At 41.3% G+C, this 144,179-nt stretch overlaps 4 protein-coding genes across 8 annotated transcripts; 2 read left to right on the top strand and 2 right to left on the bottom strand.

Annotated features, from left to right (window-relative positions):
• The first annotated feature begins 55,493 nt into the window (after positions 1 to 55,493).
• On the top strand, positions 55,494 to 59,357 carry LOC139466884 (DC-STAMP domain-containing protein 2-like). The gene is made up of 2 exons (XM_071248613.1): positions 55,494 to 56,734; positions 58,010 to 59,357. The coding sequence occupies exons 1-2, from the start codon at positions 55,494 to 55,496 to the stop codon at positions 59,355 to 59,357; spliced, it is 2,589 nt and encodes an 862-aa protein (XP_071104714.1).
• Positions 59,358 to 73,033: 13,676 nt separating this feature from the next.
• Positions 73,034 to 75,679, bottom strand: LOC139456569 (paternally-expressed gene 3 protein-like). Its single transcript, XM_071238360.1, has 3 exons — positions 74,619 to 75,679; positions 73,662 to 74,557; positions 73,034 to 73,317 (listed from the first exon to the last, which is right to left on the bottom strand). The coding sequence occupies exons 1-3, from the start codon at positions 75,677 to 75,679 to the stop codon at positions 73,034 to 73,036; spliced, it is 2,241 nt and encodes a 746-aa protein (XP_071094461.1).
• Positions 75,680 to 92,278: 16,599 nt separating this feature from the next.
• On the top strand, positions 92,279 to 139,426 carry LOC139480133 (endothelin receptor type B-like). Of its 5 annotated transcripts, none has more exons than XM_071263514.1 (2): positions 92,279 to 92,364; positions 136,690 to 139,426. In XM_071263514.1, exon 2 carries the CDS (start codon positions 136,770 to 136,772, stop codon positions 137,793 to 137,795), a length of 1,026 nt encoding a protein of 341 aa, XP_071119615.1. In that variant the 5' UTR covers positions 92,279 to 92,364; positions 136,690 to 136,769; the 3' UTR covers positions 137,796 to 139,426. The 5 variants fall into 5 exon arrangements, with proteins under 5 accessions (XP_071119615.1, XP_071079885.1, XP_071080595.1 ...); XM_071223784.1 differs by lacking the exon at positions 92,279 to 92,364 and adding an exon at positions 97,514 to 97,593; XM_071224494.1 differs by lacking the exon at positions 92,279 to 92,364 and adding an exon at positions 101,057 to 101,143.
• On the bottom strand, positions 122,839 to 123,762 carry LOC139456560 (serine-rich adhesin for platelets-like). Its single transcript, XM_071238347.1, has one exon. It carries the CDS (start codon positions 123,760 to 123,762, stop codon positions 122,839 to 122,841), a length of 924 nt encoding a protein of 307 aa, XP_071094448.1.
• Positions 139,427 to 144,179: the final 4,753 nt, after the last annotated feature.

Genomic DNA, 144,179 nt, shown 5'->3' with positions numbered 1-144,179 from the left:
AACGATTACAAAAGCAAAATACACAAAATAACAAAAAACAGTTATATCAGTACCAAGAGTGGTTTGTTTTATCCTTGTAAGAATACCAGGTAACCGAATTACCAACACACGTGTTAAAAACAATACAATCTGTGATATGTTTCAACCTACAGCTATGATACATCAAAGGGGACAACATATTTAACGTATATGTGTACAGGTACATGTTAGGCTTGTGTGTTGTTTACAGCAATATTCAAGCTACATTTGTATATGACAACGGTCTGTAAATAATCGCGCCAGCACAAGTTCCTTGATGGGCGCTGTCGCTCACCTGTTCTTACTTGTGAATGGACTCGGCCTTTAGTAGAATTGTCTTATGATTATGGAAATGTCTTTTGTTGTTTTTCATTGTGATTGTAACTCTGTTTTGAAGGGTTATAGTTCAACCAAGCTATGAAAATAAGAGAGAGAAAATACATCTTGATTCAAGTTTTTATAAACATATATTATCTTATTTGAAAGAGTAACACTTAACAAATATTTGTGAGTACATTCCCAAGTTGACCGAAAGCGAAAACAAAATCCGTTTAAGAAAGATCGATATCAACTTTGTGTGATTAGATTTCACCATTATCAATAAAAGGGCATGGAATGTTCATAGTAGGGGATATGATGTTTTGATCTAAATTTATTGGCATCTTGGGAAAACTTATCAGTTGTGATATAAGACAATGTCTAGACGACAGAAAAGTTTTTCTTTTATCTGGGCGCTGTGTAAACCCTAATATCTAATGAGACGGTAAAGCAAATTGTGTGATGACAAAAATACAGATGAAATCGCTGCAGATGTCCCAAGCGATTTTAGTAAAAAATAACAATTTAGGAGCTTTCAGTTTGTTCATTAAGTGACGCTGATGCCCACATTCGATGGTAAGACAGTGTAAAAGTCTCAATCTCGAAAAGACACATTCTAAAAAGTGTTTTAATTATATCTTTCGATAAGATGATCTGACGTAGCCTTGTTTGACCCTATCAATGAAGGCGTGTTTGGTCGTGGCTAAATGTCATTCTACACAACTGAGGCTTTCTCTTTTCTCAGACTTTTATTAAGAATGATTTACGTGAAATGCTAGGTATCACGAAGACACACAAGTGGTTAAGGTTTTCTTTCAGACTTTTCCTGTCCAATGATGATGACCTTTTAACAATTACAAATACGTACACGTGTGAGCGTTTAGGTCACTTCTGATACCACATATTCTGAATAAACAAGGATTACTATTTTTTAAATACGTTATAAAACATAATTAATCAACGACTGAAGTCATGTATATTATAACCAGGCCAAGAATCACTTACAACCAAAGCTCTGACTCAGGTACTTTCGCAACGAGATAAACTATGTGTAAGTTTAAAAGACATAAAATATTTATCGAGTTATGTCATGTGTGTACATATCCAGGCGCCACGCACATTTGCAAGATTCCTGATGCGGCATTAAGCAATAATCACTCACTCGAGTGTAAGCGTTTTAAACCGTTCCCCAAGCAGACATTTTTTTTATATTTCAAAAGGTTTAAACTCACGTCGAATTTGTACATACAATTAAGAGCTATTTATGGTTACGAATGCGAAATTCGAGTATCAGCGTCAAGCTAATTGATCTTTCATCAAAAGCAAATGCCCGGTCTAAACATCATACATGTACGTATTTCAGGGTATGTACTTTACCTCATGCACATTTATATATATTTCAAATTATTTAGAAATCCCGTCGCACATAAACTGAAAATGAATTGTTATTTATGGCACTTCTATAAATTCTGACTTAAATGTCATTATCAAACGTCTATCACTGGTACTTGTAACTGCCAAGTGAAAAATGGACGTGACAAAGACTATCAGTAACAGTTTATTATAATGGCAATGACGACAACAGATGTCCAGGAAATCGTTAGACATTTCCTGCCGGACCGGTGGCATCCATTCTACGCGAAGGTTAAAGTCTTTTATTTGGTCGTTTCAAGTCAATGTTTCTCTTTCCAGTAATGAATCACTGACGACATTTTCGAAACCTGAAAAGTTTCAAACTTTTATCATATTTGCAGTCACACCGTGGTATCCTAACACCATTTGAATATCATTATGTTGTTTGAAGCAGGTGGAAGATCTATCAAGTAAGAATCAAACGCCTCTTAATGACACGCTCCCAGCACCCAGCTGAGTCGAATACTGCGGATGTTCATAAAGGAGTAGGCATTACAGATCCAGCTGCGTTGAAAGGAAATACTTAATAAAGATGAAGGATGGTTTGTCAGAGTGGGTACATAAAGCTAACATTGATGTGATGTGACAGAGATATACTGGAAAAGTTTGCCGTGAACTCGTGATTTCTGCCAATCCATTATTAATGATATCATGCCTAATACTTTCTATACTCATGCTCCTGTTTTTAGACGCCAGTATTTCAAGTCGCCTTCTGTCACCCAAAGTCAATTTCTTTGGCTTACATATACCTGTTCAATTTTCGTGCTCAGTTCCATCTCCACATGTTTCAAAACACGATACACAGTTGATAGTGGAATGTCTATTCTCTCGGTAATGAACTGTGGTAATATGATTGCTGTATTCCTGGCAACAAACCCGGGTACTCTCCCAATGTCAGTCAATAGATGTTGAGGTACCAAACAAAAGGCACCGAGAAAGCGAGGTCCGCATATTTGCCATTTTTTTTCCGAATCTCGTCAATCACTTTATAAAAAAGAAGAAGATCAGGTTTGTTGGCCTGGATAGGTCTGGGGCTGTATTCGGGCCTATTTCAAAGCATTTTGTATTTATTTTGTATTCCATATTTATCATTGTCCATGGCGCCCTCTACATATTATGGGTCCTGTCATGGATGGGCCTCTTAGTCAAAACCACAAGCATGGCGAAGACGGTAATAAAAGGATCGAGCCACTCAATCATGCTGCTTAAGATACTGCGTTTGCGCCAAAGCTGAGCATCCACTGACAATGGGTTGGACAGCCTCATTAAATTCATTGCATAATCTACATTTCTTTTTTACATTTTGATGCAAAAGCACACATTGACGGTCGCGCGTGGGAAGTGACTGACCCTGAGCACCAAACATTAAGCCTTCTGTTTCACACTTTGGGCCACCCGACTTCTCGACCTTCTCAGCACACTGCCCATAACCTCGATACAGTGCTCGTTCAGAAAGCCTCCTCTTGGGCCGATTTGATATGGTACTTCACTTGGTTGACACTTCTATCTCCACCGTCCAGCAGTACAACACCATGAAAACAAAATCAACATTGACTTTGAGATTATGTCCCACATCCTTGGCTCGTTTCAGAAAACTGTGGAATGCCCTGTGTTTATCATGCGTCTTGACATGCTTCACAAGAGGATCATCAGACAAATAAATGTGTGCAAAAGAGCCTCCACGTTAATACCTGCTAAATACAAATGATTGAGGGAAGAGCGAGAGTGGTCGGATTTATTGTCTGACATGTTTCTTCGTGGGAGTTGTCATTACCCTGATTTTCTTGTTTCATCCAATCAACAACACCAAAAGAATATGAAAGGAAGGGTTCAGCATAAGTATTTGTGGCTTTAACTTTATTCCGAGGGTTCAGCACTGAACTCCAGATTTTCCCAAATCTACATTTGTGCAGATTCCACAGAGTCAACTGTATAAATTAAATCACATTATTTCAATCACTCGGACTGTTCTTTCCATGACATTAACAGCTGCGTGTATGTTGCTGCGCGAACGCTGGGGTAACTCTATGCAGTTTCCAAAGACAATGAACGAAAGAGGGGGAATACACAAAATAATCAAAAGAACAAGGCGGTTACATGTCAAACTTACTGAAACAAGGAAAGATATATCTTGGATATAACTTAGATATAAGACAACAAAAAAAGAAAATTCTCTATTCTCTGAAGGCAAAGTTAAAGGTTTGATGAGAAAGGAAAAGAAAGTGGAACAAGGAAGATAATTTCATGAAACAAAATAAGTTGTTCAATCTCACGATAAACAGTTTTATAGGCAAATAAATGCAACCAATGGCAACGATGAGTATTATTTTATAATATAACATAGTTATAAAGCCACGTGATATCGTACATGTTTCTTTGTACAGTTTGAGATGTTTGAGGTATAGTTTCTTAATGTGGTTTGACGGATACATTCCTCGAACAAGGTAACTGCTTTATAGTATACATACAAACAACGTTGTGTCGCATTTACTGTTGTCTCGAAACAAAAGCTTGATCCCTGCGTATTCCTTCTTTATCCACCATTTTTCGGTTGTGTCAAACCTCGGATAAGTATTTACGAAGGGCCCATCCCCTTCGACAAAACGGTGCTTCACTGTAAAACTTTTGACGGTTTTAATTACGATATTTGCTTTTTGTTTTTATTCATTTGCTGTAGCAAGAACGCGAGAGGACTCAGAGGGGACTGTTCGAATTGTCCCATACGTAAAACATATCCAGCAATAGCAATCAGCTGTTTAAAAGTGCTGCACCTATGGTTATTATTATGGTTATAATAAATACATTCTTAAAATACGCATGTGAGAAGATGAGACTGAGGATTTTGTTGATTCATGAAACATTCAAACACAAACGCAATATTTTGATTGAACTATCTTAGTCACATGTTCCATGACTGGTGTAGTGCACAAACGCAACTGTTTTGTAGCTTTATACAGCATTGTTTGAAAGAATGTCATGGAAAGAAAATATAAGCAGAATGCACGTGCAGGCTGTGACTATCATGTGCAGTGTCAATGGCTATAAACGTTCAAAAGTCAGTCAACATTTTGTCATACGTTTGTCGACTCTTGAAGTGGGAAAATGCCATGGCTGAATGCCGCCAATCGCCTTGGGGCGTCTAGATGCACCATTTCAACGTACACCAGAACGCCATATCCCGTTTATGGGGTCGGTATACCCGCCTCAATTCAACCCAAGGTCGTCCGAGAAGTGGTAAACCAAAAATCACCACCCCTTTACAAGATCCGGGTCTTTCACCTACGTCATCGACATAGTAGTGCCACCGAGACTGCAGGACATGTGCCTGGTTTGAGGAAGGTGTCGGACCAAACAATCAGGAATCGTCTTCGAAAGATGGGAATTATACCCGGAAGACCGGTATTGTTCATCGTGATGAGACGTTTGCATCGACGACAACGTATGCGATGAAGCGACATCGGACAGGCATGGATCAGACTCTGAGAAACTGGCAGTGAGTCTGGTTCAGTAATGATGCAGTCTTTACATTTCTTGTAACCTACGTTCATGCTTCAATGGCTATATGTTAACGTAAACCAGGTTCTGACATCACACGCTACTTACTGATAAATCTATTCGGATACATCGGTACCTGCCTTACCTCAGAGTCTCACCTGTGCTTACTGTTGAGCTTCAGTAACTTTAAAATGAAGAAGCATCAGCAACTCTGCAACCTTGACGCCGACCACGTTTATTTATTACTTATTGCTGTTTCCAATTTGATATCAAGAAAATGACAAGAGACAGTTAATACCAACACATGTAAAGACAGTAGTGTTTTTTCATAAAAATGTGATGTCATTTTATCAATACACAATATGATTTGCCATTTTCACACGTACAAGTAAATCTAAATCTAAATAGCACTGAAACTGAAATAGTCAATGTTTATATCATTGAAGACAAGAGGTAGAATTAATCAGGACATTTAAAATGGGTTAATCCATGAACAACAGTATCTTTCGTCCTATTTCTACACTCGATCACATTATTGTGGAAGAAGTCCTATGCCACAAGCCAGCGAAAAATTACGCTTTTCTTATCCTACGAGCGAATTAAGGGAGCAGTTCAACGTTCGATGTCGGATAGAAATGTTAATTCCTTAAGTTTAGGGGTAGGAGGTTTAATGATCATGCACGTTTTCCATCCGACAAAATCAACGTACTCATTTCTCAATGTTATATATTTTAACTGAACTAAACCGATCCTCTTTACATTCATGTATTGTCATTAAATACACCCACACTATCCACGATAATGGTCCATGTAGTGCAATGCGTCATATATGTTACCAGATATGATCTATAAAAACCTACAATTGATTGTCAAAACCCCCGAGATATACTTCATTCGATATAAGACAGCAAAATACGAGAATGCGTGAAAAATAATGAGGAAATTCAACATGTTCAGCATTATGTATTTCGTAGTGGGCGGGGGTATGACGTTATATCTTGTAGCTGCTAATTGTGTTGCATTACAAGCCCCTGTGGACAAAACAAAACATTAGCGGTTATAATAAAAAAAATAGCTATCCAGCAATTCATCAAGTCGTCACCGAGGAAACGGAAACATTAGTCTCTATTTCAGCCTGTGCAAGTCTTGCGAAGGGATGGGACGTCTGTCGTGGCCGGTGTGATTCACGTACCTTTTAAAGTGTGAATTAATGAGAAAATTGTCTTGTGAGACAGGGAATCAATTACACTGGAAAGAAGCAGGCAGACACGGCGACGACTGAATGCATTTGGCCTAGCTGATGATGACATGTTTTTCCCAGCTCTATCACTCGCAACGAATATCTGCAAAATTGTTCATGTGGAGTAAAGTCACTAATGGTCACACTTACTGAGTAATTGTGACCATTAGTTGCTTTACTCAACATTAACAAGTTTACTGAGTAATTCGACTATGCATGTCATCGTATCCCAATTGCGTGGATCGATACTCATGATGTCAATTACTGGGTTGTCTGGTCCAGACTCGATTATTTACAGACCGTCGTCATATAGCTGGAATATTGCTGAGTGCGGCGTTGAACCAAAAAAACAAACAATACTGAGTAATTGGATTGCATTCTGGACAATTGAATGAGAACCAAGATACGAGATATTCTCAAAACATATGGAATATGTATACATGCGTTTTCATCGTCGTAGTTCGTGATCACACTGTATACAAGGTATGCAGAAAGTAATTAAAACAAACTGAAACGACATCGCCCCCTCCCCCCCCCCAAAAAAAAAAAAATATATATATATATATATATATAAAAACACAACGCTTAATATGCGGTTGTAGTGAATAAATAATCTAAAAACAAAATGATTAACTAGGCATTTATCATGTAATGTTCCCACCTTTTCACCTTTCTTGGGACAGATAATTTATAAACAAAATGATTAACTAGGCTTTTATCATGTAAATGTTCCCACCTTTTCACCTTTCTGGGAACATAATCAGGCTCGGCTCTTGATTGAAAGCACACATTCTTCCAAACAGTAGTACATATTGGCATATTTTGTACAAAAAGCAGTATCTGTGTTTTCCTTGACATCAAAAGCTCACTGAAAATAAGATGATCAGTGTCATTTTTACGATTAGTGTCTCTCCAGACTTAAGTTTAAGTCAAATACAAACGTCAATTCCTCACGGGTAATCGTTCTTTAAATCTATTTCAAAAGAAAATTTCAACTCACGAAGTGGGAGAGTAGGTAGAAACAAACACACTACATTTAAAGGTCACACTGCCTGGAATGAAAAGGTCTGACAAAACGGAATGCAGTGGTTGTATCGATAAACTGTTGGTGAAGACACGTAAAGATTTTGGGTAGAATAGGTCTTCAGCAACCTATGCCTGTAATAAGAGGCGACTAACGGGATCGGGTGGTCAGGCTCGCTGACTTGGTGGATTCACGTCATCGATCCCAAATGCGTGGATCGATGATCATGATGTCAATCATTGGATTGTCTGGTCCAGACTCGATTATTTACACACCGCCGTCATATAAAGCTGGAGTACTGCTGCGTGCGGCGTTAAACAACATATAAACTGGGGGTAAACTAAATGTCAATCTGTAGTGGGATCGTTACATGACCGCTCAATTACGACCACAATGTGTGAAATTGTCAACTTATCAAATATCTTGAGTTCAGTTCTTAACTATGTTCAAATTACGCGGAGAACAATAAAAAAAATAAAAGTATATTGGAAATGAAAACAATTAATTACGTTTAGGTTTTATCAATGTCTGGAAAACTGTCAATCTGTTGGGGTTTTTCAAATTATTTCTGAAATTTGTGGTAACTTCAGAAAAACTCGACTTCTAAATACAATGTGTCCTCGTAGTTTGTAGGAGATAACAAATATGGGAATCACAAAGAACGGTTGTTTCGCATTACTGACTGACTCTTAATATCGGCAGGACTAAAATAATTCTGATTGCAAAATGCAGTGCAGACTCCACAATTTCGAACTATTTTCCATTCCAAAACTGCACCTTTTCAGGCAACCAGTTCCGACGATTTTGCATATCAGAACCTCCTATACATCATTGTTTTCATTCAACGCAATTGTCAGTTGAGGCTGGAGTAGGTGGGCAGTCGAAATAAAATATGCCTTACCAGTTATTGTTTTCCCAGAGGCTGTCATAGTAATTAGTGGCCAGGGCGGATTCTGCGTAGGCGATGAACTCTTGAAAAGGACCCTGCTGGTTGTGTGTCCTCGCACACAGAGAGTTTGGATGCTCACGCTATCAAATACAGTGCTGGGAAAACAAAGTATACACTCGACAATTCACGCTTCACTCCGCTCATTACTGTGTTCTGTGAAATTACGACAGCCATGTTTCTTGAGACGTCACCTCTTGTCAGATACTCATTGATATGATGCATGTAATATCGCCTGTGATACCTATGTTAAGGACATCTCCAACGATTAACACTTTCATGTGTGTTTTATTCTTAGTAACCATCAAACACCTTCTTTTGCCCGGCTGTTAAGTTTGATTGTATCGGGCTCATTGAGGCGAACAAGAAATTGAAAGTCAAACAAGAAACCAGCGTCATCCCTGTCCCCAGCCATAGGGCACATTAGATTTGTGTCTGTTCATATGGTAGTAAATATTAACTAGAAAAAAGAGTACTATAAAGCCTTAAGAAGAGAAAGGCACTTGGGCCGCTTTTTGTCCCCAGCAAAAATGATTAAATGTGAAACTGATACAGTCTTAATAAGTCAGAGTTGAAATAACTGATGGGACTCTGTCTTGACAAGTGTTTCTCAGAAAAGCAAGAAAACTTGCATACAAGTAACTTATGTAGTTTCTGAAAACACATGTCCGCATTTCACACAGTATGGACTTAGTTGAAAAGCACGGAGCAAGGGCCGTAACTCTGCAAAAAATGAATTTACGACACCAATTTTCGAACTCATGTGAGATCATGACCAGTGTGTATGATCAGTGTGTAAAATTGCATTTCTCGACTTCAATAGTTTTTGAGAAAATGTGTCCTCTTTGAGAAGCGGACGGACGGACAGACGGACAAACTCCACTTCGTGGTCGGGATATCTAGCTTTAAAAGTTGGATTTGCTCATGTAATACATACAGCAACATGTCGCGGTGATCATGGGACGCGTGCAGTTTTACCCTTACTGCAAGTTGCGTGGGTGGCCCAGTCGCTATTCGAATTGCATTGCTCCTCTTAGCCAATGATGACTGGTATTATTGTATGCGTTTACTACCTACCTACCTACCTACCTACCTACCTACCTACTCTGTGAACATATGGGGTAGAATAGGTCTTCAGCAGCCCATTCTTTCCGCAAAGGGCTACTATGCTTGTCGCAAGAGGCGACAAACGGGATCGGGTGGTTATTGGTTGATCCATGTCATCGATCCCAGTTGCATGGATCGATGCTCATGATGTTAGTCAATGGATTGTTTGGTCCAGACTCGATTATTTACAGACATATAGCTGGAGTATTGCTGAATGTGGCGTTAAACAACAAACATACTACCTACGTACCTACCTACCTGCCTGCCTGCCTGCCTGCCTGCCTGCCTACCTACCTACCTACCTACCTACCTACATACGCACGCACGAACACACGCACGCACGCACGCATACATACATACATACATACATACATACATACATACATACATACATACATACACTATTCGCAAACACCTGGTGTCATCACTGACTTTCAGTGATCCATTCATATAACTTTTGTCACTTACACGCGGTGATATATTCCAGGTATGTCACAGCGGCCAGTAAATAATCAAGGCTGAACCCAACATACCAATAACTGATTAAATGGGCAACGGTCCACGCTGTTTGGGTACGATGATACGTAATATACCAAGTCACAGAGTCCGACCGCCCGATCCATCTAGGTCGCCTCTTAGGGTAAGCACAGACAAAAAAGGGACAACATCTTCCTTGAAAATTCTCCAAGGGATGCATGGTGATACTATGTATGGGGGTAATTTTAGTCCCATGCTTTCGAAATCCATCCATAATATTGACTAAAGATATTTTATGACTAAACATTTTGCGGAAACTTCGATCCGACATGTCAACATGCCAACCTTTCGTGACCAACTCGTGTTATTCCGGGACAAGCCAAATAGCGACTCGTGCCCCTCTCATGGCCATTTTTGCGACCGGGTTCCGTCTTAGCGCAAACGGGCATACCTAAAACAATTGTCAACTCGTTGCGTAATAGTTCACATACATTTCCCCATATATTATGCATATTTCAGATGTAATTTAAAGCACATCGGGACGTGCGGAATTATACAGTATGTTTGAACACATTTAACTGTGTCTTGGATATATTTGTAGACGCAAGACATATGTAAGATAAAAAAAATATTTCTGAGGGATTCTTTAACTAAGAACTTGAAATTATACGCGCATTCTCATTGGTTTGTCGTATTTTCGCACATAACATTCGTCGATAGAGGAATCGAGTCTTCTTGCAGGTTACGGAAAGGGGCGAGTGGTGACGAATGGCTGCCAACAGCAATACCGACAGGCATGCCCAAAACTCGTTTTACATCGGTTACTTCGTCTGGAGACTCATACGTCTGCCGCTCAAGCTTCTCAACGACGTGTTGCACATCAATTACCTCAATCGTAACTGAAACTTATATGAATCATGGATCACTAAAACTCAGTGATTTAACCAGGTGTTCGCGATAAGGGTCAGCATTCACCTGCTCTACCAGTAACACCAGCCTCTCACATAATTTTCATTCAAAATGTAAGTGCCAGTGAGTCTCTGGATCGTGGGAAAGACCATCATTAACATGTCACGATGTATACCTGGTGGTCTGGTTCCAATACATTCAACATGTGTTTGTCAAACGGTGGACATTTGTTTGGGTATGTTATGATGGGGGTATTTCTAATAGTCCATTTTTATTGCACATTACTCGAAGCACCGGATACAAAATAGGCATTCTTGGACAGATGCGTTGTCATCAGGTGAGTGGTGTGGTGCGGAGTTCAAGACGAAACTCTTCCATTCAGATGCTGCAGCAAAGACAAAAGTTAGATGATAATAGCTTTGAGTCTTTGAGTTTTGGCTTCGTGCAAATGTATCACATCTTTCTTTGTGACATAGATCTAATATGACTGCCTTGAAACATTGAAGTGCTATATTTATTTTAATCAAAATCACAGCTTACAGAAAAATAGTAACTCAAGTATCTGAGATTAACTGCACGGATCTTATTCAGAGATATATGAGACATTCTTTATAGAGACAAATAACTCATCGTCTATTGTTTACAACATGAAAAGTTGAATCAATGTTTAGAGAAATATTATGTGTATTTTATTCAAAAGAAGAAAAAACCAATTACGTTTAATATTCACTTTTGATCAAAATCAACAGTATGTATGTTATATCACAAGCCGCTGATGCTTTGATATCTGAAAGCTTGATATACGCCCGGTGGAGTCCATTTTTGCAGAAAATCGAGACGTGTATAATTTCCTTCAAGTCGATGTTCATCTGAACATCAAGGTATCGGATTTTGTACTTATATAAATTGCATTTGCTGATATATGATATTCAAGCCATGGCCATAAACGTAACATCAACTGTAACCATGATTCCGTGTTTTAGGGTCTGATGATATATGTAGCATGGTTAGTCGTCTTTTGCTGAGGAAACTAAACACTGTTTAAGCTGTACCAGACATTATGAGAGTCAGTGCATTCCCTTTTCCCGTAAATGATTATAACCTTTCAGCAATTTCAAAGTCTTAGAGTTTTCTAGTCGTCTAAGGGCTACCGATTTCTGTCGGTGCCCGTGGGAAATATGGCTTAGAATTGGTCCAACCAAACCTATGATTGACATATGAGACGACTTAAGGTGTCCGCTATTGTCCTATACTGGGTGGTCAGGTTCGATGGCCTTGTTAATTGCATGCATGTCTTTTTACTCCGACGGATTGGATTGTTAATCATTATGTCATTGGTTTCCATTGTCTGGTACAATTGCCTGACTTCATAATATACAATCATTGGGCTGTTTTGTCTCCAAAGGGAAGGACCATGCCTTTTATCAGCAGAGAGAACGACGTTCATGACGACAGCCATATCGAGGTATTGAGTTGGCGTTAACGCCGCTGTTAACTATATTTCAGTTATATCAGTGATTATTGTGTGTGAGGGCTGATGCGGTAGTCTAATGGTTAAAGCTCTTGACGCCATAGACCCGGTTCCATTCCCTGCATGGGTACAATGTATGAAGATAATTTCGTGGAGATCGTTTCTGTAAAATCCTGCTGATTTGTTGCTGTAATATTGTTAAAACAATACTCAGTCATTCACAAGTGTGGGAGAAGGCAGAAGTGACGCACCGTGTCGACATGTACCTAGCTGGTAAACCAATTGGACATATTCTGATCGACTCCCAGGAAGATGTGGGATGTCAGCCCTGAACCAACGGACACTCCCGTGTACAGCACGGTTCCTCTGCCAATGTAGCCAGTTCGCTACAGGTTCTATACCGTTACTGAAACTTTCATTTTACTTCAATACTAAATTAACATACAAAAGCCTATCCGAACCTAATAGGCAAGATAAATACACAGAGATTGATTTTATATGTCCTTTTGTCGTCGTTGACGTTCCTGGAAGGGAACAATAGCAAATTCGTGGGATTTCCGCCTTAATTGTGTTTTCAGATATGATAAATATCAAAGCCGACTCGATTAACTATACTTATTATATTTTGTTCATCAGCACCTGACTCGAGGGGAATATCACCTTGCGGTTAAAAATAGAGACGATGCCTCCCGTCATATTTTACTGTCCATTTGGGTCAACAATGTATGCCTTCTCCTAGGGGACCCTTATCTTGAAAGAATACTTTGAATTTATAAAGTAGGTTACCTCCCCTGACGCATGATGGTACGATCAAAAGGAGCATTTGGCAAATGTATTGCTGGTGCAATTGCGTGTCTTTTGTGATTGTTCGTATTTGATATTGATATCTATCTATGTTCGGCAACTGACCAATGATTATAATTAAAACCAAACATGTTTTGGTAAATTAACAATATGGGAATTCTGCAGTGAGGAAAATATTTTTAAGTAGGTTACCTCCCCTGATGCGTGATGACATGATCTATATGAACATTTGGCAAGAAAGAAGTTTATTTATTTTCAACCGAATGGTGCGGTATTGCTTGTGAAGGTAATACTTATAATTATATTTATTTGACAAATAACATCAAACTGAAGAAGTTCGTGTCTTTTGTTGTATTTCTTAGTAGATATTGGTTTCTATCTTTTTGTTCGACAACTGACCAAACATTGTAATAGCAACCAACCAATGCTCTTAAATTAACTATATATTAATTCTGTCGGTGGGGGGTTCGGGGATGGGGGAGTACTTTTTTAATTGAACTTATTTGATATTGAAGTTATAATCAATTATTCACAACATACATCCAAAGTCAAGTTTTTCTCTGATCGAGGTGGTCGGGTAGCCTAACAAAGATCTGAGGACATTTCATTATGGGTCACGTGAGAACGACCTTTTATCTAACCAATCACAGTGTCGCGAAAGGCGAGCGGAAGTAGAATTCTGTCGCGAGCAGAATCGAACTGTCAACCGATTGGCTGAAAAAATGCAGGGCTCTAATTAAACATTTTTATCGCGACAAAAATCAGATTAAGTATTACCGATATTTCATATGGCCTGTAAACAATAATATGTGTCATATTTAAATCTGACATATCGCCCGCGAAACATCGGTCGCACTGACCATACATTAACCATGACATATATTTAAAGCAGGTGGATTGTTGTTGTTTTTAATTTTGTGTATCAAATATCTTTTCTTCTTTGATAGGCATTTAGAAGTTGGAGTACTAAGTAAGGATAAGAAATTTATGGATGAACAACTTCTTTATTACAATTAAGAGCGACGTGTACTGCGAATTCCAGTGTTGCCCGGAATAGATTTTCCTGATTAAATTCTGATTCTGAGGTGAAACGGGATTTAACGTCGCGTTGTATTATCATAGTCTTGCGGAGAGTTGCTGTGAAAGTGGACAGTAAATTCAACTGCATAAATAAGTGCATGGACTTTATCAAAAAGGATAAGATCTCAAATTCTTCCAAAGTTGTACATGGGCCTATTCCACAATATTTGAAGAACATCGTTTTCTATAATTTCCCGGACATGCTTGGATCATGAGTCTTGACATGGTTTACAAGAGGATCACCTGTTGTTGTCATTTTTTACAGATTATATTTTTTTTAAAATGCCGCAAAAAGGGTTTGAGTGACCCTTGTACAGTCAGGCTGGTTAGGCTCATCATCAGTTAAGGGTCCTTGCCCCCTCTACACGCAGCTGAGACAGGAAGCGCGGCCTAGTCAAACCCATCCAACTTTTTCAGAGAATGTGAAGACTCCCCAACACTGCATCCTTCTGCATTACACAGATTTTCAGAAGGGCTGCATTCCTGTAAGCAAACCCGGGTACTCTTCCAATGTCAGTCAACAGATTAGGAGGTACCAAACCTTAGGCACCGAGAACTATGGGGAGTCGGACAACTTGGTACTTGGGATGCAAGCGTGACATTTCGAAAGCGAGGTCTGCATATTTGCCATGTTTTTCCTGAATCTTGTCAATCACTTTAGTGTCAAAAGGGACAGGAAATTCCTTCATATTATTGAGTTCATTGGATTTATCCAAAAGGACAAGATCAGGGTTTTTGGCCACGCCTACTCCAAAGAATTATATTTTTATCATTTTACATAACTCCCTTTACATATTATGGGTCCTACCATGGATGGGCCTCTGTGTCAAAACCAGAACCATCAACAAAATTTACATTGGCATTGAGACCCTGGCCTTCATCAGTAGCATCAGCATCAGCATTAGTAGTAGTAGTAGTAGTAGTAGTAGTAGTAGTAGTAGTAGTCCCTTCCCTATATATACACGCACAAAAGTTAAGCGCCACCATATTCTCTTGATTTCACGTGTGGGAATCAGAAATAAGAAATGTGATAATGTATGACTGAATTAGGCTTCCATAGTTTCATGAACCCAAATTTGTCCAGATACCACAAGGAAAGCGTGCTTTACGTGTTGCTGCAGTTCCCCTAGCCTATAAATAGGGAAATCAAGTTTCAGACACGTGGTTGCATTTTGCTCCTGTGTGAGATTCCCCTTCCAATAGAGGTTGAAAATCAGCCATGGTGAGAAGAAAGTTAACGAACGCTAAGAGATGGCAAGTGATAGGCATGAAAAATGCTGGCATGTCATGCAGGTCCATTACAAGACAAAAGGGTCGTCCTCACAGTGTTATCACTCGTTTGATTGTCAAACATGGTCAAACCAATGATGTCAATGACAGGCATAGGCCTGGTAGGCCAAGAAAGACCTTTAACAGAGAGGATAGACGTCTTTTCAGGATAGTCAGACGAAATCCATTTGCCATTTGATTTAAGACTGCAGTGGATTACCCATCAGAGACTCTCGACAATGACCGTAAGGCGTCGCCTCAGAGCGGCTGGTTATAACGCTGGAAGACCAGTAAAACGTCCTCAACTGACTGAGAGGCACATGCGGAATCGTCTGATATGGTGTCGTGCCCGTAGTCGATGGAACTTAGCCAACTGGAGAAGGATCCATTGGTCTGACGAGTGTCAAATGCTGCTTCGAACTGTTGATGGTCGAATACGTGTTTGGGAGCAACGTAACACTCGTTTTTTCACCAAGGAACATCCAGAAGACCTTAGCATGTGGCGGTGGGGGGGGGGGGGGTCTGTCATGATATGGGGGGTTGTGTTTCCTTCGGCTTCAAACTTAGGCTGGTGACAATTCGTGGAAACCTGAATGGCCAACAATACCAAGATGCTGTTCTTCCTCCAGTGGTAGTCTCTCACTTTGACAACCATCCTCTTCAGACAAGCCCTGTTCACATGGACGACAATGCTAGACCACAGTTTTGGCTTATTTGCGTCAAGAAGCTATTGCTACTCTTCCTTGGCCGGCCTGTAGTCCGGATCTTAATCCGATTGAGCATCTCTTGGACATTCTTGGCCGGAACATCAGACATCGTGATCCCCCAGTTCTCGCTGGACTTGAAGCCGCACTTCATGAAGAATGGATCCGTTTGCCTCAGAGAAGCATTAAAGGACTTGTAATGAGTATGAGGCGTAGGGTTGAAGCTGTGGTCAATGTTCGTGGATCATACACATGTTATAATAGACGTTGCACTCCCTAGTGTGACACCTGATATGGTCTGCTGATATCATGACAGTTACATGACAAAAAATGTTTTTCAATGTTTTCTAATCCTTCAATTTCTGGTCTTCGGTAAAACTCTGCTCATATTCTTTTGGAACACAAGGTAAACTTGCTTTGGGACAACTTTTGTGAAGACTTTGGGGATATGAGGCATTGCGTCACAGAGAAACAATGTATGTGATCGTTGGGCTCATTGAAGTTTAAATTGTAAATGTTTCATACATAAACTGATAATTGTGTCACTTCAAAACACCAGACCTTTAGTATTATATTCGTCTCAGTGAAGAGATCATAGACCAAACGAATTGGAAATGATAACGTGAACAATTTGAGCACACACGGATGAATGCTTTGCTGTGTCTGACATCATACTTGTTTATGACATGTTACATTGATGCAATGTCGAATGTACAAGATTTTCATTTGTTTACTGAAACAAAACCACATTCTCCATTACCGGCAGGTGCTTGTGGGTTTTATCAACGTCAGTGATCCTATCCACACGTGGCTATCCCATTGTGAAGTTTTCATGGATGTATCATTTAAGGTCACTGAGTTACCTTCAGAATACCCATGTGGGTTTAAGAGTTATAATCGTGCCCAATTTCATTAAAATCAGGTCTTAATTCTAGCTATCGCTAAGCAAAGATCTGAGGACATCCCATTACGGATCACGTCAGAACGACCTTTCATCCGACCAATCAAAGCCTCGTTTACAAGATCATGAAAGTGACAGTCAGAATGTGTTTCTAATCATGCAACCTCGACAACGTTAACACGGTGTATTCCGAACGACAGTAACGGCCCGTCAAAATTATTGTCTATCTCTCGCTTCCGTGGGATATACATTTGAACGGAGGAGGCGTTGCACAGTACGTGGAAAGCACTTCCATATAATCGCAACCATATATTAGACATTCACGGAATGTTCGTGTATTCAGTTTTACAAAATTTTAGTCGAGAACTGTGTCAACATATTTTTCAAGCGTAGTCTGAAATGGAAGTTGCCAGGTTGACACGAGTGCCGTAAAGCTCGTGAAAGCTGCTTTCAAATTGGTTGATGTCGACTTCTTGTCAGTTGTTTCAGTGGTCGGTCAAAGTTCGCAAAAGGTCGTTCTGACGTGACCCGTAATGGGATGTCCTCAGATCTTTGTTTAGCGGCAGTGAGAACTTAGATCTGATTTTAATGAGATCGAATTGTTCCCAGCAACATCTGATGGCCGTAATAGGCGTGCTTGTCGTGGTTCCCCAAACGTGTGGATATCATTTTTTTTTTAAATATCAATTATTGTATTGTATGTTAAAGAAGTATATTATTTATTTGGTGGATTATTGCAGCATTTAACAACAAACAAACAAACAAAAGATGATGGAAGACGTCCCAATCCCGGTTGTCTCTTTGAATCAATCGTTGAGGATAAGTTAAGGGTATCTTGTCATCTGTATCATAAATATTGGGGAATTTGAAGGTTGTTGTACTATTTAAGCGTCGAGCTTCAGATAGGAAACACAGCTTCTTGATATCATCAGGGGTCATCAGGAGTGAATGAGTGAGTTAAAATGTTACATCGCATTGGCAAAATTGCAGCCGTAATGCGACGTTAAGCAAGTTAATTATTATTAAATACCTGTCGACAAAGGACAGTGCGTCATCATGAAAATATTTTACTTTTGTACTCATTTTGAAAGTGGACAAGGCGCCCATTTTCACTAATAGAATTCTAAAGATGAACATAGGGCCGCGTTTCACAAAGCGACCTTAGCGTTAAGTTAGTGTTAACGAATGGGAATGACGATCGTCTTAAAGCTTAGAAAGCTTTGTGAAGACAGCTTACAGGTCGTTCATATTCAAAATGTTATTAAGGCTACTACTTGCCATTTGTGAACGTTTGGGTATTTTATTTAAAATGCAATGACTCCTTTATGAACGTTGTCATCACGAAACATTTCAGTCAACTGTTTGTTTTCCATTTTTAATTTGATATATTGTTCATGATACGAAAATAATCGCGTGAGCATTGTATCAAAGGATCACTGAATTACATTGTCGTTAAGCATTACCACGGCGCAACCTTATGACTTAACTAAGATTAGTTAACGTAGATAAATCAAACTTAACTTGAATACAAATTTCTTTTTCACTGTACATCAGTACATATACCAGCTTTTGCATATAGATGATAGACTTTGAATATAATAACATATTGAGAGAATAAACTGGCTATACTTTTTTAAAACCTATCCCATTTCAAATGGTGTAATTACTACATATCATTGGTTGTTTCTTCGTATTAATATTTGAAATATACACTAATAAATGTCAACGGATGATTGAAAAGAGTGCTCCTCGTTTAGTCCGTGGTTGTTTTTTTGTTTACTTAAATTAAAAGAAATGCCACTCTGAGATGTTCGTCAGAGAAAATACCAAAGGTAACGTATTCATCCCCGACACCACACAGTCACTGAAGACTGTAGCTCACGTGGTTTTTTGCTTCTGCTTCGTTACATGTAATAAATTGAGATATGCTTGGATACTCAATAGACCTACATGTACTTGCATAAGCGTGTATTGACTTGTGGGTTTTCTGGTACATATTGGTCCACACAAGCTATGTGCTTCAACGGCTATATGATCAAGTTATATGATAATTTAGGATCTGACAGCTAACATTATACGCTAATGTCCAAAAAAATCGAAATGTAATGGAAGAAAAGCGAAACTATATAGAAAATTCATATTGGTATATTTCATTAGAGCTATCTTTTAACATCATGTGTACAGACATTCATTACAATCAAACTTTAACATGCAGACGGAAAGACCCATAAAGACGCGTGGGGTCAACAATGAAAGTCACACTCATAACACATGACGAGGCAAGTTTCGGAGGTAAATTGTCCGGATGTAGCGGTCTTGAATGGGCGTGGTCACCCGTGATCGTCCGCTTCTCCGCCTGTCTGACGTAACCGTTGCATTAACCTGTTAACGGTTACACGGGCGCCTCCAAACGTTCTGGCAATGACGGCGTGCGGCGCTCACTGTTGGGCCATTCCAACGGCTCTCTCCCTCTCTATCGCAGTTATACGTGTAATTTCTTTGGTGTGCTTTTTGGTGATGTGTTCATTACATGTCGGGTCAGCAGTTTTATACTGTAAATATGCACGTACATTTCGTGCTACGGCATATGACATCGTTTTCGCAAAGTGCACTTCTTTTTTGTACAAATTGTCAAATTTTCACGCCTTTTCCCACCGATTATATTTTGTTTGGTAAGTGGGATATGTTTAAGTATGTTGTCATATACAATAAATCACTGATATATTTTTTTTTTAAATTGTTGATTTCATGTGTTAACATGTAGATTTATCCATATGCATCCACATCCGGTAGCTCCACAGCCTGGAGCTGTGCAATGAAGAAGAAAAAGGATGAAACTATCCATACGGGCAGCAATTCATCAAGTGTTGCACTGGGGAAACGTTTCGTTCAGTCTGTGCAGGTCTTGCCAGAGATGGGGTGGGTGTCGTTGCCGACGTGATTCACGTACCTTTGAAAGTGGGAAATAATTATACAATCGAGGGAAAATCGTCTGGTGAGACAGGAAAATCAATCAAATTGGAATGCAGCAGTCAGACTGGGCGACCAGTAAAAACAAATTGGCCTATACAATGTACAACTCAGATTGTGATTTAATGCCCTCCCCATCTCTAACACTCGCAACGAATATCTGCCAAATTGTTGATGTGGCGAAAACTAAAGGGCACGTAGTTGTTGACTAACTGGAGTGCATTCGTTTTGGTTGTTCTGACAGAACCCGGAAGAATGTGGGTCAATGTACGAGGCATTCTCCAACATCTTACTTTCATGATTTATCTATACATGCGCTTTACTCGTCACAGTTTGTGATCAGTCCGATTACAAGAAATTGAATAAAGGAAACGGCCACGACTCCAAAGAATGCAGATCTTAATAGCGCAGTTATAATATATACAAAGCAAACTGATTAGCTAGACAGTCATTATACAACGTTCTAACCATTTCACCTTTCCAGGAAAAGTATCTGGCTCAGCTAAAAGTGGAAACGTAATGTAGCTCTCAAGGTAAAAACAATCACATCAGAAGCACATATTTGGTCTCCTCTTGATTAAAACGCACGCATAAAAATTTAATAATAAAACTATTGCCTTAAAATATTGTAGTATTTTTGGAAAAGGCAATATTTGTGTTATCTTTCACATTGATTCCTCACTGAAAATAAAATGATCCGTGTCATTTTCCCGATATGTGACCCTCAAGACGTTATGTAAAATTAATGTTTTTGTGAAATACAAAATTCAGTGCCTCACGGGTAATCATTTTGATATCTATGCCAAAAGAAAAGAAATCATTCCTCGGGCAATATACCATGGAAAGAAGAGGAAGATTTCAAAGAGTAATAGAAGTTGTGAAAGTGAGTTTCTCTTTGAGTCTGATATAGACTACATATTGTGAAATGTAGCAAGGATCGGCGATCCTCTTGGTCTGTAAATAAAGGTTGAGGCATCACCTTACGGTTTCCTCCCATATTAAGCTGAAACGTCGTGATTTAATTGACATACCGAGTGCTCAAAGCGGGGTTAATTTCAACTCACTCACAAAGTGAGAGTGGGTAGAAACAAACACACAACAAACTTAAAAGTGACGACTCTGTTCCATTTCCAGTTCACACTGCTTGTAAGGAATCGGCCTGACAAAACTAAATGCAGTGGCTGGATCGATCAACTGTGGATGAACTAAATGTCAGCCTGTGGGATCGTTACATGACTCCTCTATTGTGACCACAGTGTGTGAAATGTCAGGCCAACATGCGTTCTCACGTCTACATATGGATAGATTAGCCAAAGAGAATAAATATAATGTACATGGTAGCAACCAATGATGAATGGGACGAAGTAGATTGGATCTTACTGATTGACTGTTTGGTGAGTCCAAATGACGTTCAGGATTATTGTACTTATACAGCGAGATGCATGCACGTAGATGTGTGTTATAAATAAATATTCATCCGCCCCCAGCATGTTCGATGTTGACGAGTCCCTCGTCATTATCGTCCTGCTGCACGGAATATGTTGATTAATTGTTCTTCAGCACTTTCATAGCTTCAGGAGGGTGCATTCAGACACAGTATGGTTACTCCGAGCTGACCGGTCTTTTTTTCGCCCCCTTAACGACGAGCGCGAAGCAGGGTGAAAACGAGCACCATCCCTTTCCGTTTTGTGGCATGACCCGACCAGGGAATCGAACCACCGAACTTCCGATCTCCCGGCAGACGTTCTATCCACAGGACCACAAAGGCGGTCTGACTAATAGGAAAAAGGCTACAACTGTACATGTTTGAGTTGATGAACAAATGATTTTGTAACTGGATGATTTTATAACATTTGATAAAGTTAGACAGAACGAATAACATTAAAAAAGTCAGAGGTCATATGGCGTTCTAAAACATGTTACATTGGTTCCCTGATATAAACTTTGAACTAATATGCATTATTATTTCATAATGAAAACACAGGTCGAGGTTATAAGACAAGAGTCAATGTGAAGGCTTCAACCACTGTAGACTCAAGATAATATACTAATTAGTATTAAAGAATTTACCAAATCACCTTTATGTATTATCATATTACTTAATTCATGATTACAGCATTCGTATCGGCATCGTCCACCCACCATTCCTTGTTCACCACGATTACAGCCTATGTAAGAGGTGCGATCTGCCACCATTCGTTGTTCACCACGATTACAGCCTATGTAGGGATGCGATCTGCCACCATTCACTGTTCACCACGATTACAGCCTATGTAGGAGGTGCGATCTGCCACCATTCGTTGTTCACCACGATTACAGCCTATGTAGGGATGCGATCTGCCACCATTCACTGTTCACCACGATTACAGCCTATGTAGGAGATACGATCTGCCACCATTCGTTGTTCACCACGATTACAGCCTATGTAGGAGTTACGATCTGCCACCATTCGTTGTTCATCACGATTACAGCCTATGTAGGAGGTACGATCTGCCACCATTCCTTGTTCATCACGATTACAGCCTATGTAGGAGGTACGATCTGCCACCATTCGTTGTTCATCACGATTACAGCCTATGTAGGAGGTACGATCTGCCACCATTCGATGTTCACCATGATTACAGCCTATGTAGGAGTTACGATCTGCCACCATTCCTTGTTCACCACGATTACAGCCTATGTAGGAGGTACGATCTGCCACCATTCGTTGTTCATCACGATTACAGCCTATGTAGGAGGTACGATCTGCCACCATTCGTTGTTCATCACGATTACAGCCTATGTAGGAGGTACGATCTGCCACCATTCGTTGTTCACTACGATTACAGCCTATGTAGGAGGTGCGATCTGCCACCATTCGATGTTCACCAAGATTACAGTATTTGGTTTTCCACCACCCTGGTAATGGGTATTAGAAAAATGTCAAATGTCTACGACCTACGACCTACGACTTACGACCTTCGACCTCCGACCTACCACCTCGCATCGGTTAACGAAATAGTATTTGATGAAATACCCTATATGAACTTCTACCATAATCATGTTCCCATGTTTGTTCGGTGGAACATTTGACTTGCCCTAAAATGTGTTTGTGTTAACAATTGAAAAAATACACGCACTTTCCGCGAACACCTGGCATCATCATTAATTAACACTGATTCATGGACACATGACTATGATATTGTCGGAATCGTACAACGGATTTTTAGGATTACAAAAATACATGTGGTCCTATTACCTGACTACAATAGGCTTCTCGAGTTTATGAGAGTGATATTATATCACAATCAGGTGTCGCTCGTTAGATTTGTCGCGTGGAATTTTTAGACCCATTATAATCTTTCACAGTGTACGTTACAATCGTTAGCATAAAAAAGGTAGTTAGTTATGTTTGAACAGCAAGATACCTTCAGACGATTTTAAATCTCTGCCCAAATTCGATATATTGGTCCTTAGAACATTGTGTTTTCTTCGTTTTTTCTTCCTTTCTGGAACAATCTAATTTCATACCACCATCATTAGTACCAAATATCTTGAGTTCAGTTCGTAACTGGGTTCATATTACGTGATGAACAATAAAATATAACCTGTTAACGGTTCATGCAAGAGGGGGGCGGTCGGGTAGCCTAGTGGTTAAAGCGTTCGCTCGTCACGCCAAAGATCCGGGTTCGAATCCCGACATGGGTACAATGTGGTGAGCCAATTTCTGGTGTCCCCCGCCGGGATATTGCGGGAATATTGCTAAAAGTGGCGTAAAACCAAACTCACTCACTGCAGGAGGGGAATAACCCCTGAAGGCTATAATAGTTACTTGGAAATGAAAACAATAAAATTACGTTTAATTTGCATGCTTATCTAAGAGATACTTGTCAAGACTGAGTTTGAAAATTGGTCCCGTCAATTATTGTTTTACAGAGTTATGTGCCCTTGCTCCGTGCTTTTCAACATAGTGCAGTGTCTGCAGTGGGGACAGGTTGTCTCAGAAACTACTGAAGTCAGCTTATCTAAGACATACTTATGAAGACTGAGTTATTTTTCCCTAAGAAGGTACATTTTGTGTGTGATAATTTCACATTGAATCATTTTTTTCGGATGACCTAAAGCGGCCCAAGATCCTATCTCTTCCTAAGGCTTTATAGGACTCATTTTTATATTTGATATTCACTACTACATGAACAAGCAAACTTCTGATGTGCCCCATGGCGGGGAATAGTGATAACGTTGTTTTCTTGTTATCAAAGTCTTTAAAACTGTCACACAGTTGGGGTATTAAAAATATTTCTGACATTTGCTGGAAATTGAATCTGGAATTCGCAGTTCTTAAAACTGGCATTTAAGATACAAACAATAATAGTGACGAGGGAATCCTCGTTGACCACGACGTCAACATGTTCGCATCTTGGAATGTTTGGTGTTTAACGCCGCACTCAGGTACATTCCGGCTATATGACGGCGGTCTGTAAATAATCGAGTCTGGAGCAGAAAACCCAGTGATTGGCATCATGGGCATCGATCCACGCATTTGGGATACGATGACATGCACCAACCAAGTCAGCGAGACTGACCACCCGATTCCGTTAGCCGCCTCTTACGACAAGCAATGTCGCCTTTTACGGCAAGCATGGGTTGCTGAAGATCAATTCTACCCCGGAATCTTCACGGGCCTGATGTGGCCGAGGTATTGCCGCAGCGACGTTACATTTTAACACACAAAATATAACTCATTTCCCTGGTGTCAGAGATACAAAGGTGAATATGCCAAAGGCACTGATATTTTAAAAGTGACTCTTTCTTCTCATTTGCTATGTCAAGATCCAGAGGAACTGTTCCATCATTAATGCCCCGCGTGGGTTCATTTTAGTATGCATGTCGCTAGAAAAGGAATTATTACTTGAAACGTACACTAATAGAACTGTCACAGAAGTCTGTAGCCTAGGGTGCCCCATCATGTATTTCATATCCCATAACAACAGGCATTATCCTGACACTGTGTGTAATTACACCTGGAGTCATATAGTGCGAAATCCATATCCAACACATGTTGTAACAGTTATCCTTTCTTACAAAGCCTTATAGAATTATGTTTGTTTGTTTGCTTGTTGTTTAACACCGCACTCAGCAATACTCCAGCTAAATGACAGCGGTTCGTAAAAATTTGAGTCTGGACCAGACAACCCAGTGATTGACATCATGAGCATCGATCCAAGGCAATTGAGATACGATGACATGTATCAACCAAGTCAGCGAGCCTGTCCACCCGACCCCGTTAGCCGCTTCATACGACAAGCATTACCGCCTTTTACGGTAAGCTTCAGATTTATGTATACTCACTGTTGTTTCGTCTTTCAACTTTAATAGGATAGGTGCAACGCAGAAGATGTATCCATTATCTAAGAAAATACCATACTCCTGAAAGAATTAGCCGCCAGACCAATGAGAGTGATATACATATTGTAATTATGAAGTGCAGTTATTTTGGGGCTTGACGCACACGGCAGAGGTTCATGAGGTTAATGCCGCCTTCGTGGTCTTTGGGTAGAGCGTCCGCCCGGAGAGCGAAAGGTCCGGGGTTCGATCCCCGCCCACGTCATACCAAAAGACGTTAAAAGATGGTACTTGTTGTTACCCTGTCTGGCGCTCGGCATTAAGGGGCTAAAACAAGGACTGGTCGGCTCGGAGTCAGTATACTGTGTCTGAGTGGGGTATTCATGTTAAACTGCGGCATGGTATCTCAGTGAACTAGCACTATAAATCGGCATCAGCCCGGACTAGTACAAGCAGCCACACACACACACACGTGCATGCACGTCGCTAAATAAGTGCAATAATCTTGGACGCGACGTTAAACCCAATTTCACCTCACCTCACCTCATCTCACCTCACATGAGGTTAATAACACTACCTATTACATCACACTACCTATTACATTGCCCACGATGAATTTCTCCATATTTAAGAACATTACAATATCGGGTCAAAACTAATATTGGAGATAAATGAATACCCGGTTTCCAATGAGATTTGAATTCATAATTATTCAACAACAGACAATGAAGTTGTTTTCAAATGAAGCAAAACGGGCATTTTTGTGGTGGGAGGAAACATTGACGCACAAAACTGCGATTAGTCTTTATGTCATCTTTCACAGTCCGCAGTTTACCATGATTCAATGGCGAAGAGGAAGTAAATTATGATATGTGAGCGTCATGACATCTTTATGTATGAGGTACCAAGATGTGAATTACAAGACCCATACTTATTTACCTGCTTTGATCAATTTGAGCGTTTTCTCTACCTTAAACATCGTAGCGAATTTGTGTAGTTTGAGAACAGACACTATCTATCGCCTCTAGAGCAGACGCCTTGCCTTCTTTCGAATTCATTCCAAGATGCGATCATTGAACCCGTCCGAACCCCCAATTAATCTAACAGCCTCATGAAACGAATGCATTCTGACGGTTAAATACATTGTAACGCAAAGCACAGGGGCCTTTGGTTTCCATTTTCGCAGATTTCGGCCATATTTATGCACACGGTCATTTTTTGGTACCCTCAAAACAATCTGTTTCTGTCTTGAGCACCTCTCGAAGGCAGCATATTACATCAGTCCATATACTATATACGTTACTGATTAAGCAAACACGAGGAAACATTATATTACTATAGATTAAGCATAAAACGTTCCTTTTCTTGATTTTCAAATTAGTAAACAGTGAGCTGTTGCGAATGTTCTGTGAGTCACAGTTTTGACCGTCTGCAGCTTTTCCCATGTCAGACATTGAGCGACCTGTCACAGCGATCATGGGACCGCATGAACTTACATAATTTATGCAAGTGGGACGAGTGGCCCAGTCTCTCTTCGAGTTGCGTCTCTTAGCCAATGATTGATGGTTTGTTTGTTTGTTTAACGCCGCACTCAGCAATATTCCCGCTATATGACGGCGGTCTGTAAATAATCGAGTCTGGACCAGACAATCCAGTGATTAATATCATGAGCATCGATCCACGATCACTGGTTGTTTCTAAAACGTCAGTATAAAGAATAATAATAACTCGACAAAACCCTTTCCATATCCAATAGTACGATTCCGTGTGTTTATGAATCACTATCAAATAGTAATGATATAAGGTGTTCGCGAAAAGGTGAGCTTATCCTGGCCACCGACGGCACCCGTCACAAACAAAAGCAAAGGCAAGTCAATTGTTCACCTGAAAAAGCACGGGAACATATGGAACATATGGAACATATGCAACACGGCACTTTCATTGTTCCGGTAGTTAGCTCGCAGACACACACTCTCAGACTCCGAGTCGGCCAGTCCTTGTTTCATCTCCTTAGTGCCGAACGGTAGGCATGGCAACAAGAATTACCTCTCCGGGCACTTGACCACAGGGGCAGTCTGGCCAGGACTTAGGATTCTGAAAGCTTGTTTGTTTGTTTGTTTGTTTGTTTGTTTAACGCCGCACTCGGTAATTCCAGCTATCGTCTCAGACAGGTACCATAAATAGGGTTGGGTTAGTTAAGTGACGCCGCTTTGATTAACAATATAACCTTATTGTAATGTCCTGGGGACCATATTCTAACATGGAATCCCGACCAGGTCTAATATAGAAGCGAATCCTCGATCCTTATAAACCACAGACTAAAATACACCCACGCACGCATGCACGCACACACATACATCGACAGCGAACAGCTTGAATACAATACGACTTATCAATACGATGATTTTTGCAAAAGCATAATCTCTTTTACGACCTGTGGAATCTATTTCGGCCACATAATCGAGACTGGTTATCATCTGGCGTTGACGTTTTGAATCTACATGTAGGTGACCTCATAATAAACGGATCTTGACATTTATCTAAACAACAACGTATCGGATTTTGGACTTATATAAATTGCGTATGCTGACATATGATATTCAAGCCATGGCCATAAAATTAACATTAACTTTAACCAGTTACAGATATCTGTATCATGGTCAGTCTTCTTTTACCGAGGAAACTAAACACTGTTTACGCTGTTCCAGACATGACATAATGAGAGCCACATCATGCTGATGAAAACGCATTAACAATTTCAAAGTTTGTTGTCATATTAGGGCCACAGTTTACAATTGGTCCGAAGAAACCTATGCTTGTCGCGCAATGGGTCGGGTGGTCAGGTTCGGTGGCCTTGTTAAGTGCATGTATATCATTTTACCCCGACGAATTCGATCGTTATATATAATCATTATGTCATTGGTTTCAATGGTCTTGTAAAGACTCCATTATATACTGTACTTGGGCGTTTTGTCTGCAGAGGGAAACACCATGCCTTTTATAAGCAGAGTGAAATACGAGCATGACGGCAAAGTGACATGTATATCATGTATAACGCCACTTTAAAAGATATTTCAGTTATATCATGGATTAGTATGTGTGTGAGGTCCTTATGGTTAAAATCATTGGCTTTATAAGCCGGGGTTCGATTCCCTACATGGGTACAATGTTTGAAGACCATTTCTGTTAACCCCTGGTGTGATATTGCTGTAATATTGCTAAATATTAACGGTGTAAAAAGAATACTCAGTCATTCACAAGTGTCGGAGAAGGAAGAAGTGACCCACGTCGTCGACATTTACCTCTTGGTAGATAAATCCAAATGGACATATTTTGATCGACTCCCCGGGAGGAACATGTGGGGTGTGACCCCGGAACCAACGGACACTCCCGTGCATAGCACGGTTATCTGCCAACATAACCAGTTCGCTGCGGGTTCTATACCGTTACTGAAACTTTCATTTTACTTCAATACTTTATTAACATTGATATACAAGCCTTTTCGGTGCTAAAAGTCCATACACAGAGATTGCATAAATGCAGTAAACTACGGTTACAACAAACTCAACGGGACCACTCATTGTAATTCGTTATAAACGTAGTTCGTTATAAGCATATGTACAACGTATATACACGGGACCAATACAGTACGTTATATCCGTCAGTTCGTTATAAGCGTGATCGTTATAAACATAGTTTACTGTATTTATTTTGTATGTCCATTTGTGCCCATTGATGTCCTTGAAAAGGAGCAGAACCTAAATACGTTGGTTTGTTAAGTTTGTTTTCAGATATTATATAAAATAACATCAAAGCAGATACGATTAAGTATCCCAATCAAATTCTACTCGTCAGCACAGCACCTGTGACATAGGGCTGAGGGAAATATCACCTTGCGGCAAATAATAGAGCCAATGCCTCCCATTTTATAGTACTGTCCTTTGGAGTTTGCAATGTATGCCTTCTCCTTGGGGACATTTATCTTGAAAGAATGCTTGGCAGTAAACTGTCTGTGCAAAGCTTTCAGTCTTGTCTGATGATGAGTTGACCATTGATTGGAGTGTCTCTAATTCATCATCGTGGTTGACCGCCTATAGCCATGTTCAACGGCGGGTGATTATTCCCAATTGAAACACCTGTCCTCAAGGTTATTCCTGGACATGAGCATTAGCATTAATCTTTCCCGACCAAACAGATTCTTTCGACGAAATTAATACGGGACTGTGATCACTACGAGAAATGGGCTGCGGAAACATCGATGTGTTCAGGCTAAGTGTATTGGGACAATATATTCTGGTCTTGATACCGCGGATGGCACTGTATACATACAAGTGACGTCAAACCACCAACGTTGTAGTAAAGTAGATTACCTCCCCTGATGCATGATAGTAAGATCAAAAGGAGCATTTGGCAAGAAAGAAATAATTATAATGTATTGCTGGTTAAGGCAATACTCATTTGACCAGTAACATCAAACTGAAGACGTGCGTGTCTTTTGTGGCATTTCTTGTTTGATATTGATATCTACGTATGTTCCACAACTGACCAAAGATTGATATTAAAACCAAACATTTTTGGTAAATGAACAATGTTGGTATTTTGCAGTGAGGAAAATATTTTTTTGGAAATGAACTTATTTTATGGCATTTTTTATTTGATCTTATTTGATCATGATATTGATATCTACCTTTTATGTTCGACAACTGACCAAAGTTTGTAATTAAAACCAACCAGTTTTTGTTAATGAACAATATCGAAATTCTGCCGTTGGTAAAATATTTTTGGGAAATGAACTTATTTGATATTAAAATTGCAGTTAATGATTCACAACATCCGAGTCAAGTTTCTCTCTGATCACATATACAAACTTTAACTTCCTAATCTTGGATGGGGTGGTGGGTGCACGGGTGGCCCATTCGGCTGAGTGGCGATTTGCTGTGAAGAGTTGCGTCCCTTGAGCAAGCCAGAAAGCTATGATTGTCGGTTCGAATCCCGATTCACCCCGATTATGTTTCTAGGTTTGTCAGCACCATACCCGTGCTCGCGGAATTCACCAAAGTGGTAAACGTCTGAGACATACATTAATTTCGGACTTTCCTCCCACATTAAGCTGCAACGCCGTGATATGACTGGAATGCTGTTACAAATGGCGTTAAACCAAACTCACTCACTCACTTATCTTGGATGTAGCTGACTACGGCAACGTGACTCCAGGTCGACATCGCAATTTGCAAAACGGAAACGTAGATGAAATTCTTATAATGCTTGTGAGATGAAAGCTCGTACTCACCCTGATTATGATCCTTGATCTAAGGACTTAATGTACAAAGGAACCTTAGTTGGTAATAACTAAGTCCTTAGCATGTGTCATTGATTAAATGATATGAGACAAGATTGAAAATGTACATATTACCAATATTGGTTTATCAACTTCGCAGAAACTGGATGCGTCGCTTGGCCACGATACAGCAAATATATGCATAAGTAACACGCAGCTGGCAATTCAGACGCTGGGCCAACATCCTGTACCGTTCGTGAGTGAGGGAATATGGTTTTACACCGAATTTAGCAATATTACAGCAATATAACGCCGGGGACATCAGCAATGGGCTTCACACATTGTACCTATATGGGGAAACCTATATTAATTGCTTTTAAAAACAATGTTGTGCAAACTATGTTTCCTTCAGCAACCTACGCTTTCTGTAAAAGACGACTCTGCTTGTCGTATCAAACAAACAAAACATATGTTTCAGTTCAGTTCAGTTGGTTTGTTGTTTAACGCCGCACTCAGTAATATTCCAGCTATATGACGGCGGTCTGTAAATAATCGAGTCTGGACCAGACAATCTAGTGATTAATATCATGAGCATCAATCTACGCAGTTGGGATCGATGACATGCATCAACCAAGTCAGCGAGTCTGACCACCCGCTCCCGTTTGTCGCCTCTTACGACAAGCATAGTCGCCTTTTACGGCAAGTATTGGTTGCTGAAGACCTATTCCACACCCGATCAAGTACAATTTAGAGATATTGGATTTCCAGTACAATTTAGAGATATTGAATTTCCCCAAGAATTTATGAATTAAACTCCATCAGACAATAGGCCCTGCACAGAGCCCGACATAATGTTGTGAAACATTTGAATCTTTCTTAGCCTTATCCCATACATTCAGCAATGAGGGTAATAATGACCCTAGCAAAATGGTCCATGCATCTGGTGGCCCATTATCTATTTAAATATATTGAAGGTGAATGTCACAGCAACATGACAACATATCATTCTGGTTGAAGTGACCTTTGTTTAATTATATAATGACCAGTCAGAACATATTGATCTTGGGATGAGTGGCTAAGAAGCCAGACTTTTCAGTCCTCAAATGAAGAGTCTCATGAATCAGTCATGGGCTGGTCTGCAACTGTAACCATGGTCTCTCCTCTGCCTTGCCCACAGAATAAAACAAACCGCAAAAGTCATCCCAAGCAAAATTGCATGAAGTTGTCATTTAAATATCTGGGTAATTCTTGTCAGAGTTTCTAAAATTTAACATTACCTTGTCCAGAAAAATGAAATTTGAGGATAAAAAAACAAAGCAGATGACAATAAAACCGATCGCCCAAACGCATCATGGCAACGGCCATGGTAACCCGATGCACGTGAGTTCCGTGCAAATTGAAATGCACATGTATTGCCCCATTTCTTGCACTAAAAAATCTACCAAGATTGGATAACATTCATTCCTTATTGAATTGCTACCACATGCCAAGATTGACAAGAAATCAGCGACACAAAGCCCTTGGACGATTGCAAGCTGGACAAACCGCCCGGCAAGTAGCCAATGCATTTCAAGTCCACGTAAGGACCATATACAGGCTCCAGCAACGGTAAAAGACCACCAACATTACAGATGACCAACCATGCAGTGGAAGACCGAGGGTCACCGCCCGACGTCAGGATCGTCAGATTTTGCGACAGCATCTTCAAGAGACCATGGAGACACACCAGTGACACATTAGTGCGGACACCGTGCGTCGACGATTGGCGAGCAGACACCTCCACTGTCACAAGCCACACCGACGACCCATTCTGACACCAAGTCATCGCCGGGACCGTCCTCAGTGGGCAACACAGCACCAGCATTGGCGCCATCAGCAGTGGAGAAGAGTCCTCTTATCAGACGAGAGCCGTTACTGTATCTCAACAGCAGATGGCAGAGAGAGAGTCTGGCGACGCCGTGGGGAACATTATTCGTATGCTTGGCTGTGTTGTTGAGAGAGACTCGTGGGGTGGTCCGAGCATCATGGCGTGGGGTGGAATTGGTCTTGCACAGAGGGTCGGCCCAGTGGTCTTCCAGAACATCGGTCCAGGGAGAGGCAATGGTGTCACAGCAGCTGGGTATATTGATCAAGTCTTGAGACCACATGCCATACCTCATTTGGCGCGTCTCAGCAACCACGAGCTTCAGCATGATAACGCCCGTGCCCACAATGCGAGAGCAACAAGAGACTTCCTACAACAGAATGGCATCAGAACCATGCAGTGTCCTGCCCTCAGTCCCGATTTAAATCCCATTGAGCACCTGTGGGACGAGATTCAAAGACGGCTGAATGACGTCCGACGAAGACCGACAACTGATGCTGAACTGCGTCAGGCGTTCCTCAGAGTGTGGGCTCAAGTACCTATGGCCTTTATTAACCGCCTCATCCATTCCATGTATCGACGTTGCACGGCAGTCATCAATGCACATGGCGGACACACGAGATACTGACTTCTGATGCCATTTTCTCAGAGACTAGTGTTGTGTTTCACTTTAAGAACATTTGACACTTTAATTTCAACCTTGATCATCACGTTTATCTTTTTAATATGTCTCAAAGTATGTTTTTAGTGTTTGGACAAATAAGGTTTCTCATATATCTATCAATGGTGACGTTTATTTTGCGGTTCAGTATATAAACGATGGCCCCTTGTTTTTCTTTGTTCTATTTCCCAGAAATGGGGTTTCAACCTTTTACCCCCCTTTTCAGACAACTAACATGGCGCCCGTAACCCACTCTCTTCGACTATAAATAACGAAATGCGTATGCGAGGAACGTTTTTTTATTTGTGAATAATCTCATTAAAATCAGATGTAAGTTCTCGCTACAGAAAAACAAACATCGGATGACATCCCATTACGGGTCCCATGAGAACGACCTTTCTACCGACCAATCAGAGTGTCACTTTATCCAGATCAGGAAAGTGACCGTCGGAACGTGTTTACAATCATACAACCTCGAAAAGGTTAACACAGGTTATTCGAACGACATTTGTAGGCTGTACGAATGATTCCGTCAAAACCATCGTCTGTCTCTCGCTTCAATAGGATAAACATGTGTAACAGAAGAAACTTTTTATAGCCGGTGGGAAGAACAGAAGTGCAATCCATAAGACATTGCATCGTGTTCTTCAGTTGCGAACTTTGTCAAAATATTTTAAATAAATAGTCTGCCAGTTTCAAACATGACCCGTAAAGCTCGAGAAAGCTGCTTTCAGATTGGCTCGTGTCGACTTCTTGTTAGGCATTTCATTATTCGGTCAAAGTTCGCGAAAATTCGTTCAGGCGTGATTTATAAGTTTGTTTGTTTGTTGTTTAACACCGCACTCAGCAATATTCCAGCTATAACGGCGGTCTGTATAAAATCGAGTCTGAACCAGACAATCCAGTGATGGATATGATGAGCATCGATCCACACAATACGATGACATGCATCAACCAAGTCAGCGAGCCTGATAACCCGATCACGTTAGTCATGACAAGAATGGATTGCTGAAGACCTTTAAACTGAAAAAAGAAAACACATATTATTTTTGCTTATATAGATTTTGTTGGGCTAATGTTTGACCAGGCTTTCAACAACCGGTCATTCTTGGCTGGGAGGACAAGGACATTTGTGTTTAAGATTCAAGGTTTTTATTCATAAATTTACAGTAGTCAAGTACAGTACTTCCACATTTTATTGTGACCCGTGAAGATTCCGGGGTAGAATAGGTCTTCAGCAACCCATGCTTGCCCTAAGAGGTGACTGCTTGTCGTAAGAGGCGACTAACTGGGTCGGGTGGTCAGGCTCTCTGACTTGGCTGATGCATGTCATCGATCCCAATTGCGTGGATCGATGCTCATGATATTAATCACTGGATTGTCTGGTCCATACTCGATTATTTACAGACCGCCGTCATATGGCCGGAATATGGCTGAGTATGGCGTTAAACAACAAACCAACCAACCAACAGTTTCATGTGCGTCAAGACGGTTGCTTACACGATTGCCATCACTTGTAAACGATACAATGGGTTCAGTTCTCAGGTGCATGTGCTGCCATTAATGCATCGTCTGTGATCATCACGTAGGATGTCCTCACCTCGTTACACGCTGAAACTTGACTATCGTGATTGCCTCGTCCTACACAACGTCCGGTTCACCTTTTCAGGTAATCGAAACGCAATGACATAATGTCCTTTGGCGAACATTTGATCAATGACAGGTATCATTATAGGCGTGTACGACTATGTTTTATGATTTTCATCCGCCCACAGTAGGTTTCTTGTTGACGTCATGGTCAGAGAGGACTCTCTCGTCACTATCACGGGTTGTATCTATAAAGCCAGTATAAAGAATTGCGAATTTCAGTGTTGTCCGGAGTAAATTTCCCTGTGGCCAGTGGCCCAGTCGTCTAAGGCGCCGCGATTCGCTGAAGAAAGTTGCGTCCCTTGAGCACGTCAGAAACCTATGATTGAGGGTTCGAATCCCGGTTCACCCCGATTATGTTTCTAGATTTGTCAGCACCATACCCGTGCTCGTGGGTTTCACCGAAGTGGTAAACGTCTGAGACCTGCATCACTTCGGGCTTTCCTCCCAAATTAAGCTGACACGCCGTGATATAACAGGAATACTGTTAAAAGCGGTGTTAAACCCAAATCACTCACTAACTCACTCCAAACAACAGAAATACTTGACAGTTATATCAAACAGTTACTTACTGTGTATCTCATGGCTGAGCGGGATCTTGCCTCTGATTTGTTGATTTGTTTGCAGATTTCATGCATGTTCATATTGTAAATAGGGTCAAATGTGACAGTTGTTACAAACGACTGCAAAATATCATGGAATGTTATGAATGCATAGCACAGTTAGAGAAACATTTTGATTGACAACATTCATGAAAGTTACTCAAATGTATAATAACATGTGATATAAGTGTTGAGAAGAAACTAGCCGGGTATGTGAAATATATTGTTAGTGGAAAAGCATGTGTTTCAGTTTTAGGAAATTAACACATAACTGATTTGTACTGGTGCAGGAATTGAACAAGCCTTGACTGAAAGTCGTACAGGGAAAGGGATCTGTGACAACAACAACATCGACATTTTCAAACTGTTTGGACTTGGAATAGATGGAGCAGCTATCACAACAGGCAGGCAAAACGGACTTGGTGCCAAGTTTGAGAAGCGAAATGGAAACCCCAGTCACCTCAACAAGTACATTGTCTTGCACATCGATTGAATTTGGCAGTTTCCCAGGCAGCTAAAAGTATTGAATATTGCAGACAGTATGACGACAAAAATTGGTTCTCTGCAGTGACTCTTCAGTCAGATGTGACAAACTGAGAGGACTAAGTCTTCAGGGACTTCTACATGGAAAATCCGCACCAATGACTGAGCCAACTTCTGTGTGATGGTTGTCAGTTGAATCATGGATCATGTGGTAAAAAGGTATTCGCAAGCTTTGATGCAATAGTGATGTTACTTGAGGGAGATACATATGCAAAGGCAATTGTATAGAGCAAGTTCATAGGAGCCAGTCTGTTTCTCCTGCTCACTGTCCTACTGATTGATGTTATGAGTGTCATTGGAATGCTGAGTCTTACTTTACAGAAGGTTTCAGTCAACCTCTCGTACATAAGGCATTCTGTTGATTCAACTAAGGATGCACTGAGTGGAATGACCCAGAGATCGCCTAAAGTTGATGAAACACTTAATAGTCTTGGTAATGTTCAAACACCAGGGACTGTTCAAACACGGTACTGTGGTGTTGATATAGCCAACAATCAGCCCCTTCGTGACAGATTGAATACAGTCAGACAGACATATATCATCAGTCTACTTCATAAGCTCAATCACAGGTTCCCAGAAGATGATCTTAACTTTGTGGTTTGTTTCAACACTATCCTGAATCCTAGAAGGTATTCCTGATAATATTGGTCAGCAATGTGATTGTGGCTCAGATGCACTGAATATTTTGTGTGAATACTACAATGATGTGCTAGACACAATCAGAACAGTGAATGTTAAACAATGTGCTAGACCCTGCAAAACTACCCTGAGTTTTGACAGTTTTGTCAAAGATGTAATCAATGATTTCTATGATCTTTACCTAGATTTTGTGTTACTTGCCAAGTTTGCTTTGGGTATCCCAGTGTCATCAGCCCTCTGCGAAAGAGGCTAATCCAAGAAACAGACTGAATCCTCTAATTTTTAAAATATATGTATATCAACCATAAGGCAGTGACACGACTTAAACTAAAGATAAATAATAAACAGAGTGTTTAGTCTTTCGGATTTTTTAATGTTACGCTATTTTCGGTTTGAATTCACAAATAGAAGTGTGTGAAGACTTCATTCATACCAATTACTGCCAATTCAAACATACGTCAGCCAGAGAATCTTCTTTCTTATACACACTAATCGCTTCTGGATTATCTCTGCTGTCTCATATATTGTTTTTGGTAACTAGGTTTTGGGTAAGAATGGTGGTTAAACAATGATATCATTCATATGCATAAGGTAGTTAATACTTTCTTTATCAGATTTCACAGTCGAGTTCAAGGCTAAGTAGCAAAAGGAAAACAGAATCTGAAACAGTAAGTTATGAATACTTCTGCTGACCTTACCATATATTGATTGGATATAGATGAACGGGTTACTTTTGAATTAATGCTATTTCCAAACATATTCCTTTTTCACTTACCGTTTTAAAACATGAATGTGACTTGATTCAGATTACGTGTAAATGGTTTTACGCATATAAATACTTAAGTTAGCTCTTGACGCAATGTTCCTCAATCAATCTGTCTGTTATAGTTTATACATTTTGTCATCTTCTCTGAACTAAGTGCCAGGTCACAGAAAAGGAATATCAATATCAAATACATGTAGGCAGTTAGACATATCAATCTAGCACCTGATTGTTTCTTTTAATATGAACTACATTAAGTACTGAGGTTGTTCAAGCTTCCATAAAAAGACCGATTTTAGGAACATTTAAAATCTTTTTATACCTTTAATGCTTTTAATTAATGTGAACTATTCTTATTTTCAGGGATCTAGTATTGTGCATACAAAGAAAATGGGACGTTTTTAGGTTGAGACGTACTTGCAAAGAAAGAGGCACAATAAAAAAGTGAGCAGATTATAGATATATTGGGCAGTAACTTGTGTATTTATAAATATGGATTTTCATGGGCCATGACCAAATTGAATGTTGCTTGTGTACAGTTGAATCCCTTATTGGCAATACATATGTGAATACCTGAAATTCATGCCTCGCCCTGATTATGATCCTTGGCAACATAACTATCTACATGGGTTTCATTCAGATGAGGCTGATTGACTGTCTTATCGATATGATAATCGCCACATTTCCTCAGTATTGTGAAAAACTGGAAATTGTAGGTTCTAATTAACACAGACAAAGGCACAGTCACTGTGTTAATGCAGTGTGGGTTGTATTTGTGTTAATTGTAAATAGGTATATTTATTCCATGAGGTGTGGTTTTTTTTTGTCATACAGCACCTGGTATAAGATATGAATTATCAGCATCCAGTTCTGACTGTCAATCCTCTGTCAGTATTACTAAGTTACCGGGGCTTGGTGTTACATGTGAAAGATCAATTTAAAACTATATTTTAAATCCGTTTCAGATACTTTAGCTAAACACGATACTCGAATAAATAACTCATACAAACAGTTTTAACCCGGTCAGTGGATTAAGTTTCACTCAATTTCTATGCTCAGCTCTCTGGGAAATGACCCTGTGAGGTTCTAAAAAGTTACAGTCAGACACATTAATTACAATCTTATCCTACCGGATACCCATTCACAGCAGAATGAACAGAGGCCGTTTTCTAAGAAAGTCACTTGTTTGAGGTGACACCACGTGTATCATGACTGTGCTTCAGTGTGGGACAGGTCCTAAGTCCTGGGGACCGCCTCCGTGGTCTTATGGTAGAGCGTCCGCCCGGAGAGCGGAAGGTCCGGGGTTCGATCCCGACCGCGTCATACCAAAAGACGTTAAAAGATGGTACTTGTTGTTACCCTGTCTGGCGCTAAAACAAGGACGGGTCGGGTCGGAGTCAGTATACTGTTTCTGAGTGGGGTATTCACGTTAAACTGCGGCATGGTATCTCAGTGAACTAGCACTATAAATCGGCATCAGTCCGGACTAGTACAAACAGCCACACAAACACACACACGCGCGCATGCACGTCGCTATATTAGGTCAATAATCTTGGACGCGACGTTAAACCCAATTTCACCTCACCTCACCCCACCTCACCCCACCTCACCTCACCCCACCTCACCTCACCTCACCTCACCTCACCTCACCCCTGGAAACTCTCAGGTGTCAAGCTCCCAAAAACGGTCACCCATCCATCACTGTGACCAACGTTGCTTAACTTCGTCTGATTTGTGACCTGTGTGCAATCCCAACTTATAACAGCTGACTTGTAAGGTTTATTACAATGTAAGTTTATTACAATGCACGTGACCATATTTTATCATGATACCTACGTCCCTTGGGAGCGCCAGAAACCTATTATCGTGGGTTCGAATCCCGGTTCATCCCTATTCTGGGTCTACCTGCTTAACACCCGTGCTCGTTTCACCAAAGTAGTAAACGTATGAGACCAGCATCATTCCAGGCTCGACTCCGACAATGAACTGACAAGCTGTGATATAACTAGAATAATGTTCAAAGCTTCGTTAAACCCAACTCATTCACTCACTCACTCATCGCGGGACACTAAGATCGTTGATCGTTGCTCTTGTTGTCAACCAATAGTTTGCCAAATCCAGACACATCCACATTATTTCCAGCCCGACTTGATACAGCTGGGCTATTGCAGAATAGGTCCCCAGCACTTCATGTTTGTCGTATGACCAACTAAAGTAGGAATAGGGTGGTTAGGTGACCTGGTTGACTCCGTGTCGTCCCCGATAGCGTGGATCTTGGCTCATTTCGTTTTACCTTCACGTTCATTATGTACATGCCGCGGTGCTATATATTGTTTGTTTGTTTGTTTGATTGATTGATTGATTGATTGATTGATTGATTGATTGATTGATTGATTGATTGATTGATTGATTGATTGATTGATTGATTGATTGCTTGATTGATTGATTGATTGATTGTTTGTTTGTTTGTTTGTTTCGTTGTTTCTTTGTTTGTTGTTTCTTTGTATACTCACTTCATCTGCTCAGAAACTGACAAAACTCAACTGGCACAGAACTTGAATGGCTATCTGAATAGGTGTCACGGCACATGCACGAGTCAGCTAACGTATTCAATCAAATTGGTGCCGCATATATGTGACAGTGGAATAGATTCAATACATCACAGAGGAGCCATGAAACGACCTGGGACTTGCTACGTCATTACGCGTAACTTAATAATGTATATCTAGCAGCAGTAATAGCCTTGAGACATCAAGTTAGTGCAGAGGCCTTGAGTAACGGGCATCACAACGTTTAGTCATGACCATCAGTTCGGTAAACACACAGTTCAGGGTCGTGCCAGTACAGAAGTGTTACTTGTCCTACATTGTAAATATAGTGTAGGTGAAAGGTAATTCGATGGCAGATGATGGGATGATGGGGGGAAGGGGAGTGACGGTGTGTAAAGGTAAATATTTCCATTATTGAACAAAATATTGATGAGTGAGTGAGTGAGTTGGGTTTAACGCCGCTTTTAACATTATTCCGTTTATATCGCGGCGTGTCAGCTTAATGTAGGACGAAAGCCCGAAGTGATGCAGGTCTCAGACGTTTACAAAAACCCACGAGCACGGGTATGGTGCTGACAAACCTTCAAACATGATTGGAGCGAACCGGGATTTAAACCCACAATCATAGATATATGGCGTACCCAAGGGACGCAACTCTGCACAGCGAATCGCGGCGCCTTAGACGACTGGGCCACCCGTGCCCCTATTGATAAATGAGAATAGATTTGACATCAAACATGATGATATGGATCGCATGGCTTTCAGATTGAAGTATTACTCGCATGTTAAAATCATTAGATACCACTATGATAAAAAGAAACCAAAACCGGAGAAACATGTATATCCTTGTTCAGAGCCCAACATTTGAAATAACCCCATCAGCATCTTCTCCAAACGTAAAAGCGATTGGTAATATACTCGTTTAGGACCAAACGACCCAACGAATAGATCGCGAACGAGCTTGGCAAACATCCATCAACAAATGGGGACATAAGTGCATCGCGCAATATTGATACAAGACTACACGCACGGATAGAGGTTACATATAGATGAATTTTATGATTTAGCTTTTCGTGTTGGCCAGTTTTTTTTAATAAATACAATAAAATAACATAAAAAATAGCTATAAAAGTCATGCATGAATATGTGCTGCAAAAGGGACGTAAATCTTGAACGTTATTCTTTACTTATTAGCTCTGAACTTGTACACAGCTGACGTAAGTGAACATCAACATATCGTGTTAGTTTCAACAAAATCAATAAATACGCTATCAAGTCACTGGTTTTTCTAGTTCATCGATCACTTGATTGTCTGGTCCCTTTGCTGGTCACTGTCGCCTGGCAAGAGTACAGGTGTGTGACGTCAGGCAAAAAACACTTACTTTTTATGCAAATTGTGTGAGTGAGCTCCCGAAAGGGCAGTGCATACTTACCCTTTCGCGAACACAATGCCATATTGTCATCACTGGTTATGAGCGATCCATTCATATCATTTTTGGGGGGAACGGGTGGCCCAGTCGTCTAAGGCGCCGCGATTCGCTGTGCAGAATTGCGTCCCCTGGATACGCCAGAAACCTATGACTGTGGGTTCGAATCCTGGTTCGCCCCGATTATGTTTCTAGGTTTGTCAACACCATACCCGTGCTCGTGGGTTTCACCGAAGTGGTAAACGTCTGAGACCTGCATCACTTCGGGCTTTCCTCCCACATTAAGCTGACACACCGTGATATAACTGGAATAATGTTAAAAGCGGTGTTAAACCCAACTCACTCACTCACTCACTCACTCATATCATTTTTAACACTATCTTGCCCAATAGATGTTGCCTGAATTTGACCTATGCCTTACTTTGTTTTGAAACCAGGCGGCGCTTGGACATCCAAGGGATGTCATGTCAAGGGTCATTGTCATCTGCCAAAACACAGGCTGAACATTTCCGTTGAATGATAACTCAAGAAGAATGTACTGTATGTCAATGAAACTTGGTATATATCATCCTTGAGGCAAGGCCGCGATCTGAAGAAGTTCTTGATTGTTCTACATATACGGTCAAGGCCATCTAAAAGTATGCATGGCGTTTTTCACTAAAATTACTTTATCTACAGAAGTTTCATAAACCTTATAGGTTCAGTGATTATATTGTTTGATTACTTATGTATGACAAGTGATGACAAACACTTATGTCAGAGGTAGATCACGGTGACCTACTTTTAATGTGTGGCCTATGCAGTTTCATTTTTTTTTAAAAGTGGTGCTTGGATATTTCAGGGATACCTAACCCTGGATATCTTGCCATGTTAACTGATTTCCTGGGGGGTACGGGAGGCACAGTCGTCTAAGGTGCCCAATTCGCTGTGCATAATTGCGTCCTTAGGGCCAGAAGCCTATAATAGTGGGTTCGAAACCCAGGTCGCCCCGTTTATGCTTGTAGGTTTGTCAGCACCATACCGGTGCTCGTGGGTTTCATCGAAGTGGTAAACTTCTGAGACCTGTATCACTTCTGGCTTTCCCATGATTGCCGTAAAAGGCGACTATGCTTGTCGTAAGAGGCGACCAACGGGATCGGGTGGACAGGCTCGCTGAATTTGTTGATGCATGTCATCGATCCCAATTGCTTGTATCGATGCTCATGATGTCAATCACTGGATTGTGTCCATCTGGTCCATGACTTCCGTCATATAGCTGGAATATTGCGTAGTGCGGCGTTAAACAACAAATAAACAAACTTAAAGCTGACATAGCCGTCAAATAACTGGAATACTGTTCAAAGCGGTGTTAAACCCGACTCGCTCACTCCTCTCTCTGCAGTCTGTACGTAGTGGTTATATCATTTGAATACTGTTGTATGACAAGTGACGGCAACCGTAATTTATTACCCATATGGGCTCAAATATGCAGTGTAATAACTTTTTGATATTTGCACAGTGTGCAATTAGTGATTCTCGAAGCTGATTGGTCAGTGGAACAAAGATAAATTTTCATTGGACAACGGAACTATTTTTTTCTCATCCCATTCATTCACAAATCCACGCCTTTCCCTTCAGATGTTTTACGCGCTACAATCTCACTGATTGGAGATTTTAAAGACAAGACACATAGTTTCATATTAACAACATGATTTCACATTATCATTTTTTTCATTTATTTCACATGATTTTCATTTTACAGTATAAACCAAAACTACGTCCCCGTTTGTAAACAAACATGGCTGGCCATTTGAGACCTGTCAAAGTAAATGACCTCGTTAAAGCGGACGGAGATCTGACTGACATGAAAAGTTATTCGTATAATTCAACCTATGAACACATTTAATGTCTCTGTTGTCAAAACTGCATATGGCCAGATTGAAGTTCCAAGATCCAAATTGTGATGTTGCCATAAACTGTTTCTAGGGCGCCAAGATCATCACCACCAAGTCCTGGTTTGCGTTTGTGTAAGAGGGTTTGCTGTTTGATGAATTCTTCGACCACCCGAATCCAAAAACCGGACTTTGTATAGACAGGTTTGCCTTTGTGAACGATGATGACATCGGTAACTGCAAATGAACATGAAAACACACATGAAAAAGACTCAACTTGACAAGTTGACATGAATTTAGTTCACATATGTATACAGGTAAGAAAAACACGAAAAATATGACTACTCACACTTTCAACGATGGCATGAGAATAAAAACAAATTCATTCAGCAACAACAATAAGACTTTCCGATTTCGTACGATTTCGTAACGTTGTGTGAAGAAATAACGTGACACATTTTTATACAATGTATACGTTTTTCGTAACCGCTACGTCTGCAAAGTACGGCGATGTGCGGTATGCAGGCTGACTGATGTCCGGGAACCATATGACTATGGGGGTGAATGACATAGGAAAGGTGCAACTAAACATTATCATCTGCAAATTTATCATTTCGGCATGCACATCAGACAGTTCAGAATTCGAACTGTCTACTTTGAAGGACATCAAGGATAGCATAGAGTGTTACCTTAGCGACATGATTACCATTATCTGGTTGCGAAATCGATGCACTTTGCTCAACTCGGAGAGGTTTTGAAATCAAAACAAAAATAATTAAAAATACAATGAAAAGAAAACTTACCCCAGCGAGCTGATCCCGTGTCCGATATGGAACTAAATAAACTCCGTGAATGCGGACAGTTTAGCACCAAGTCTCCAGATACCGTGTTTGTCTATCAACAGGTGTTCCACCATTATGAATCACTTCAAAATATCAACAAACTCCCTTCATCTGACTGCCCACTCCGCGTTTGACAAATCCTCCTGAAATCCCACATGCACATGTTTCCCATCAGTGACACTTGTCTCAAAGCACACACGATGTTCATTAAACTTGTTGTCCGGATTAAACTGTAACGCCGGTTCTCTTGTCATTCCTGGTTTCGGCTGTCTCATATCTGGGTCAAGTCGGGTCATTCATTCCGACACTGTGACAGCAATCGTACTTTTCAAAGTTTACCTTCTTTTCGTAACTTTTCTCTAACAAACAAGACTTCTGTACATTCCGTCTATGTTGTTGTTATAGATTTTGTCATTTTTGTCAAATGACACACACAAAAATTGACAGGTTTTCCGTGTTTCCTCTTCTCAATATGAAATGCATGTATCTGCCGATGCACGACGGGGGCTGTCTTTCAGTTACGAGATCTTTAATTGTCAAAACAAGCTTTGATTTAAAAACCTGATGAACCTCTAAGGAAATCTGTCTTCCTCATCAATGCTAGATAGTGTACGCTGTGTAAATCGGACAGAAATATAACTGCAATAATGTGATTCTTTACAGTTTTTTAACAGAACTATTTTTTTTCAGACGTAACAACACGTTAATTGAGTAATGCGGTTGGAGTGAGTGGACGGTGTTTTTTTCACACGCGGATTGATATAAAACAGCTGATTCTTGATCGGCGACAGTTGATTGTTTTTTTCTTGAAACATGTCTTTAATATGAATATGGGTAATAAATAGAATAACCCACTCGGTACGAGTGGTTACGGAAAATATGTCACTCGTGAAATTAATGTTTTAAGTTCCTCGCTAAAGCTCGGAACTTAAAACATTAATTCCACTCGTGACATATTTTCCGTAATCACTCGTACCTCGTGGGTTATTCTATAAATATCAGTGGTAGGTCACAGGGACCAACTTACAGTGAGTAGCATGTGCCATATCACGAAAGAAGATATAAACGTGTTCTCCGAGTTGCACATTTCAAACCCCGCTTTAACGCGTACCACACTAGAAGCATTAAAAACAACTATAATTACTAAAAAGACGTTCATGTTTATTGCCTAAGTCATACATATTTAGCAAACAACATATGTTAATTATTATTCTTTTCATCCATCTTTTCACACTTGTAAGTTAAATTGAACACGTGTATTGTAGAAGTAACCGTCAACCAAGTGCACTGAGCATTCTTCTGAAAGTTAGGCATCGTAATCTCTATCAATGTCATCAAAGCAGTGCCGGCATTAATGTTTTGTATGTGTGCAGAGTTGCCAGCTTTGATCAGCTTACAGAGAGAACACAAACATATTTCATTGTGAGGAGATATAAGCATTTTGTCTTGGCTGCTATCACAAACAATTTCATTTCAATCTTCATACTTTGAAAGTAGTGAATACAGAGAATGGATTACTGATAAAATGATAAAGAAAAAATGACGAACGGCAAATTACAAAAGGTAAGTGGTGTTCATTTGTATTTTGACATTTATAAATTGGCTTTCATCTAATCCCCCAATTAAATTTCCCCATACTTAAATCTTATGTAGTTCAAGACGTCCCACATTTTAGACAGGATGTATGTTAGAATTATGCTTTCAAAACGAATAGCAGGTTAAAGACATTCACGACCACTCGTATTATCCATCGACAGGTATTTTGTAGTAATGAAGAAACGCTGATTGTTAAGTTGCTTTTATTAATCAAGCATAAAAATCGTGTCATATCACAATTAAGGTGTCCACAATTATGCAAGGAGTTAAATATGTCAATAACGTTTCAGTTGGTCATCTGATGGACCTCCTTATTCCTGTTCCTAGCAGAATTTTAATTAGATTTCTTTGACAAGTGGTTTTTCGAAACAGTCAGTAAATTAACATTTCAATTACTTTTTTATAAATTGTACGAAAACTTATGATGCCATGGAAATATGAGTAGGGTGAATGAGGGAGGGAGTTGGGTTTAACGCCTCTTTGGACAATATTCCAGTTACGCCACAGCGTGTTGGGAGGAATTTCCAAAGTGATATAGGTCTCAGACGTTTACCACTTTGGTGAAACCCACGAGCACGGGTATGGTGCTGACAAACCTAGAAACAAATTCAGAATGTACCGAGGTAGAGAAGGCGTAGAAAGAGAGGTGTAACCACTTCAACATTTTGACCAGTGAAGATCCGGGGTGGAATAGGTCTTAAGCAACCCATGCTTGCCGTAAGAGGCAACTAACGGGATCAGGTGATTAGGCTCGCTTACATCGTAACCAAGTTGTGTAGATCGATGCTCATGATGTCATTCACTGGATCGTCTGGTCCAGGCTCGATTATTTACAGACTGCCGTCACATAGCTGGAATATTGCTGAGTGCAGAGTTAAACAACAAACACAGAAACTTCAGCATTTCATTTTAATTATTTATACTGTGACCGGAAATAGCGTCTTGACTTTCACGGCCCATGCAAACCAGTGGCGGATAGCACGAGCAGGCGTCAGTGCACGATTACATACCCTCTTCATACAAAGAAAGGCATAGGAGATAATGAGAATGTTGATTTTGTTTATTTGTAAAACATTCTATACAAATGCAATAGCTTTGATTGAACGATGTAAGTCACGTGTTCGTTAACTGGTGTATGAACGCAACCGTTGTAAACTTTTGTAGCTTTATACAGTATGTTTTATAAGACTGCACAATAATGTCATGTAAAGGAAATTAAACGGAAAACGCACGTGCAAGTAGTGTGACAATCAAGTGCCGTTACAGTGTGGCTATAAATGGTCAAACGTCCGTCAACATTTTGTCATACGTTCGTCAACTTTTTGGACGTGGGAAAATCGACGACAACGTATGCGATGGAGCAACACCGTACAGGCATGGACTCTGAGAACCTGGCGGCGAGGCTGGTTCATTGATGAATCACGATTTCTTCTCCAACGCCGAGATTGAAGACAGCGAATCTTCCGACGTCGATGTGAACGAACCGAACTGCGTACGACAGGTGGACAGATTCGGTGGTGTAAGGGTGCTGATGTGGTGAGCCATATCCTACACAGTTCTGACTTCCTGTACTGGTGGTGGTGGTTCGGGGATTCAGCAAATCGGAACATCGACCAGCGTCACCTTCTTCTGATTATCAACCGACAGAGGGAGTTGTTTCAACATGACAACGCCACAGCTCACACAGCCCTTGTCACTGATGACTTACTTCATAATTCATAGGCCAATATCTTTATCGTCGCCTTCCAGATCTCCGGATCTGTGGGATGAACTCGATAGACGTGTGCGTCAACGTCGACATACGCCACGGATACTTGCACATCTGACCAACGTGTTGCAGGCAGAAAGGAGAATTCACAGGAAGGAATCCTGGTACAGATCGGATGTGACAGGACAACCAGTATTGCCATTGTGTCTACAGAACATGTGACTATCATCATGTTTCACCCTTGTGTCAATCGTATGAAATGAAGTATGCACTTTTAATTGAACACTGTAAAATGTTTCAAACTTTGCCTATGCGTTTCTTGTTGTGAAGAATCACTTACAAGCCAAGAGAAAAATTGTTAACATCTAGGCTTCATCTTACAACAAGGATGGTTTTCTGTCTACATGTACACCTTTAACGTTTGTTTGGGGTGATACAATTTTTGACAAACTGCTCCGCTGCCCTTAATTATGACAAGAGCAGTTTCGCTTCCCAAACTTCAGACTATTTGTTTTCATTCGATACCGTGTCCTCTTGTGGCTAGCGACGAAAAACGTATTAAACATGAGCGTTGTCAAGTGAGGTGATTGCATTATTGTGTCATATACGGAACCAGTCAGCGAAGTGTTAAACGATTTGTTGGAATGTGCTTTCTTTTCGTTTTGTGTTCGAAAAGTGCACACAATTAATTTGAAAAGAATCTTTTCAATCTCAAAATCTGGAGTGCTGGAGCCAAATTGTCTGCCTCGTAATTTCCAACAGGAATGTCATGGCTGACTGCGTAATTCTCATAAATTGTCTTTCATTCCGAGCTACAAGTATGGTTCTAGATAACATCGATGCATTGCTTTCAGAATCCAGATATGTTGACCATGAATAACATGAAGGAATAATGTTTACAACGCGTAAAGTGTATTGATCACGTGGCAGTACTGCGAAGAAAATTGAACTGGATTTATCTGTTAGAGGCGTCTTCTGACCTTCCCACTTATCAGTTATCATGACGAATGTTTACAATAGCGTCATAAATAATAACAGGGCGTGAAAATGGCAGTAACAAGTTAACGGTAAACACTGCCCCGTTCTGTTCAGGCAGACCGTGTGTTCAACTTCATGCCATTATGTGTTAGTGAGTGAGTGAGTGGGTTTTACACCGCGTTTAGCAATATTCCAGGAATATAACGGCGGTGGACACATGAAATGCGGGGAATCGAGCCCGGGACTTCATCAAAATCTCATATTCGTGACTGATTGAATCAATAAATGAAACTCTTATTTTCTTTAAGGACGACATCACCTGTAGGCTGCTAACCAGAGTACCACACCCCAGTAGTAGTAGTAGGTAAGGGTACCTTAGGTCAACCGAAATCAGTTATCATGACAGTGCCAGGAAGGTTAAGTATGGTTATACCTTGGTCTACACTGAATTACCTAGATCGTCCAGGGTTTGGAAATCGAACGCAAACATTCAATTTGTCAATACGTAGCTTGATGACGTTGTACCAAAAAAAAAAATACACTCGTCGAGTTACCCTTGCCTTTCAAACTGTTGTGTGGGGAATAACTATAACCAGACATAATAAATAATAACACGTACAACTGACACAATAACATTTATTAAATTTGTTATTATTCTTATTGTTTTAATCATACATCTTTGGAAATCACTTTGGGTTGTTTTGGGGTTTTTTCACCCTGAAAAAAATCCAAGAACATTTTATTTAAACTCCAAAGCAAAAAAAGAGGTGTGAGGCGTCTAACAATCTTCATGGTACCCCAGCAGGACTTATGCCATTCTTGAGGCGCTTGCGACAGTTGTAACGTGTAGCCACAAATCAAAATGACTACTTCGCTTAAAGAACTGCCATGAATAAAACTACTTTGAATGACGTGGAACTTACATACCCTATCCGGGTGGCAATTATATCAGCTACTTCAACAGCCATCGGGGGCGCGGGTGGCCCAGTCGTCTAAGGCCCGCGATTCGCTGTGCAGAGTTGCGTCCCTTGGACACACTAGAACCCTATGCTTGTTGGTTCGAATCCCGGTTCGCCCCGATTATGGTTCTATGTTTGTCAGCACCATACCTTTGCTTTTGGGTTTCACTGAAGTGGTAAACGTCTGAGACCTGCATCACTTCGGGCTTTCCTCCCACATTAAGCTGACACGCCGTGATATAACTGGAATACGGTTAAAAGCGGCGTTAAACCTAACTCAGTGACTCACTCAACAGCCCTCGACAGTACAGACACTAACAACCTTCGTTACTAATTTGTCACTACCGTTCTATAAAAGATGAACCTATAAACAAAACATCAATATGAGTATCCATACCTTGTCATTCTCTATGGCTGAAACACTACCGATGTGACGCAAAATGTAACTAAGAATGATTTCATTGTTTGACAAGGCCAAAATGTCGCCTGTTTTACAATTTGTATATAAACGTTACGTTTTCAATTAAAATTCACATTTGAGAGTTAAGATTGGGGTCCAAGGCAACTGTAGAACTGGTGCCCTTCGATATTCGGAATATACAAGTTTCAGTTGGTAGCTAAGCTTTGTGTCCAGTGCCAAATCTTTCAGTATTTCTCTAAGAAATATAAGATCACTATAAAGTTAGAACGTGAGCAAGTTAGAAAGTTTTGTTTCGAGAATATAACCCTCGAATATTTCTGGATAGCTGAAGGTGGGATTGCACAAATATGAGGCTATAGTGCCACGTGCGAATTCAATCAGGGAGGTGCCTATTACTGTGTTGGGGAACTTGAATCACTTTCCCTTCACTTACATGAACATGGAGGTCGAGTTTCATTAACACGCTGAAGAGTACAGTGTAGACAAAAATGAAGGGACCGTTTCGATTATTGTTCTGTTCTAATTCATATTTCAACGTCCTACTTTTGCCGTTCCAAATGCGGCATGGTGCATCACGATTCCTTGTCTCAGTGTTTTGGTACAGTGTAATATTTTATGAGTGCTTCTTTTTTTCGGAGCGCTAACGCGCCCATTACAGAACAAAGAATATGCAAAATTAATATACTACCCATCTGCGAACTGGCATAGTTGATGTCTCATGCAGGGGCGCGTTTGACAACGTTTAGTTTTTAGAACTAAAAAGGTGTGAGCCAGAAAACTCGACATCGGTTACTTTTTGTCCTCTAAAAAGGTTTGATGCCCTAAACGTGTTTGTGTCCTTCATCAAAGAGTATATAACATAGGGCAATATGTTCCCATCAGGACCACCCCAGGCCCCATGGCCTACCAGTGCTTCATTCCTTGACCTGATTCGTGGCATGACGTTAAAAACAAACGTCCAATCATATAACTCGCATGAGCGAGAGGAAAGCCGTTCTGATTTTGAGATGGTGACGGCTCCTTCCAAACGAGGGTTTGGTGGAATAGAAATAGGTCCTGGGTATTAATCATAATAGAGACATATGACATTGCATAATTGGGGATTGATAGAGCACAGACACTGACATTTATCTGGGTCCCATTGTACAAAGCGATCGTAACTCCGATAACTTGACATAGACTTACGACAGCCGTATCGCTAAGGTTGTTTTGTACAACGGCACCCTGGACAATCATGTTAGTTACCTAATCTTTTAAATAATCTGCATATGAACAAATCATGGCTGCTTGTGTCAAAAGCAGTGACAACTTTCAATGGGATTATATATGTGATAAGGTTATCGATTTGGTGAATTCAGTCACATGTGTTAGGAAGACAATCAACCAGTGCTGTATAATCTGGTTACAGTGTGTAATCTGGGCAAAGATTAAACCCACGCACAGTTCTCGGTCACAATGTACTCGGGGGTGTAGGCACTCCACAAGCACGGGTTTGCTACACCAGGAATCATTATCAGGGACAATCTAGGATTCGAAACCGCTATCATATTGTGATGAAGCGACGCAACTCTGCACAACGAATTGCGGCAGGACTCGGCAAACCGTACATACTAAAGATAAATGAACTGTGCGTTATACATAATATATTTAACTCATGAACCTACATCATCATGATGATGATGATGATGATGATGATGATAAGAACGGTTATTGAGTGACTACATTGTTGCCCCCAGGTCACATGATGATGATGATGATGATGATGATGATGATGATGATGATGATAAGAACGGTTATTGAGTGACTACATTGTTGCCCCCAGGTCACATGATGATGATGATGATGATGATGATGATGATGATGATGATGATTTGAACGGTTATTGAGTGACTACATTGGTGCCCCCAGGTCACATTGGCCAGATTGTTGAGACATTTTATGTTATTACAAAAATGGTCAAGTTTTGCCCTATAAAATGCGTTTTACCACTATGAACAAAAATAAATGTCGCAGATGCATGTATGTGTTTACGACTAGATAACTGAATGTGGAGTGTTTTTCAACAGTGATTACATCATTGACGTCAGAAAATGGTCGAAATATTGCCGAGAATGACGAGAGGGATCAATTTCACTGTTACTTTACTCAATTTCATCATTTCTTGTTATTTACTATGAAACCTTACAGTGCACGTTTAGTTTCAGTATCGATAGATGTATCTGACCTCGCGTAAATATATAAATAGCATGTAATTCAGTGGCATTTGGTTGGCCAAGGAATTCTTTTGCGTTTGTTTCTGTAAACCGGTAAAAAAACATCAGGCCACGCCCAGTACTGTTTCCTTATTGGCTGATAATAGAACAGACGAGGCTTGTGTTGCATTATTGCGCTGAAGATGTCACTGTTTTCGTATTTTGTCTGCTGTTTTTATATTAATGATTAATTATTTTGTCTGCGCGTGTGTATTTGTTGTTTAACGCCGCACTCAGCAATATTCCAGCTATATGACGGTGGTCTGTAAATAATCGAGTCTGGACCAGACAATCCAGTCAGTGACATCATGAGCATCGATCTACGCAATTGGGATACGATGACATGCATCAACCAAGTCAGCGAGCCTGACCACCCGATCCCTTCAGTCTTCTCTAATGATAAACATAGTCGCCTTTTACGGCAAGCGTGGGTTGCTGAAGGCCCATTATAGCCCCGGATCTTCACGGATATAATGATTTGATAAGCAATCCTTCAAGTTATTATTGTTGTCGTACCTATTGACAAGAATTTACTTCAAAATGTTTTTCGCGTTTATTGGGGTATAAACGTGAAAGTCAGGATGTGCACACTTTGCGTACATACTCGTGTACAGCGGTTTCAACGTTTTATATTGAAGTCAGCTCTCAAATGTAAAACTTCTGTAATATGACGCATATTGAATTTTTGTATGAACCACAATCAAACCTAGCGGAGTACTGCCCATGGGTGGATACAGCTTTTTTTAAAAGGGGGGGTGCACAATTAAGATCTATTTATTGTCTTTGGTGGTAATTTATACAGAAATACCTCACCTCCATTCTGAACTTGCCGCCTGGCTCTCAAGCCCAGAACTTAAATAATTATATGTGATTGGAAGCTCTGCTGGTTCAGTTATGTGAAGTAAAACTCAGTGTGCTCGTTTGAATATCCTTCCTCCTGAACTGTGCAATCCTTCTCAAAAAGGATTTGGCAAAACAAATATCGGTAATGACCACGTGTTAGTGGGTAGTGGGTTTGTATATGGTCAAAGGGAGATAATCGTGTTTGTAGAAGAGTTATAACTTAATTCCTTTCCATAACTCAGCGCAGTGTCTCGCTTAAAACTTCACACACGGCGTGTGCCATCAATCAAAGGGAGCTAATTGCGTACAACAAATCAAGGGAACGTAAGTCTGTTAAGCAAATGGCAAACAGGATTTATAGTTACTTCCCTTTGACCATTAACGGTAAGGCTCCTCAAATCCAATCAGTCGCATCGATGTTGCGTGTAGGTTACGGGGAAAGCCGGGTGGGCCCGAATGAAACTGAAATCGTCAGTGCGCGGCCCATAAAACAACACCCGTGTCCGCTCGGAATACATTCAGCTAACTACAAAACACTGAGCGATCGAGTGCATGAAACTATTGATTGAGTTGTCTCCCTTTGACCATTAACAGAACATCCTTCTTCCGAGCGCGTGACATCTTCGTTACTCTTCCGATATAATCGGTCCCAAAAAAGCTAGTTCAGTCACATAAATTAAAACTCAATAAACTCAACGTACGATAAAGTATTCTTCCTCCTTTATGCAATTTGTTTTCTTCCAAAATATATTTGGTATATAAAAACACGGCAGTCGAGACATGTACTCTGTCCTACTAGCGACTCAACGTCCTCAGCGATAGCCCGTTCGCGAAGCTCTCTATTCTATCCCTGCCAGAAGTCAAAGCTCCCCAGTGTGGTAGGTGGCTACAACCATGCTTGGAGATATAACTCGCAAACGACTGACCGTTATGTTTACAAACAACTTATGCCAGTCGTGACGCTAAAAATACTCTTACCCCAGCTAAATTATTTTCTTTGGCAGTTTGAATTTCTGTTTCATTTCAACTATCATGTAACTGGTATTGAAAGAATGTAAGGGGAAAGTTAAATTATTCTGGGAAATCTGGTCAGTCGTAAACCTTTTCAAAATTCACTATGATTGCATTCCCAAAGACATAAAAGTATAAACGTTACAACATTTGGGGTAGTCCCTCCCCCATCCAAACCCCCTTTGGAAACCGTTTTAGCATTTAATTTTTGCATTGTCCGCAAGAATTTCCTTTCTGAGAAAGACGGCGACCTCGCACTGGATAATATTTACGATGATTTAACACTAAGTACAATGTATCTTATACAAATTATGACGCAGACAGTGAAAACGATCAAAACGGAAAAAAAACAGTTCCCGAATGCAAAATTGGACAGATCCCACATCGACGGATTATGAAACAAACAATGTGTGGAGTGAAGCCCTATTCAGTTGACAGGGAAGACTAAAATACGTTATCAATTGAAGCGGGAATGCTGTACAAACAGGTGTAATCGATATTCACGAACCTGAAAATTGCGGAAAGTTAAACCGGTTCTGTTGCAAATTGATGACCTCGAAACAAGAGGCTGTTTTCTTTTCGCCCACGATTTCGAAAACTTTTTAAAATCAAAAAGCGATTCAAGGTTACGAACTGTGTGGTATCATGCAGGCATGTGTACATTTCGTCCATCGATGTACGATTGAAAGTGGCTTTCACTAACTCCTTTCTAGCACTGTCGGAGTTACGAATTAGCCTTATTCCGACAATACGTGTCGCCCTCAGGAGCTGGCCAATCCCATGTATACACCTCTCCTTATTTCAGTCCACAGCAACAGTCCCAGTGCGTGACTACTATATATTTGTTCCTCAAATTATGGGGGTTGCGGTGTTAACATCTTACAATAAATATTGTGTTCCAGAAAATACCAGGGGAAAATAGTTTTGCAGTTGGCTTTATAAAAAAAAAAATGTTAGATGCTCTGATGAAATATGTCAACACGGAATAAGCTTTTGCGTAAGATATGGAATCGGGAGAGCAGTTTAGTGACTACAAAATCAAGATTAATAAAACTATAAACTTGAATTTCATTAGATCGATTTTCCTTCAATTCAGATATCAGACCTCGTGTTGTTCGTTCCCTTCACACAAAGCTGTCACACAGTATACATATCTTTGCAAGAAATGAGAGATGAAATCAATTTCTGCATCGCTGCCTTATTTCGAAGTAAGAGATGGTAAAGCCCCACGCGACCGCATAATCTCACGTCCAATCTCAATAAAATAACATCTTATTGCCGCTAAACAAAGCCTTTGGTAAGATTTAATAAATATATTAAAATTGATAACTTTCCCCTATCAGGATCTTGGGAAGGATGCGTCAGTATTGAAATAATACAGTTGGATTCGGTATCATCATTCCATGACGTCATCGATATATTCGGCGCAATTCAATCACAATGCATGACGTCATGGTGACGTCATACGATAATGAACGTTCACGCTTACGTTTACTGAGTAGCAGTCTTTAGATGTGGTTTTACGTTAACCTCTTTAAAATAGAACGCGAAAACTGAAGAGCACGAAAATGGCACAGGCGAAACAGATTGTACAGGCCTTCAAGGTGAAGGCCGCTCTCGAAAGACTTGCTCGAGCTAAAGAGAATGCTCTTCGGGAAATGGCGGGACTTCCACCAATCCGGCCATGGTATGAGGACTTCTACATCAGCTGCATGGGCGGACTAAAGCAAATGTGCTGTAAAGCATTTTGCCCGTGCTGCCTTAAACCGTCACGTCCAAGGTTAAAAAAAATCCCAATATCATGCTGCGGGCGGATGTTCGCTGCAGGCACATACGAAAATGAATGTCTGAAGAATTTCCTCGGTTTCTTCAGCGGCATCGTGTTGTCCTTTCTGCTGTATCTACTGATGGCCCTACAGATGAATCTCCCCCTGCTGACCTCCACGATCATATCATCCAGTCTCGGCTTGGTGCTCAGCCTCGGTCTGGCATTCTCGGATACGTTTCGCTGCGTGGTGCTGTTGATGCTTCCGTCGTTTTGTTCCAGTAAAGGTCGCTCCTTCCTCCTGATGTACGCCACGATTCTCATACTCAACCACCCAGTCACAAACTTCAACCACAACATCCTTGTAATGTCCGAGAGCGCCACCTGCGGGCAAAGTTTGGCACAAAATGAAACTAGACAGCTTATAGAAGAGGCGATGTCACCTGTCGCCGCTCTCCTAGACGGCATCAGAGACATGCTCCGTGCAATTAGACAATTTTCTGAGACTATTCGGCAGGCTTTACTGGCTCTAAAACGAGCTATTCAGGAATTAGCCGAGGCAATTGGAAGAGTCCTAGCCTGGCTTATTTCTATTGTCAATATCTGCAATCACAACATGGGCGCACCCTATCGCAGGTGTAAGAAGTCATTTGACGAGGCTATACAAGACTGTCGAAATAGACTTGGGGTGTTTAAATTCATTTGTGAAATTGTGGATTTGGTGGCGCAATTGTGTCATATTGCACGTGCAGGGGAACTGTTTTGTCTTGTGGCGTCTGAGATCGTGCACCACGTGGGACGATCTATCGGGTTGCCCGTAACTAAGATCCTAGGCAACGTCCACGACATGTTCTACTTCAACGTCACGATCGACTACCACTACAACCTTAGTATGACACAGTCCAAGAGCTATGAGGAAGTCAAGGAAGACATCATGGTAGAGATCAAAGCAACGTCGAAACGTCTCGCTGACCTCATCAACGCCGCCGACCACGTCATGACTTTCATGGTGACATTTGTAATTATCAAGGCAGTAATGTACAGGTATGATGATCTCTTTAACATCAGGCTCGCTGACTTGGTTGATGCATGTCAGCGTCAAACAACAAACAAATAAACATGATTTTGTGACTCCGAATGCTAAAATCATTACTCACGTGAATAGGCGACACAATTTCCTTATTTCTACAGATTCGGCCGACCGGAGCTAAAGACAAAATTAGAATATTAATTGCTTTAACTTCGTTTACATTTGCCCTATCACTTTGCGTTAGAAAAACTATACAACCTAAAAACTAATTCAAAAATAAAATGTAAACTTTTAACATTTCAAATAATAATTATCTAATATATGTGCCAGAATAATATTCAACAATATTTCATTTAGCATTTTATTTTTTCCCCGACTTATATCGACCGAACCAAACAATTTATGCCAAATAAGCTATAAAAAAGTGTGCTAGTTCAACTGACTGCCCCAAACAAGAGGATATATTTGGGGCTGAGTAAATTTCCTCTTATCATATTTTATCCTAGCGAATTGAAAAGAGGCGGAGTGTTTACGAGTGAACGGTTGTGGTGGGGATTGAAAGCGAATAGTCATAATAACTATACAGGATATTCCATGTGTCGGGTGTGAAAATATCTCTGTTAGAAGCAAAGTAATACACCCTGGTGAAGTTAAAAAACGAACACTCTCAATTGACGAGTTAAATGAGAAATTTACAGTTTACAAGCAAACATTTTCAAGACAATAACAAACGGCAAGAAGTAATATAAACTCCATAAATGACCATCTGTTATTATTTTGCCGTATCAATGTGGAACTATCGTAACAGCGAAGTCAACAGTTTGTGTACGGGCCAGGCACTTACGATAATGGGAAACAATTTGCGGGGAGGTAACTCTTGTATGACGATAGTTCTGACAAAGTGTGATGTTCACTGCAGTGAAATATGAAGTGTTATGTTCACTGCAATCAAAATATCACTTTTCTCACCTTCAGAAAACTCTTTCACACTGAAGTATGTAATATATATTTTCATCAATATAATTATCCTTTAATAATACTTGAATCCAACGATATCTGCCTAAAATTTGATATTGTAAAAGTTGTCTCATATAGTGATACCTGTTAATTCGTAAAACCCCTCAATCTCAGATCGAATATAGATCGAACATTGCCGATGGTCTGTCAATCTGGACATTTGTTTATCCGGGCAATGCACTGTACGTAGAATCCGGAGACGTACGTGGTGTCACTGTATTTCTGTAGCAACCGTTGGTGCAATTGGTGTCACGTTTGTTTGTATGTTTCAGATATAAATACATCCACAAGAGCCATTTCGATAACGTATTCATCACTGCGCATGTTCATAAAATTGACGATCGTCGTCAGGAGTTAGGAAAGGAAACCATCTTCCCATTAATGCCGGAGGAGAAGAGGAAGTATGGCCGTGCGTCTTCTCCCAGACTTCTCAGGTCGGAAAAACTTAAGATGGCAAGTGGTGTCGGGTTCTGGATATTTGCTGCGAGTCACGGCTGCTTCTACCTAATGTGCGACTACGGTTTGTACTGGGTCCTGTCTCTCATCAGAACCCACTTCGAGATCAAGACCAACTCGGCAATTCCTCCCCACACCAAGTTACACGTGCAGGGAGAGGGGGCAATGGCGGACATGTACCGAGCCTTGATATCCGTCCTTGACCCTGTGTCCGAGGCTAACCTTGATGTAGACACCACCCACTGTCTGCCAAATCCAGCGGTGCCTAACTTTGCCGTCTATGAAACTGTAGCAATAATATACAGCGTGTGTTTCTTCATGTCAGTGTTTGAAGCCTACGCCTTGCGCCTACGTCACGTGATTGCAGCGTGCTACCACCCAGGTCGGGAGGAACAGAGGGCAGTGTGGTTGTACAATCATATTCTCAAAACAAGAGGAGGTTTTCTCAAATTTGCCCGACGGCAGATACGGCGGAAGTACATGAAGGACCAGGATGTGCAAAAGGCCAGCATCCGGTCCCGTCTGGCGGCTCAGTATCCGTTAATTGGGAAGCTTCTGAAGTTTTTTGGATATGAGCGAAAGATTTGTCTGATGTGTGGTAAGGAAGGGAAGAAAGACGATGACGAGAATTTCTTGCACTGCGTCAGTACCGGCTGTGAAGCGGTGTACTGCATCAACTGCTACGACGACCTCCAAAACATGTGCACGGCATGCATGAACCCCGTGGATTACGGCGACCTCAGTGACGTCAGTGAGGAGAGGGATTCCAGCGAGGATGAGGAAGAAATTGAAAGAAAGAAGAAGGATGCGAAGGAAAGGAAAGAAAGACAAGCGTTAAAGAGGGAAGAAAGACGCGCTAGTCGAACGTTGCTCAGCTTCAAAGAAACACTACATGTGTCGTCTTACGCGCACATCAGTGACTCCACGGAGAGCTCCAGCTCAGATGGCAGCATCAGTTCCAGTTCTGATGATGAAGACTACGATTACCAATACCGGAAAACAGGATCAGACAATGAGCCATCGGATTCTGACCAATCAGAACCGTCGACAAGGGGAGATCACTCAAAACATGACTACGTTACCACCGATATTTTCCAGTCAGACACGGACACAGATGCTGCTCTGTCTGATCCTGTTTTTTCGTCAGAAGAGGAAATACACTGACCAACAATGGACACTAGTATTCACTTATTTTGGCTTGCTTGGTGTATCAGTATGAAATTCGCTGTGATCGCGAATCTATGTTGGGAAAAGTAAAACCGGCGCTGTACATAGCTACGAATTCGCATCTTTGCATTAACTGAAGAACTGAAATTTATCATAACCCTAGCTTCGATAACCCTCTGGGAGGCATCCATATTCGAACTTGATCCAATAGTTTCACAAGTTCACGTGACTATCACACCATAAAAACGCAAGGCAGTCGTGACACTTAATTCTTATATTCTATTAACCTTTAAAACAACTGTTCTCAACAACGGGGGATCGATTGACAGCGAAATCATGAAATCACCACGAGCGGTTGGTTACCCAGTTACCCTGTCCAGTGAATCACTAATTGCTTGTCGTAAGTGGCGACTAACGGGATCGGGTGGTCAGGCTCGCTGACTTGGTTGATGCATGTCATCGTATCCCAATTGCGTGGATCGATGTTCATGATGTCAATCACTGGATTGTCTGTTCCAGACTCGATTATTTACAGACCGTTGTCATAAAGCTGGAATGTTGCTGAGCATGCTGATTGCGGCGTTAAACAAGATGAAACTGAACTAATTTATTAGGACCCGTGGAGATCCAGGTTAGAATAGGTCTTTAGCAACCCATGCTTGCCTTTAGAGGCGACACTGCTTGCCGTGAGAGGGCACTAGCGGCATCGGGTGGTCAGGCTCGCTGACTTGGTTGATGCATTTCATCGAATCCATAATGCGCATGATGTCAATCACTTGATTGTCTGATCCAGACCTCCGTCATATAGCGGGAATATTGCTGAGCGTGGCAAAGAAAAAAAATAATTTTATTAGTCATAGAGCTTTGATACGTAATCAGGGATGTTCTGTAGTTTAACTTGTTTGATAGGCATTACTTAGAAGTTGACGGATGACAAGATAGACACAATGTTTATGGATAACAACTTCTTTAATACTGTTCTGTAGTTTATCAGTCATTTGTGTTCATGATACTCGTACTACTTGGCTATGGTGCTTGTACATGTCTCGTTAATAGCCTGTATAAATTATGGCAATTATAACTCAAACATTGTACGTTATTTACTGTTAAAGTGTATAAAGTTAAAAAAGATATTCGATGTGTTCCCCAAATGTTCTCATTTTGCATTCTATCTATCACTGACGTCGTGACATCCTCGATTATCCAGGGCAGAATATCCCCATTCTTTCATGTTTACATACCCTGGACCAGTTCGCCACCATGGTTCTGTGTCGGAGATGGCGCCGCCATCGGAATCTCTAATATCACCAACAGCCAGTCATGAGTGTCATTTTATTTGAATCGGGCCAGAAACTATGTATGTTAATGTTTTACGCAGTTTTCCAAGCTGCGTTCGTCACATATTATTCTCGCACCCAGTCATTCAAGGTTCATTGCATTCAATGGGAGAGCCGTAAAGATCCGGGGTAAAAATAGGTCTTCAGCAACCCATGCTTGCCGTAAAAGGCGACTGTGCTTATCGTAAGAGGCTAGGCCACTAACGAGATCGGGTTGTCAGGTGCGCTGACTTGCTTGATGCATGTCATTGTATCGCAATTGTTTAGATCAATGCTCATGATGTCAATATGTCTATATGTGTGTGTTTGTGTGTGTTCTTTATATATATATTTGTTTTATTCCGAAACAAAATACCTGCTCATAACTTGTACCGCTTACTTCACCCCCTGTGATCATGAACGGAAGGCGCTGTTTCCACAAAAGAATTGACCTCATCCTCTGTGAGAGGTACCCTTTTATTTCTCAGTGTTTAAATATTTATGTCAAACGCATTTTCCCCCAAGATTTTATGTCCAACCATGGAATTAGCATGGAATATCTCATGGTTTGTTCTGTTCAGTGATTGTACGTGACAATTTCACTCACTCACTCACTCACACGATCCGTCTTACAAGAAGTGCGAACATTCTCAATTGTTCACGTTATCATGCCAGTCACAGTGAAGAAGAAGACCTGTGGTCATTTGGCCATGCATGTTGTTTGTAATGTGTTTCTTTTCTCTAACCCCATCCAACAAGAGACTGAGCTGGTGAAATATAAATTGAAAAACAGAAACCAAGAATGAAATAATAAAAACCTGTTTTTTACAAATCGTGTAAATTATTTTATGACATTTTAAAGTTTAGACTAATTGGTACCAGTCTTTTAATTAATTTATGACGTAGATCTAGTCGCTTTGCTTCACAAACGAACATTTAATGAACATTACTGAATAAGATCAAGCTGACCTGCTTTTTATGAATGTGCAATTATAGTAGTAGGTTTTTTTTTATCACATCGGGTCATAATTTTGTAAGGCGGTGGGGAAAATTTACGAGAAAACTTCTTTTTATTTCTTCACTCGGGATTAAAAAAAATTCTAGGCAGACGGGAGATGGCAAACTCAGACAAATATACGGGCAGCCAAACTCCATGTCAGCGTGAGCCAAGACTCCAAGGTCAAGTGAGCCACGTGATGTCTACAATGTACAACATTGTGACGTAAGAATGCATTGTCTGACTCATCGATCCACGCAATTGGGATCGATGACATGCATCAACCAAGTCAGCGAGCCTGACCACCCGATCCCGTTAGTCGCCTTTTACGACAAGCATAGTCACCTTTTACGGCAAGCATGGGTTGCTAAAGACCTATTCTACCCCGGAATCTTCACGGGTCTATTATTCTTAGGAGAAAGAGTAGTAGTACTAGTAGTTGTATCAGTAGTAGTTGTAGTAGTACTTGTACTAGTAGTTGTGGCAGTACAAGTAGAAGTAGTTTTGTTTGTTTGTTGTTTAACGCCGCATTCGGCAATATTCCGGTTATATATACGTCCCGTCTCCTCTTATGTGGCACTCACTGGTAGTGACATATCTTGCAGGTGCTAATTTCTGCGTTACCAACATCCAGCTGGATGTTAAAATCACTGTCAAACGACAATAATGCTATAATTCGTACATTGGGCACAAGGGATACATTCAGCCTTAATAGCCGTGGGCTCACACACTGATCACGAGCGACAGTCTTGTGTGTCGAAGTTACTTACTTACTTACTTACTTTGGAGATTTAACGTGCGCTTTCCGACTGATGCGTATTTCGCACACGAGCCCGGCCAGGCCATTTAATGTGTTTCCGAAAGGGGCGAAAATGGTGTGTGGAACCCAAGAGGGGGCTTTAGGGATTGCTTATATAGAATTTTGGAATTTTGAGATTTGGAATAGATGCCGATGGGGTTGGGGAGGAGAACAAAGGGAGCTGGGTATGGTGGATGTTTGTTTGTTTATGTAATTTTGATTTGGTAGATTATAGTGTTTTTAGATGTGTTTTATTAGTTCCGTTTTGATTAAGAATACGCCTAAGGCCTTGAAGTTTTCTAGTTTATTTTGTGGGTTTAGTATTGCTTCTAGAGTGAGAGCCTTGTTTAGATTGAGGGTGGTTTGTAATGCGGTTCGATGTGTTAGGTAGTGTGTGAAGTGGATGAGTGCGTGTTCTGGGGTTTCTAGTTGTTTGCAGTGTGGGCAGTTACCTGTAGTATGTTTTTTTAATTTTTTTTAGATGGTTATTTAGGTTTGTGTGTCCTGTTTGGAGTTTAGTGGTGTCGAAGTTTATGGTAACCGCTTTAACAAGCGAGGACTTATTACAAAGGGAAGTAACTCTTGTATACATAATGATAACACAAGTGAGAGGAGAACGTGCGGCAACTGTTTGCGTGCGATCATGCATGTTATTTGGCTGTATCGGGTTTCTGCCAGTGTCAGCTGGGCGTCATTACTTTCTATGAGATGTTTCCACAATGGAATCCGACACAGAGACTGAGAGTTCCAAGAATGATGACAATTCATTGTATTCGTATTCCATGCTGCGGTCGTTCCATGATTTCCAAACGGCAAAATCTTAATCACACTTCCATGTTCGCCTTTAAAAAAGACCTTACTATTTCCTAACCACCTGGATCGAGACTTTTTGGTGGCATAGGGGTTAGAGCATCGCTTTGTCACACCGAACACACAGGTTCTATTCCCAACAGGGGGCACGGGTGGCCCAGTCGTCTAAGGCGCAGCAATTCGCTGTGCAGAGTTGCGTCCCTTGGGCACGCCAGAAACCTATGATTGTGTGTTCGAATCCCGGTTCGCCCCGATTATGTTTCTAGGTTTGTCAGCACCATACCCGTGCTCGTGGGTTTCACCGAAGTGGTAAACGTCTGAGACCTGCATCACTTCGAGCTTTCCTCCCACATTAAGCTGACACGCCGCGATATAACTGGAATACTGTTAAAAGCGGCGTTAAACCCAACTCATTCACTCACTCACTCACTCTATTCCCAACAAGGACACAACTTGTGACGTCCATTTTTGGTGATCCCCGTTGTTGACCATGTAGTATTGCTGGAGTGGACTATTGCTAAAACGGCATTAAACTACACTCGCTTAAATATCTAAACGTTGGCTTGTGATTTACACCGCAAAGACTCGATCGGGTTTTTTTTAAATGACATTTTGCTCACTGCGCTTTTAACAATAAACATCACAAAAAATGGTTCGAGTCAGCAGCAAAAGAGTCATGTAGTATGTTGTTAATTTTCTGACTGTGTGGTTATATCCCAGCTATATGATGGTGGTCTGTAATTAATCGAATCGGGACACAGGTCGGATCAAGGGAGGGGTATCCATAGTAATACGACTGCCGAGCCCTATCCAAAAATGCGATTCAATGCGACCCCCCCCCCCCCCCCCCCCCCCCCAATCCATTCAAACAGCAAATAGCACCGCTTATTAGCTGAGGAGAGCACTTCCGTACCTTACGTCGTTTAAAATGTGACCCAGACTGTCTCAAGGTCCCTCAACCATATTATTTTCCCTTATGCCAAGCCCAGTAAAACTGTAAAACAAGAGCCCTACATGAAGCAAATCTAGATTTTCCTCAGATTCATATCACTTGGGCTCCGTTTCAATTTAAATGAAGTTACTTGTTTCTAACAAAATTATAAATTCTCAGAGACTACGTGTTTGTCTGCATACGACCCAAATATCTTCAGGATAAAGCGAATGTATCGACAATATGTATGACAAATGTCAAGCACAAATCGATATCGTTATCATAAACGTGCTCCAGAATATCATAAATGTGGTCCAAAATAGACAAAACAAGCGACAACAGATGGTAGATAAAGAGGATTGAATCAGGACAGTTAAATCATATCGAAACCATCAAACGCAATCAATGTTGAACGACCTAGAAGTACTCGCACATATTTATCAAGTGAGTAGTTGACATGATTTTCTAGAGTTAGCTATGGTGGCCGTGTCGGTGTGTGTGTGTTGTGTGTGTGTGTGTGTGTGGTGGGGGGGGGGGGGGGGGGGAGTGACGAGTGTCAAGGGTACGCAGTCCAGAATTTGGGATCCTTGGGATATAAAATAGCCACCGGACCTCTCTAATAGACCCCGTGTCAACGGTTTGCGCGAAATATTAAGACACCTCCCATGCGTCTCACAGAGGAAATACGGTAGTATTAAGGTGGTAGTACGGTAGTAACTAAGTATCAAGGTGTACCAGGATTCGAACCCACGATCAAAAGATTCGGAAGAAGACTCTACATGCATCCTTGTATGAAGGTAAAATACATCGCTGGCAGATGAGGAGGCACTGGTCACCAAGCCTCTGTTTTATGTTGTTTAAAGTTCGAGATTTTTTTGGGGGTGGGGAGGAGGAGGACGAGGCGTAGCACCTGTGACGTTAGCACGATGTCTTACTACGATCAAATGATCAATTAGAGTGGACTGTCTTACAAATTAACATGCATCAGATATAATTGAAATCAGGAGTAAAAAAAATCTGTTTAAAAAACGTTATGTAGCTGCATGTGCTGAACGCCACAGGTTTATATACTACTTTAATTCGTATATGTCCTTGACGATTGTAAGCTGTTGTAATTACCTGTGCCTTGGTGACCTTGCGGAGTTGATAGTCTAATAGCACGTGCAAAGGACCTGGAACATGAATTGTTTGATACTACTAGGCATTTTGTTGATGTTGATCGATGTCAAAGTAGAAAAACAGTTCAGAAGTAACAACCTTGACAACGTTGAAAGGATCTACACCGAAACGTCGCTATTACAGCAAAATAAAGAAGTGTTTATCCCTAAACAAATTGTCTACTCTGGAACATGCGAGTTGGAGATTAGGGTTCTTAATCAATATGGGAAGTCTGAATGTGTCTGATTATGACACACCTGGTGTGAGGGCCACCTGCCAGAGAACGACCTCGTATGAGACCTTGCTGCGGCAGGAAATCGGTGTTTCAGCCCGGGATTGTCTCAGTAAGATGCAATGCAAAGTACTTGATTCAAAATCGCGAAATACATGGTGAATATTGCCTGTAAATACGGTTAACAGACCTTTTTGATGTGTCTTTTAAATCTACTACTTGTTTGTCTTCATAGGATTAATATTTAAGCAGAAAACCATTTTGATTTTTGCTTTAAAATAATAGGGCCAGATAACCAGATACTGATTTGAGTATGTGACGTTCAGCTTAAAGTTATAAAATTATATGTAACCCGACTGATTGTACGGAGTGGGTGGTTGCAATATGTAACCTGCTGATTGTACGGAGTGGGTGGTTGCAATATGTAACCTGACTGATTGTACGGAGTGGATGGTTGCAATATGTATCCTGTCTGATTGTACGGAGTGGGTGGTTGCAATATGTATCCTGTCTGATTGTACGGAGTGGGTGGTTGCAATATGTAACCTGTCTGATTGTACGGAGTGGGTGGTTGTAATATGTATCCTGTCTGATTGTACGGAGTGGGTGGTTGCAATATGTATCCTGTCTGATTGTACGGAGTGGGTGGTTGCAATATGTAACCTGTCTGATTGTACGGAGTGGGTGGTTGCAATATGTAACCTGACTGATTGTACGGAGTGGATGGTTGCAATATGTATCCTGTCTGATTGTACGGAGTGGGTGGTTGCAATATGTATCCTGTCTGATTGTACGGAGTGGGTGGTTGCAATATGTAACCTGTCTGATTATACAGTTTCCTTGTTTGTTAGCACGATACCAACTGTGCACTTCACCAACTCGACAAACGTCCAAGACCTGCATCACTTCACGCCGTGATATAACTGAAATACTGTTCAAGGCGGCTTTAATCCACATTCATTAACTCACTCATTAATGTTGTTTCTTTCTCAGTAATATAGTATCTTCCATTCAATAAACAGAGCGGCATTGGATTGGGTTCAGTCTCACGTCGACTGACTTCTTGTAATTATATGTAACCTGACTGACTGTACGGAGTGGGTGGTTGCAATATGTAACCTGCTGATTGTACGGAGTGGGTGGTTGCAATATGTAACCTGACTGATTGTACGGAGTGGGTGGTTGCAATATGTAACCTGGCTGATTGTACGGAGTGGGTGGTTGCAATATGTAACCTGCTGATTGTACGGAGTGGGTGGTTGCAATATGTAACCTGCTGATTGTACGGAGTGGGTGGTTGCAATATGTAACCTGACTGATTGTACGGAGTGGGTGGTTGCGATATGTAACCCTACTGATTGTACGGAGTGGGTGGTTGCAATATGTAACCTGCTGATTGTACGGAGTGGGTGGTTGCAATATGTAACCAGACTGATTGTACGGAGTGGGTGGTTGCAATATGTAACCTGCTGATTGTACGGAGTGGGTGGTTGCAATATGTAACCTGCTGATTGTACGGAGTGGGTGGTTGCAATATGTAACCTGCTGATTGTACGGAGTGGGTGGTTGCAATATGTAACCTGCTGATTGTACGGAGTGGGTGGTTGCGATATGTAACCCGACTGATTGTACGGAGTGGGTGGTTGCAATATGTAACCTGCTGATTATACGGAGTGGGTGGTTGCAATATGTAACCTGACTGATTGTACGGAGTGGGTGGTTGCAATATGTAACCTGACTGATTGTACGGAGTGGGTGGTTGCAATATAAAACCTGCTGATTGTACGGAGTGGGTGGTTGCAATATGTAACCTGACTGATTGTACGGAATGGGTGGTTGCAATATGTAACCTGACTGATTGTACGGAGTGGGTGGTTGCAATATGTAACCTGACTGATTGTACGGAGTGGGTGGTTGCGATATGTATCCTGTCTGATTGTACGGAGTGGGTGGTTGTAATATGTATCCTGTCTGATTGTACGGAGTGGGTGGTTGCAATATGTAACCTGCTGATTGTACGGAGTGGGTGGTTGCAATATGTAACCTGACTGATTGTACGGAGTGGGTGGTTGCAATATGTAACCTGACTGATTGAACGGAGTGGGTGGTTGCAATATGTAACCTGACTGATTGTACGGAGTGGGTGGTTGCAATATGTAACCTGCTGATTGTACGGAGTGGGTGGTTGCAATATGTAACCTATCGATATCTAGGTGAAATTATGAAATTATGAATATGTGTCAGATATCACACACCTCAGTGACTCAGGGATATTATATTTGCATCGATTTCTGTCACAAGAAAGAGCCACACTGATAAGTTATTGATAGGTGTTGACACCAGGTGTTTGCGAAACACGTGAGCAAGTCACACACTGACTTAAGGATGAAGGGCACAAAGAATGGCATAAGAGAACAGGACAGGTGGCATTATCAAATTATGAGGTATACATGGCGTCTATTATGAAAACGTTACTTTTAATTAGTCATCGACCATGTGCACCTTTCTTTCTCTTCTCGACTAAGGTGAAATTGTATCATTTTTATCATGAACTACTATTTATATATCATAATTTAATAATATATGACCTTATGTAAGTGTAAATATGCAAAGGCAGATATTAATGTATCAATGTTTGCTCGTCACGCCTTCAAGTCTCGTCCGGGTTCGATGCCGAAGATGAGGAAACATAATGTGTGAAGCCCATTTCTGGTGTCCTGACTGACAGTTTACATCTTTTCCCGTGTTTTATACCCTTACTGATCTAATTCCTGTACCGTATTCTAGTGTTTTTGGACGTGTATGTGACCCCGTTTCTAGCTTGGATGTTTTGTCTTTACTTTCCAAATATGACATATAAATGTTAATACTTTCTACAAGATAGCCTGTAATGCATTGTTGGTAAGGAAAGGTGAAGGACTATATACCGTTGCTTACGACGATCGCATGGTTGTGGCTCAAGATCTTTTATTTTTTATCCGCCCACATTGCGCATCAGATATATTAATAATGTTACCAAATATAGCGATAAATGAAAATTAATAGAATATCTCAAGACCACACAGTGTTGTTGTCGTTGCCTAACAACAAGTGACATCATTCTAGTAGATTATTGTTCGGAACATGACCTGGTTCTAACTGATTATCGCATTGACGAAATGAGATATATTTTATTTTTGGAAAACAAATGGTTTATATTTCATTTTATGTCAAACTATTACCACAACAATAGACCATCAACAATATAATCGTAAATGCATAGCTGCAGATGTGATGTGTTAAGTCAGTTTTAATTAAGTCCAATATGGCTGTCACTGTCTCCATTTTAGATGACACAATGATAACCATATGAGCAGAAACCATCATTATCAAGGATGATGCAAATTTTCAGTTCCAAAACGTCAAATATTTGATGATGTTCGTTTTTTCGGAATATAATTTGACTACCGTGGTGGAAGTGTTGCATGACGGATCGACATCAAAATTCACACAAAAGAAAAAAATTAATGTAACCATCTCTCGGCCATACTGGTTTAAGAAATCCAACATGGATGCCGTTATGTTGAGGGGGAACAAGAGATCAATGGCCCAGAAATCTGAGGAAAGATACAAAGCTGCAGTAGAATTGTGGATCAATTCAAGACATTCTTTAATGAAAGACATAACGCATTATGGTGCCCTGTGCCTGAAGTAGTTTCAGAAAATATGTCGCAAATGCAAAGAAGTTATATATGAGATGACGGACTGCTCCCGGCGACAAAAGATCGCACCAAAACATTTTCATACTTTGCACGTTCGGTATTATATTTTTGAAGGAACACCAGAAACTACATGTACAGCCTTTACGTTGAACTCAGGCTATCGCTTAATAGCTGAATGAAAATATGTTATTGTGATACAAACGAGTAACTAGTTTTAAATTGAAAAGAAGCCCCATTGAGATGGGGGATTCAGGATCTGATCTAGACTTGCATTATTTAGGGCTATAGCTTTTCGGGGCGGTCGGGTAGGCAAGCATTTAAAGCGTTCGCTCGTCACGCCGAGGACCCGTGTTCGATTCCTGAAATGGGTACAATGTGTGAAGCCCATTTTGGTATTCCCCGCCGTGATATTGCCGGCATACTGCCAAAAGCGGCGTAAAACCAAACTCACTCACTCACTCACCATAGCTTTTCAATAAGGTGTGGACGGAAGGGAGAATAATATGTTCAGGGAACACTGACATCAGCAACAAAGAATAATGTACAGGTCAAGCCAAGGCTTGACATTCATGATGGTTGTTTTGCGTGTTATGTCGAAACTATTACAGTACATAACATAATTATAACAATTCGCAATCGTTTCCTTCGAAAGATGAGGAAATTGGAAACTTCTTTTCTTCAGACATATGTCTCCTTCTTGTGACTTTGTTAATAACATCAGTGTTATATGTATCTGTGTCACCCGATCCGTTTGGTTACTTTTACGGCATCCATAGGGACCTATTCTAACCAGGAATCCCCACGGTGCTCCAGGAAACTGGACCCGTGAAGATCCGGGGTAGAAAAGGTCTTCAATAACCCATGCTTGCCGTAAAAGGCGACAATGTTTGTCGTAAAAGTCGACTAACGGGGTCGGATGGTCAGGATCGCTGACTTGGTTGATGCATGTCATCGATCCCAATTGCGTGGATCGATGCTCATGGCAATTAATCACTGAATTGTCTGGTCCAGAGTCGATTATTTATAGACCGCCGTCTTATTGCTGGACCATTGCTGAGTTCGGCGTTAAGCAACAAACAAACAAGTAAACACTCGCCGTGAACAAAACTGTAAATTCCTGTCGTAGCCCTGCTTACATGCATTGCTTTCTGATGGCCGCAGAATGTACCTGTTCAAGTGTCTCTACTTCATAGACTAGGTTTAGTTAAAGGTATCGAAATTAAAATTTATGAACGATTACTCACAACAGTGAAATGAATCACAGGGCTATACCCACTCTGCTTAAACGGCTGCTACTATTTTATATACATACGAGTATGTATGGCTTGGTAAAGAGGACAATGGTGCGTGGTGAATACACATCGAAGTAAGCCATTATATAATGATAAACAGGACAAATGCGCTCATATATGCAGTAACTTTTTGTATATTTTGTTCTTCACCAAATAATAGCAATCAAATAGGATTTTAAGGGGTTTGAACAGACTGCCACCATTTGTTGCAATCAGCTGGAATATTGCTGAGTGCGGCGTAAAACAACAAACAAACAAACCAAATCCAGGAAAATGGTCTCTAAAAGTTCAGTGTCTGAACCACACGTGGGGAGGTGCTTAATAACTCTTTTGATACTGTCAAGTAGATGTATGACGTCAGACAACTTTCTCAGGTTCACGGAAACCATGCCTTTAAACTGACAAAAACATCACAAAATAGTTTCATGATTGAGGATGGAAAAGAATATATCAGAAATTGTTTTGTTTTCAGATTAAAGTCGAGCACGGTTTGCAGTAAATTCGCGCATTAATACTACTTGCTGCCTGTGGAGTGGTGTGTGTAACGGAATAAGCCGATTACATAGTTGTATTTTGAGTAAAGCCAAGTCGTCAATCTTAGCAATACGGATTTTCTCAACGACAGTCAATTGTAGCAAGAGCATATTCTTACTGAATCAAATACACTTATATCACTAACTTTGACAGTTTGTATTTGAAAAGTTTCAGTATTTGTATTTGTTGCTTTCCAGGTTATTTAGAGGGTCATAGTGGTTAAAGGGTAGCTCTACTGCTAGTACCAGACACGTCTCTAACAGGGCACCTCTGGGCTTCTTTTATACATGTACCTGAATTTGATTACGCCATGCATCGCCTGTTTCTGTAACCATTCTGTGATATCAATTGTCATGTATGGAAAATCCCTTTATTGATATCATTAATGACTCAGTTATGAATGTTGATGAAACAGGCTGATTACGAAATAAAACATGTGAAAGTGTATTGTTAGTAGTGTCGCCATCCTAGATCAACAACGGATTTGAAAACTACTTACAACAGCTTCAAACACGTCTCTACTTTGCAATAATATATTAAATAAATGAATGGATGGCTTCACAATTTGCTGTACAAAGTTGCGTCCATTTGGATCATGGGTTTCACAAAAGTGAAACATGGCAGATGTCACTTTAAGCTTTGCTCCAACATTAAGCTACCAGTACTAAACCAGACCCACTCCTAAAGATAAAGAACAGGAGCCGGTTGTATATCAAAGCCTCATCAACTAATTAAACCCTAATTATGCATTAAATTCTAAATGCACCATTAGTTAATGGCATCATTAAAGTTTGATACAACCGGGTCCTGGTGAATTATTTGCGTACGTGTATATGTTGGTTGGTTGGTTGGTTTGTTTGTTGTTTAACGCCGCACCCAGCAATATTCCAGCTATATGACGGCGGTCTGTAAAATAATCGAGTCTGAACCAGACAATCCAGTGATTGATATCATGAGCATCGATCCACGCAATTGAAATCGATGGCATGCATCAACCAAGTCAGCGAGCGTGACCACCCGATCCCGTTTGTCGCATTTTACGACAAGCATATGTAGTCGCATTTTACGGCAAGCATGGTTTGCTGAAGACCGAGACCATTCTTCACGGGGCACGTGTTTACGTGGAGGCGCGGGCTGCAACGTTCACACATACATGCACCCTTGTGTTGATAAGCATATAGATGCAAACTGATAAGGTCCGTATGAACCACATAAGGTATTCATCTCATGAGTTATGTTCCCTAATTGTGCCAGGATCCGCTGATTGTAGGATACTGTTCAAATCGGCGTTAAACCCTAATCAGTCACTCACTATTCTTTATGAAAGCATTTACACAAGTCACTAGGTCATGAGATATGACAAAAAACCCAGCACATCCCTGAACGAGACAAAGGCCTAGGCACTTACATATGTGTATATTTGAGTAAACTGTCCCATTGTTCTTATGGCACACGTTGAGTGGGCCTTCCAACATTAATTGCATTATATTACAAATAAGCAGGCTGTTTTGTGAGACTACACAGGCGGCGATTCATCTGCTTTAAAATAAATTAAGAGGTATCTTATGACAGAGGTGTGATCCCCCTGATATTGTGCGGTGGCTAGGTCTTGGTGAGCACAGCGCTGTGTTTCATTACGTAAACACTACACAATGTGTTCAACTTAGCTGTCATGATAAAGTAGGGTACATGAATCATGGCTTCACATGTTCACTCGGTACATGAGCCGCTAGTCTAATATTTGCGTTGGCATGAATCCTGTCAAAGAAAAGAATTGTTGTTATCTTTGTAAAGTTAAGTAATCGATCATACATTTAACACCTTGTCAGTGGTGTTTTATACGGGCAGATGCAAATACGGCTCAAACATCGTAAATCAAACTGATAATGTTAGTAAAGCAGTCTCATTTCGCACATGCTGCCTTCAGCTCATTCCGGGTACATTCTGCCTTCAGCTCTTTCTGGGTACATTCTGCCTTCAGCTCCTTCCGGGTACTTGCTGCCTTCATCTCATTCCGGGTACATTCTGCCTTCAGCTCATTCCGGGTACATTCTGCCTTCAGCTCATTCCGGGTACATTCTGCCTTCAGCTCATTCCGAATACATTCTGCCTTCAGCTCTTTCCGGCTCCATGCTGCCTTCAGCTCATTCCGGCTCCATGCTGCCTTCAGCTCATTCCGGCTCCATGCTGCCTTCAGCTCATTCCGGCATCATGCTGCTTTCAGCTCATTCCGGCTCCATCCTGCTTTCAGCTCATTCCGGCTCCATGCTGCTTTCAGCTCGTTCCGGGTACAGTCTGCCTACAGCTCAACGTGTACATTCTGCCTTCAGCTCATTCCGGCTCCACGCTGTCTTCAGCTCATTCCGGCTCCATGCTGCTTTCAGCTCATTCCGGCTCCATGCTGCTTTCAGCTGGTTACGGGTACATTCTGCCTACAGCGAAACATGTACATTCTTCCTTCAGTTTTTACCGGGTTCGTGCTGCTTTCAGATCATACCGGGTACATGCTGCCTTCAGTTCACCCTATGTACATGCTGCCTTCAGTTCACCCTGTGTACATGATGCCTTCAGTTCGTCCTGTGTACATGCTGCCTTCCGTTCACCCTGTGTACATGCTGCCTTCAGTTCACCCTGTGTACATGCTGCCTTCCGTTCACCCTGTGTACAGGCTGCCTTCAGTTCGTCCTGTGTACAGGCTGCCTTCCGTTCACCCTGTGTACATGCTGCCTTCAGTTCGTCCTGTGTACATGCTGCATTCGGTTCGTCCTGTGTACAGGCTGCCTTCAGTTCGTCCTGTGTACATGCTGCCTTCAGTTCGTCCTGTGTACAGGCTGCCTTCAGTTCGTCCTGTGTACATGCTGCCTTCCGTTCACCCTGTGTACATGCTGCCTTCAGTTCGTCCTGTGTACAGGCTGCCTTCAGTTCGTCCTGTGTACATGCTGCCTTCCGTTCACCCTGTGTACATGCTGCCTTCAGTTCGTCCTGTGTACATGCTGCCTTCAGTTCACCCTGTGTACATGCTGCCTTCCGTTCACCCTGTGTACAGGCTGCCTTCAGTTCGTCCTGTGTACATGCTGCATTCAGTTCGTCCTGTGTACAGGCTGCCTTCAGTTCGTCCTGTGTACATGCTGCCTTCAGTTCGTCCTGTGTACATGCTGCCTTCAGTTCGTCCTGTGTACATGCTGCCTTCCGTTCACCCTGTGTACATGCTGCCTTCAGTTCACCCTGTGTACATGCTGCCTTCCGTTCACCCTGTGTACATGCTGCCTTCAGTTCGTCCTGTGTACATGCTGCCTTCAGTTCGTCCTGTGTACATGCTGCCTTCAGTTCACCCTGTGTACATGCTGCCTTCCGTTCACCCTGTGTACAGGCTGCCTTCAGTTCGTCCTGTGTACAGGCTGCCTTCAGTTCGTCCTGTACATGATGCCTTCAGTTCGTCCTGTACATGATGCCTTCAGTTCGTCCTGTACATGCTGCCTTCAGTTCACCCTGTGTACATGCTGCCTTCAGTTCGTCCTGTGTACATGCTGCCTTCAGTTCGTCCTGTACATGCTGCCTTCAGTTCGTCCTGTGTACATGCTGCCTTCCGTTCACCCTGTGTACAGGCTGCCTTCAGTTCGTCCTGTGTACAGGCTGCCTTCAGTTCACCCTGTGTACATGCTGCCTTCAGTTCACCCTGTGTACATGCTGCCTTCCGTTCATCCTGTGTACATGCTGCCTTCCGTTCGTCCTGTGTACAGGCTGCCTTCCGTTCACCCTGTGTACATGCTGCCTTCAGTTCGTCCTGTGTACAGGCTGCCTTCAGTTCGTCCTGTGTACATGCTGCCTTCCGTTCACCCAGTGTACATGCTGCCTTCAGTTCGTCCTGTGTACAGGCTGCCTTCCGTTCGTCCTGTGTACATGCTGCCTTCAGTTCGTCCTGTGTACATGCTGCCTTCAGTTCGTCCTGTGTACATGCTGCCTTCCGTTCACCCTGTGTACATGCTGCCTTCCGTTCGTCCTGTGTACATGCTGCCTTCCGTTCGTCCTGTGTACAGGCTGCCTTCAGTTCACCCTGTGTACATGCTGCCTTCAGTTCGTCCTGTGTACATGCTGCCTTCCGTTCACCCTGTGTACATGCTGCCTTCAGTTCGTCCTGTGTACAGGCTGCCTTCAGTTCGTCCTGTGTACATGCTGCCTTCAGTTCACCCTGTGTACATGCTGCCTTCAGTTCACCCTGTGTACATGCTGCCTTCCGTTCATCCTGTGTACATGCTGCCTTCCGTTCGTCCTGTGTACAGGCTGCCTTCAGTTCACCCTGTGTACATGCTGCCTTCAGTTCGTCCTGTGTACAGGCTGCCTTCCGTTCACCCTGTGTACATGCTGCCTTCAGTTCGTCCTGTGTACAGGCTGCCTTCAGTTCGTCCTGTGTACAGGCTGCCTTCCGTTCACCCTGTGTACATGCTGCCTTCCGTTCGTCCTGTGTACATGCTGCCTCTGTTCGTCCTGTGTACATGCTGCCTTCAGTTCGTCCTGTGTACATGCTGCCTTCAGTTCGTCCTGTGTACATGCTGCCTTCAGTTCACCCTGTGTACATGCTGCCTTCAGTTCACCCTGTGTACATGCTGCCTTCCGTTCGTCCTGTGTACATGCTGCCTTCCGTTCGTCCTGTGTACATGCTGCCTTCAGTTCGTCCTGTGTACATGCTGCCTTCAGTTCGTCCTGTGTACATGTTGCCTTCAGTTCGTCCTGTGTACATGTTGCCTTCCGTTCACCCTGTGTACATGCTGCCTTCCGTTCACCCTGTGTACAGGCTGCCTTCCGTTCGTCCTGTGTACATGCTGCCTTCAGTTCACCCTGTGTACAGGCTGCCTTCAGTTCGTCCTGTGTACATGCTGCCTTCAGTTCGTCCTGTACATGCTGCCTTCAGTTCGTCCTGTGTACATGCTGCCTTCCGTTCACCCTGTGTACATGCTGCCTTCCGTTCGTCCTGTGTACATGCTGCCTTCAGTTCGTCCTGTGTACATGCTGCCTTCCGTTCACCCTGTGTACATGCTGCCTTCCGTTCACCCTGTGTACAGGCTGCCTTCAGTTCGTCCTGTGTACATGCTGCCTTCAGTTCGTCCTGTACATGCTGTGTACATATAATGCGGGGGGGGGGGGGGGGGGATAAAGTCACCATCCTGTCTGCATATCCGTCCGTCTGTCCCTTACGATGTCATTTCCGGATTTCCGCTGGGATTTTATCGAAAAAGATTAATTGTCCCCGAAAATTCTTGAAAAATATAAATATACTATACTCCCCGTCAGTTCACCAATCCCTCATCTTCAATGTGACTTCATGGCATTACTGAGGAACTTCGCTTTCGTTAGTGTGCTGCCGACATCTAAAATCACTGAGAATGTTGATATGTATACATCTAGTATCAATTTACATTGGCCATTCACATTATTCGTTTTGTTTTTGTTTCAATACCGAAAATTGATGAAGGGGCGTAAGGCTGAACACCCAGTCGGTAAATTTTTATTGCATGGTTTAGAGGATTTAGAATATGTTCAGTTTTGTATCAGGGCATCAGTGTTTCAATGCTGCCACAGCTATATACTGATAATGTCGTGTAATAACAAGCCTATCCCTATACAGAAGGGTAGTCAGCCTGATGGAAAATGATTTATATGACAAAATCTTTTTTTCAGTCAGGTCACAAACATCCTCCACATCTTTCGTAAGCAGCAGGGATTGAGTTGATGAGAATCATCCAGAAATACACGCCATGTATGACAGAAGTATCCTATAACTGTCACCCTTGTCATGCCACCCTGTGAACAACCATTTCCTCCAGTAACAAGTATCTCCTCGATGGCGGATATCCCACAGACGGAATATGAGAGCCGGATTTGCGGCATGCAGTAACTAATTTCCCAACTGGTAGTTTATAGGTATTATTGTGTCAATTGATCACACTTTATTTCTTAAAGGAGTACAATAATGTATGTAATTATCTATAACATACATCCGACGGTAGAGGAAAGCGTTGTTAAATTTTGCTTTCTAATTTGTCCTTGTCGATTTCAATTTGTAAAGAATCATTTATGGCACATGACATAAATAAATGTATTCCCCATATGGGAACGGAGATGCGGGGTTGTATTTCTTCTTAATGCTGACTGGCTGTTTTAGAAATCCTGTAATTTCATTGTTTTATGACATTGCCGGAACAATATTTTCCCATTCATCATGTTCATTCATTTTTTTCCCAAAACAAATCACTGCAATCCGAGACGTGTCATTTACACCAAAAATCCTTCTAAAACTGTATGTTGCATGTTGCTTACGATAATGGAATACACAAAACATAAAAACAATGGCGGCATTGTTGTCTCCGATAAAAGTGAACGATTTTGTGAAGATTGACGTACAGTTGGTTGAAAGTGTAGTAAACTTACATTGAACAGTTTCAACGTCTTCGGTGTGAGAGACACGTCCCTCGTTTTAGACTACGTGTGATTCCTGAAACTTTAAAACGTCTGTCACGCCCCATCATTTTGGTCTAAGTCAACCATTGATGCGTGATGTTTGTTGAGTGGCCTGAATAACATCCCCGACGTTCCAAAACAAGCAGCACTATTTGTTGATGTACATGATGGCGACATTGACAAATGTTGGCAGAGAATGAAAATACAAACTGTAAAAAAACTATGCTCAACATGCGAGTTATCAAAGCGTTTCTTTCAGATAAACTGAATGAGCATCGCCTAATTTAAGTTATCCCTCCCACTGAAGTTTTTCATTGACGTCAAGAAACAGGATGGTTCCGAGTACAAGTCAAGCTCACTCATTAGATTCAGGGGCAGTTTAGATCGTCACTTGAAACGAAAAGATTATGGCTTCTCACTTTCTGATTCTTGAATTGTCCAAAATGAGGGATGCAATCAAGTCAAAAGCAAACTCACTTATAAACTTGGAAAGGGTAGCCTACCTCAGGGAGCGGAAGCTATTTACAACAGTGAAATAAACAAACTCCGAGATGCAGGCCAGTTTGGCACTAGCACAGCTGAATCCATATTAAACACTAGACACGGTGGAAGAATCCAAAAAAAATTCTGTCTACGGTCAATAACTCCTCACAGAAGAATGACTTTTGGGATGTTCAGTTTTGGGAAACGAGTTTCTGATAATCATGAGTTCAACGAGTATGTTGGACGGCAATCAAAAACAAGAGCCGTAGACGACCCCACATGTGTTCGTGCGTTGACACCCAGGGCCTCGCCCCACCCCCGACATGCACTCGCATCACGCAACTACTAATATGATCCACCGCCTGTTTTCTGGAACCATCTACGGCGGCGTATTCAACGTAAATATTTATATAACAATAATGCCAAGTCATTTTAATTCATTGTTGTGCTGTTTACATGAACCAAAATGTATATGTATCGCCAAAATTCATTATATTGCTTAAATTGTCGAAGAATTAATGCCGCTCAAACGCATTTGCGGAATCTTAGTGTTGAGTCTGGACTGTGTGTGATTACGTAAAATTCCACGAAATCGATACCGTTTCACACCAGTATGAAGAATATGAAATGCGACATTGCCTTTTTTATAAGAGAAAACTGTTTCTTGCGCTTTTATATTCTTGCTGTAAACTTGACGATGGGTAATAAAAAAAACAGTCTCCGGACTTATAACATTAACATCACTCGGGACAGATAATCCGCCATTCCTCGTCACTGGTAAAGTACTGTCTGTGTCACATGTCACCTACAGCGTCAAAATACAAGTGAATGGGAACTATTGTTTCACGTGCTCTTAGCAATATCCGGGTCAAAAAGAGGACCGGGTACAAATGGACTTCATACACTGCACCCATTTTGTGGGGAATCAAAACTGAGTCTTCAGTGCGACGAGCCAACGACCAGACCACCGCACTTTAATAACTAATCGTTGGTTGGTTGGTTTGTTGTTTAAAGCCGCACTCAGCAATATTCCAGCTAAATGACCGCGGTCTGTAAAATAATCGAGTCTGGACTCTAGTGATTTATATCATGAGCATCGATCCACGCAAATGGGATCGATGACATGCATCAAACCAAGTAAGCGAGCCTGACCACCCGATCCCGTTGGTCGCCTCTTACGACAAGCATAGTCGCCTTTTACGGTAAGCATGGGTTGCTGAAGGCCTATTCAACCCCGGATCTTAATAACTAATCGTTTAAATATGATCAACGGGCGAATGAGTGAGCTTCATATTGCTAGTTTAGTAGGCATTTCCCATGGACTGTCCTCAACTTTAAAAGATCCCTGGTTATTTTACTGACTTGCTACAGCGAAACATGTTGATCCCGGCCATCGACACATGCCCACGTTTTGTGGATATACATGTGTACCGCTTGACATCATGCTATGTCCACATTAAGAGAATCAATCCACTATCAAGCAATTCCTTCTCATAACGTATCAATTACCCTCAAAAATCAATATCATGCATTCCCGTTTTCCTAATTTGAAACGATGCGATGTGACTGAGTACTGCAGCATTTCAATTACACCCACATTAGGCTTTTTGTCTTCTTTCCTGGTTTCAAGCTGTAAGCTTCAGGTTCCTGAAACTTTTGACAAAAACTCATCTTGGTTGTGCGAAAAATTTAAAGTCACTTTTAGATTTATCGTTCAAATGTGGTACCTGTTTTCGGGCCCAAACATAAAATATATTTTTGAAAACATTTCAGTCAGAGGGGTGTTAGAATGATCCACAATGGTTGGCTGAAATGTTCTGAGTCGAACTGCGATGAACAGTGTTGATGGAGTAGGTTGATAACTATGTTTCAACATAATCCCCCTCCGAGCTGCACATACGCCTGCATGTCAACGATGCTGGAGTGCCTGGGTCCCACTGGTGTAGAAGAATTCCTCCTGTCCTCCTGACGGTGTTAAAGGTCCTCCGCAGCAGAAATGACGTGCCAGACATTATATTTCTTCTAGTTTAGGAAGAGGTGGAAACCTAAGAGTGTCAAATCTGGTGATTCCTAATGTTCAATGAGAATTGCATTGGCGACAAAAGACTTGTGCTCTTGGCATTGTCCTGGTGGTATAACACATTTAAGTGAGTTTTCTTGGGCGCTCAGCCTTGATTTTCTCACGCAACTGCCTAAGCAGATTAGCATAAAGTTGGCCCTTACTTGTCTGACCTTTCGGGAGGTTGTCCAACAGTAGGAGGATTCTTTTGGAATCCCAGAAAACTAATGCCATCACCTTGCCAGCAGATCCCAGAAAACCGACGTCATCACCTTGCCAGCAGATGGAACAGACTTTGCCATCATCGGAGGAGGAGACGTTAGATGTTTCCCACTGCTTTGCCTGTTGTTTAGTCTCTTGCTGAAAGTGGTGAACGCAAGACTCATCCATGGTTACAAATCGTTCAACACAATCTGCTGTGACTGCTTCCAAACTACGTATATTTGCATGCCATGATGAACCAGGAGTGTCTCGTTGTAGTATCACCATCTTCCTTGGTGGTGGCAGTTGAAGGGCTTCCTCTTAAAGGGTTGCCCTCTTGAAGAATATCATATTAAAAAAACTTGTGCATCCTGGAAAAAAACTTGCATATGCCTGACCAAAAGTGCAAAGAGAGGTGTCATATTGTCTGACAAACTGTTTCATTCTACCTGATCAAAGTTAAACTTTTGGTTTGACTCTAAAACCAGAAGACATGTCCATTTCTCTTTTGCATTAGATTCTAAGGCTCCATCTAAATCCGTACAAAGAGAAAGATATTGCATTGTCCAGCAAATGTTCCGCCAAATTTCTTTCTCAAATAATACCTTAATCATGGAAAGATTTTCTTTGTATACCCAAAAAGTATTGTTATTTATTTTTGCCATCTGAGAAAAGAAGAAAGCTGCACACTTTGCTACTATCCCACACGATAAACTTCCTTTCTTAATCCTGGGGCATTTGCCACTAACCGTTGAGACCATATATACATGAAGTTCAAATGTTAAGGACATTTCTCAAAAATGAATCCAAATGTCATCTTAAGTCTGAGAAAGCAATTTGGGGAAAGCCACACTTCCCCAAAGATAACATATATGCGAGCTGTAGAGGTGGAACGATTAGGCGATAATGTCTGTTACTGTATGGTTATTGTCATTCCCTTTAAAAGGTCTTCAGCAACCCATTCTTCCCGTAAAAGTCGAATTTGCTTGTCGTCAGAGGCGACTAACGGGATCGGGTGGTCAAGGCTCGCCTACTAGTTGGATGTATGACATCGTATCCCAATTGCGTGGATCGATCCTCATGATGTCAATCACTAGGCTGTCTGGTCCAGACTTGATTATTTACAGACTGGAATTAGTTGAGTGCGGCGTTAAACAACAAACCAACAAAATTCCTCATTCGAGATTAACAACACACTGTTGTTGATTACAAGACAATACAAGGATATGCTGCACTGGCGTGCCTTTGTCAAGCGGAGTGCTGTAACGAGTCAGAAGAATTGGTCAAACAGTCCACAGTCCTTATCATTAAAATTATTATTTATTTTCAGTTATCAAAATGGATAATGTTGTGCATCGTCAGGCAAGAACAACTTACTATTTTATGCAAATTGTGTGAATGGCGGGTTATACCGGTAGGGCAAGACATGCTTACCCATTCCGCAAAGATCTTGTGTCATCACTGTTTTTCAGTGATCCATTGATATTACTGTCACTGATATTACACCTTTTACGCCCAGTGGAATCTGTTTCGACGGATAATCGGAACTGGTTATTCTCTGGCGTTGACGTATAATATTTGCATGTCTGTCATTGTGAAAATAGCAAGTAATGTAGATAAATAGTGACCCTTTGAAATAGGGTTAGGTATAAATATTTATCCTTTTTTCAGTACCTTTTACCTTGATGTGTCTCAATGCGGCATATCATCCTTTTTATACCTACTCATTATAGCTACATGAGCCTTGCCATACCGAAGACTTTAAACAAGGAACAACCCAATTACCCCTCTTCCTGATGTCCAATTTAACGTCAGGCAATTTAGTTATGCAAAAGACTATGTCTCTGGCTTAGTACATGCGCACCATGTAGAGAAAGTGAATTAGGCAATTATCGATGACTAAATGGCCGCTATCGATCTGCCGAGTATAGTTAAGAGGCCTCATGCTAAGATGGCTATAGTCTGTTTATTCAGCGACCGTAGTCTCGAGTTAAGTAATATTGTTAGGCTGTTAACATCAGAAGTCTCTGCCGGCAAAGCTTACTGTGCATGCTATGTGTTTGTATGTTGCTCTCAATCCCAGTTATTAAGTTGTAAAGATTTATGCAGTGGACAGTAGATCAAACATACAGAACAATGGACGTCTTCGCATTCTCTCCAAATTTAATTTAGCGGTATTAAATATCAGAACGATTGGCGTGCTCGAATGTTTAGTCCAAAGGGTAAAGCTGCCTGATCAAATAAAAAAGACGTCATTTCTCCTGGTTGTTGAACGTAGCATATATCCTACATGTATGTCCTAGACTGTATTGAGCAAGGCGTCAAATGTACGTATAGAGCTTGGCTTTTATGGAACCTTGTCAGGGAGGATTGTTTACTTTCCTAAATTTCTAACTAGCTAATACTCTCATTTGAGATTCATCACTATAATAAGAACCCTTAAAAAATAAATGAATATTCAATATGGTTTGTCATCAATGTTAACTGCCATAGATTATAAGCTAACCGTTATGATGTTTTTTTCATGTTTCTGTGCAATGAATTTTCTTGAAGAATATCTGGAAAAAGATCAAAAGTGCAAGAAAAATAGGAGACATGTTGAAACAGAGACGTGGTAATACAAATATTGATGAATGATTAATGATACACCATGAATGATTAATGATACACCACTGGTCCCTTATTCATCGTTACGTCCGAGCTTTTATTTGTCACCAATACAATACATGAAGATTGAAACTTGCAGGTCAATCTGTGAACAAATTGTGATGAGAGAAAGATACTTTCAGTTTCATCATTGTTGAATGGAAAGCTGCATGGGCTTGTGTGAGTGTTTACTCGAAGTTGTATTCGTTGTTTGTTATTTAACGCTGGACTCTGGCATTTCCTAGCTATATGATTGAGGTCTGTAAATAATCAAGTTTGGACCAGACAATCCAGTGATTAACATCATGAGCATCGATCTACGCAGTTGGGATACGATGACATGCATCAACCAAGTCAGCAAGCCTGACCACTCGATCCCGTTAGTCGCCTCTTATGATAAGCATAGTCGCCTGTTACGGAAAGCATTGGTTGCTGAAGACCTTATTTTCTTCCTGGATTAAAGGTCCGAAAGGTAATGGTACGCGAGGCCAAATGTGTTTCCAGTTTGACTCATATCAAATGTAACAAACATTATATTTGAGATAACACTTTCTTTGTAAAGCACAAATTACAAAATGCGTGAACTAGACTATCATTTTTCGGAGTTACAGGTTTATTTGGCAGCCTTGGTGGCTGAGTACACCTTTATCACTGACTTTGATTGCTGGCGATTAGGTGCTTCGGTCTGAGAGCGTGGGTTCCCAGATGGAATCTCAGATGGAAGTCAACAAAAAATGTACTTTGCGAAGAATTTTGCGTTACATTTGACCACTTTCGTTGAGTATTCATATCAAATCACCATAGATAGATACCATAAACCATAAAACCTCAAATAAGAGCCCGAAAATCTATCACGTTTATAACTAGTTATGGTGACACGGCCCCTACTTGAGACATGCTTCTGCCAAAATATTTATTTTAAGATGACACACTCGACATCGACCCCAGAGTTTGTTATAGGTACTCTGTTTGCCAGTAACAAAATAACTCGATAAATATTCGAATTTCAAATTGTGTATGTCACATTTGCAGAAACATAACAAAATGCACAATTTCAAATTTGTACTCATTTACAGACACAGGCTTAACTCCAGATATGTCTCTGATGTTTAAACCCGCACAAGCAGCTTATTTATCACTGACTTCGATTGCTGGCGATTAGGTGCTTCGGTCTGAGAGCGTGGGTTCCCAGATGGAATCTCAGATGGAAGTCAACAAAAAATGTACTTTGCGAAGAATTTTGCGTTACATTTGACCACTTTCGTTGAGTATTCATATCAAATCACCATAGATAGATACCATAAACCATAAAACCTCAAATAAGAGCCCGAAAATCTATCACGTTTATAACTAGTTATGGTGACACGGCCCCTACTTGAGACATGCTTCTGCCAAAATATTTATTTTAAGATGACACACTCGACATCGACCCCAGAGTTTGTTATAGGTACTCTGTTTGCCAGTAACAAAATAACTCGAATAATATTCGAATTTCAAATTGTGTATGTCACATTTGCAGAAACATAACAAAATGCACAATTTCAAATTTGTACTCATTTACAGACACAGGCTTAACTCCAGATATGTCTCTGATGTTTAAACCCGCACAAGCAGCTTATTTATCACTGACTTCGATTGCTGGCGATTAGGTGCTTCGGTCTGAGAGCGTGGGTTCCCAGATGGAATCTCAGATGGAAGTCAACAAAAAATGTACTTTGCGAAGAATTTTGCGTTACATTTGACCACTTTCGTTGAGTATTCATATCAAATCACCATAGATAGATACCATAAACCATAAAACCTCAAATAAGAGCCCGAAAATCTATCACGTTTATAACTAGTTATGGTGACACGGCCCCTACTTGAGACATGCTTCTGCCAAAATATTTATTTTAAGATGACACACTCGACATCGACCCCAGAGTTTGTTATAGGTACTCTGTTTGCCAGTAACAAAATAACTCGATAAATATTCGAATTTCAAATTGTGTATGTCACATTTGCAGAAACATAACAAAATGCACAATTTCAAATTTGTACTCATTTACAGACACAGACTTAACTCCAGATATGTCTCTGAATGTTTAAACCCGCACAAGCAGCTTATAAATGACTTGTAATTCAATACTGTTTAACCGCAATTTTCCAGCCGAATTCTTACAGGGACCAACCTCTGGGTGAGGGTTTACGGTAATAGTAAACATAGTCAGTCTTCACGATATAGATTATACTTTGGACTGAGTATTAAATATACTGACTCTACCATTTTCTTACTGCGAGGATGATCGCGTACCTTATGACGACGCTAAGTCTCAATCCTAACCTTGACCTTTCCCACATGATAAATACGTTTCATGTATAAATGTCAGATGAAGAAATTCTCTCCAGCAGCTGCCTGCAACCAGACTACATTCTGGAGCGCCCGGCAAAAATGCAACATGTGTTTTCTATTGGGACACAATCGTTTGAAAGAATTTTACAGGATTATCTATTCTTTGGTGTTCATTTCGAACTTGGAATACCGACAAAAAACGGAGAATCGATATGTTAAAATTTGTTGTCACCCCCATATGTCGTGTCGTAATATTCAAGTTCAGTTTAAGGGTTAAATTACAGGACTGTCATGTTTGTTTGTCAAATACATATAATATATACGGCACGTACATCGTGAAATTCGATGGCATCATGGTGTCAGGGAATGCGTCAGTCCTTTTCACGTTCCGGGAGTATTATTGTTTGTTTGTTTGTTTGTTTAACGCCGCATTCAGCAATTTTCAAGCTATATGACGGCGGCCTGTAAATAATCGAGTCTGGACCAGACAATCCAGTGATTGACATCATGAGCATCGATCCACGCATTTGGGATACGATGACATGCATAAACCAAGTCAGCGAGCCTGACCACCCGATCCCGTTAGCCACCTCCTACGACAAGCATAGTCACCTTTTACGGCAATCATGGCTTGCTGAAAACCTAGCTGGAATAATTGCAGCGTGTGGCGTTAAACAACAAACAAACAAACAAATAAACAAAACCCAACAAGGCCATTCATAGGACCAACCATTCCAAGAGCCTGTTGCAAGCTGGATGCTATTATACGTTACGTAATGAGGGATATAGAACTATGTTCGCTCGAGGAAAATGGCCTTTGGATGTTAAAAATATTTGAGGAATCCTTTGTTCCAAGGCCACCATGCGTCATACTATTGCAGTTATCAAGTACTATTCTGATGCATCATCGTGGTACGTCAAGTCATTAGCAGTAGTTAAATAAAAGCCAACAAATACATGAAAAACTCTTAACTTAAACTGGGGGCACGGGTGGCCCAGTCGTCTAAGGCGCCGCGATTCGCTGTGCAGAGTTGCGTCCCTTGGGCACGCCAGAAACCTTTGATTGTGGGTTCGAATCCCGGTTCGCCCCAATTATGTTTCTAGGTTTGTCAGCACCATACTCGTGCTCGTGGGTTTCACGGAAGTGGTAAACGTCTAAGACCTGCATCACTTCGGGCTTTCCTCCCACATTAAGATGATACGCCGTGATATAACTGGATTACTGTTATAAGCGGAGTTAAAACCCAACTCACTCACTCACTCACTTTACTTAAACTCATTTCCGGCTATATCATAAGCATGTGTTTATGAATCACTATCAAAAAGTGTTGGCACCAGGCGTTTGCGTTAAGGTGAGCGTATCCTGCCCTCCGGTGGCACCCGTCGCAAACACATGCAAAGGAAAGTCAATTGTACACAGCAACATATGGATCATAATAGGACATAATGTTTTCAGTGATGCGTCAAATTTGGAAAAGTCCCCTGCATGTCTACCATTAAACGTTTTGAAAGTTTTACCTAGATCAAACAACTTTTGAGCAAGAGTCGCATGGCGCTCTTTGAAATTCAACCATTATGTTATTTTGTCTAACTAACGATATACATGTTTACTGATATCGTTATCGATGAATGATTAAAGGAACAATGTTGGGAATTCCAGATGATTACTGGCTATGGGTATGCTAGGCTAAGCAGATAATCGTGTTACTGCACTAATTTAAACAACCATTCTGGTCACTTTTGAGTACTACGAAAGAAGACACCGCTAAAACAACCATAAATATCGTGTAAAAAATGAACTCTCGGAGGATACAAAGAACGCTCAATGTCGTGTTTGAAAGCTTTTGCCATAAATCACAAGAATGCATTTATCACAACAGTCATTAATACGCCCGACATAATCGAAATGTAGCCTATTACTGGTATATAGATCTTGATCCTCGGGCAAATAATGATGACTCTATCTCAAGACATCTGCATCATGTCAAATATCATCTATTTATATCCATGTACATACAAATACCTTTTAGTGGATGCCAGCGTTTTTATTTTCTTGATATTCTTGACATATTGCTTTTCGTGGGAGAGAAGGATCGGGTGGCCCAGTCGTCTTAGGCGTTGATATTCGCTTATCAAATGTGCGTCACTTCGACTTGACAGAAACCTCATGTGCTGGGTTCGAATCCCAGATTCATTCTGAATATGTTTCATGGTATGTCAAGACCATACCAGTGCTCGTGTGTTTTGAGGTGGAAGAGGCGACTAACGGGATCGGGTGGTCAGGTTAGCTGACTTGGTTGATGCAATTCGCCAATCCCATTTGAGTGGATCGATGTTCAGGATATAAATCACTGGATTGTCTGGTCCGGACTCGATTATTTACAAACCGCCGTCATATAGCTGCAAATATTGCTGAGTGCGGCGTTAAACAACCAACCAAACAACCAAAATGGTAACACGTCCAAAACCTGCATCATTTCGGACTGTCATTTCACATCAAGCTGACACGCCGTGATACAAATAAAATAAATTCAAGCTCACTCTCTAACTGAACACGTACACATCTCGTCAGAAACCAAACTAGTAACAACACTTATACAAATAAAAACATAATAAGTCAGTCTGTTGTGGCCTGAAATAAGTACGTACTACTGTTTCAGAAGATGATCATTTCACCATCAACCTTTCGGCAGCATCATATATACCACGTTATATCAAGTAGTGTGACGACGTCAAGATGTATTAACATCCCCGTCTCTATGACAATTTACTGTTTGATTGGCATTCTATAAGTTGGTGAGTAGATAGAAAACGTACAACTGTATGGATGACAACTTCTGGTTTAGTGCAAAAAGCAATGTTTCGATAAATTCTTACACCGATATATAGCAAACCTATTATAATTAGAAAAAGAAGAAAAGGAACTAACGAACTGGACGTGAGAAATTAAGAATCTTCACAAATATCTATAAATTACTCAACGTGATTCCGAAACGGGCGATAACGTACTTCCCTGCCGGTCGTGTCTGGTTAAAAGGCACCTCAACGTTGGCCTTTAAACATTCTGCATTCTATCTTGTCAAGGAAACAGGGGGGTTGACATGAGATTCCAAAAGAGTAATGAGTCATAATGCGAAGGCAGGTGCTCCCTGGCACAGCGGTGATAGACCGCCTGCTGTACACAGGAATGGAAAAGAATTGGCACGCTGTTTGTCGCCATGAAGAAACCCGTTGATGAAGAGGACGATTTGATTTAGTGATGGCTTACGCCTTAGTGTATTGCATACATACCGGCAATACACTGCCATCTTCTTTCCATCGTGAAGACGGTTGTTAATGCTGTGAATGTCTACAAAAAAACGTTATGACCTTTGACATGAGCATGTGCAATGTATTAGTCAAGTACAGTTCTGGTGTGCGAGGTATTGAGACAGGCAAAGACATGTCTTCATATACGTCAGTTTAATTACAGTGACAAATACATTATCGGAGGGTTTCAATGCTCACCCTTGTTTCACGGTTATTCAATAACGGGGGGGGGGGGGGGGGGGGAGGGGTTAATATATTGTGTAACAGGCGATCCCGACTCCCGGTCGTGTGGCAGTGTAGTGAAATTGATAGTGATGACTCATTTCTCTACAACAGCGCACTATATTCGAAGCGAGGAGTTGTGTTTGACGCCGCTTAGTAAAGTATTGCAGTTATATTGCGGCGCGTCATGTTGAAGGAAAGCCCAACACGATGCAGCATAGACAAACGAACCTAGGAATGCTGACCGACCTTATCATTGTCAGGGTGAATCTGGGATTCGATCGTACGTTCAGCGGATCTTGGTCCGGCTAGTACGAATTGAATCTTAATGTGAAATCAGATACCGATATATTCTTTCGACAATAAATAAAATACATTCAGAAGAATAGGTGAAAAACATCCACATAATGATCGTCATTTGGACTGACATAATTTAGAGCCTCATAGCACGTCTTCAATGAAGAAGAAAGGTTTGTTAAGTTTGCCAGTGTAAAACAAAATATGTTTGTTGTATTTACCTGTCAGTTATTTCTTCGTAGTATTGTATAAATAAACTTAAAATGCCACTGAAAATCATTATGTGCTATCTTTCACCCTTATTGTTTATTATATTTGCTTGCTTTTTTTGCAAATTGTATTCAGCCGATGTCAACACTTATCGCAAAAAAATAAGAAAACGAGCCTTCAGTAAAGTTAAGTAAAACTTACTGTAAGCTTAGTAAATATACTATTGCAGTAAATTATGAGAGGATGGATAGCAATCTCTAACTGATAAGTAAATTGGACTAGGCCACCTATTCTAGTCTAATTAGCAAATATTGACTAGCTGGTTAGTGTAATATTCTAACAAATTAGTGTAAACAGTGAAAGTCACCAAGTAAGTAACCTTCTCTAACTGTTCGGGGGCACGGATGGCCCAGTCGTCTATGGCGCCGCGATTCGCTGTGCAGAGTTGCGTCCCTTGGGTACGCCAGAAACCTATGATTGTGGGTTCGAAAACCCGGTTTGCCCCAATTATGTTTCTAGCTTTGTCAGCACCATACCCGTGCTCGTTGGTTTCATCGAAGTGGTAAACGTCTGAGACCAGCATCACTTCGGGCTTTCCTCCCACTTTAAGCTGACACGCCCTGATATAACTGGAATAATGTCTAAAGCGGCGTTAAAACCAACTCACTCACTCACTCACTCACTCTCTAACTGTTCCTGTCAGTGTTAATCTGCTCATATCATTGTTTGTTTTTTATTATCTGCGCATTATGTCGGGTGGAAGCTGAGATCATACAGTGTCCGTCGGTCTACCTGTAGTCATCTTGTTACTCCCTCACTCACTCTATCATAACGTTCTGGTGTTCCCCGCCGTGATATTGCTGGAATATTGCTAAAAGCGGCGTAAAACCAAACTCACTCACTCACTCCATCATAACCGCACTTTACACGCAGACCATATATTACTGTTTTGTTTCGATAGGTGTAAATCAATATTGGCACACATATCTATCTGGGCCCCGTTCCACAAAGCGATCTCAGCGCTACGATTGTAGTAAGTCAATGTTAAAGAATGGGAGTTACGATCAACTTAGCGCTAAGATCACTTTGTGGAACTGGGCCCTGGATAGGGTGGTCAGGCCCGCTGACTTGGTTGATGCATAGATCGTAGATCGATGCTCATGATATCAGTCACTGGATGGTCTGCTCCAGATTCGATTATTTACATACTGCCGTCATATAGCTGGAATATTGCTAAGTGCGACGTAACATACAAACAAACAAACATATCGATCTCCTGATTGGGAATGAGTGAGATGGAAATGAATAAGGGAACAATGAAAAATATATGTAAATAAGCTTTCCTGTCAGTACATTTTAAACAGCACGCACACAAATTCAACATCTGTCAGAATCAAATGTTGAGACGTGTTTGTGTGCATTGTTTCTAACGCGTATTTGGTGTGTATGTCTGCATACACATTCATCACAGTTACACGATACACTTACAATATATTTATAAATATATATCTATATATTTATATATACTCTTACAATATATATATATATATATATGTGTGTGTGTGTGTGTGTGTGTGTATGATGTATGTATGTATACATATATATATATATATATATATATATATATATATATATATATATATATATATATATATATATATATTATTTTATTTTATCAATATATTACATCACCATTTAATGACTTCATAATGTTGTATGAGTATGTTGTATCAGTGATAAATGTGTATATAAATCCTGACGAGATGATAGGAGACTTACAACAGATGGTCTCTCACCACACAATAGTGTCGCCCCAAATGCGTACAGCTACACGCATTATTATTTTCAATAATTACCAATGACATGAGCGTGTGCAATATGCAAATCAAGCAAAGTTCGTGCACGCGAGGTATCTAGACAGGTGTATCTATAAGCCTTATAAACAGCAGTTTAAATAATACTTACAAGGTATCAGAGATCAGCTGTAGTGGGAATATTCAACCTATTTTCGTTTGTTTACGAGTTGTCTTTCTCTATCATGTATTAATTAAGCTGGGTTGGGCTACGTTACATGCGTGTGCTGGGGTGTGTGTGTGTGTGGGGGGGGGGGGGGGGGGTCTGTTTGTTATTCGGGTATATTTCTAAATGCGTGTGTTGTGTTTGTATCTGTTGTACAGGGAATTGGCAGTGTATCCTCATTTTAACTAATGTTGTGCGTTTGCGTTTCGCGGAGCCATCGGTTATCAATCTCAAATAAGAAGCTTAAGATGATAAACAGTTCCTTCACACCGGTTATCAATTTGTGTCAATGGAATTACTTTAATAAGTTTAATACGTATTGATTTATTTCCTTTTCTCATATTGTGTTCAGTTATTTCATTACACGCTGTAGAATATCTCCTCGCTACAACGGTACTGAAATAAATCCTACAAAATGAATTAATATTTATTGATTACGTGGAATGCATTATCATATACAGGCTTGAATAATGAATATACGATGCTGCATATATCAACGCATAGACACTGGAGACACTCCACTCCACTTGAAACATAAAAACAAACAAACAATACACTTGACCTTGACGTTTTTGTTTTCTGTAGATTAAAAAAAACAAATAAAGCAATTTCAGATGAGAAATAGTTCCTCTTTCGCACCGGTTATCAATCTGTGTCAATGTCATTACTTGCATAAGTTTCATGCGCTTCGGATACTTTGTCCTTTACCAGATAGTTAAATTGGTACATTGGATTTAGTCATGTAATGCTTGGATTATTCCAACAAACCCATCAACCGAAAAAACATAATCTTCACAACCAATGTCGTTATGTCCAAATATAATCAAAAAATCAAATGATATTCGAAATAAAGACGCGTTAAAATATCGACGATGAATGGAATCTCTCGAAATCCCCTCAGTGCGCATGTCGGTCAAAGCGCAACTGGGTCGGTAGCCACAAGCAGGCAGCGAGTTAGGACGATGTTTACAGGAGACGCTGGATGATAATAACTTTGACAGTAAGTTAATTACCTTTCTTAAGTCACTGAATATCTATCTGTGTAATTTGTTTTTTATTTGAATGAACCATTTTTCTGTAAAACCCCTCGCTAGCTATAGAAACGATATACGGCAGTTGTATTTATAGCGTGTAGGCTCATTGTTCACTCAGCTGATCACACAGCTCTGTTTGTAGAGAACGTGAAATCTGAGATATGTCTCTATGCTTTAACGTATCCTACTCATTGCATGTTTTCATATGAACAAGTTCATAAACCTCTTATTTCGAGGGTTTACGTAAGTACGACTATCCCGCTAGTCTTTAGGCACCGAAGCATAACCGTGACCGACCCTGACCTGGGAGATACCAAACAAGTAGTGGAGGTCACAGCGAAGCTGTTTTAACTATCCTGTCCTCTATTCTGTCCCAAATAATGCAGTACATGGCACGAACACATTTTATGACTCTCTTATAGATGATATATAAGCTCAAGTGGATCAGAAAGCCTCAATATATCATGCTCCAGCTGTTTAATCGTATTGCGATTTGGCCTACATTTCTGGTCGACCCAGCTCGCCGACAGCGGTTGATCAGCTGTTCAAAACCGCTAGCGTTTGAGTCTGCCTTATGTATTCATCGACTCACTTATCGACTGTTGATAGAAATATATGTAGCATTGTGTAGATTCATCCTGTGAATATAATGTGCATTGTTGCCTGATCGGACGCTATGGGTTGTGGTGAGGTCACGTCTTAGTCCCTTAGTCCGTTCATTTCAGGACTTATCTCCGGACTTGCCTGTGTAGCGAGCGAAGAGCGTGTCTGGGTTGTCTATTTCATGTACATTTCTGCCTTGCACATCCGAGCCATGCGTCCAACTTGTCAATGTGTTGTCGGCCCTATTTTCACTTCAAACTATCTTGGGTATTAAGAAGTTTATTGCTAAAATCTAGAATATTCAGAAATATCAGTTTTATTAGAGGTGGGAAGTCATGCGTGCAGCTGTGAAAAGAAATCACACCGATTTCACACCTAAATATTGATTAATGCGAGGCACATTTTTCTATTTTGCCTCCCTTTAATAACATGTTATGAAGAATCTCCAAAGCTCGATTGTAGTGCTATTTCCCCGAGGGGCTGCTAGATTAGTGCTAGCGTCAACACTTTGAACTGCGGTAAAGGAAACGACGCCATCAAACCCGTCACAGTCGTTTCGAAAAAATATAGATAATGCATACGTAATAACTGTTGCTGTGCTAAGCTGTTATTAGCATATCTCTGAAATTATTATTCACAGTAATCATTTGCACCGTATTGTTAGCTGTATGTAAGCTGCAAGTGCATCATGATGCTGGGGGTGCTTTATATATGCTACTTTGTCATGTCAAATACACGTGCATGCATGATGCAACATGATGCAATATGATGCATATGTGTACGTAATGTATACATGGGGTATATGTAAATGTAGTGCCTCACAGATTGAACATGCTGACCTATGCACGCATTCACAGACACATGCATTCAAACATTGCGTGCATGCGTGCGTGCGTGCGTGCGTGCGTGCATACACACATACATAAAACAGGACAAACTGCGTGAACTCGAACAGAAGCTTTCTCACTCTCAAATTAGATTCGTGAAACAGATTGAGTATATTTAAGCGCTCATCTTTTGACTTTTGTATTTAATCTATCTATCCATAGCCTCTACGTACCACAACGTGTTTAATGGACATAATATACAAGGTGTATGGACGTGGCTTGAAGCATAGTTTCAGAATAATATAATCGTAACCTGTTCGTTTCTCAACATTAGCACATACTTTCTAAACGTGTAGATGTGTATTCGGAATAAATTATTTGTTTGTTGATGAGCTTGAATATTCTCAAAATATAAGGATGATAATTCTGTTACATCCTCATCCGCCACACTTCTCTTAACACATCGCCCTGGATCAAACCGAATGCTTGGTAACTATTTGTTTATGAATGCAAGTAAAGTCACCACCATTCCCTGCCCTGATCATTGTAAATACGTGTTCACAGGCCCAGCGGGGCGGTATCCGGTTACACCCCCCACCCCCACCCCCACCCCCACCCACACCCAGCCCTTGCTAACATAGTGACCTCTGGCTTGTGAACTTACACTCGTGTTATGGTCTCATGTTTCGACAGTACACAAGCACTTCTTGTTGTCGTCAATGCGATTGTACTCTCGCAGTGTCAGAAAGTACAAAGAGGGCACTTATTATGCGATAATTAAAATGAGACAATTGTAGCAATGTCCGCCAATGTAAAACAATCACGTTTATGATTCACAATCGTACATAAAACTATTTTCGTAAACGTAACATTGGGAGATACTGTAGAGTAAGGTAAGTGCTGTGCCATGACTGTGGAATCTATTTATATAATTTATAGGAATTTCTGATTTTTTTATTGACTTTTTTTAAAATACAATTATATTAAAGAAATGTTTTCATAGACTAAGTGTTAGTATAACGTAGCGCAAGGAGTACATGTCTATATTCCTAAAACAAATGAACAACTTATGTAAGATATCTGACCTCAAGATTTGTAATAGACTGACAATTAGTCCCAAAATAAGTCATTTTATTTAAAAATACATATCTACAAAATAAAAATAACAATATCCAAATGGAGCCCAGAACGAGCTGGGAAATCTAAACTTGAATTGGACTCCTTTATTATTTTTTTCTCTCGGGACGGAAGTCTAGACATGTTAGTGAACTTGAAACAATGGTAGTCTGACTGATACACCAGTCGAAGTCACGAATTAAACATATATAGTATCTTTTCTTTACATTGACAAACCTTTCCCCGAATATTTGAGCAACTATCTTTGATTAATGTTAGATTTCTTACGATTATGGAAATGATTTTGTCGCTATTATTTCATTTGGCGTATAATATTTCAATTGGTACTCATTATCCGTTGAGAGCTACCTACAGAAACTCCATAACCTTTTTTTTATACATTAGGAAACAAGCTGATATTTGTATATGCTTGGTTGGAACCAGCTACGATCCGTGGGGAGTCCGGGTCAAAATATAGGTCCCCAACAAACTTTGGTTGTAAGAAGCGACTAAAAATGTATCAGGTGGTCAGGCTCGCTGACTTGGCTGATTGCAATATCATCGTTTCCATATTGCCTGGATCGAAGCTGTTGATGTCAATTACTGGGTTCTCCGGTCCAGACTCGATTAATTACAGACCGCAGTCACATACATGTCGCTGAAGTATTGCTGAGTGCAGCGTTAAACAACAAAGAAATACATTGTCACATTTTGACAAGGCTGTCAGGTAAACCATAAGTGTCAAAGTTAATTTCAAGAATACCGTTATCTATCTGGGGTAATGCCTGCTGTATATCACTGTTATGACTTATTACGAGACGATGATCACCCGAGAGGTTTTTAATGGAAACAAGGGATAAAAACTTGTAAATTATTTACAAATACAATTGTCACTTGTAATATCGACTGAAAAAGAGCTTCTGTCATGAGACTAATTGGGGTTTTTTTCAGTTTTAAACGGCATAATTCAGTTTAGAATGCTGTCGCTGTGGATATGAATAATTCATAGAGGTATCCGTTGCCGTGTTATGTGTACCATTTGGTGAAAACAGCATTTATTATATACTTCAGTGTGAAAGACTGAGTTTTCTGAAGTTTAGAAAAGGGATATTTTCATTGCTGTGAACATAGCACTTGATATCTCATTGTAGTGAAGGGGCGGTCGGGTAATTTAGTGGTTAAAGCGTTCGCTCGTCACGCCGAAGACCCCGGTTCGATTCCCGACATAGGTACAATGTGTGAATCCCATTCTGGTGTCCCCCGTCGCGATATTGCTGGAATATTGCTAAAAGCCGCGTAAAACCATATTCACTTACACACTGCAGTGAACATAACACTTTGACGGAACTATTGTCATACAAGGGTTACCTCCCCGCAAATTGTCCGCTCACGAGCTGGTTACGTCATTTTTACATTAGTCCACATTGACGAGGCAAAATAATGACAGATGGTCATTAATGGAGTTAATATCACTTTTTGCCGTTTGGTATTCTCTCGAAAATGTTTTTGTTATAAACTGTACATTTCTCATTTAACTCGTCAATAGACACTGTTCGTTTCACAAAGGGCCATTGTGACTTGACCAGAGTGTATTCTTTCGCTTCCAACCGCATAACATATTTACTCGCATGACAAAGAATGATGAATGTTTGGCAAAATGACATTGTTGTGTCTGATTATTTCATGCATGAATACACAGCTGTGACCATTTTGTCAACCATTAAAGAAGTGTTTCAATATATTTTTGGAAAAAAAAGAACATTCAGTGTTTTAAAAAATGTCCAATAATTATGTCACGAACCTTCAAGCCTCACTACATGAAGACTTGCTCACATTTATATGTTTTAGGGAACATGTATGGCCAGGGAATATATATAGTGCCTGAAAATATTAGGGATTATCTGCAATGGCTGATTCATCCAAAGACAAAACCTTCTCCTGATATTACCATGGATGGTACCTATATTTGATTATACACATTTGATTATACACATTCCCTGCTTATACATATTCCCCAGACCCATGGAGATCCGGGAGGGAATAGATCTTCATAAACCCATGCTTGCCGTAAGAGGCGACTAACGGGATCGGGTGGTCAGGCTTGCTGGCTTGATTGATGCATGTCATGGTGTCCCATTTGCGTAGATCGGTGCTCATGATATCAATCACTGGATCGTCTGGTCCAGACTCGATTATTTACGGACCGCCATCATATAGCTGTAATTTTGCAGCAACAAACAAACACATTCCCTGATTGTATATACCCTGTAACAAAGACGTGTACACATCATGCAGACTCGCTTGACGACTGTTGATGTGAGTAGCCGATGTGTGTAGGTGATTTGTGAAGCTGATGTTGGACTGTGTGCGAGACAGAGTGGTAATCTTATCCCAAGTGATCTCAATGCGACCCTTGGTTGACATTACTAGTCAGTCGTTATCGTATGTCACTGACCAGACCAAAGGTTTCCTGCTTATGGCCCAAACTCAACTGCTAATAGGACGCCCTTGTACCCGTTCTCTGTCTTCGTGGTATAAAGTACGGCCGTCGGTGTACTTATCACCCCGACAGGTGTCTTCCACTCACTGTGAACAATGTGTTTATCTACAACGGTGAGGTGAAATGGATACGCGCTGTACAGAATGGAAGTAAGAATCTATCTTGATACATTTATGTTTATGTTTATATTTATGGTTATTTCTGTGAGTGAGTTGGGGTTTAGCGCCGCTTTGAACTGTGTTCCAGTTTTATCACAGCGTGTCAGCCTAATGTGAGAGGAAGGAGAAGTGTTTTCTATAAAAAAAATGCCTTGGGAAAATAATAATGTTAAAATATTTATGCTAAATATGCTAATAATAATCTAATGGTTTTCTGGAATCCTTAATAGGTTGTTTAATTCCCATCCGCCATTCGACATTAATCTATGCAGATAAACAACAGGGTAACTAGCTATCCAATCTATATTGACATCTGAACTTCGTCTCACCCTTCTGTTATCTTAACACCATGTGCCGATTCACTCGCCTATCGAGAGTTTACCCTCATTGCTGACCCACCGACAAATGACGTAACGGCTGACCATAGATTAGAGGTGAGCCTCTTGAACTACGAGCCCCTTGCTGCTGTTTGTGTTATCTTCTTTCTATTAAACATGCTCAATTTGGCGGTCATGATACATCGCTTCCAGCCCAGATCGAGTATTTGGTAAACTTAACAGGTGCTACGGTTGATGGGTTGTAAGTTCAGCAGTCAAAGAAGATTGCACAAGTTCCCGATGCAATGATAGCTAGTTTATGATAATTTTCTATATCATATAAATCATATGTTGTCTCTATAAAATGGAAGGCGCTCTTTCTGTTCGCTTATCTAGACTTGCCTTTTGTAAGGATAGAATTACTAATACATACAAGGAATTATTATTCAGTACAGCCTTAGAGCAAGGCTTCAGCCATAGCAACATGACTGCCAGATGTGACATGCGTTGAGTTATTGTTGAGCACATATTCAAGTACATAGTGCGCCTAGTCAGATATCTACTTATCCCGTGGTATGGATATGATGACGACGTATTGTATCATAAAACGTTATCACCCCCTGACCCTAATATTATTTTGTAGCTGTTTTCTATACTTGGTTTTTGAGACAATTCTGCCGCCTATAAACATCGGCCCAACTCTAAGGCCATTTGACGGTATTGTTCTTCCCCCTTCCTGATGCAATCCGCCCTGATAGCTCCAGCTATACTGTGTGCTTCATTTATGTAAAAAAGGCTCACTCGACTTCTTTATATGAATATTTTCATAGGTAAGCTGTTTGTTGAGGCAGTAAAGCGCGACAGTCATCCTCACAGGAAGCTCTTTGTAAGTAAAGGACAGTAAAGGGCAGTAGTAATCCTCACAGGAAGATCTTTGTTGAGGCAGTAAAGACAAGTAGTAATCTTTGCAGGAAGATCTTTGTTAAGGCAGTAAAGGGCAGTAGTAATCCTTGCAGGAAGATCTTTGTTAAGGCAGTAAAGGGCAGTAGTAATCCTTGCAGGAAGATCTTTGTTGAGGCAGTAAAGGACAGTAGTAATCCTTGCAGGAAGATCTTTGTTGAGGCAGTAAAGCGCGGCAGTCATCCTCACAGGAAGAACTTTGTTGAGGCTGTAAAGACAAGTAGTAATCCTTGCAGGAAGATCTTTGTTAAGGCAGTATAGGGCGGTAGTAATCCTTGCAGGAAGATCTTTGTTGAGGCAGTAAAGGGCAGTAGTAATCCTTGCAGGAAGATCTTTGTTCAGGCAGTAAAGGGCAGTAGTAATCCTTGCAGGAAGATCTTTGTTGAGGCAGTAAAGGACAGTAGTAATCCTTGCAGGAAGATCTTTGTTGAGGCAGTAAAGCGCGGCAGTCATCCTCACAGGAAGAACTTTGTTGAGGCTGTAAAGACAAGTAGTAATCCTTGCAGGAAGATCTTTGTTAAGGCAGTAAAGGGCGGTAGTAATCCTTGCAGGAAGATCTTTGTTGAGGCAGTAAAGGGCAGTAGTAATCCTTGCAGGAAGATCTTTGTTGAGGCAGTAAAGGGCAGTAGTAATCCTTGCAGGAAGATCTTTGTTGAGGCAGTAAAGGGCAGTAGTAATCCTTGCAGGAAGATCTTTGTTGAGGCAGTAAAGGACAGTAGTAATCCTTGCAGGAAGATCTTTGTTGAGGCAGTAAAGCGCGGCAGTCATTCTCACAGGAAGATCTTTGTTGAGACTGTAAAGACAAGTAGTAATCCTTGCAGGAAGATCTTTGTTAAGGCAGTAAAGGGCAGTAGTAATCCTTGCAGGAAGATCTTTGTTGAGGCAGTAAAGGGCAGTAGTAAGCCTTGCAGGAAGATCTTTGTTGAGGCAGTAAAGGGCAGTAGTAATCCTTACAGGAAGATCTTTGTTGAGGCTGTAAAGACAAGTAGTAATCCTTGCAGGAAGATCTTTGTTGAGGCTGTAAAGCGCGGCAGTAATCCACGCAGGGTGGTCTTAACAGGATAAGACACGGAAGTTTAGTATTCCTTTCTTGTTTGTCGAATACTTTCATAGAATATAATAAATGCTGAAACGTCTAACACCAGACAGCTGCTCTCGTTTTTCACCGATCTCATCTACTCTATGGCCTTGTTTACTCCAGCTTAATGTTTTTTACATGCAAAGCCTAAAATCGGTCAGTGTCAATGTCGTAAAATGACACATTGGATGGTATTTTTTGAAACAACTAAGCATTTAATGTCAACATTGTTATCATATATATATATATATTGTACTAAAACAATGAGATGAAGTTGACATGCCGCCACCGCGAGGAGGGAGCACGCAGTACCAACACACCACCACTGTGTGAGGAGAGTGAGTGAGTGAGTGAGTACGGTTTTAAGCCGCTTCTAGCAATATTCATGCAATATCACGGCGGGGGACACCAGAAATGGGCTTCACACATCGTACCCATGTCGGGAATCGAACCCTGGTCTTCGGCGTGACGAGCGAATGCTTTAACCATTAGGCTACCCGACCGCCCCTGAGTGAGGAGAGCACACACAGACCAACACACGTGCACCAGACCCTTAAACCAAAATACCCCCAAAATAAATCCCATGCAAGTTTATGATAATTTGTCAAGTTTAGATACCATAGATTATAAAGGCTCCTTTTTGTTATTAATTAGAAAAATGTGACAACAAATATTGATTAACATTTCCATTTTAGATAGTAAATGTTACTTTATGATGGCCATAGCATTCATAACATGTATCAGCCAGAAATAACGTTTAACCAGCGATGACCAGCTACACCAAACCGGATAGTCTGGTCAATGTAGGTCAGCCCACTGTACCATTAGCGCTGGAGTCGAGCCGAGAAGTATCTGGTGAATACCTCCGTCTACCTCCTACAACCTACTTCTGCAACCTAGCGGGTATTGTAAGACAATATCCAATTTCCTTGCATAACATCCTAGTCATCGGGAGACGCTTGCCAAGACAAGTTTTTGTTTTGCGATGTAGAAGTATGCTGCGAATGGGGTCTTCAGTAAATCAGCTTTACTTTGTAATGAAAGTTGTTGTGGTGTTTAACAAAAAGGGACGACGTCATGTGGTTAGTAAAAGAGGTGGGAAAAGTGGAGGTTGCTGCTTGTATTGGAGTGTGATAAGAGAACGCAAGAATGTTCCGTCGAGTTGTAATCGGCTGCCGCGACCCAAGTAGGTTGCACCATTCCAGTGTTAAATCCATTACGAAGCAAGCAGTCTTAGGAAAATGTGATTTATGTTTGAAATAACCCTACACAAATAACAATTAGTTTCGGATTCCATTGCGACATTACAAAACCAGGTATGTTAGCATTTCAACATATATATTGTTCTCTCAAACGTTTTCACTTTTTCCTGCTGTCAACAAACATTCATTTAATTGCTCCCTTCTGTCTCTGTGGGGATTCTTGGTCAGTAGAGGTCCCCAGTACCCCATGTTTGTCTCTCTGTGGAGATTCAGGGGCAGTATAGGTCCCCAGTACCCCATGTCTGTCTCTCTGTGGAGATTCAGGGGCAGTAGAGGTCCCCCGTACCCCATGTTTGTCTCTCTGTTGAGATTCAGGGGCAGTGTAGGTCCCCAGTACCCCATGTTTGTCTCTCTGTTGGGATTCAGGGGCAGTATAGGTCCCCAGTACCCCATGTTTGTCTCTCTGTGGAGATTCGGGGGCATTGTAGGTCCCCAGTACCCCATGTTTGTCTCTCTGTGGAGATTCAGGGGCAGTAGAGGTCCCCAGTACCCCATGTTTGTCTCTCTGTTGAGGTTCAGGGGCAGTATAGGTCCCCAGTACCCCATGTCTGTCTCTCTGTGGAGATTTAGGGGCAGTAGAGGTCCCCCGTACCCCATGTTTGTCTCTCTGTTGAGATTCAGGGGCAGTATAGGTCCCCAGTACCCCATGTCTGTCTCTCTGTGGAGATTTAGGGGCAGTAGAGGTCCCCCGTACCCCATGTTTGTCTCTCTGTTGAGATTCAGGGGCAGTATAGGTCCCCAGCACCCCATGTTTGTCTCTCTGTGGAGATTTAGGGTCAGTATAGGTTCCCAGTACCCCATGTTTGTCTCTCTGTGGAGATTCAGGGGCAGCAGAGGTCCCCAGTACCCCATGTCTGTCTCTCTGTGGAGATTCAGGGGCAGTATAGGTCCCCAGTACCCCATGTCTGTCTCTCTGTGGAGATTCAGGGGAGTATAGGTCCCCAGTACCCCATGTTTGTCTCTCTGTGGAGATTCAGGGTCAGTATAGGTCCCCAGTACCCCATGTTTGTCTCTTTGTGGAGATTCCGGGGCAGTAGAGGTCCCCAGTACCCCATGTCTGTCTCTCTGTGGAGATTCAGGGGAGTATAGGTCCCCAGTACCCCATGTTTGTCTCTCTGTGGAGATTCAGGGTCAGTATAGGTCCCCAGTACCCCATGTTTGTCTCTTTGTGGAGATTCAGGGGCAGTAGAGGTCCCCAGTACCCCATGTCTGTCTCTCTGTGGAGATTCAGGGGCAGTATAGGTCCCCAGCACCCCATGATTGTCTCTCTGTGGAGATTCAGGGGCAGTAGAGGTCCCCAGTACTGTATGTTTAATCAGGAAGCTACACTGCTTCACGTGTATGATTTTCGGGATAACGTAGATTTGATCGCTGCATTAGAGCACTGTTTAGACAGGCCCAGACTAGATAACTTACAGACCGTTATGCTGTACCTGAAATAATGAACTTCTGCATAAAACAACATTCACTCTCCATGTCCTCATTCAATGTCGAAATAAGGAGAAAATGTCGGGACTAATTGATCTGAACTAAATATCCAGGTCATTTCGTGTCTGATGATTTTGCGAGTATATTTGTTGTTTTTGTCAGATGGAGGGCATGATACTAATTATCTGCATACCATATCTTCCACTGGTCAGAATGTGCTCGGATCTGAACAGAGATTGTGGAGTGTCAAGTTAAAAAATGACATTCCATTAACAGGCTCAGTTCTAGACTAACATCTAGTCTCTGATATTAACATATCGTACAGAAGAAAACCAGTTGTTCAATTATCTTAATAAAATATAATAAAAGGGAGCCCAGAGACTCTCTTCATTTTCAGCCTGATACTGTAGTAATCTAGGCTTGCCAAACATTATAGACTTGCATGGGCTGTATTTGATATGTATTTGTATCAAGGTCTGTAAGACAGACGAGCTCAGTGCTGGTCCTTATTCACTTGCCTTGGGATGGCTTACGTATCTTGGAGACATATAACGGAGATCATTTTACCAAGCAAAAAACACTGTGTAACAAAGGATGCATGCTCTTTGTTATGTACTGCCAAGCTTCAGTGATCGACATATCTAAAACCCTGACCGTGGACGTTCTATAGATGTGTTTGCAAAGACAGTATTGTGCTGAAAGGGCAGGTTGTGTGGGTATCTCTCATTACAGTGCATGTTTTGCTAAAGAAAAACAATAGACTGTGAAGAATGGCACTGACATACCTGCTTTGGAGATTTTCTCGTCTTCTAGGGGCGGTCGGGTAGCCGAGTGGTTTAAGCGTTCGCTCGTCACGCCAAAGACCCGGGTTCGATTCCCGACATGGGTACAATGTGTGAAGCCCATTTCTGGTGTACCCCGCCGTGATATTGCCGGAATATTGCTAAAAGCGGCGTAAAACCATACTCACTCACTCACTCGTTTTCTCTTGGATAATGATACGTCTCGTACATGCGTTAGCGTGTGTGAGTGCATGGTGTTGTTTGTTCAGAACAATAGATGGTTGATAGTATGGGCAACGTCCCACGCTGTCGGGGAACAACGACACACCACTTTAAGACATGTATAGGTCACTGGGGACCATATCTAACCCGGGTCCCGTAACGCTGGTTTAGACGCGAGATGCCCCTGTCTGCGTCGGTATTATTTCTTACGTCAATAGTCCATTTCACCTCGGCTCACACTGCGAACCGTACAAACTTAAACAGACACATTCACGCACTGGCAATAGTAGTTATTTGCATCTATACCACTGATACATTGTAAAACGTTTGTGTTTTGATTGTGTATTGCTGATTTACGACGCAGTTTATCTGACGCATCGGTTAAATGTTTGAAAGGGAAAGCTTAAAAGTAGTTACTGTCATTGATTTTTAAAGTGTCAGGCGTTCCTTGCAGTCCTATCAATTGCTCTGTCAAACGCCGCGCATACAGTTCGTGTTTTTCGCGATATTCACATTTCGCTACAGCTTGAAAATGAATTAATTTGTTTGAAACGTTCTTTGTATGACGCGGAAGAGCTCAATTCCGGCTTCAATGAAACATCGATTCAGCTGAGCGGGTTGGTATTTATATGTACAACAAAACCAGCTGTTTTAAACCACGTTGTGCCTGCCAAGAATTGCACAATGAAAGTCAATCTGTGTATCGCATGCAGTTGCCAAACGCTGATAAGAGCAAACATGTTTACCGGCTGATTTCTGTATCAGGTGGCCATCGGTCGTTGACCCATACGTCACCAAGGACGGTTGAGTAGATGAATGCGATAGCTATGTGAATGTCCCCTGTAGCCTATACGTAGTGCACAGTATTGCCACTGGATAGTGCATGGATCGTCCGAAGATCAGGGCTTGACTCAATGCATGGACCTCATGTGGCGTGACATCCCTGCCCCCCACTCCACTCCACCTCCCCGAAACGAAATACACGCACCCAAGCACCACCAGTGCTATTCCTTTTATTAATCTTGGAGTTGTGTCCCTTCTTGCCAAAATCGCAAGTTCAAAGCGAAGGCGATAGACCGTTTGCCCGTCTGTCTCTACACCACACACGTGGCAGTGGGGTAGCCTAGTGGTTAAAGCGTTGGCTCGTCACGCCGAAGACCCGGGTTCGATTCCCGACTTAGGTACAGTATGTGAAGCCCATTTTCCGGTGTCCCCCGCCGTGACGTTGCTGGAATATTGCTAAGATGGCGTAAATCAATCCTCACTTACTCACACACTCCCTACAACACAACAGGACGATTGACTTGACTGTTCGTTAACCCTCTATTCCTGGGTTTACATGGTTCAACATAGGAGGCTGAATTTAATGGCCCTAACAGGATCTACTGATCGCGAGTTCGAATCCAAAATCCATCTATCATTACCCTTGGTATGTCGTCACCAAACCCGTGATCGTGGGTTTACCATAGAAATAACGTCTAGGCATAATTGTAATATTAAACAAAGCGGCATCAAACCTATTTCACTCCTTCACTATGCATCGGGGGGTGGCTGGGCGTAGGCAGTCGTCTAAGGCGCCGCAATTAGTTGAGCAGAGTTGCTTTCCTTAGGCATGCCAGAAATCATGGTTCGAATCCCGGTTCGACCCGATTATGTTTTAAGTTTTCTCAGCACCACATCAATGCTCGTGGGTCTCACCAAAGTGGCAACTTCTTTAAATTTTAACTCACTCACTCACTCACTCACTTAGAGCTGCACCACTTCGGGCATTCCACAGTAAGATGACAGGCCTTTACAAAACTGTTTGTTTGTGTGTTGTTTAACGCCGCACTCAGCAATATTACAGCTATATGACGGCGGTCAGGAAATAATCAAGTCTGGACCAGACAATCCAGAGATTGACATCCAAGCATTTGGGATACGATGACATGTATAAACCAAGTCAGCGAACCTGACAACCCGATCCCGTTAGTCGCCTTTCACAAGCATAGTCGCTCCCAATGCATAACTGAAATACTGTTCAAAGCGGCGTTAAACCAAACTCACTCACTCACTCACTCGCCATTGGTCTCATTGTTCGTCATCTAGAAGTAATTTAGTGAGTGAGTGAGTATGGTTTTACGCCGCTTTTAGCAATATTCCAGCAATATCACGGCGGGGACACCAGAAATGGGCTTCACACATTGTACCCATGTCGGGAATCGAACGGGTTTTTGACGTGACGAGCGAACGCTTTAACCACTAGGCTACCCGACCGCCCAGAAGTAATTTAGAAGAAGTTTATTCAGAAGCACAACTCGCCATGCATTGCGTCATGTGGCACACCGAGTACAGACTGAGAAAGTATGTTACAATGAGGACTCATGTCCTTTAATGTTGAATGTGATAATAGCATAATAAAGTGAGGATTTTTGGATATTCATAAAATCTAAGGGAAAGTACAAACATAGCAATAATTGAAATTTGTTGCAAATGCTTAAGAAGTGACATAATTTAAACAAACAGTATATCGAGCAACGACCACGTATAGAGAAGTTTGCCAACCCAACAAAGTCTTCTTTACGTAAGGGGGCTACACCGACATCAGGTTGACAGTTGACCCGACGCTGCATCATGAATATTTATTCATATGAACATTATGTTAAGTGCCGAGCCCCCCACAGAGGTTGTGGGCTGACATTTACCAGTGTGACATTTTCTGTTGGCATACATTCTGACGACTGTTGACCCGATAAAAATAGAGCAAAACAACTGACGTACGACAATCTGTCTCTCAGTCTTCCATGACGTGCGAACATTGAAAATAAGAGTATCAAATGGTGACTGTCCTGTGTGTCAGCATCGCCCAAACCCAAATACTCAGTACGTTCCCTTGTGACGGAGATGATTTAGTTTAGATTACTCACAAATTCCTAGGCTGGCACTTGCTAAGACGAAAATCCGATAAATCTCACCCAAATCATGGAACTTCCGTCGCCTCCTCATACGATCTGAGTTTTTCAGTTTGGGATAGTGGAAGTCAAGACGCCAATTAAAGGATATCTTTTCGTTTATTTGGCGAGGAAGTTGCTAAAAACGTGTTGTCCAATCCATTTCTATTATTGCTGAAGTGGTACAATTTCAAGAAACAGGCACTTCCATGTGGAAATCAAGTGCGACTTTAGCAGAAGGAATGACTACCTGCAAATTGCCATGCTACCAGCAGCTCTCGAGACGGCTCTGTTAATCAAAAGACACCATGCCCTCAGGTGGTATTTTTTATTTACGTTGCTTTCGCGATGCATCGATATCAATAACTATCATTTCAGTTTATCCAAGAGTGTAATTAATCCGTTGTCAGATAATTTGACGTTTGGAATGTAATCTTAGTTGAGTTAAGGAAAAATACTTGAATATTGGCAGAGTCTATTACGTTTATATTTGTCACCGTATCCATTGTAGCCCTCTCCGTCATTGTAGTGTACTATTCTGGGGAAATATGTATATACTCTGTCTGTATGCAATAAAACATCCTTTATGTAACTTATTAACCATTGACATGAGCGTAACCACTGTCGTGATTGTAGGGGGGTTCAGACGCCATTGTGTATCACGAATTTACAAGTGTGGGGGTGAGTTGATTTTAGCCGTTTAACAGTTTTTCGGTTAGAGTGTGAGTGTATGTTGTATGTACAGTCGTCTGTATATAATCTAGCCTCCACCAGACAATCCGGGGATTTGATTTTATGAGCAACGATCCACGCTCTCTGGGTACGATGACATGCTATTAACCAAATCAGCGAGCCTGACCACCTGATCTGTTCCATAAGTCCATTTAAAGTCCATATGTTGATTTTCGGTGATGTACTGGGTGTCGTTTACCTGACACTGTACGTCAGTTGATATAGACATGTCCTTGCGCCACGCGTGTGTTTTGTAAAGGAAGTCACTGGACACCAGATAAGCCCCAGCAACCTTCGATTGGCATTACATAACAAGTCGTCATTATTTGCTATTTACCACGCGTCTTTCCTTAATAATGAAGACCTGGCGTAGAACCAATGCAAGGTCGCCATAAAATTTATAACATCGACCCTTGACAGGGTAATTGTTCATAATCACACATTGCCCTGCGTTCTGGTGATTGCCGTGGCTTGATAAGCACGAGCAGGGCATGTTAGCCGTATCAGCGACGCACGTGCAGTCGATGTGTAATCCACGTGGTCAGCTGCGAAGTGTGTGGGTCAACATAGGATGTGATAATCATGTGATACCTTTCGTCGCGCGCATATTTCAATTTCAACATATTTGCTTTTCGACCGAACCTTTTAATCATGTTCTATTTTTGTGAATCCAATATGTAATATCCATGGAATCAAATATCTTCTGATCATACGTTTCAATTTAAGGGGAGGGGAAGGGAGGGGAGGGGGAGGGGAAGGGAGGGGAAGGGAGGGGAGGGGAAGGGAGGGGAGGGGACGGGAGGGGGGACACGGGTGGCCCAGTCGTCTGAGGCGCCGCGATTCGCTGTGCAGAGTTGCGTCCCTTGGGCACGTCAGAAACCTAGAATTGTGGGTTCGAATCCAGGTTTGCCCCTATTATGTTTCTAGGTTTGTCAGCACCATACCTGTGCTCTTGGGTGTCACCGAAGTGGTAAACGTCTGAGACCTGCATAACTTCAGGCTTTCCTCCCGCCCGACACGCCTCGATATAACTGGAATACTGTTAAAAGCGGCGTTAAACCCAACCCACTCATACTTTAAAGGGGATCTGTACGGACTAATTGGCAGTCCTTGCAAGTTTGATTTAAGTCACTCAGAGCCCACTGTTTGTGACGACCAACTCAAATTGTATGATATATACTAGACTTGCACAAGTCTCCAAGGCATGATTATTAAATAATTTAAATCATAACTCCTAGATTATACAAGTAAAAAGAACAAATCGTTTCTTGAAACTGTACAGACCACTTATCTAGACTTGCATATAAGGACAGAATTACTATTATAATACATCCATGGAGTTATCATTCAGTACAACCTTGTTGCAAGGCTAGATATATACAAATCCAGTATCTTCCCATCACCTTAATTATTCTAACATGATGCTTAACCTACACAAATTGCACCAATTACAATATCGAGGTCTATATTCGTAAAATAATCTTTACTGTTGACTGCCATGATTTACTAAAGTGTCAAACACATGTATTATAAACAACAAAGAAATGTTTATTCGTATCATTTACTTAATACCTCACGGGTTGATGCACAAAGAGTATGTGGTCCTTTGATTGCGAAGCTGTTTGGACAAAGGCGTATACAGATGTTTTTACGTCTTTGGTTTGGGTAATTGATCTTGTGTGAAAGGACAGTCTTCATGGTCTAGTGGTAGAGCGTCTGCCTGGGGCAGGAAAGGCTGTGGGTTCGAGCCCCGGTCACGTCATACCATGTCGCGTCAAAAGATGGTACTTTGACCCTGCCTAGTGCTCGGCATAAAGGGGAAAGGACTGGTCAACTCAGAGTCAGTATACTTAGTGGGTATTCATGTTAAACTGCGGCATGGTATCTCAATGGGTTAGCACTGTAAAACCGACATTAGTCCGAGCAGCCACACATACACGTGCATGCGCGTTGTGGCAGAATAATCTTGAACGCGAAGTCAAACGACATGATGTGTGAACGGGGAGGTCCATACAGTACGGCAAGTACTTCCACCATTTTCTTCTATTCTTGCCCGGGATCAGAGATGCGGGGATCTCGGGGCAGATGCGCCACCTGACGCCAGTGCGGGAGCTATTTATAGATTATAACAGCGCTTAAATAGGTCGCCTATCTCGAGGTTTGTTCTTGTGCTTGTGTTGTGCCAGTCAAACAATTATGAATAAAAACGTTCCAAATGGACAGCTCTTATCGCTTGAATATCCGTCTTTAAGATCATGTATACTGCTAAAAGGAAGTTAAGGGCCACCCTATTCTTTCACATTACTATAGTTAATCTTTCATGCCATGCCTTAACTTTATAGTTTAATAGTTGTTGTTGTTTGTTGTTGTTTAAAGCCGCTCTCAGTAATATTCCAGCTATATGACGGCGGTCTGTCAATAATCGAATCTGGACCAGACAATCCAGTGATGGACATCGTAAGCATTGCTATGCGATGACATGCATCAATCAAGTCAACGAGCCTGACCACCCGATCCCGTTAGTCGCCTCTTACGACAAGCATAGTTGCCTTTTTGCGTCAAGCATGGGTTGCTGAAGACCTATTCTACCCCGGATCTTCACGGGTCCTATGGTAATCGGGTGGTCCCTAGGCTCTTTTCAGTAAAGTATTAGGAGATTGAAGATATTCGGTAACCTTGAGAAGTTTGATTTTAAAAATGGCGTTGTTTGTGTTCGCCTTCAGACACTACGCAGCAGGATAGCTAACGGATTAGTCGAGTTGCTTGCTCTTAGTCAGGAACCTTTTGTGAATATTTAATACAATTTCTCCCTGAACTGGTGATTATATGTTTTTAGACAAATATTGTCGCGTTGGCGACATGTAATCTGCATGCTGCAAAGTAATAGCAGATACTGAGGCCTTTGCCATAAGGCTTAATAATGTTCCATACAGAGCTCCTCTTGGCAATATTTTTAGTACAATGCTTTTTTGCACCAAATGCATAAGTCAAATATTATCGTAACTTGGGATTGCGGACTCCTCGGAACAAATTGTTGGCGATTTACAAAGTATCCATTTTACACACATAAAGAACTGAAGGATTTCGTTGTGGGTTTTTTATTACGAATTGCCATTATGTATTCCGTGGAGTCCCATCAAATACTGCTCATAGCACGGAATCCAAACTGCCGCGCAAAAGAAAGTACACACTCATGTGACTAATAAGAAATTAAACAAACAAGAAATGCTAATTAGATTGTAATGTATTGATAAGGGTATCACAGTTGTGTTTTAAACCTTAGGTTTGCAGAGTTTTGTTTCGGCGACATTTCGATAACGTTTGTAAATGTTTGGTCACATTTTTTTTTTCAAGTGTATACTTCCTTTTGTCCTGCAGTTTATTTGGGAACCAAAAGTAATTCTGCTCACTTTCATGGCGCCGGGTAGCCTAGTGGTTAAAGCGTTCGCTCGTCACGCCGAAGACCCGGGTTCGATTCCCGACATGGGTACAAAGTGTGAAGCCCATTTCTGGTGTCCCCCGCCGTGATATTGCATGAATATTGCTAAAAGCGGCGTAAAACCATACTCACTCACTCACTCACTCACTCATGGCGCCTTGTGGTGTTGCTATGCCTTTTGAACTTGGAACATTTTACATGTTATTTCTGGTTTCTCAACAAAGTCAGACTTGTGTGTTTAAGATATATATCTTGGTGTGGCCCGCTCTGTGGAGTATAATGAGGTCTGTTCTTGATAGATCTCATTGGAAACATTGCAATTTTAGGAGCAAATGTCGAATATTCGGGATCATTAGGAACTCAAAAGATTTGCAGAGACTTATTTTTGTTAATAAGAATCATACGTCACACGTGGTTTTGTGATATAATTCGAAATAAGAATGTTTGGGAAATGCTGCAGAGAAAACATCAAACACAGACTGAAGACTTTTATGTATTTACTTCAAAGCTATACAAACCAAAGTAAGAGATGTCTGTTTGATTATGTTTTGTATGATTTCCAATAAAAGGTCTGCACAATGTAATATTCAGTCAGCAATAGGGGTTCGTGTGCTGGTATGTCACTTGTGTCAAATGTGAAGGGAATTACACTGCATTGTGAGGCATAATTGAAACACATTATTCAAGAAGTGTATATTGATGTTTTCCAAGCTCTCTCGCTCAGAGTCACTGTAAATATATAACTGTGTAGCAGCCTGCACCAACGGTCACCGTTTCTTTTTTTATATTACTTTGTAACGATATTCGATCTCCTATTCTGTATTAGTCCTTGGGGAGCTCCTGGTGAGATCAGGCCACCAGTATCTCAAGGTCTTCGCCATTACCGACTGTATATCGGGCGGAAGTCCGGTGATGTGGCTTTGCTGTCTACGTGTCATACTGGCAGTCACAACTGCGAAGCCCACTCTTACTTACAGGTCAACGTGATATAGCTGGTACCGCGGCATTCAACGACATTCATTCACTCACTATTCACTCGCTTGCTACGAATACCTTTCTTCTTCCATTCGACACACTGTCTCGGCACGGGTGGCCCAGTCGTCTAAGGCGCCGTCATTCGCAGCGTAGAGTTGCGTCCCTTGGGGGATATAGCGATCAGGCAGTCTGTCTGTCCGTCCGTCTGTCTGTCCCTAATCATTTCCTTTTCCGGGGTAGAACTCGAAAAGCATTCAGTGGATTTGATCGAAACTCGGCAAATCTATCAGTCACATACTGAAGTGGTGCCTTTTGATATTTTGGGATTTTTCGAATTTTTAATTTTTTAAAATTTTTATGGAAATAAGTTGGAAGTAGACTCCATTGAGGCTGGGGTTCGGTTCCGGGGCAGAATTCGAAAACCATTCAGTACATTTGATCGAAACTTGAAAGATGTATCAGTCACATGCTGGAGTGGTGGTGCCTTTGCTATTTTGTTATTTTTAAATTTTTATTTTTGCTATTTAGGAATGTTTCAAAATTTCACTTTTCCGTGTATCCATGGACACAAGTTAGACTTTGCTGAAATGGAGGTAGGTGTCGTTGCTGGTGCAGCACTAAAAAACTGTTCAACAGTTGAATCAAACTTGGAACATGTGTTGTTCAGAAGTTGAAGTGGTGCCTTTTGCTATTTATACTTTTTTATACTTTTTTCCTGTTTCTATGGCAAGAAGTTTGACTTTGACTACATCTTTAAAACTAATAGGTATTCCTCCTTGAAACTATGCACACAGATCATCAGTTTGTCATCTGTTGCCTTTTGCTATTTAGGGATTGTTAGAATGTATATTTTTTCCGTTTCCCCGGCAACAAGTTTGACTTTGACTGTTCATGTTGGTGTGTACCTGACATAGAAATACAAAGTTCCGAATCCCAATTTAATGGTTTTTATAGCTCAATAATTACTCTTGTATACTGGCAGACAGATCAGATAGAAATTCTTCATCAATAACCTACCAACCCACGTACTCACTCACTCAATCATGTTGATAAATATCACAGTTTAACTGTTATCTGGGATTATGTGTTGGATCGATTTTGAATTTAGATTATACGTCGCTGAGAAGTGATCGAGTGATTCATTAAGGTTTCTTGCTGAGATAACCCGCAACCGAGAAGAGAGCGTCGTCCAGGTAACCTGTAATTCAGTATCTGAATGACTCTCCTCCGTTTACAACTCCGGACTGCTTGCAGATATTCTTGACTCCGACAGAAATCCTTTTCACAAAATCAACTACATGACGGCGAAAAAATGTCGGTCCCATCTTCCGCCATGTCATATGTCCTTTGAATAGAACCTCAACGTGCAAGCCTCTAGCAATTGGCTCCGTGCGACATGAACATTACCGCTCATCGTGTTCTTTTTTAAAAAGGACAGGGAAAAGAGTGGCTTTTAAAAGTTATGGTGATGAATGTTGGGTTTTTTGTCTGACATAGAAAAATACAGGCTATCAGTTCGAGAATTCATTTCAAGAAGTTTGGAGCTTTGGATTCGAGCCAGGACTTATGAAGGTGAATAGCCTCTCGTAAACCTTGACCTTTCCAAGGACGATCGTCAGGTATTGTTTGAGTTTGGGCACAGTGTATATTCTCAACCCTATCGTGTTTATTCATGACGATTGTCCAAGTCAAGATCTTAACTCTGGTATGGGTCACATCGAGTAGTCAGTGTAATGATGTACAGTTCGATGATGATGGTGATGATGATGATAATAATAATAATAATAATAATCATGATAATAATGATAATAATATTTTTTTTACCTTTTCGGGAATTTGATAGACATCACAGATCATGAAAATATAATATTAAGACAAACAACACGTGACAAGTATGCATAAAATATGTAAGGTACATACACTTGTGGGGCGACCTGTTTCGTGTGCCATTGCCTGTGTTCAGTTCGTGTTGTTAGACCAGCAACTTAACCTATATAACCATCCAATAATATTCACCATCGTGGTTTCGGCTGTGATTTGGCCTATATACTAAAGGGCAAGCATGCAATTATGTATATTATCGCCCAGCGAGAATACGATTATAGATAGTTTGAAACCCCAGATTATGCCAGCTTTTCCTGAATCGGTGTCGACTGTCACGTCACCAGGGTAGGCCCCGTTGAACATGACACAGCGAACTCCCGACAAAACCATGCAGAGTTACGTCCCTTAGACGTGTAAGGGAGTGAGTAAGTGAGTTGTGTTTAACGCCGCTTTAAACAGTATTCCAGTCAAATCACGGCGTGTCAGCTTGATGTGAGAGGAACGTCTTACGTGATGCAGGTCGTTCCAAATTCATCCCTTGTGTAATCTCAAGTATCCCTGCACCCGTGCCTCGCGTGTTAAACGTCTATCATCTGCGTTACTGCTGACTGTGAATAATCAAATATTGACCAGATAAGCAATCGGATCACAGCATGGACAACGATCTACACAGAACGATGTCACGTTGTCAAAACAAATTGTAATCAGATGTCCATTTCAGTCTGTCCATGGGACAAACACGAGGCAATAAGACTCTCGTCTGCCACGGAATTTGCAAGGGGTGACGTCTGCTTGCTTCAGGCGTGCTGACGACTCTACAGTATATGTGGGCAGATGACGTAGTTCACCAATCCCATATTTCACCGCCATTGTTTATAATGTCCACATATATGACTATTTGTTGCCATTAAGGTCCTGAACCTATAGTTCTGCGGCGCCGTCTGACCCGTGGTTGGACGATAAACGTGTTCGAATTTGAGACGTTTGTCTCTCATAATGACCCTGGAACGAAAATATCCAAATATAAAAGAAAATACTCAAGATTTCGCCCCTTTTAAGAACAGATTCAGTGGGCTCCATTTACTATTTTATAATAAAGTCAAAGAAGACATTTTACAAATCAAATCATCAACATTTATCATTCAGACACTACATGCTTGTCTGTTGTGACATCATAGGGGTCACTGCGGCACGGGTGGCCCAGTCGTCTAAGGCGCCGCGATTCGCTTTGCAGAGTTGCGTCCCCTGGACACGCCAGAAACCTAGGATTGTGGGTTCGAATCCCGGTTCACCCCGATTATGTTTTTAGGTTTGTCAGCACCATACCCGTGCTTGTGGGTTTCACCGAAGTAGTAAACGTCTGAGACCTGCATCACTTCGGGCTTTCCTCCCACATTAAGCTGACACGCCGTGATATAACTGGAATACTGTTAAAAGCGGCGTTAAACCCAACTCACTCACACACTCATAGTGGTTATTGGTCAGATTATGGTATACCGTGGTGCAGCAGACCATGGTTTCCGGTCCGATCGCCATCTCCGGTCCAGACGTTGTAATTATTCTGCAACCTGAGTATACAAAGTGATGTTTGTATTACTCTATTCAAGCATACTGGGGGCACTAGTGGTCCCGTCTCCCACCCACATTAATCTGACACGCCGTAATATAACTGTTAAAAGCTGTTAAACACATCTCACACGCTCATAAAGTTAACTCTCTTTATTTATCCATGTAGCCAACCCGCTCACTCGCTAGTGGTCCAGTAGCCAACGGCTCCTCACTTCTCAGTGTAGAGTAGCCTCCCTTAGGCGTCCCAGGTTCATATGATCATAAGTATGTCTATTCTAAGACTTGTATCGCTTTGGGCTTTTCTCCCACCTCAAGCGGTGACGTCATTGTATATTGAAATACTGTTCAAATCATCGTTGTACCATTCACTTTTGAAACATGCTATGACGTCCTATTGCCCGCGATAGTTTGCATGGAAGAACACCATAATTCGTCCCACGTTATGTGGGACACCTTAAGCTTTTCTCCCACTTTTAGTTCAAAGCTTCGAACGGTCTGACGTATACCAGTACATACATTGAGACAAGTTAGGCTAAATCAATTTTCCCAATCATTGAATGTGACCACGAAGCCCTAAAAAATATGTTTATTATTTTTTCAAAAACATAGAAAACGTACACTAACGCGTTGGTATTGACGTATATATGCAGATAGTGATGGATAACATTGAAAGACTGCTGCAATCCACACAACCTATACAACGAGGCTTCAGAGATGGATAAGAAATCAACTAAATGATGTCTAAATACCATTCTATTTCACCTTTCGGAAAAATGATACCTCGTATTTGACATATTCGAATAACACTGTTACATATGTCTTCCGTGCGTGCCCCCGCAATTCTCACTTCGTGCATTACCAATTACCATTGTCGATAGCGTACTACAGTCTACCTGACACCTGGAGAATAACACATCGTGTAAGATGTCCGTCATACGCTTTTCATTAGCATTGCTCCAAGACTGTGCATCCATGTCCATGGATGTATGGTAATGTTATTCTCACAATAGGCAAGACTACATAAGCGGGCAGTAAGGACGCCAGTCTTTTAGAGGAACAACTTGTTCTCATTATTTATAATCATAATCTAGAAATTATTATTTAAACCTGTAATTATGGCCTTAGAGACCTGTGCAAGTCCAACTTTTCATCTGCGTTTCTCCCAAAGGAAATGCCTTCGACACAAACTATTCCTCATCGGTACTTTTTGCATTTGTTATTGTGATCAGGACGGTTCGATCGCCGAAATGTTACAGAAACTGCCTTTTCTCTCTCTAAAACTATATTTTATAAAAGTAAAATTATCTGAAGGTAAGTAAAACTGTTTGACACAAACGTTTCAGCAAATACACTGCCAGGCAAAAGGAGTATACACTTGACAACAGGCGCAAAAATTGAGCCCCTTGAGACGTCATATGCACGTCACCTGTTGTTTTTTTTTGTTAGTTGTTTAACGCCGCACTCAGAAAAATTCCAGCTTTTGACAGCAGTCTGTAAATAATTAAGTCTGAACCAGACAATCCAGTGATTGACATCATGAGCATCGATCTTCGCAATTGGAATACGACGCGTCAATGTTTGAATAGCAGCCAATGATGAATGAGGCGAAACAAAACAGCATTAGCTCGATCTAACGATGCCTTAGAATTCAAGGGTTAAATACTCCTTCAGTGTTTATAACTAATTTATCTGTTCACTCACATTCATCTTTTCACTCACATTTATCTGTTCACTCACATTTATCTGTTCACTCACATTTATCTGTTCACTCACATTTATCTGTTCACTCACATTCATCTGTTCACTCACATTTATCTGTTCACTCACATTTATCTCTTCACTCACATTCTTTGTTCACTCACATTTATCTGTTCACTCACATTCATTTGTTCACTCGTCATTTATCTGTTCACTCACATTTATCTGTTCACTCGCCATTCATCTGTTCACTCACATTTATCTGTTCACTCACCATTTATCTGTTCACTCCCATTTATCTGTTTACTCACCATTTATCTGTTCACTCCCATTTATCTGTTTACTCACCATTTATCTGTTCACTCACATTTATCTGTTCACTCACCATTAATCTGTTCACTCCCATTTATCTGTTTACTCACCATTTATCTGTTCACTTACATTTATCTGTTCACTCACATTTATCTGTTCACTCACCATTTATCTGTTCATTCACCATTTATCTGTTCACTCACCATTTATCTGTTCACTCACATTCATCTGTTCACTCACATTCATCTGTTCACTCACATTCATCTGTTCACTCACTCACATTCATCTGTTCACTCACCATTTATCTGTTCACTCCCATTTATCTGTTTACTCACCATTTATCTGTTCACTCCCATTTATCTGTTTACTCACCATTTATCTGTTCACTCACATTTATCTGTTCACTCACCATTAATCTGTTCACTCCCATTTATCTGTTCACTCACCATTTATCTGTTCACTCCCATTTATCTGTTTACTCACCATTTATCTGTTCACTCCCATTTATCTGTTTACTCACCATTTATCTGTTCACTCACATTTATCTGTTCACTCACCATTAATCTGTTCACTCCCATTTATCTGTTTACTCACCATTTATCTGTTCACTCACCATTTATCTGTTCATTCACCATTTATCTGTTCACTCACCATTTATCTGTTCACTCACATTCATCTGTTCACTCACATTCATCTGTTCACTCACATTTATCTGTTCACTCACATTCATCTGTTCACTCACATTCATCTGTTCACTCACTCACATTCATCTGTTCACTCACCATTTATCTGTTCACTCCCATTTATCTGTTTACTCACCATTTATCTGTTCACTCCCATTTATCTGTTAACTCACCATTTATCTGTTCACTCACATTTATCTGTTCACTCACCATTAATCTGTTCACTCCCATTTATCTGTTTACTCACCATTTATCTGTTCACTTACATTTATCTGTTCACTCACATTTATCTGTTCACTCACCATTTATCTGTTCATTCACCATTTATCTGTTCACTCACCATTTATCTGTTCACTCACATTCATCTGTTCACTCACATTTATCTGTTCACTCACATTCATCTTTTCACTCACTCACATTCATCTGTTCACTCACATTCATCTTTTCACTGACCATTTATCTGTTCACTCACCATTTATCTGTTCATTCACCATTTATCTGTTCACCCATCATTTATCTGTTCACTCGTCATTTATCTGTTCACTCATTGAAATGGACATAGCTGGGTCCTTGGTTCCAATACAGTCAAGGAGAATGACGTCGTGTATTCCTAAATGCCTATCAAAGACTTGAGAATGGTAAAGGTTAAAGTAAGTACCATTACCAATGTTAGAGCTACGTCGCCATGGACACCAGTCATGAAGAACTCGACTATGCCACGTAATTTGAGAAGCGCCCACAGAAACAGAAATCGGTGACTGTATAACCCTTCTACCCATCTGCCATCTTAACAGACAGCAATGTATGGCTTTAAGCATTGTTTAATCATTGAAGCTCCTTGAACGGATTTGCTGAATGACCATTCCCATAGCCATGTGTCCATGAGAATTGAATGCTCGTGTCCTTGTTCCTTATTTGCGCTGGAATGAATCCATAATAGAAATACATTTAGTCGCGTGACTGATGTTCAGGTGTTGGTTGCCGTTTAAGGTGTTTCTATTTTCGAAATTAGATACTATACGTAATTACTGTCACAACAGGGCGTTATTTTAGTCGACCTACAGTCATATGCGCCGCATGTGGTGACACAGATTACGGGGACAATATTCCCAACCTGTTGTATTCTCTGCGGAATAAGCCGTGTGGATATATAATCTTGTACATTCGGCATCGGTGAACCCAAACCTGTCAGATTAAAGAGGGACTCTCTCAACAGTGAATAGTCCATTTCCTGCTGGGAATTATTTTACTTCCAGATTGATCTACTTAACACAAGTTTATTTTAGTTTCCAGAAATTCGGTGTTTGAAGACATGGAAATGGATTAAAACGTGATACGGGCAAATTTCTCTTTAAAGCTAGTCATCGAACGCCCATTCCAATTCAAACGAGGCTTTCATTAGCATGCTATTTTTTGCGTCACGTAAGTCTTTCCACACATTAGCTCTAAGAGGTAGTTATACCGCTGGTGTCGTGTGCAGAAAGGGGGTTCGAATCCGACGTGCATTGTATTTTGGCCACGTGGTACTCAGATCTTCCAGCTTTTGGGCATCGGTCGATGTTTCCTTTCAGAGAACTGTTATTATATAGTCGATTGCATACGACGCATTCATGAATACATTTACACAACCCTACAACCATACAACCCTACAACCCTACAACCCGTGGTAACCTGTGATAACCTATAGCCCACTCTGATAGGAAAACATAAAACCTGTTACACGAGTCATTAACTGCCCACATTTGTAGATATTGCTACTTGGAGAGAGACATAGGCCTAAACACTTACAATGACTCATTTGTGTTTGGATGTCCCTGACACGGCTCACGTGGAAGGCAATGCTATTCTTATGGCCTGAGGGGATATGGTACTTGATCCCTTGTATGTTACCCACTTAGATCAGATTCCTTCATTTTAGCTCAACGGGGCATGTAGGGGGGTTATTGAAACAAACATGAAAATATAAAATTGCTTCAGACTGTTAAAGTTAATATATAGATAGTCTGACACAAAAAAATACTTTGTTGCAAGGTGGTTTTTTTTGTCAAAGTATGTAGTAAGGCTCGTAGTTTTAATCAAAAAGTATCTTGTTTGCAGATGTAGCTGATGAAATATATCCAGTCTCCATAAAAAATCCCTGGCCAGTCGATTACAAGCAGCCAAAAACACTAACACGCACGCGCGCACGCACGCACACATGCACACGTGTGCATGAACGTCGCTACAATCTTATAAACGCGACGTTGAGGCCCATTTCACCCCACCTCAAAACCACAATCAGTCATCCAATGGAGTTGCAACTAAAATTAAGTGCCTCGATTTCAGTTGTCTTGAATCTGTACAAGTTGTGAATATTTTGTCAAGGATATTCACCTGCCATGACCGGTAGCACGTTATGAAACCGCTATATGAAGGTGACCTTTGACCCTGACCTCATCACACGACGTATCACAGCCCTCAATATAGGTCATTATTTTCAACACTCCACTGCGTCCATAGTTAGTTGTGACATTCGCTTCACACAGGGGAGTGCAACACGCTGGCCGTAACAGCCGTGATGCGTGGGTATCACGTGACTACTAAGACAATTGAAAATGGCTTTTACCTGGCCTGTTCCTCGATGAAATAATGGTTAACTGAGTTAAACCCGGGGAAAGGCTTCAATAAGAAATATGAAAACGAACAGCTTTATGGATAACAATTTCTGTATTATTGCATATATCCTTCCAGGCTGGTCGAGAAGAGTTGGGGAGGGGCGTTACAGCGAAGGAGGTGTGTGTGTGTTTGTGTGTGTGTGTGGGGGGGGGGGGGGGGGGGCTTTCTAGTCTGGTTGTTTTCGGTTTAGGCTGGAGTATGTTGGATATATAACTACCTTGTTACGATAAATTCAATAATACAGAAGTTGTTATATGCAATAAACCAGTTGTTATACGCAATAAACAAGAAGTTTTTTATCCATAAAGTTGGTACGTTCATGAGAGGCTCGCCATCTGACAGAAGGCCGATTAAACAGTTACGGCTTGAGTGTACTTGAACTGACATACATCAGTAACAGGGGCTTTCATGCATAGCTCGCCCAAAACTCGGTAACACAACTGCAAAACAATTATTAGAGTGTGTTATTTACGTGTGTCATGTAGATCCGCGCTTCATTTATGTAGCCTTGACATAGTACCGTGTCAACGCGACCTCTGCTAGAATGGTGTTGTTGTGTCTGTTTACTGGTTACGTTAAAAAATGCCAGAATGGAGGAAACAGATGTCATGTCACGCGGATAATAAAACATATCGGTCACGTGTCACATGACGTATCACTCACAGCACGGCTCGGTCAAGTCTCGTTTGCAATTCATGATTGCGAAGGGATATTTATGATGTGATAGTTTGGTTTTCGGTCATTAATAATACACCTTCGTTGACATTTGTTGAAGGGTTGATGGGCAGCGGTGTTGTCTATAGAAGCCGAAGACTCGGGGTCGATTCCCCATATTCTTACCACTTGTGTCCCCCGCTATGGTATTGTTGGAATATTGCTTACAACGGCGTAAACCTCTCTCTTCCTCTCTCTCTCTCACTCACTCACTCACTCGTGATATCTCTTGTCCATGTGATAACATCCCGCGATGCCAAAGGATAGTTGTTCCGATTCATGTAGCAGTATCTAAGATGTTGGGTTTATCTTGTGTCACGTGACTGAAGGTAAAGTTCGCTTGTCATGGCCTGTTTACCCGTTGTCCGGATGCTTTTGTTAAGTGGCTGTCTCTGTTGCCGTATTAGACTGTTGATTACGTATCCAAATCAGCTACAGGGCCCATTCGTCACAACTCGCCCCTTTCCGTAACCTGCAAGAAGACTCGTCCCCCTATCGATGAATGTTATGTGCGAAAGTACGACAAACCAATGAGAATGCGTGTATGATTTCGTCAAAGAATCCCTCAGAAATATTTTTTGATTTTACATATGTCTTGCATCTAAAAATATACCCAAGACACAGTTAAATGTGTTCAATCAAACCGTATAATTCCGCATGTCCAGATGTGCTTTAAATTGCATCTGAAATATATATAATGTATAGGGAATATATGTGAACCATTACGCAACGAGTTGACAATTTGTTTTAAGTATGCCCGTTTGAGCTAAGACGGAGCCCGGTCGCAAAAATGGCCATGAGAGGGGCACGTGTCGCTGTTCGGCTTGTCCCGGAATAACACGAGTTGATCACGAATGCTACAGGGACGTGGCACTATTTGATTATTTGATAATCACTATCACTTTTTAAATACGTTGCGGGGATATAGAAGGGTTCGTCAATATAGATTATGGAAACTACATATTAGTGTTATTTCCATTATATCATAAAGGCGTCGCAGCGCAAAGACAGTCAGAGAGTGTCCGTGCCAGAAGCAGTGCGTGCGGAGTTTCGCTTCTCTTTGATTGTGACGTCATGGTCGGCAGAGTTCGTCCTTGAATCATTTACATAACAAGAGACATACGAGGGTTGACTGATAAAATCTAAGCCCCACAAAGCGAGAACTGCGCAATACTGAAATCTCTAGTTGTGGATAGTTCGACGTCACAGAGATAATTCCACAATCTAAATTGAGCAGATTGCTTTGGTCAGTAAAATAAATAGGGATCTGTGACCTTTGGAAAATGAACAAACTTGAAGAACGTGTCGTGACCAAGCACCTCATCAATCAACCCTCGTAAGTGCGGTCGTTAAACGAACATCTGAGTGTGGAGGCGAAATATTTCCTTAGCTGAATTTGTTAGTAAATGCGCAATTCCTTGATTTACGCATACCAATTTCAACACTGTATCTCCAGAACGCGTTCCGGTAACGACGTTACCATGGGTCTTGGTGCCGACTCGAACCTTTGATAGAGGGAGGCGACGAATCTGGGAAAGGTTGTGAATGCATTTGCATCGCGATGAAGTAGCTTAACACGTAGTTTGTGCGTTATGACACAGATGCCTCACTTTGGCTCGATATGTCACTCTCGTATGTGTCGCTCACTCTGTGGTGTTATAGCTCTCTGAGAGGTGGTGCCGCTCTGTGTTGTGTTATAGCTCTCTGAGATGTAGAGCCGCTCTGTGTTGTGTTGTAGCTCTCTGAGATACATTGCCGCTCTGTGTTGTGTTGTAGCTCTCTGAGATGTAGTGCCGCTCTGTGTTGTGTTGTAGCTCTCTGAGATACATTGCCGCTCTGTGTTGTGTTGTAGCTCTCTGAGATGTAGTGCCGCTCTGTGTGTGTTATAGCTCTCTGAGATGTAGTGCCGCTCTGTGTTGTGTTGCAGCTCTCTGAGATGTAGTGCCGCTCTGTGTGTGTTGTAGCTCTCTGAGATGTAGTGCCGCTCTGTGTTGTGTTGTAGCTCTCTGAGATACATTGCCGCTCAGTGTGTGTTGCAGCTCTCTGAGATGTAGTGCCGCTCTGTGTTGTGTTGTAGCTCTCTGAGATGTAGTGCCGCTCTGTGTGTGTTGTAGCTCTCTGAGATGTAGTGCCGCTCTGTGTTGTGTTGTAGCTCTCTGAGATGTAGTGCCGCTCTGTGTTGTGTTGTAGCTCTCTGAGATGTAGTGCCGCTCTGTGTGTGTTGTAGCTCTCTGAGATGTAGTGCCGCTCTGTGTGTGTTGTAGCTCTCTGAGATGTAGTGCCGCTCTGTGTTGTGTTGTAGCTCTCTGAGATACATTGCCGCTCTGTGTGTGTTGCAGCTCTCTGAGATGTAGTGCCGCTCTGTGTTGTGTTGTAGCTCTCTGAGATGTAGTGCCGCTCTGTGTGTGTTGTAGCTCTCTGAGATGTAGTGCCGCTCTGTGTTGTGTTGTAGCTCTCTGAGATGTACTGCCGCTCTGTGTTGTGTTGTAGCTCTCTGAGATGTAGTGCCGCTCTGTGTTGTGTTGTAGCTCTCTGAGAAACATTGCCGCTCTGTGTGTGTTGTAGCTCTCTGAGATACATTGCCGCTCTGTGTTGTGTTGTAGCTCTCTGAGATACATTGCCGCTCTGTGTTGTGTTGTAGCTCTCTGAGATGTAGTGCCGCTCTGTGTTGTTTTGAATCAATGAGTCGCACTCTTTACTGTGTTGAGTGGTGGGAAGCCTAGCCTGGTGAAGGCGTTCGCTCGTCACGCCGAAGGCCCGGGTTCTATTCACCACATGTTTACAACGTGTGAAGCGTATTCATGTTGTCCCTCGCCATTATATTGCAGGTCTATTGTAAAGAGCGGCGCATAACCATTGTGTTGTGTTCTCTCTGCCATCTGCGTTCTGCATTCTACGATGGGGCATTTAGTCCTGTCGTTCTTCTCTCGCCGCATCCAGACGTCGCATCCTTCGCACTGGAGTTCGCAATGTATGTTTGCTGCTGTTAGTTGCTGTCATTCTGATATCTGTGACATTTATTTCTGCTGATTTAAATGAGATGTCATTATATATTGCCTTAGTATATTTAGATAAATTGTTATAGTCATGGATTGGATTACTGGTTTACTCCGAGAAGGTTGGGGAGGTTCTGTTCTAAAGGGAAAATCCTTTATATGACTTTATAAGTCCGGGACAATAAACAGTGACTTATCACGGAGACGTATGTAGATGGCAGGTGCTGTCAGATGAGGTGAGGTGAAATGGAGTTTAATATCGCGTTCAAGATTACTGCAGTTATATAGCGGTGTGCATGTTCTTGAGGGCTCGCCCAGGCGTGTGTCGCTGCTTGTACTAGTGAGTGAGTGGGTGAGTTTGGTTTAACGCCGCTTTTAACGGTATTCCAGTTATATCACGGCGTGTCAGCTTAATGTGGGAGGAAAGACCGAAGTGATGCAGGTCTCAGACGTTTACCACTTCGATGAAACCCACGAGCACGGGTATGGTGCTGACAAACCTAGAAACATAATTGGGGCGAACCGGGATTCGAACCCACAACCATAGGTTTCTGGCGTGCCCAAGGGATGTAACTCTGCACAGCGAATCGCGGCGCCTCAGACGACCATGCCGCAATTTAACATAATACCCAACTCAGACACAGTATACTGACTCCGAGCCGACCAGTCTATGTTTAAGCCCCTTAATGCCGAGCGCCAGGCAGGCCCTGGCAACAACAAGTACCATCTTTTAACTTCTTTTGGTGTGACGCGGCCGGGAATCGAAACCCGGCCTTCGGCTCTCCGGGGGGACGCTCTACCACTAGACCACAGAGGCGACCAGGTGTTATCAGACAGAACGGAAGTTCAGGCAGACGGGGCAGTGGGTTAGCCTATTGGCTAGAGCGTTCGCTCGTCACACCGAAGTTCCGGGTTCGATTCCCCACATGGATACAATGTGTGAAACCCTTTTCTATTGTCCCCTCCGTGATATTGCTGGAAAATTGCTAAAATCGGGTTAAAGCCATACCCACTCGAAGAGACAGATGGGTGATGGGAGAATTTGTTAGAATGGACGAAAGATTTTTATCAATAGACAGCGTTTTAGACTTTACGATATATTGAATCAACTATACGAAATATAATTTATTAAGACATATATTTATCCAACAGTTTTTGGACTGACAAGAGGGCGTTAAGTTAACGTTGTTAAGTCAGACATGTTCGTCTGCATCATCAAACAAGATGTCATTTAAGTTGGACAGTTATCAAAACTAAATGGCTCTTCGACCGCCATTACTAATGTAATCCATCATTGTCCCCCGCCTGAAGTTGACAGACGCAGCAAGGAGAAGAAGCTGCTCGGGTTAATTTCCGCCGGATCTTGTTCTAAAACTTATGTCTTCTTCTATACGGTCGTCAATCACTCTGTCATACATACGCTGTATCCTCGCAACCCCGAGCGTCATCCCTCTACCAGTGTCACGACACTTTATTCTCCATGGAATAATATCAGCATGGTATCAGAATATCACGCAATGTTGTCAACCCCACAGCTTTGAACTTTATCCCTTAAATGTGTGGAGGCATATTCGTTTAGGAGGAACATTTTCCATCGACACCGATAGTTCAATCAATTAGGGTGCAACCAGTTAAAGCATATGCTGTTTTCAAAAAAAATATATCTTTAGATCATCCTCGATTATCAGGGGCATAATATCTCGATTCTATTATGGTAAGTACACTGGAACCATTCGCCTGCCTTTTTGTTTGTATCTAGATATATGACAGCGGTCTGTCAATAATCGTGTCTGGACCCTCCATTGAGCATTGGTCCACGCAATGGGATACGATGCCATGCATCAACCAAGTCAACGAGCCTGACCACCCGATCCCCTTAGTCGCCTCTAACGACAAGCGTGGGTTGCTTCAGACCTATTCTACCCCTGATCTTCACACGAGTTGTACTGTCTAACTTCTCCTCGCTCATGACATTTCGCTGATGGGGTGGCTTATTTTAGCGCCAGGTCATCGAATCGGCCTCGTAGGTATTGTGGCGAATGGATCCGAGGTATAAATGAACATACAATTCTCTAGATAACCGAGGATGCATCAAGGCGGTCTAAAACGTGAACTTGATAAAATAAATATTTTGAATAATTCATTTATATGTTTGTTTTTTAATCTCAACATCCTGTCGTTTTGACACCTTATAAACATGCTCTGACAAAAGAAGTAATAATGAATTTCCTCTAATGTTCCTATTTCAATCAATATATATACAACACTCTGCAAACATTTCTATTTGGAGCGTGTACAAACCATTCCTATTCATCACAGAGCAATGTTTCAAAAGTTTTTCCTTTCTCTTTCGCATGCTTTGGAAATATCCCTTAGGCTTTACATTGTCTTTCCACCCACAGACTTCTGTAATTGTTCGGCAGAAGGGAAGGCTGATTGGCTTAAATATCATTTCGATCACAATTATATAGTTACCTATCAACAATCAACAAGAAGAAGCGTTGCTGGGGTCATGGCAGGGTTGCAATTGACGCCACATATTGAAGGCTTAACGGATGTGTTAAAGCTGTAAATCAACGTAAACCGTCCATTTGATAATTACACAGCCAATCCGGTGTTATGTGTTAAAATGATAAGAGTAAAGATAATATTTATCCACAAAGGATGTCATGTAACTGAATAAATATATAGCTCACAAATTAACCAAGGAAGAAATATCTCCAGAAGTCAGGAAGTAGATAAATCAAGAGATGTGGCCTCTTGCCGGATCTGAGCGTTCTTGTTTGACATCTTTACCCAGATTGAATACGTTTTTATTGCATGTGAGGCCAAAGCCTCGTACTTCAACTTATCTTTGCGTCCGGAGTGAGGTGGGCCCCCAATACATGTCCACAGTGGCGTCCTCGTGTTTTCACCACTCAAATATCGTTATCAATCGATAACTTGATAATCAAGTTTTCTAAATTTCCTAATTTGGTTTAACCTTCCGCGTGTGATGATGTGGTACTGACAGACAAGAACATTACGTCTTCAGATATTATGGCCGAAGCATTATATCGTTTAGATGGGCATATCAGGGTGACGTCTGTGCCATGTTTGTTCATTAAGGCGCTTATTGTGGCTTGAGTCCGGCCACGTCTGGCGCTGATGACCTGTTGCTTGGCCAGCTAGTTTCTCGGTCACATAAAACAGTTTACTGCCATGGAAACCATTGGAATGAGGTTTCTATGGATCCGGACCATAGGCGTCAAGGTGAATGTTTTAATAGGCAAAATTGTCCGGGGGCTATGTACACTGCGTATATGAGTATCTCTACATACGTAAACGCACCCTGGTTTGCGCCTCCGTAGGGGCCACAGATCGCCACTTCTGTGAATTGCGTCCCTTTGTCCGTTCAGGATCCGGAAGTCGTGAGTTCAAGATCGATATTCGTTCTGATTATGATTATTATTCCGTCAGCACCAATTCCGTGAGTTTCACCAAAGTCACTACGTTCGGTCCTACATTAAGCTTACACACGGAAGTGTAACATTTCAAATACATGCGCTAAACTCATCCACCCACCTTTTAAACGCACGCCTACCCGTGTCTTAGGCGTGAAGAGCCAACGCTTTAACCACTAGGCTACCAAACCGCCCCCTGTGTAATTAAGATGAACATTAACTGTTAGTTGGTTATGCATCATAAAATAGGCGTTAGCAGACAATTGATGTGATGTTTGAACCATTTCATTAAACTCTACTCTACTCCCTGACTGAGGATGCCAATTTGACCAAGCTCAGTTGCTTTTTTACACAGTGAGGAAGATATGTTAGATCCCAACACTACGACGGCCATACATTATTATAGAGTTTTATTTCTTAATGGATAAATGGTTTTATCCCTATTGCTAAACACCTTGTAACGTATTCGTTCACACAAATCAATACCCATTATTTGCACAGGTGTGACCAGATCGTTAACACACTCTATATTACATGAATAATCAGTCATACATAACTATCTGACTAACAAGTCACATAATGGCGACGGTTTCTGATAGGATCTGTAGAAAGATACGGATTTATTCGGATGTACCATTCACTCACTGCGTGTATGTGATTGTTGTTTAACGCCGCACTCAGCGGTAGTCCATCTATATGACGGCGGCCTGTAAATAATCGAATCTGAACGGGACAATCCAGTGATTTATATTGCGAGCAACGATCCACGCCCTCGGGGTACGTTGACACGTCATCAACCAAGTCACCGAGTCTAAACACCCCATCCCATAAGTCCCACCTGACGACCAGCGTGAATTGCTAAGGGACAATTCTAACCCGGGAGCCTAGACTAACATCTAGTCTCTGAAATGAACACATCTTACAGTCGAGAATAAAAACAGATGTTAAGTTATCTTAATAGAAATATAATATAAAAGATGCCCAGGGACTTTCTTCAATTTCAGAGTAATCTAGACTTGCCAAACACAAAGACTTGTTAGGGTTGTATTTGATATATTTGTATCAGGGCCTGTATGACTGACTACCGGGTGGCGTACAGGCTCGCTCACTGTATAGCCTGGTCGTGTAGGGTTTTTTTCCTCTTTCAAAAGACCCGGGTTCGATTTCCCAAATGGGATACTGCTGAAAGCGGCATAATGGCATATTCACTCACTATATCTTGCATGTCCATTTATTTTTTGAAGGGGGATAATTTGTATTCACTATAGTTCAGCTAAATAACGGCGGGGGACAACAGAAGTAAATGATAAAGCCATGGGGATGCAAAACAATGGTTGAAAGCATGACCAATGATCCAGGGGGGTTCGGTGAAACACAATCAGCCAGGTCACACATTGCAACCAACCATCCTCAATAGTCGGCTCTTCAGGTGACCTAGTTTGACGAATAGGTCTTCAGCAACCCATGCTTGTCGTAAGAGGCGACTATCGGGATCGGATTGTCAGGCTCGCTGACTTGGTTGATGCATGTCATTGTATCCTAATTGCGTGGAACGATGCTCATGATGTCAATCACTCGATTGTCTGGTCCAGACTCGATTATTTACAGACCGCTGTCGTATAGCTGGAATATTGCTAAGTGCGGCGTTAAACAACAAACCAACTATCAAACAAACCTAGTTTGACAGGTGGTTCACACAGAAAAAAAGTTGCCTGCATAAAAAGAAACTGTCTGGAATTAACATTAAAATGCCATGTTTGCAGCCACTACTATCACATACATATGTACTTAACACGTGATAAAGATAAAACGAGTACCTATCATCTGTCCGTGTACTATCAATAATATGGGGGCACAGGTGGCTCAGTCGTCTTAGGCGCCGCGATTCGCTGTGCAGAGTTGCGTCCCTTGGGCACGCCAGAAACCTATGATTGTGGGTTCGAATCCCGGTTCGCCCCAATTATGTTTCCAGGTTTGTCAGCACCATATCCGTGCTCGTGGGTTTCACCGAGGTGGTAAACGTCTGAGACCTGCATCACTTCGGGTTTTCCTCTCACATTAAGCTGACACGCTGTGATATAACTGGAATACTGTTAAAAGCGGCGTTAAATCCAACTCACTCACTATCAATAATATATTGCCTAATACCTCTTTATCTGATATGCATGTCAGATATGTACGTACGTCAGTGTAACATACACCTTGTATCTCGGGGCGGGATTTCCGTGCAAATATAATCTTTTCCCTAAAATGTTGGGATGAAAGCGTCTTCGAGATTAACGAAATATATAATAATATAAAAAACAGGTATTATGTTAAAAAGTGTGCATCTCGTCTACTCGATTGTTACCAAACATTCAGCTATATTGTTATTCTTCCATTGTCAACGCCATGACAGTTCGAGCTAACTGTCATCGAAATGCGATGGTTTGATAGGATATGAAATCGTCACTCGATCACTGTCAGTGAGCATCGTGAAATGTAGCAATTTAGCAGCCATGTATTATGATACATTGAAAATACATTTACAAAAAAAAATATTGAAATGCATTTGCATTCTTTTTGAGGCAATCATGACATGAGTTGGATTCATTTTTGAATTTATTCTCTCGGGTCTGGGAAACTGTAAACTAGGTATTTGTACGTATTTAAGGTAGTCGTCAATCGTCCTTTTCACAAACGACATGGATGTCGGTTTAATTAACCCAAATTCAAAGTAATATACAATCTTTACTTAACGTGATCAGAAAAGAAATTCCACTGAGACGTATTTAGCCAGCATCTTACGTTCGGTCTTCCAGTCTTGTAGTGTGACTCGATGACTAGCTAATCGTCAGATCTTCCCCACACAGAAACCATAGAACATACCGTCAATCATCAAGATGCTCAATTGGTGATGAGGCCCTTAAATATCTTGATATGATTCGTATCACGACAAGGTCGATGTACATGTTGGTCCCCGTGGTCCTTGACCTCAAGGACCGCCTCCGTGGTCTAGTGGTAGAGCGTCCGCCCGGAGAGCGGAAGGTCCGGGGTTCGATCCCCGACCGCGTCATACCAAAAGACGTTAAAAGATGGTACTTGTTGTTACCCTGTCTGGCGCTCGGCATTAAGGGGCTAAAACAAGGACTGGTCGGCTCGGAGTCAGTATACTGTGTATGAGTGGGGTATTCATGTTAAACTGTGGCATGGTATCTCAGTGGGCTAGCACTATAAATCGGCATCAGTCTGGACTAGTACAAGCAGCCACACAAACACACACACGTACATGCACGTCGCTATATAAGTGCAATAATCTTGGACGCGACGTTAAACCCAATTTCACCTCACCTCACCTCACCTCACCTTGACCTCAAGGCACATTGACCAGTAATCGACTGACAACGACTACATGATCTTTAGGTTTAGAATTCAGCTGCAGGCTGTGTGGTACATGTATGTGTCACTTTGTAAAGTTCACCGGTTCTCAAGCAAATAAAACTGACGATTAAGTAACTACCCTCAAGCATAACGTTGACGAGTCACCACGATTGCAGTGACTTTTGAGAAATGCTTTCACAATTGTAATTTGTTGTTCTTGACGTCAATGAAAAAAACTTATTTCACCAGGGCGGTGTTTGGTCTAAGTGTAGATACTTGATTTTACTGTTGATTTGACTAAACTGACGGGGAAAGAACGTATACACCCATGTTTGATTGTTGCTGAAAACGAAACAAACAAGAAATGGTTATTCGATAGTCTTTGTAACGGATATCATAGTTGTATTTTGAACCTTAAATTTGCAGTGTTTCGGTGACTCTTTTCAGCCTAGTAACGTTTTGTAATTTGTAGGACAAATCGAATTTTTAAGTGTATAAACTTTTCTTCTCAACAGTTTATATTAAATACTACTGTACTGTACGTGAATCTGGATAGGTAGGTCTTGATAAAATATACGATTCTGTTCTAAAAAGACGCGACGCTGTGATTTGTTCGTGAAGGATGCAGTGGCTCCTGTTGAGAGACCAAAGGTAGAAAGTTGACATATATTGTGTCTGTAACTGTTGCTCATCATCGTCAATAATATGTCGATAATTATATTGCGAGTCCAGACTAAATGTCTATGTATACCTTCATGTTGTTATTTAGGTAGATATATTCTGATTTAGGAGAATTAAAATCACTTAAAAAGTTGAAGACACCACATAAAATTACCCAACAAAATCATACAATGATGCTGTCAAATGTCATGTGTGATGGTGACGTGTTTCTTTCGAAGTCTATCTTGGGGCGCTTGTGGGATTTAAAATGTTTCCGGAAACCTTAAAAGATATGTAAGAAGATTGCTTTCGAGAACATGTCAAATTGTCGGACACTCCTGTAAGTCTTCTCTCAGTCGGATTTACGTAAAACATGAAACAGAATATCCAAGTACATGAACAAAGCGTCTGGGAGCCTATAAGCTGTTAGGTGATTGGCATCGATCGGACGCGAGCATGCAACAGGCAGACTAATCTAGCGCGCTCTTCTGAACAGATATTGGTGCATGTTTTGTAACCGCCGCGCAAGTTTTGCCGCAGGAAAGTTTGGGACATGGGGGTTCAGCCGTGTAAGATGCCGTATTTTGCTGCGCAGAGTTCTTTACAATCACTTGCTGCGTCGACATTTTAGAAGTATAATTGCGTTGCGTCTCAATGATTTAAAGACATCTCCATCTCTTCTGGTGAAGCTCTGTACAATCGACGACCACATTGGAATTGCCATGTTGATGACATTATTCAGGTATTCGCACGGACAGGGTAAGAATATCATATTTGGATTTTGTTTTCCCATTAAAACTCCCATACAAAAATAAACTGTTAATGACCTTGCACTTGTAGTTAAAGTCAGCGATGTAAAGTCCGTTTTTGAACACTGGGAAACAAGACTTGCTCTTGTAGAATTGTTTGTCAATTATATCAAATTTCAACCAGCGTTTCTTCAATGAGACTTTCTTCTAACTAAGCAAGGGAAATTTGAAACTCGACAAATGCTCTTGAAATATTGCACTTAAATGAATCCGGCCAGAACGATTGTTATCCTCTTGATCAAATCCAATGATATCCGATCCTATTCAATACCTGATCAATATTTATTCTAAAAATACAAGAGATCCCGCTGATCGTTTTCCGCCTGTATTATGTCAATATATCGTGACCATGTTGGTTGTCAAAGTATCTTGAAGATTTCCTACTGGCTCTCTGTGAGCGGTTTCAAGGCTAATGTAACCTTTTGCCATTTTCATTGGCTTGGAAGGAAATGTTTTGTCATCCTGCAGCGCATGTCATTAGTGATTATGTTTATATAAAAAGGGGGTAGCCCACCTCGAACTCAGTCTCCGCCTTGACAATGATAGCTCGGTGTTCTGCATGCGGTTCCAACGGGCTTATCTGGTGTCTGGTGCAGCAGGTGTCGTGAGTATATATTTCATATGGGATTAATTTCGATTCCGCTGCGATAAGGTTTTTTGATGAATCCGCTGTACTCTTCATAGTGGATGAAATCCATCACGCTGACACGTGTCGCGATGGTGTAAATGAACACGTGCTGTTGATGAAATTTACCCGAGTAATGGTGCCAGCTGCAGAAGTTGAATAGGTAGTGGCCATAGTGTTTTCGAAACGGTCAAGGTCACAGTTTCGTATCCCAATTGCGTGGTTCGATGCTCACGATGTCAATCACTGGATTGTCTCGTCCAGACTCGATTATTTCCAGGCCGCCGTCGTATAGCTGTAATATTGCCGAGTGCGGCGTTAAACAACAAACAAAACAAAAAACAATATTTTCTCTCTAAAAGCAGCTGTTTCGTGTATAGTTGCATTGTACTACTGCTAAATACCATACAAGAGCATTGCATTGTTATTTCAAACATTTCATTAGCTATGAAAGGTGCTATGATGACTGTTCAGGAAAGATATAATATAAGTGCATATGTCATGGTCATGGTCCTTTGAACGGGCCCTACTGAGATACTGTGTTTGAAGGATCATGTTTATATATATATATATATATATATATATATATATATATATATATATATATATATATATATATATATATATATATATACATACATACATACATACATACATACATACATACATAACCATAACCATATATATATATGTCCTCGGAAAGAAATCTATAGTTGTTTTAAAAATGGGAATATATCACCTTCAGTAGCGTAATTTTGGCATGGGACTGATACCTGAGAGGAGGTGATGACACGGTCTTCAGGTCCTTGGGGGCATGATTGCCTAACGGTCTGTAAGACTGTTCGCTATACGGAGTTGCGTCCCATTGATGTGCCAGAATATCATTTCGTTACTTAGGTTTCACCAAAGTAACAAACGTAGAAGACATGCGTCATTTTAACTGATTCGCAGAAATAAAACAAATATTAAAATGAAAAATATTATGAAAACATTCTAGAATCTTTTTCGAACTCCATGAGGCTCAGGAAATTGAAAATAAGGGATGTTGAGACCATCACGTATCCCTGGCAACTATTTGTTTAGGTACATGGATATGGTAGGTTTATGGCTCACCAGATCAAGGCCGCCGTGACATACTGGAATATTGACTGATGCGGCCGTAAACATACGTGACAGTAGAATGACGAGAATGTCCAGAGAGAACAATAGCAGGCACATTCTCATTAAATGTCAGATTTTCTAAATGGCAAAAATGTCAAAACCTGTTTGTGTTAAAGGTCGTCTAATTTTGTATTAATACATGACCTTTTTGAAAATTCAATACCCGAATCCCTTTATTTTTTTTCTAGCTTTATATGCCAATTGGCAAACTCTACGTCAAGTTTCCTGTTACCGCAGGTAAAACTTATATTTGAGAAAAAGTAAACGTAACAAAATAACTTTACAGAAATGAAACAATTTATTTCTACTTTTCTGCTTGCTAAGCTGCTGAGACAGCCATCGACATTTGGAAAACAATAACAAAACACTTTATTTCCCCTATCGTTCATGCAATGTCAGTGATATGTATGATACATTACGGTTTAAGTAACTGTTCAAATTGTCCCTGCTGGGTTTTTTATTAAAGTAAAATATGCTCAGGCAACATGTTCAGAGTACTAGTATTTGTACTAGTACTAGTAAATGTGTGTCTAAAATTTACATACACTTCACGAGAAGCTTAACAAATGCATTCATTAAGCAGTGTCTGAAAGTGTTGCACGTAACACTGTCGCCTTGCCTTCTGTTACTAAAATGTCCCTGCTGTTACTAATTTCATGATAACAGCAGGGATAGTAAAGGGAAGGAAGTATTCTATGTCATGGTACATCTTAAACCAAGTAACACTCCCTGGGAAATATGTCCCTGCTGTTACTAATTTCATGATAACAGCAGGGACAGTATCAGGAAGGAAGTATTCTATGTCATGGTACATCTTAAACCAAGTAACACTCCCTGGGAAATATGTCCCTGCTGTTACTAATTTCATGATAACAGCAGGGACAGTATCAGGAGGTAAGTATTCTATGTCATGGTACATCTTAAACCAAGTAACACTCCCTGGGAAATATGTCCCTGCTGTTACTAATTTCATGATAACAGCAGGGATAGTAAAGGGAAGGAAGTATTCTATGTCATGGTACATCTTAAACCAAGTAACACTCCCTGGGAAATATGTCCCTGCTGTTACTAATTTCATGATAACAGCAGGGACAGTATCAGGAGGGAAGTATTCTATGTCATGGTACATCTTAAACCAAGTAACACTCCCTGGGAAATATGTCCCTGCTGTTACTAATTTCATGATAACAGCAGGGACAGTAACAGGAAGGAAGTATTCTATGTCATGGTACATCTTAAACCAAGTAACACTCCCTGGGAAATATGTCCCTGCTGTTACTAATTTCATGATTACAGCAGGGACAGTATCAGGAGGTAAGTATTCTATGTCATGGTACATCTTAAACCAAGTAACACTCCCTGGGAAATATGTCCCTGCTGTTACTAATTTCATGATAACAGCAGGGACAGTAACAAGAAGGAAGTATTCTATGTCATGGTACATCTTAAACCAAGTAACACTCCCTAGGAATGGAAGAACATGGCATTTTCACTGCGAAGCTGTGAGGATCTTAACAAGTAACCGAGCATGCCAAGTTGATATATATGTCGAGATGGGTGGTAACATAGGGGACAAACTTGAACTTGGAAAGAGAGCTCCACTTCAGATCACCATTCGTAGGGCAGAAAGTAGAAATGGGATTTCAGTTCAAAGGTGGTTCTTGGTAGCTAAAGGGACAGTTTTCCAGAAACGAGAAAAAATGTCATTTGCTTTAAAAATGTATATCACTACAGTATTACAATATTAAATGTCTGTCTTACATATTATGTGTTGCTACTTATGAAATAATGCATTGCAATTGCTTCCCCTACATTAACTTCTTGTTAATACATTCAGAAATTGAAGTTTCTGCTAAAAAATGTAAACATTGTCTTTTCCCCATGTTTTTAATATATCGTGTTATGAATGATCAAATGTTAATGTTTTGCACATTATGTTATTGCAGGGTTGAAATCAATAGTTGTATTAAAACCTAAACTTATTTTTGTATTAAATAATACTATGTGTCATGTCTCAAGATTGGTTCGAAACACGTGAAGACTCTGGGGTAGAACAGGTCTTCAGCAACCCATGCTTGCCGTCAAAGGTGATTATGATTGTCGTTAATGGCGACTAACGGGATCGGGTGGTCAGTTTCGCTGACTTGTATGATGTCATGGTATCCCAGTTGCGTAGATCGATGCTCATGATATTAATCACTGGATTGTCTGGTCCAGACTCCATTATTTACAGACCGCCGTCATATTGCTGGAATATTGCTGAGGGCGGCGTTAAACAACAAACCAATCAAAACACAAAAATGACTTCTTAATTTTGATACTTGTGTCGCCTGAGTTGAAAAAGAAAAGAATATTTCATGACATTGTAATCCTTGAATAGATATGTCTGGAGGAAATTAATCGAACATTGTTTCTTGGTCACTTTAACTTACACCAATGTTTCTGCGTTTCAGAGTTCCTGCACAGCCTTTAAAGTCATCAGAGTGAAATGTAAGCATTACAACCGACGGCTGGAACCTACTTAGATATTTAGATGGATCAGATGATGACGGCAGAACCGGACGAGAGTTTGACCGAGGACCCTCTGATGGTCCTCAGTCAGGACGTCCTCGTGGTCCTCATATTGATGGGAATAACTGCTCTGGTGGGACTAATCGGTAACCTGATTTTTGTCCGGGCACTGTGCATGTACCGGAACCTTCGCGTCGACGTCTTTGTGATCATGGGGGGCCTGGCTGTAGCGGACATGCTTCATCTGGTTATCGCCGTGCCTTCGCATATGATGGATATACTGCGTGTCCTGGGCGTCATGTCAACATCATGGTGCAAATGCAGCCGCTACCTCATGAACGGTACTTCCTACATAGCAGCATACCATCTGGTTGTCATGACAGTTCTCAGAGGCATCCTGCTGACAAACAGAGGTCACTCCTCGCCAACTGGACGCCATGCATTGTACTGCAGTATCGTGGTGTGGGTGGTTGGAGCCTTGGCGACAGTTCCAGTTATTCAAGTGTGGGTACATGAGGACGACGTATGTCTGTACACGCAAGACGCCGATATCGATAAGGAGGTCTGGCTGACGAGCTCCTTCTCATGTTTTGTTCCCATTACAATGATGCTGTTGATATACGCTACCACGTACTACATTGGGAAGCGCTACTTCGCAGATAGTTATTCTCGGCATGAAAAACAGATGTCCCGATTGGTGTCAGCGGTGGTGCTGAGCTTCGTCATCTGTGAACTCCCCCATCACGTTACCACCCTCGTCTACAACAACGCGTACGACCACCCTGACCACGACTACATCAAGAACCTTTCAGTCATCAATGACTATTTCTTGTGTCTCCTGCTAGTGGATAAAGCCATCCGGCCAGTGTTGTACTCTAAGCTGTCGACGGACCTTGGTGACTGTTTCGACGAGGTCATCAACTGCACCTACTGCCACAGATACTACTCCGACGGCCCACGACGACAAAAGTCTGACAAATCTGCTGCCTCTACTGCCCCACTCACAACAGAACAGCCAGCGGACGTATCATGTGAAGAAGTCGTTTAAGAAGGCGTAAGGGAATAGAGTTGTTACTGTCACGTCACAGACACGTCCAAACGCTGGCTACGATGTTTAAGATGGTACATTCAACTCCGATATAACGAATCCGGATAACACGAACCAGTGTTAATCCAAAGGATGGACGTCAATGGTGTTGCCATGCCATTTACGATCTTCGGTTATTACCAACTACATTGGAGGACACATGGATTTCGTTATTCCTGGAGATGATTGGTCATCTGGTTGTATTATGCTCGACGTGGCAGCTTTTGACATGCGCAGATGTTGACCTGCGCAGCTATTGACATGGGCAGCTCTTGCATAAGACTGATACTAAATTCAAACCATCCGTATTTACGGGACCCATTGTCTGTATTCTATATGCGGCGATAGCTTATAATAGTCCAATTAACTCCTGATCCCAACTACCAAATGGACGAATATGTTAACTATGACCCAAGCCTTCAAGTGTTTTATTAAGCTTGAGTGTGAGTTCTAGCTTTACCTATCATATAGCAAACATTGTGTGAACTGAAACCCGGTTGAGATTCCTGAGCAGAAAGCTTCTATATAGAACTATGAAAAACTAGCTCTCGTGTCATGACTTTGTGCTCTATGTTCGTATATGTGCGTATTCGTGTATTACTACAGTACTTCCAGTTTATATATCCTGAAATTTGCCAGTGATTGACGTGTCTGGCATCTCTACATGTGTTCTGCAAGAAGGGCGTTATCGTGACGTAATTTGCCTGTGACGTTATTGTGTATTCTACAGGGATGTTATTTCACAGGTGCTGTAGTGTATTAAAGTGGGCATGTTTTCCCCTCTTCCGCAGTGACAATATCACGGACAGTATTGCATAATTAATTTATACAATATTATTATGATCATGGTTATTATTTCAGTGTTTTCAGTCTCTAGAGGCTACATGTCCTCAACCTTTACCTCAAGTGATTGTGGTAAGAATATTACAGTGTCAGAAATTAATTGTTTTAGTTCGTGTAGGCTATGTGCATGTATCCGTATGTGTATTCGGACAGGTTCTCTTGGATAAGCCTTGAATCTAAGGTTCCATAAGTCTTTATGCAACAATAAGATGTCATTATGTGCCTTTTATCAGAATTAGAAAATTCATATCAGGGAAAAAATTTATGATAGTTAAGATTAGCACTCTGATTAACCATGAGTAAATTAATGAATGGCCAATGCTGTTACACAATAACTGTCCATAATGGACTGTATTTCACTTGCCTCATATCACATTTCTGTTTGTTTGTGTTTGTCATTTAAGTAACACCTTATTGTGTCACCTTATTTTTGCTGAACCAAAACATTTGATAACATACAACTCAACTTCTGATAGGGATATTGTATGTTTCCATGACATACAAAACTGATTCTCATAATATGTCGAGTGTATATTTATATAGAGTGACATATCTGAGTGTCCCTATCAAAAGTCTAATAGTGTATAATACTACCGTTCCTGGACCTCGTGGAAGTGTGGAGGGGTACACTGCAACACCTCACTTGTGTTGTCTGTGTACTGGTTAGGTGGTCAATTGGTTAAAATGTTTGCCAACGACCGGCGTGTGATTCTCACACATCAATGTGTGAAGTCCTTCTCTGAGAGAGGGGGAGGGGGGGGGGAGGGGGCGGTCTGGTAGCCTAGTGGTTAAAGCGTTCGCTCGTCACGGGTTCGATTCCCGACATGGGTACAATGTGTGAAGCCAATTTCTGGTGTCCCCCGGAATATTGCAAAAAGCGGCGTAAAACCACACTTGCGCCCGCCTTCTCTGAGGGTATTTGTGTTTCAACGGTTAACCAAGGCTCGTAAGCTCTGAAAACAAATATCATAAAATGTGAAAACTGCCACCCAATCTATTTTCAGAGCTAAATGTATGGTAATAGAGAATTTGTAAAGGATTAGATTCCTTCAGACATTTCATTGAATCGTCTACATCAGCAGTTTACTCTATGCTATATTTCCTTAAGACCCGTTTCAGTGCGTCACACGCATCATCATTGTGATACCCACGTGTTTACAACCTGTGTTTTGCCACCCCCAATAACCTGGTTACCTCTTACCTCTGTGTGATGTGTCAAAGCCCTCTGGATGTTTTACTTTTATACAATAATAATTCATCAGCGTCAAGAAGTCTTAAAATGTTCCATTCACAGAACCGGCGAATCCCATATTTACAGAGACAATGTCATGAAGAAGTTTTTTCAGTTTTTAAACATTAAATTATATTTTTTGTTCACGGCTTTGCACAACGGAATGATGCATAATGAACATAGTGTAAGGGGTTGCATCAGTGAAGTATGGTATTAAATGAAAACTTTTATTAAGGTGTTGAGGCATAAATCGAAAAGGTTAATTCATTCTCAACATACTCATTGTACACAACCATTGTCTTGCAGCAACATCATCGCGGTATCACGAACATGGCAGGACACCTTGTACCGTAAACCTACAACATTAGTTTCATATGGTAGTGTTGCGTAAAACCACGTTTATGTCAATAGTCGTTATGAGTTTTATCGTACTTGGAACCTCCATGTGTCGTAAGCTCAAGATCGCAGGCGCCAAGACTTATGTATGTCTGGTTCATTAAAGGGTCGACTGAGGAGGTTTCGACTGTATTCGGAAAAAGGTGCATACCCAAACCAAAGGGCTGCAGATCCAATGTAATACAAACATCAATTTGTCTATCATATAAGTGAGTGAGTGAGTTAATATTTAACGTCACATCGGCAATATTGCAGCCATATCGTGACTATCTATCATATAAAGCTTCAAATGATACACTAATGAAACATACATTAGGGCCGGCTATTTGATATTCTGTGGGTAGGGGAGGGCAGGGTCAGCGCTTTTCCGAAAATGATGGAAGCGAATTCCAAGTGGTATCGAGACGTATTACTTGTGGTCCCAAGTAATGTGTCTTGCTCTTCCGTTCAGAGAAACATTTGATAAATATTGTTCTGCATAAACATCCCAGGTCACCTCCCCGATCCCCCTCCTAACTTACCCTTTACCCCCTCCCCCACACCTACCCCCTACCCCCACCCCAAAAAAATATTAAATGTTGGTCCCTCATTTGTCAGAATCACGGATTGGGTATTTACTATTCATATGTAACATTTCATCTATGAACTTCACAGCTTGTTTACTGTTTACGATAAGGAGCATGTACTTCCTACACTCTGTTAAACATATTACTTTCTTGTTGTGAAAAAGCCTTTGTTTGTTTACATAACAGAGAGAGGCATAATTTGTTACATCAAGATGCGAGTGAACTGTATTCTAAAGCATACTGAGAGGAAAAATATTCAGTAGTTAGATCCGACCCGTTTAGACCACGATCGTCAGTGTTCTATACATTTCAAGGCCATGTTGAGTTACTTTGTTGACCTATCGTAGGAATGGAAAATGTTACCGTTATGACATATGGGATGCTTCGGTAAATCTCATGGACGTGCGATGTCCCATTACGTCACTGACCGATGCTAATGTGGTTAACTTTCTACTTCAAGAACTATAAATTTGATGTGTGCATAATATACCTGGGTCCTGATATTTCGTGAAAGCTCAGTGATTACTAAGAGCTAACGGGTAGATAATGCGAGGAGAAACAGTATGCCTCTCTGCATCCTCCTTTATCAAGGTACACAACTCTAGAGTGCCGAAGTCCCCTGATAAACGAGGATATTATCACAAGTACATCTCATTAATGTATGTTGTTTACTTTGTTTTTTTGCTGAAAGATTTATTTGTGCTTAAAACTGTACATAGAATATGACTCGGAAAATGGCAGTTTATGATGTGTTTCAACAGATGGTGCAGAAGCATTCAGGATGATTGAAATGAAATGACGGTATTATATCTTGCTCAACATCGTTCAGCTGTGAAAATATCGCTCATTAAACCATTTTTAAAACTATTTTTGTGTGTTTTTATGTGAGTCAGGTGTATGTGAGATATGTGTTGAAGATATCCGACTTTTTTAGTTGACAATAGACAGATGGTTTGTTTACACACAACATACGATTATTATTATTATTAATATTATTATTATCATCATCATCATCATCATCATCATCATCATTATTATTATTATTATTATTATTATTATTATTATTATTATGATTATGATGTACAGATTAAATTTTAAAGAATGCAGCAAAAATGGTTTGGGAGATCCTGCGTTCGTTGTTAATTTGGTACCAGGTGTAAGAAACATACCTTGGATACCCATCGGCAGTCACTGTTAACCCTCGGTACTCTCAGGTAACAGTGGGCAGAGTTTCGTCCGTACATTTGGTCACATGCTTTCATGAAACACTGCTGCACAAAGACTAATTCACATTTATGTATGCAAGCTGTAGCGAGGAATATCGACTCGACAGAGATATGTATGATCGAATCCATGAAGACTGGTCGCATTTATTTACACAGGTGTACAGTTGTCGTTAAAGTGTCATTCATCTAGAAGTAGATCTGGTTGGATTTATCAATGAAACGGGTAATAAGTAAGGAAACTTGTAAAACGTAGAGAAAGAGAACTTTAAATCGTGTAAAACGTTAACAAAGAGAACTTCAAGAAGTTGTAATGCGTTTAGAAAGGGGAGCTTATAATAAGTATATGTTACCGAGTGGTTACCTTGTAACATTGTTACCGTAATAGTGTCTGGTACCCATGGCAACTCCGAAGACACTACACTCTTGGTGTGATTTGATATGCGGATATGCAGTACGCACAAGCCCCAACACCATGGTGTCTACCGTCTACCGAAGACTGTTTCATGCCCCAACACCATGGTGTCTACCGTCTACCGGTGACTGTTTCATGCCCCATCACCATGGTGTCTACCGTCTACCGGTGACTGTCTCATGTCCCAACACCATGGCGTCTACCGTCTACCGGTGACTGTCTCATGCCCCAATACCATGGCGTCTACCGTCTACCGGTGACTGTCTCATGCCCGAACACCATGGCGTCTACCGTCTACCAGTGACTGTCTCATGCCCCAACATGATGGCGTCTACCAGTGACTGTCGCATGCCCCGACACCATGGCGTCTACCGTCTACCAGTGACTGTCTCATGTCCCAACACCATGGCGTCTACCGTCTACCGGTGACTGTCTCATGTCCCAACACCATGGCGTCTACCGTCTGCCGTCTTCCGGTGACTGTCTCATGTCCCAACACCATGGCGTCTACCGTCTGCCGTCTACCGGTGACTGTCTCGTCCCAACACCATGGCGTCTACCGTCTACCGACTGCCGCCTTCCGGTGACTGTCTCATGGTGTAAACGTTCACGCGGCTTTGAATCGGATAATTTGCCTGGAAGCCCCTCGACTTACATATTGCCTATATCATCTTTTATTTAAGAAATAAACGACGAGTGTGAGTTGTTTATCGTACAATAAAACACTGCAGGGAGAATAAACCATGAGAGGCGCGACCGCGAGTCGTGTATTTCTTATATGAGATATCAACATTATGTAGAGCCTCATTAAGGCTGTTACTAACATGTACAAGCTTTAAACATATTTACCCGTATTTTAATAATGATGACTCCCTCATTAGAATCCGATGTTGGACAAGTCCATTTTATGCACAGGTGGGTATTTCCCGCAAATTCTCACAATCCCCACGTCAATTACCTGTACCTTTTCTCCCAATACCGATTGTCAAATCTCCCCCGCTTTTGGATACGATCGTTTTGGCCATCAGGTATATCTGCGTTGCCCAGCTACAACAATGGGGAACAACTCACTGAACACTTCCCTCTCAAAAATAACGTCGACCAATATACGACGTCGTTAAATTGCCAGCGGATCTCTAGAAGTGACGTCATTATGCAACAATGTTTTATCGTGAAATAAACCACGCTTCGTTCTTCATTGTGCATTATATTACACAATATATTTTTCTCTTCTAACTTTATTTTCTGAGCTTGTATAGTCTATGAAATCATTTATTACACGAGACATTTCTCTCTTCTAAAGGGGCGGTCGGGTAGCCTAGTGGTTAAAGCGTTCGCTCGTCACGCCGAAGACCCGGGTTCGATTCCCCACATGGGTACAATGTGTGAAGCCCATTTCTGGTGTCCTCCGCCGTGATATTGCTGGACTATTGCTAAAAGCGGCGTAAAACCATACTCACTCACTCTCTTCTAAAAATATTTGTCTAATGCTGTGGGATGTAGCTTACGAGATTAATGCCTGTTTTGATGACACTGGTTTCGATCAAATTACATATTCCGCAGGCATGGTGCATGGCTTGGGTTGTCCTTGCAATGACTGGCGCATCCAACCAAACTGGCAAAGGAGTTGATTTAATGGATGCTGAACCGGTTGCTGAAGTTTGACCTTCG

Source organism: Haliotis cracherodii, unplaced genomic scaffold (assembly GCF_022045235.1).
Source record: "Haliotis cracherodii isolate W230 unplaced genomic scaffold, xgHalCrac1.p SCAF_1, whole genome shotgun sequence".
NCBI classification, from domain to species: domain Eukaryota; kingdom Metazoa; phylum Mollusca; class Gastropoda; order Lepetellida; family Haliotidae; genus Haliotis; species Haliotis cracherodii.
Note: the sequence above shows the minus strand (reverse complement) of the source record. Positions and strands in the feature narration are given on the sequence as shown.

What these genes read in the sequence shown, in the direction of transcription:
- LOC139466884 (XM_071248613.1), top strand. Translation starts at nt 55,494, where the DNA reads ATGGCACAGGCGAAACAGATTGTACAGGCCTTCAAGGTGAAGGCCGCT. An exon ending in ATCAAGGCAGTAATGTACAG is followed by an intron (nt 56,735 to 58,009) that starts GTATGATGATCT and finishes TGTATGTTTCAG; the next exon opens with ATATAAATACATCCACAAGA.
- LOC139456569 (XM_071238360.1), bottom strand. Translation starts at nt 75,679, where the DNA reads ATGTACACAGGACGAACTGAAGGCAGCATGTACACAGGACGAACTGAA. An exon ending in GAAGGCAGCATGTACACAGG is followed by an intron (nt 74,558 to 74,618) that starts GTGAACTGAAGG and finishes GACGAACTGAAG; the next exon opens with GCATCATGTACAGGACGAAC. An exon ending in GGGTGAACTGAAGGCAGCAT is followed by an intron (nt 73,318 to 73,661) that starts GTACATAGGGTG and finishes AGCTGAAGGCAG; the next exon opens with CATGGAGCCGGAATGAGCTG.
- LOC139456560 (XM_071238347.1), bottom strand. Translation starts at nt 123,762, where the DNA reads ATGTATCTCAGAGAGCTACAACACACACAGAGCGGCAATGTTTCTCAG.
- LOC139480133 (XM_071263514.1), top strand. Translation starts at nt 136,770, where the DNA reads ATGGATCAGATGATGACGGCAGAACCGGACGAGAGTTTGACCGAGGAC.